The following is a 144,179-nucleotide window of genomic DNA, read 5'->3' as shown; positions in this document are numbered from 1 at the left end:
TTTGGATTTGGAGCACACGGAGCTGAGAGAAGGTAACCACAAAGTTGTCAGATAGAACACTCAGAAAAAGAGAATGCAAGACATCTCACACAAGAAAGAAACCTACAAACTAAAAGTCCAAAACACTCAAAGAAATGAAAAAAAATTCACAACCAGAAGGACGTACAACTAGAGTACACAACTACGTACCGGGAGGCTTTGGGCAGAAGAAGAAGAACAAAAAAGAAGATTGGGAACAGATGTTAGCTCAGGTGCCAATCTTTAAAAAAATAATTAATTTAAAAAATGGAAAGTAAAATGGGCATCTAAAATCAATAATTAAGTGACATTGCACTTCAAATGAAGTTAATTTTATAGAAGTCTGAGAAAGAATTAGAAGTAAATTGATCAGTGTGCTCAAAAACGTGAATGAAAGAATAATTTCTATATAAAAGGAGCAAATATTTAGCATGCAGCAAAAGTAGAATAGAGGCCAAAACTAGGAAAAAATAAAAACAATCAATATGATATTTTTTTTAACAGAATTTATTTTTTTGAGTAGTTTAAGTTCACAGCAAAAAAACTGTCATTATTGGGCTGGCCCCGTGGCCGAGTGGTTAAGTTCGAGCACTCCGCTACAGGCGGCCCAGTGTTTCGTTGGTTCGAATCCTGGGCGCGGACATGGCACTGCTCATCAAACCACGCTGAGGCGGCGTCCCACATGCCACAACTAGAAGGACCCACACGAAGAACATACAACTATGTACTGGGGGGCTTTGGGGAGAAAAGGGAAAAAAATAAAATCTTAAAAAAAAAAAAAACCATCATTATCATTCAAAGTCCATAGTTTACACTGGGGTTCACTCTTGGAGTTGTACATTCTCTGGGTTTCACAGATTTATAATGACATGTTTCCACTTAATAATATCATGCAGAGTAGTATCACTGCCTAAAAGTCTTCTGTGTTCCACCTATGCATCCCTTCCCCCCTCCCAATCCTTGGCAGCCACAGATCTTTTTATTTCTCCATAGTTTGCTTTTTCCAGAATATCATATATTTGAAATCATATGGTATATAGCCTTTTCAGATTGGCTTCATTCACTTACTAAGATGCATCTAAGGTTCCTCAATGTCTTTTCATGGCTTGATAGTTCGTATATTTTTAGCACTGAATAATATTCCATTGTCTGGATGTCCCACAGTTTGTTTATCCATTCATCGACTGAAGGACATCTTAGTTGCTTCCAAGTTTGGCAATTATCAATGAAGCTGCTATAAACATCCATCTGCAAGTTTTTGTGTGGACATGTTTTAAACTCTATGGGTAAATAACAAGGAGCATCATTTCTGGATACGATGGTAAAAGTATTTTTAAATTCTAAGCAGGAGAAATTGAAAGAAATCCACACCTAGACACATCACAATCAAATTGTAGAAAGCAAAACACAAAGAATCCTGTAAGCAGTAAGTAATCCATTACATACAAGGAAACTTCAATAAAATTAACAACTGATTTCTCTTCCAAAACCATGGAGAACAGAAGGCAGTGAGATGACATATTTAAAGTGTCAAAAGAAAAAACTGTCAACAATAAACTCTATATCCAGCAAAAATTATAATTCAAAAATGCATGAGAAATTAAGACTTCTCATATAAACAAAAACTGAGTATGTCACTAGCAATTTTACCCTACAAGAAATACTAAAGGGAGTCCACTGGGCTGAAATGAAAGGACACTAAATGGTAATTCAAAACCACATGAAAACCTAAAAAGCACGAGTAAATGTAACTACACAGAAAAATATTAAAAAATGTATAAATATATTTTTGTTTGTAATTCCCTTTTTTTCTATCTGATTTAAAGAAGATGGGATAATGTAATAATTAAATATCTAAGCTGATGGGCACACAATATATAGAGATGTAATTTGAAGCAATAACAGCATAAGGGGGGACAAAGGTAAACAGAAGCAAAAATTTTTATACATTATTAGTTTGATAAGGCTGCTGTAGCCAAACGCCATAGATTGGGTGATTTAAACAACAGAAATTTATTTTCTGATAGTTCTGGTGTCTAGAAGTCCAAGACCAAGGTGTCAGCAGGGTTAATTTCTTCCAAGGCCTTTCTCCTTTGCTTGTAAATCACCATCTCCTCCCTGTGTCTTTATATGGTCCTCCCTCTATGCATGTCTGTGTCTAAATTTCCTTTTCTTATAAGGAAATAATCATATTGGATTGGGGCCCACCCTAATGAATTTGCTTTAACTTAATTACTTCTTTAAAGACCGTGTTTCCAAATACAGTCACATTCCAAGGTACTGGGGCTTAGGACTTCAACATATGAATTTTGTGGTGACACAACTCAGCTCACAACATATACTATTGAATTTATGTTGGTATTAATCCAAACTAGATCACTATAAATTAAAATGCTAATGTAATTCCCAGGGTAACTATTAAGAAAATCATTCACAAGTATATAGAAAAAATATGATAAGGGAATTAAATGATATACTGGAAAAATAACTATTTAAAAGAATTCAGTAATGGAGGAATTAAGGAACAAAAAAGACAGGGCGTACAGAAAGCAAATAGCAAAATGGCAGATGAAAATATTACCTTATGAGTAATTACATTAAATGTAAATTGATTAAACATTCCAATTAAAAGTCAGAGATTGGTGGAATGACTAAAACAATGATCCAACCATACACTGTTGATACTTTAGATTCAAAGACACAAGAGGTTGAAAATAAAAGGATGGAAAAAAGATGTATCATGTAAACAGTAACCAAAAGAGAGCTGGAGTGATTATAATATATCAGACAAAACAGACTTTAGGACAAAATTGTTACCAGAGACAAAGAAAGACAGTTTATGTTGATAAAAAGGTCAATCCATCAAGAAGATATAACAATTATAACCTAACAATTGAGCCCAAAACACATGAAGCAAAAACTGGGAAAACTGAAAGAGAAAGCGACAATTCAGAAATAATGGTTAGTGACTTCAATAGCCCACTTTCAATAAGGGAATGGATAAACAATTAGCCAGAAGATCATAAGGAGACAGAAGACTTGGAAAACACTATGAACAAACTAGACCTAGCAGATATCTATAGACATTCCATCCACAACAGCAGAATATACATTCTCCTGAAGTGCACATGGAACATTCTTCAGTACAGGCCATATGTTAGACCATAAAACCAGTCTCAATAAATTCAAAGGATTGGGAACGCACAAATTGTGTTCTATGACCACAGGGAGCAAAGGGAATGACCAAGGGAATGAAGGTAGAAATAAATAACAGAAGGAAATTTGAGAAATTCACAAACGCGGAAATTAAATAACACACTCCAAAATAACCAATGGGTCAAAGAAGAAATCACAAAGGAAATTAAAGAATACTTTGTGACGAATAAAAACAAAATGCAACATACCAATACTTACGGGATGAAATGAAAGCAGTATTCAGTGGGAAATTTATAGTTGTAAACTCCTACATTAAAAAGAAGAAAGATCTCAAACCAATAACGCCTTAGGAAACCATGAAAAAAAAATGAGCAAACTAAACCCAAAGCAATCAGAAGGAAGGAAATAATAAAGTTTAAAGTTTGAATAAGCAAAATAGAGGATACAGAAACAATAGAAAAAAATCAATGAAACTAAATGTTGGTTCTTTGAAAAGACCAACAAGCAGATAAAACTTTAGGCAGACCGATCAAGAAAAAGACAAGAGAAGATTCAAACTGCTAACATCAGGAATGAAAGACGGGACATTACCGCTGACAAATTAGATAATTGAGATGAAATGAACAAATCCATCTGCATGAATAAAGGATTATATACTATGAGTAAGTGAGTTCATTCCAGGAATGCAAAAGTGGTTCAATATATGAAAATTAATCAAGGTAATGCATCATATTAATAGAATAAAGGGGAGAACACGCATGATCATTTCAATAAATGCCGAAAAGCTCTGACAAAATTTAATACTCTTACTTGATAAAAACATTCAAGAAATAATAAAAGAAGAGAAATTCCTCAACCTGATAAAGCAAATCTATTAAAAAACCCACAGTTAACTTCATACTTAATTATTAAAGATGAACATTTTACCCATAAGATTAGGAACAAGACAAGAATGCTCACTCTTGCCACTCCCATTCAACATTGTACTGGAGGTTACACAAGAAAAAGAGCTGAAAGACATCTAGATTGGAAAGAAAGAACGAAAACTGTCTCTACTTGCTGGTGAAATGAACTTATATGTAGAAAAACGTAAATAGTACATATACACTCACACACAAAAATTTAGAGTAATAAACACGTTTAGCAAGCTAGTAGCAAACAAGTTCAATATATAGAAATCAACTGTCTATCTGTATAATAGCAATGAAAAATTTGAAAATGAAATTAAGAAAGCAACTCCATATAAACATAAAAATGGCATTAAAAAGAGTAAAATACCTAGGAATCCTTTTTAATTGCAAACATACTTTGAAAATCACATCTTATAGAAAGAAATTAAATAAGACCTATAGAAATGGTAGGACATTCCATGTTTATGGATTGGAAGACATGATATTGTTCAGATGGTGATACCCCCAAATTTATCTACAGATTCAGTGCAACCCCTATCAAAATTCCAACTGTGTTACTTCAAGAAATGGCCAAGCTGACCCTAATTCAGATGGAACTGCAAGAGTCCCAAAATAGGCAAAACAATCTTGAAAAAAAAGAACAATATTGAAGGACTCATACTTCCTAAATTCAAACCTACTACAAAGCTACAATAATTAATACAGTGTGGTACTGGCTTAAGAACAGACATATAGTTCAATGGAGTAGAATTCAAAGTCCAGAAAAAACTCACATATCTATGGTCAGTTGATTTTCAACAAGACCATTTAACAGGGAAAGAATAGTTTTTTCAACAAATGGTGCCGAGACAACAGAATATCCACCTGCAAAAGAATGAATTTAGACTCATACTTCACACTACACACAAAAATTAACTCAAAAGAGATCATAGTTTTAAATTTAATAGCTAAAACAATAAAACTCTTAGAAGCAAACAACGGGGAAAGAGAAATTGGACTGCAAATCCAAAACTTTTATGCTTCCAAGAACACTATCAGGAATGCAAAAACCCCCACAAAATGAGAGAGAATATTTGCAAAGCATGTATCTGACAAGGGATTAATACGTAGAATATATTTTTAAAACTATAAAATTCAACAATAAAAAAGATAAATGACCCAATTTTAAAATGCACAAAGGACCTGAACAAATGCCTCACTAAAAAAGAAATACAAATGGCAAATAAGTGCATGAAAATATGCTCTCCATCACCATTCATTAGGGAAATACAAATTAAAACCATAGTGAGATAGCTAAGATGGCTATAATATTTTTTAAAGAACAAATCAAAACTATTTGTAAGAAAGTAAAGAAGTTGGAACCATCATGTATTGCTGCTAGGAATGTAAAATGGTATAGCCTCTTTAGAGAAGAGTTTGGTAGTTCCTCAAAAATTTAAATGTAGAGTTACCACGTAATCCAGCAATCCTGCTCCTAGGTATATACCAAAGAGAATTGAAAAAATATGTTAATATAAAATTTATAAACACATATTCATAGAAGCATTATTTATAATAGCCAAAATGTAGGAACAACTCAATTCTTCATCAACTGAATAAAAAAAGTGATATATTCATACGATGGAATATTATTCAGCCATATAAAAGGAATGTGAACCTGATATGTGCTACAACTTGGATGAACCTTGAAAATATTATGCTAAGTGAAAATAGGCAAATACAAAAGGGCACATATTGTATGATACCAGTGATATGAAATGTCCAGAACAGGCAAATCTGTAGAGACAGGAAGAAGATTCGTTGCCAGCAGCTGAGGGAAGGGAAGATGTAACATGACTGCTACCAGGAATGGAGTTTCTTTGGGGAATTGTGAAAATCTTCAGGAATTAGTGGTGGTGTTTGTACAACCTTGAGAACATACTAAAAAACCACTGAATTTTATACTTTTAAATGATGACTTTTATGGTATGTGAATTATATTTTAATTTAAAAAATAAAGGATCTAAAACATAAATATCATTACTCTCCTCAGGGAGATAAAGAGAAATATATTGCATATTCTATAGGAAAATTAAAAATTACTGTAAAAGAAACTGTCAGAAAACAAAATTTTAAAACTCTTTAGAAAATAAAATTTGACAGCAAATTAGAAAAAACAACAAAACAAAGGGAAGCTACAGGTGAAGATATTCACAAAAAGCAGAGCAAAAAGACAAATATGGAAAACAGAAGAGAAAAATGTAAAGACCAGAACAGATAACACCATCCAGAAAGAACAAATAGAGAGAACTGCTTAGTAACCTCACTGTCAGTGAAATGATTCCAGAAAATTTTCCGGAACCGAGAGACAGGGATTTCAAATGACAAGGTACACACTTGGACATATTATCATTATTTTTAGGAACATTGGGAGCAAAGAGTAGACCCTATGAGGTTCTGTGTTGGAGACGGATGATATAGTAGTTCTCGAAATATTAGGAATCTGATTTTTTTTTTACTTTTGATAAACATTGCTAAAAACTAGAGATGACTGAATGAGGTTTTTAGAACTCTGAAGAAAAATAATTTCTAACCTAGAATTCTAGGACTAATTTAGCTAAAAATTTTGTGATGGTAAAATAAAGACATTTTAAGACAAGTTTGGTCTCAAACGTGTATTTCCATTGCACATTTTCTCAGGAATTTACCAGAGAAAATTACCTACTAAAATGAGAAAGTAAACCAAGAAGAAGGAACAGGTGGATACTGGAAATAGGAGATGCAACTCAGGAGAAAGACCGAAAGGGAATCTTAGGGGAATGTTGAAGAGCGCAGGTGACAGCTGTGTATCAAGATAGATAGAGGCAACTAGGCCATATTAGAGATCAGAAAGCTCCAATAAATGTTTCTTTAAGAAGATTACATAGGTAGAATAACATTTTTCTGAATGCACTGCAAAGAGAGGTAGACAATTGGTATGAGAATAATTTCATACTTTAAAAATATATAGAAATATAAGCAAATGAAAAAATATGTTAATTATTAATTATAGAAAAACAAGTTGTACAGAAAAGTGTACACTCAAAATACACTAAATGGTGTAGCCGTGAAACACATTGATGTAGTCATAAAAATGCTCACAGTGTTTATCTCACCAAAATTATGAGGTAAGTAGAATGGTAATGGGAGGATGGGGAGACTGGAAGAGCATGTGGTGAGATCAGTGTGTGTTGTTACCACAGGGAGGGGCTCTGGTGGTAGACTACATTAGTGCTCAGGAAATAGTCACTCTTCTGACCTTCTGGCTCCATTGATGTGGACTTGGTCACATCATGTGCTTTGACCAATGGAACCTGTGCAGAAGCAACGTGAGCAGAGGCTATATATGTTCCTGTGTGTCTTACCCTGGCCTCTCGAATGGCTTTCCTCCTAAGAAGAGCATTCCCTGAGTAGCCACTAGTCCCAGAATGACCCACGGAGTAGAACTGAATCAAATCCCACTTCCCGGGGTAGCGCTCCCCAAGACAATGTGGATTCATAATTGAGAAATAAACATTTGCTTTCATAATGACTGAAATTTGGCGATTCTTTGTTATGCAGCATTGTTGTAGCAAAAGCTGATAAAAAGCAGTCACCCAAATCCACCCCCTTGATTTTTACATTTTTTCATCATGGGAACACAGTAGATAACGGTTAAATAATTTAAAAATCAAAAAGCAATACATAAGATATAATGCTAAATGGCGAAAAGATTATCTAAAAGATGTGAAAGTGTTTATTTCTGGAAAGAGAAAAATGGGGCAAGGAGGGTGAGTTGGAGTGACTGCTTTCTTTTTTAACAAATCTGGTAGAACTCTTGGATCCTTTATGCTATGTGAATGTGTAATGGACAAAAATAACTTCAAAAACAAGGAAACAAATAAAATAGGAAAATATACACATATAATAGTACTATTTACCACAACTAAAAGAGAAAGCAAGATATCATCTGAGAATTTTTCAGAATTGAATTGAAAAATGACCTGAGCCGTCAAATTTGAAATCCAAATGTCAAGCAGGTAGTTTTCAGTTTTTGAGCTGTTTCAGCTGTTTTCTAAATCCTTCCCTCTCCTTCAAGTGACCCCTATCGCTCTCCTTAAATTTGGTAGACCACCTAATTTTCTATCACCTCTTATTCTCTTAACATCTTTTAGCTTCTCAAAACCTTGGCTCAAACCCTTCTCCACCAAGTCATTTTGTCCTCTTCACTCTTCCTGTTTAGTCTCCTCTGTCCTTTGTAGTTTTCTGGAGGACTTTTCATGGTTGTACATGACAGACAACCTTAGAGAAAGAGCAATTACATAAATAGATTAGAGTTCTTTAAAGGAGGAGTTGCAAGCATATGATAGTTGTATGTAAATATTTCTCATAAATATTATCAATAACAACTAACCTTGGCTGTTGGTCAGGACAGAGCTATCTAGTTATGAAACAGAGCCATCAGAGGATTTTAAATACTGGAGGAGAAATATGGAGCTCAGGCCTTCGGCTGACCCGAAAGTTCTTTTCTCCATTTACATTAGTGACGTTCTCCTAATCCTTAATCCTCGGAGATGTACGCTCAGTAAAAGCACAGGCCCATGTCTTGATTAAATACAGCTGTATCACGACCCAAAGCGAGAGTTTAACAGCAATCTTCTTGTCATCACTCAAAGATATTTTAAAACTTTAACACAAAAGGTCACAAATTAATTATTTGTAATGTCCTCAATCCCTTTATTAAGTCTCTAAAGCTCCTGTAATTTTTTCGCCGTCACTTCCTAAGAAGCACTTAGAAGAATCTTGGAAGCACGTCATTAACTGGAAGAATCTCCAGCCTTGTTTGCCGAGAGCCAATTGACACAGGCTCCTCTAGGCAATCCTCTTCTTTTCCAGGCCTTTCCTTAACCTTTCCTCTGTGCCCTTTTCCCTGAGATCCTTTGAAACGGAATGTTCACTAGAGCAGTGAGGACGTGGAGCGCTAGCCCTTCCCTGACCTCTCAGGGAACTAAGCTATAGTAACGGCTCCTGTCTTCCCTTAGAACAGAATAATGCCGCTGCCTGTAATCCTAATTGTTTAATTTGTCTGTAACAAAATTTTCTGGGGTGTCAGCCTTTTGAGAACCAAGATGAAAAGCTTCCCAGAGACTTGCGAAGAAAAGAGAATAATTCTGTTTTAAAAGACATCTCTTCCAGGTTTGGGTTTCTGCCAGAGGTCCCTTCCTTTCATAACATAATTCAGTTCAAGATAGAAGAGCGTTTCTTAGAGCCTAATGCCCTCGTAATCCATTTAGGTTTGAATATTTCATAAATTTAGAGCTTAAGGTTTCAGCTTTGGGTATTCCTTATAAAAGCTGCTTTTTAAGAAAATTGGACCAGTTGACTCTCTGGACATTGCATGGATTGTATGAGGTATGATGGTGAGTTACCTATAAAAGCATAAGGATTCACAGATTTTATTTCCTATTTAATGCACATCAGTTTAAAGAGGAGGAGAGAATTGGGCTGTACAATATGGATTTCAAATTCTGCTGAATCTTGATATTTGAAAACAGTTGTAAGGTGTAAGCCAAACCAAAAATGCAGTTAAATTCACCCAATTCTGATTTATACCACATATTTAAGCCCACTTCCCATTGGGTTGCTTCCCAGAGTGTGCATTATCTATTGATTGCTTTAAAATATAGACCAAGTTCAGCAAAACAGTATATAAACAGAAGGGAATTATTCTGTTCTCCTGCATCAAACTGAAATGGCAACCCAACATATAATTTACTCTACGTCGTTGGCCTTGTTTTTGGGTGTAGGTCAAAAAACAAATGTATTTTAAATACATAAAAATAAATTATGAGGCATTGTTTTGAATTATAATCAAAAAAGTCATTGATCTGTGCCTGGGAGAAATTTAAAGTTATTCTGAATTTTGTCTTTATGCTTTTGATCTTACTTTCAAATCTCACTGGAAGAGGATTATAAAGCTAACATGGATATAAACATGTTGGTTTATGAAAGACTGGGCAAACACAGATTAACACAGTTTATTTAATTTCACCTCTGACAATATCACGATAGCAGAAAACCTATGTATTTTCTCCATTTCAAGTTTACTATCTGGAGCAGATATGAAAAGTGAGTAACTAAATGTTTGGTGTGAATATCATTATGGCCAATGTTCTCAAATGAATTTTTAGTTTTTAGGAGATGAACTGTGGTATATTGTATTCGGTTTGATTTAAATAACCAGCCCCAAAGTTCAGATAAGTATCTGAACTTTATCCGAACTATCCAAACTTCCTTTAGCCTGTGATTCAAGTCTGAAAATCTCATGAGAACAGATGCTCTCGTAGCTTTCCCTTCCTTCCTGCTTCATTGTGAGAACCAGTTTTCCACAGAAATTCTTACACGCATAAGAAGTCCGAATGCATGATGCCCTGGGGACTTTTTTCCCATTCAAATTAAGATTCTTTATTGCTTTTATCCAATTGAAATTTCAGTTCTTATCTTTCTTAGTATCTCCATGATGTTCTGATAGCTTTGACCGCTATTTTTTCATCTTGAAAGGCTTCCTCCTCAATTCTCCATGGCATTAGTTTCTCTTGATGCTCCATCCATCTTTCTGGTCCTACTTTCTCAGTTTCTGCTTTGACTTTCACCTAATCTGAATACCCCTTTGTCGTTTGTTTTTTCTCAGGCTCTTAATTAACACAATAGATATACATTGGGCACTTTCCATGTGCCTAATAGTGTTATACGTACTGGGGTTATAGCCATAAACAAAGCAGGAAAAAACCAAATCTTGCTCTCATGGAATGTAACTTCTAGTGGAGGTAAACAGATGAGCAAAACAAAAATATAATTAAAATATAAAATATATTAGGTGGTTGTAGGTATTATGGGGGAAATAAAACAGAGGGATGGGGAAAGTTCTGGGAAGGGGTGGAGTAGAAATAGAGCTGTCATGGTAGATTTCACTGAGAAGATGACATTTGAACAAAGAGCTGAAGGGTGTGAAGATGTGATCACGGCTATCTGGAAGAAGCCACCCCAGGTAAAGAGAACAGCATCTGAAAACGCTTGGAGACTGGCATATGTCTAGTGTGACTTTTGGTTTTCTTTTCTTCTCACAGTACACATTGTCTATTCCCATGGACTAAGTTATTAACAAATCTGCTCATCACTCCCAAATCTGTATCTCTATTTTGAGTGCCCTATCTCTAACTTCCTGTCAGACATCTCCACATGAATATCTTATGAGCATTTCAAACTCAATATATCCCCAAATCTAACATGTTTCTTCTCTCTGAAACATATATTTCCTCTTATTATGACACAAATACCTGCTTAGTGATCAAAGCCAGACACCTAGGAATCTTTTTAAGTTTCACCTTTTCCCTTTCTCTCCACATCTAATTTGCATTTCCATTTAACACTAATTATTGAGAAACTACTTTGTGCTGGCCTCTGTGCTACACACTGTGGTGGAAAGATTGATCAGAACATTAAGTACCTACCGAATGTTTTTTCTTTATATTTGTCACCATCTCCATTACTACAGCCCAAGCATGTCATCAGATGACACTAACAGTCTCCCAACTGGTGTCCTGTCTCCAGGTGCTCACCTTTCCTTCCTTGGGGTCTTTGCTTTCAGAGTTATCTTTCTAAAATATAAAATTACAGATAACCAAAGACAAGCGAGAAAAGAAATTCTTGTATTTTGACATTTGGGAAACAATTTCATGTTAACTTTTAAACAAAATGCTAATTTTTTCTGAAAAAATCAGCAAAATACAATAGATGATAGTATGGACAAGACAGGAGATCCTAACTAGTTGTGTGATCATGGACAAACAGCCTCATCTACCCCACCTCAATCTTCCCTTTGGCAAAGTGAATAGATCAGACTAGATTATAACTGTAGACATTTCCAATCCTTATTTTCAATAGTGTCAATTGAGGAGAATACTCCTACAATATTAGTCTCAGAGGAAAAGATAGATTTTTCTGCCTGGTAGCAGATAAAACTATACATTTCCTAATCCAGAGATATAATAAATCCTGTCAGTTTTTACCTTTAGACAAAGACGTGTGTGACCCGAAGTTCAGTGTAGCTTAGCCTGTAGAAAATGAATAACTTCTCCAAACAATTTTACCATAGTGGAGAATGTTCCAGAATGTCCCAAAATACAAAGATCACAATAAGGTTAAAGAAATAATAGGGGGGAAAAACCCAAAATTGAAAACAAGAGGATTTGAGTCATGGATTAAATACCTATGTCAGCTAAGAACTCATATCAAATGGTTCTACCTGAGAACTTCAAGATGAAATCAACAGATGAATGGGAAGCAGCCCTAAAAGAAAGTACTCTCTACCCCGATATCAAAATGCAATTACCCCAAACTCGCTAAGACAAAAAGAGAACTGCTGATAGGTTAGCAAAGCCCTGGGAAAACTTGACCACATTCCTCTCTCTAGTATTATTAAGGAATTTATTGAAAATCTAGGGTAGTCATAAAATTACTTAGAAAGCATTTATCTGATTTCTGTTGAAAATTAAGGGATTACAAATCCCCAGATTTGTCTATCTACCCATAACCTCTCCTCTAAACAAAGTTAATGTATAAACATAACTCATTCCACCTGCCACTCCCTTCCACCCCAACTTGCTCCTTTCCCCATTTCTTCCACATCAGTGAATGGCACCAGTGTGTACCAAATTTCTCAGGCAAATAAATAGGAGTTGTCCTTGCTCGCTCTCCTTCCCTCACTTCCCATGTGCAGGGCCAGAGAAAACCCACTTAGCTCTACCTGTACAATATATACTGAATGTAAATTCTTCTCACTCTCACTGCCATCATCACAGTCAAATGCACTTTCATCATTTCAATTCACTAACTCCACAGCTTCCTAACTTGCTTCTCTGCTTTTTCTTTTGTCTCCTTATAGTCTATCCTTCACAAAGCATTCATAGAGGTCTTTTACTTTAAAGGTAACTCCAATAATGACTTTTGTGCTTAAAGTCTCCTTATCAGAATAAAATCAAAATCTCTTACCATGATCTGTAAAGTCCTACATGATCTGGCTCCTTCCTGGTTCCCTGGCTTGTGTTCACTCACTGTTCTGTACTAGTTCTATTGTTAGAAATGGTTAAGAATGCTTTTAGCTGCAAGCAATAGAATATCTGACAAATAATGGCTTAAACCACAAGGATATTTATAATTTACTTGCCAAAAAGCCCAGAAATAGGTGAACTCAGAATTGGTCCAAAAGTCAATATGATCAAGGACCCAGGGTAATTTTAAGTTTCTATTCTACCACCCTTGACATGTTGGATTTTAATCCTTATGCGTATTGCTCTATGGTTGCAATATGGCTGCTGCCATGCCATTCTTCACATCTGCATTCTGGGCAGGAAGAAGAGGGGAAGGGAGAGATGCTAAATCTATCTTATTAAGAAAGTAAAAATTTCCCAAAGTTTCTCCTTAGGTCTCATTACACAGAAACAGACTTCTCTGTAAATCTCATTGCTTTGAAGTAGTTTGATGACCAACACTGGCAATAAGAGATGTTAGGAAAGCTATTATCTAACTTTCAACCCCCTATATTGGTAAGAGGTAGAGGAGAAAGGAATTGACTACTGGGTGAGCCAAATAATATTATGTGCTGCCCTGGCCTTCTTTCTGTTGCATAAACACACCAAGCTAATTCCTCCTTTAAGGCCTTTGCATGAGCTTTGCCACTGCCAGGAATGCTTTACCCCATAAATTTTCATGACTTCTTCCTTTTTGTCATCCAGGTCTCACTTCAAATGCCCTCCTTTCAAAGAGACTTCTTCTGATCACCCTGTCTGAAATTGTCCCCAAACTAGAGTTACTCTCTATCCCATTACACTGTTATATTTTTTAAGCACACAGAATGGGGAGGATGGCAGAATGGAAGAGCACTACATCCCCGCCCTCCAGAGATGGAAAAGTAGAGAAAGAAAATTACACAATAGATGAAAAAGAAAAATAGAACTAAAATGGAAAAATAAAACTTATCTTCCCTTTTATCAAATATCAACACTGTCCATGTCCATTAGCCTCCCCATCTCTCCACTCCATATTATCCAAATTCCCTCCAGAACTAGAAGGAACTGACCTTCCCGGGGTGTTGAGCAGATAACATAGAGGTTGCCTGTAAAGGTGGTGCCATGTGCTGACCCATTGCCAGGGAGTAACTGTTTCAAAAGCACAGCTTGCTTCTGACATTATATGCTCGAATTGAGTCTTTTGCCTTTTCAGCCTCCAAAGCCTAAATGTTTGGCATGAGTAATAGAAATCTGGCATTTTCAATACTCATATGTCTAAGAGCTGGAAAGCTGGAAGATGCTAGGAGTCCCATATTGGTGTCCACTTTGGAATATTTGGCCCAGGAAAATGTACATTCTCAAGCCGCAGGAAGTTGGTTTGCAAAACGAAGGCTGAATTGAGGCCAAAAAGCAAGCACAATTTGCCAGAGTGTAGATGAAATATGATCGCTTGCTGCACAACGTTTCTTTTTAAAAGTGATTTGCAGCTGCCATGACACATCTTTAAAGTTGTAATATGCAGAACTGTTATTTAGGAATTCCAACAGAGAGAAACCAAGCTCCGTTGTTTACGTTTAAACATGATGTAGGGAGATACTAAGGGATAAATGTAAACATTATAGATTGGACAGAGCAAGGCATGTGAAACACGGCTCAAATCACAGCACAGACTTAAATGGGCCAGAGCAAAAGCAGAAATTTTCATCTTCACAGAAAAGCTGTATTTACTATTATCCTACTTACCAGACTTTGTTATGGTGTGTTGAGAGAAAATATATTGCGTTAGAAAGTGTTTAAGTTAAAGTAATATGATGATGAAACTCCCCTGCTTCTAAAAGAAAGTTTTAATTCTTAACAGATAGTAGAAACCTTAATTACACTTTTTATTCCTTTTGCAGAAAAAAAGCATAAGTATAGAAATTCATTATGTGATATTTACTGGTTAAAACAAAGGCTTTAAACATTTGATTTAAAAAGTTAGAAACTGAGCCAGTCCAGTGGTGTAGTGGTTAAGTTCTTACGTTCTGCTTTGGTGGCCCAGGGTTTGCAGGTTCTGATCCCGGGCACAGATGTAGTACCACTCGTCAAGCCATGCTGTGGTGGCATCCCACGTAAAATAGAAGAAGATTGGCACAGATGTTAGCTCAGGGCCAATCTTCCTCACTTAAATAAATAAATAAATAAATATAAAAAAATGAAAAGTTAGAAACTGAGTGTAACCCAACCTGGACCATTAAAATGGATTAAAATTTTGCAAGCAGATAGGAAACAGAGGGTGTTTGCAGAAATGGAGAATTCAAAACAAATTGAAAAACAAGAAAGAAAGAACAAGATAAGTGAATAAGGAGTGAAATGCAGAAGACAAAGGGGAGAGGCTTTTACATTTATTTTTCAGTTTATTCAAGAATAACTTTGGGGGTGTCAGGATGCAATTTCTAATACTGAATTTTCTATTCTCTTAAGCAATTTAAGGTGCAAAGCATAGAATTAGTAGCAATTTAAGGCTCAATGCATGAGGCTTGAGTATCTAAGGAATTGGTTTATTCCAATACAAGATTTGGTTTTTGAGTTCCTGGTTGAATCCCTACTTTCATTTGGAGAGACGCTCATTAATCATAGAAACACCTTCAATGTTCTTCATTCTCTATCTAGCCACCACCACACAAATCTGTTCACTGATTTGTTACTGTTTCCATGAGATGCTGTTAATTGCAGAAATGCAAGCCATGTGATCTTGGGCAAGTCATTTATCACCTCTTGCCACAGTTTGCCCACCTGTACAATAGAGGTAATAATAGCAATGCCTCCCATAAGGGCGGCATACGAAGATTAAATGAGAGAATACGGGGATAGTGCTTAGAAAGGTATCTGAAATTTAGTAAGGCCTCAGTAAGTCATAGCTGCTGTTATGGTTACCTTATGCCGTGTAACTGATGGGGAACAAATATTAATAAACAAAGATATTTGTTTATTTCGTCGAATCTGCTTCCCCGTACCCATATAACAAAGCATAACAGTGTCCTACTATCTAATTCCAGTCTGTGATTGTGGCAGAGACATTCAGCCCTTACCAAATACTCCAGGCAATAGATCAAACATAGTCCCTGCCTTTGCCATCCTTCCTTGCAGTTAATTGGGACTATGTAGCTGTGATCTGGCCATTGCCTGGGAGAAAGTGATGGCCGTCTTTTCCAGGCCTACCCATAAAATCTCCCACGCTCTCTTCCTCAGCCACAGCACCCTTGGAGGCCATGCCCTCCAGATGGTGAAGTTTCCAGATGAAGGACAGCACCCCAACCCATATCAGATTTTTCATGAGTGAGCAATAAACCTTTGTGTGTTAAGCCGCTGAGAATTTATGGTTTGTTTTCTACTGTAATGTTGCCTAGCATAATCCTCATTACCGCAGTGATCAAGATGATGCATAGCTCCTTCATAAAGGGATTAAAAAAGAAAACAAAACGTTATTCCAATCCCTTAATAATGTCCAGGGAAGTCTGCTATCTCAATTAAAGAAGATTCAGAACCTCTTTCTCTTCTTAATTTCCCAGCCTGGCACAATGGCCGATACTGATCCATAGTACTTTTCTTTTTAAATCCAAATTGGCATTCCTTATTTCAAATCTAAGTTACTATGGCCTTAACTCTATGGACTGTTTTCCGGAGCTAAACATTTAAATCCAAAAACTGGAGAATTTCTGCTGATTCTTCTCTTTGGAGGATACAGAACACAAAACATCCATTTGAAATACTAGCTACAGTTCAGGTGGGAACGGTGATGCTACAGTGTGGCGCTTGCAGCCCTCAGGGGCTCTGTCTTCCTCCTCAGTTGCCTCACTGGTTAACACTTATTTCAGTATCTCTTCCTTTTATAATCATTAGGCAAGATGTAATCCTTTTATTTCATAGATTCGTTTGTCACCAGTGCATTTATGTTTAGTGAAAAGATGGATGCCCTGTGATAAAGCTGAATTGTCAACTTCATTTGGGAAGTTCTTTAAGGATGTCTTGCTCTTCATAGTTCTAAAAAATAGTGATAAAATGCAAATACAAAGTTATCTCAAAAAAGATGAAAGATATGCCTTGCCCTACCCAAAAGGCTGAGCGCATATTTAAAAACAAAACAAAACAGAGGACTGGGAACTTAGAAGTCAAGGACTAAAGCTATAATGATGACATGCAGGTTGATTTGTATGTCCTGAGGTTTTTAAGGGCAGACATTGACAGATCAGAGATTTGCCTCAGGGACTATAAAGGTCCTATAATCTAAAGTACAGGAACTCTTTTAGGGGAAGGAAAAATATAAAGGGAATTATCCTGAAAGCCTCATTGGATAAGGTGTTTTTAGCGTTCAAGACCAAATTTTCGAAAATGAGTCTCTGTTGCCAGGTCTATTTTTATGACATTATTCAATTAGAAGTTTTACGAGCCATATTTTCAAAGTTCTTTATATTTTAGTGAAAAGCCCAAGATACAGTCATCATTATTCTTGTAAAATTGTGGATTTTATAAGCAGAAATAAAAAGAAAGGACAAAATGTACATTAAAAGAGTAATGCATTTTGAATGGAAAAAAAAAACACTTCTCTATGCTATTCTCTTAAGTATTCATACTGCTTTAATCAAAGTAGGAAAATATGTCACTAGAGAATTTTTACAATCTTTTTTCTACCTGAATAACAATAACCTTTCTGAAATGTGTAAAAAGAATTGCTTGTTTGTTTGTTTATTTGTTTTTAGGTTAAATTTGCTTTGGTGAAATACCAACAAGAAATATATTAGCAAAATGAAGTGAAGGAATTGAGTGATTGTGCAGACAATTTTGTCTTTATAAAACTGTTTCCACCTAAAATATTACATAATTCTGTCTAAAACATTTTTAAAATACCTTTGCAAAATGAATTGTAGCGCTAAGTTCAGCTGTGACCTAGACAGGAGAAATCTGCGTGGTGAGCTACCACAAAACTTAGGATAAAGGAATTTTTGTTGCTGGTATAAATTATCTGGTTTTCCTGCTGACATAGCTTCTTTCCATTTTACCTCTGAGGATGCAAGTTATAGGAATTATAGCTCTTTGGGGATATTCTAAGCACTGTGACTTTCTCATGAAGCTTAGTTCACTCATAAGTTCTCTCTGCTTAGGAATTTCTTATTCTTGATAATCCCCCCAAAGAATAGTCTATACTAGAATATCCTTTGCAAAATCAGGAGTTCACTTCATATTTGATTTTCTTCTATATGTGAATCTGGTGAATAAAATTACCTTAAAGCTTGCTTGGGCACTGTGATGATTAGTTTTTTGTGTCAAATTGGCTGAGCCAATGGGTGCCCAGATATTTGGTCAAACATTATTATGAATGTTTCTGTGAGTGTGTTCTTGGATGAGACTAACGTTTCAATCAGTGGACTTTCATTAAAGCAGATTGCCTTCCATAATGTGGGTGGGCCTCATCTAATTAGTTGAAGACCTGACTAGAACGTGAAGACTGGCCTTCCCTGAGCAAGAGAGCATTCTACAGCAGACTGTCCTCAGACTGGAATGGCAGCATTGCCTCTCCTGAGTCTCCAGTCTTCCATGCCCTCCTGCAGATTCTGAACTTGCCAGTCTCCACAATTGTGTGAGCCAATTCTTTATAATAAATCTCTTCCTATATACATACATATCCTATTGGCTCTGTTTCTTTAGGGGCCCAAATAATACAGGTATTAAGTACAGACCTACAAAAGGTTATCCTGATCTATCTCTTGAGGGGAATATATTAACAGGACAATTCAGGTCAGTATGAATCATGCCCAGCAGCCTCCTCATGGCATTATTATGTTTTTATAAGAAAAGTCAATCAGTCTAAACCATCTATGAATAAAAAATGTCATGAGGTCTTTTCAAAGGTGCCTGGAATTATGTTCTCTTCTAACTAGGCAGATCATTTTCTTGTTTTGCTTCTAACCCAACCAAGGAGGAAAATAATAAAGAAGTTTCTATTCTAAACGTCTGATAAGCCATCAGACCATAAACTCCTAGGGGATCAGTCTAACTCTGTTTAGCTCTCTTGGAAACAAGCCCCACCTACAATCAGAGGAGAGCAGATCCTTAGTAGATGCCTTGAGGATGTTCAGTTGAGAGCAAAAGAGAAATCAACTACATGTTTATGTTCACAACACACATTTGTCCCTCCATACATTCCTTTAATTAAACAAACAAACAAACAAGCAAAAAACAAGAGGAGGTATGAGTTAAAGTTTGAAAGGCAGGCCCTTTAGCATTAGTTGAAAGAACAATGTAAAAATAGTCAGAGAATCATGGAATCCTGACAGGTGCATGTTATCTTGAAAAGCTTCAGAATGCCAACCCAGGGAATATTCCAAAGGTGGGACCCAAACCAAGATAAATCTTTAGGAAACTAAAAGAATGAACAAGGTGGCAGAAGATGCTAGAAACAGAAGAAAAATCTTAGAGTTAAGAGATGTATTTTTTCATTCACCAGACATTTATTAAACACAGACTGTGTGTGAAGTGCTATGTTAAGTGCTGAAGTACACCAATTTTGAGCTTGGATTGACAGGCCTGATGCCAGACAAACATAGATACTTCTTCTCTTCATTTGCTGCTAGCAAATTCTCCAGTCACCATCAGCACTCCATTTCAACCTTTAAAAGCACATACTTTATTCAAGAATTTATTCAGAACTTATTCTCATAAGAATGAGTGATATGTGTTTTTAAAGTATTCTTCCCATCTGAATTTTTGTTTTTAAAAGAACAGTAACTTAAACCAATAAAGAGATTGGAAAAGAATCATATGTTTAGAGGAAGGAAAAAGGAGATAGAGAAAGGGGAGTAAGGCAAAGAATAAGATGGAGTAGAGAAAGAAGATTATGGGAGAATATTCAGACCTTCTCATGCTCCTTAAACGCACTCAGGATATTCTTAGTTATTCTACCCAAACAGGCCAAAAGGCACCAAGATAGATATTCCAAATTGACTATGACAGGAGATGGCCATTGGATTGACCACCTCATGTACCACTCCTTAATAAACCATGAAGCAATTCTTATTGAGGGCACTATTAGACAAGTAGATGGAATCATCCATTGAATTGAAATCACACTATGAAAAATTTAGTGAATATGTTATATTTACAAAAGAAAATGGTACACAGCTCTAATTACAGTATAATTATAAAGTACTTACGACAGAGAAGGTTAGTAGTCTGATGCCCATTCTCCTCGTCCTCCTTACTGAAAGAATTCAAGTTTATTCTAGGACAGAAATATTCCTCAGCTGAGCCCCCATTTTGCAAGCTCCTCTGCAGCTAGGGGTGGCCAATGAGATATAATCAGAAGTCATGGGGTAGGATTTTTAGGAAATTTCTTTAAAAGAACTACTTTAGCTAGGAGGTGTATCCTTTTATTCTTGGCCCCTTCCTCCTCTTCCTGCCTCGAGTATGGTCTTGATGGCAGAATCTCCAGCAACCATCTTATATAACAAGGCAGCATTGAAGATGGATGACAATAAGGATATTGGAGCAGAAGGACAGAAGGAGCCTTGGAAAATAACTCACTTCATAAAGTTATCTCATCAACCCTGGAGTACCTACTCCCGGACTCCTTTTGCATGAAATGCTGTTACTTCATGAACAGTTATCCTAGTTATTTTAATAAAGTACTGTTACTTCATGCAAAAGTTACTATTACTAGAAGATAAATGCCTATAAGTTCCAATGCGTCCTTATTAGTTGACACCAGTAATGTGCTTACAAATGTTTAACAAGCAACTTTCAGAAAAGAAAGAAGGTAAATAAAAGTCACTGTGGACAATTTCAAATTACCAACATGAAGGCACTGAACCAAACATGGAGTTGGGAAGAAACGCACACTATCACAGCATTATTGCCACCATTCACATACAATGGGCATATATCACCTCAAGAGCTTAGATAACAGTGTTTAATAACCAGCTATCAAACTAAAAATTGTTATCAGCTGACTCTAGCACACCACCGTTTGAAACCATTATCCCAGAATTTCTAAGAGTCCAATCTGAACTATATTCTAAGTGGGTCTGGTTCTGTTTACATCATTCTTCAAACCGTTTCTGCATTGCACACCAGACTACACCTCACGGGGATCAACATTGTTCTGTATTGTTCCATTTTAGATAGGACACTTCCTCAGAATAGATATATGGATTGAAAACAGTTCTTGGGCCCCATTAAAGCAGTGGTTAAAGGATTATTATGTTATTATATTATCTTATGTTATATTATTATATTGCATATTAATAAGTTTTCATTTGTCTATTTCAGTAATTCATAACATGATGGTGATAATGAACCCCTTACAGAATCAAGAAATCTATGAACTTCTTCCTATAAAAATGTGCACGTGCACACACACAAATATACACAAACATGCATACACTGAATATTGCATGAACTTCCTGAAGTCCATTCATAGACCTATGTTTAAGAGATACGACTTCAGCTATTTTGGTTTCTATATACACAAACTGCTTCTAAATTTAGTGGTAATGACTATCCCTAATACACAGGGAGATGCTTGAATTTTTGCTATGTAAACTATAAACCATAATGAGATGTCACCTTCTACTTAATAGTATGGCCATAATAAAAAAACAAACACTAAAACTAAAAACCCCAGAAAATTACAGGTGTTGGCAAGGATGTGGAGAATTGGAACCCTTGTACACTATTTGTGGGATCATAAAATGGTGCAGCTGCTATGTAAAACAGTATGCAGGTTCCTCAAAAAAGTGAAAAACAGAATTGCCTTCTGATCCAGCAATCCCTCTTCTGGGTATTTATCAGAAAGAACTGAAAACAGGATCTCAAAGAGATATTTCTACTCCCTTGTTCCTTGCAGCATTATTCATTGTGGTCAAGATATGGACACAACCTAAGTGTCCGTCAACAGATGAATGGATAAAGAAAATGTGGTAAAATGTGGTGTATATGTACAATGGAATGTTATTCAGCCATAAAAATGAAGGAAATCTTGCGATTTGTGACAAGATGGATGAACCTGGAGGGCATTATGCTAAGTGAAATAAGCAAGTCACAGAAGGACAAATACTGCATAATTTCGTCTATGTAAGATATCCAAAGTAGGCAAACTTATGGAGTAGAAAGTGGAATCATGGTTGCCTGGGGAGTAGGGGCGACATGGAGAATTGCTGTACAAGATATAGAGTTTCAGTTATACAAGACGAAAAAGTTCTAGAGATCTGCTGTACAAAAACGTGCACATAGTTAACAATACTGTGCTATACACCTAAAAATTTATTAATAAAGGAGATTTCATGTTATATGTTTTACCACAATAAAAAAAGATTGAAATCCTATAAAATATGACCTTTGACCACAATGAAATTAAACTAGAGTTCAATAACATGAAGTTATTCTGAAAATCTCAAAATCTATGAAAATAAAACAATATACTTTTAAATAATCTATTGGTCAAAGAAGAAATTACAAGGGAAATTAGAAAATATCTTGAACTGAAAGAAAATAAAAACACAAGTGTATTAGTCAGGTTCCAGTCAGTAGCTAGAAATCACGGCAGTACAGTGAACAGACTAAATTTAATGTAAAGAAGTATTAACTAGTGAAAGATGATTAACTATGGAATATAGGAATAGCAAATACAGAAAGCATCTACTATCTCTATATCTGGGGAAGAATACATAAGGAAGAAGCTTAGAATTTGGAAGAAATTCCCTTTCCCCAACTAGTCTAAGTTTAAGACCTTATGGGAGAGAATACGACTGCTACAGGAAACTGCAACCCGCCTAGGGCAGACAAACTGGCCAGAGGTTGAAGCCAGAGCTGATCAGTAAGAGGAGCCCACTGAGTGAGAAACTTAATCGAGGGTGCGGGCAGGCTGGAGCTGTACAATAGGCATTATCTGCAGGGTGACTATAAAGTAAGCTGAATAGTTCTGGCTGGCCAGAGCTGGTCCAAAGAAGCAGCCCATATGATGGCCAAGAAATTCACTGTGGAGTGTCAGTGGGCCAGAACTGATTCACTGTCAGTAAACCAAGAGAAGTTCACTGGGATGATGGAGCGTCACAGCTTCTCTGCAGAAAGCTGCTCCCACTGGGTGCTGGCAGTCTGGAGCTGTTGTACCAGAAACAGCCCACTAGAGTGCTGGAGAAAATCCCTGACAATGGAGCACTGTCAGGCCTACCTCACATCACTGCTTTCTATGGGAGAAAAATAAAAATCACACCAGAAAAGAAGGTTCTTTCTTTGCTGTCTTGCAGTGTTCCTCCAGTAACCACCATGGACTTAAGCTGACATGATGTTAGCTGGCCAAGGGAATTTTTTATAGGATTTATCTTCAGTTTCCCAAAGCAGAACAAAGGCTGGATGTGAGATGAGAAGCAATAAATTAATAACCAGCTTAATAACATATCAAAATTTGTGGACTAAGCAAAAAACAAGGTTTAAAGAGTAATTTATAGCAAAGAAAAAAAAGAATTTATTAGAAAAGACAACAGGTCTCAAATCAGTGATATAATCCTCTACTTTAAAAAAGAGAAAACTGGGGGCTGTCCCCATGGCCAAGCGGTTAAGTTCACGTGCTCCACTGCAGTGGCCCAGGGTTTCGCCAGTTGGGATCCTGGGCGTGGACATGGCACTGCTCGTCAGGCCACATTGAGGAGGCATCCCACATGCTATAACTAGAAGGACCTGCAACTAAGATATATGACTATGTACTGGGGGGATTGGGGCAATAAAGCAGAAAGATAAATAAATAAATAAATAAATAAATAAATAAGAGAAAATTAAATCAAACTAAGTATAAAAGAGGAAACAATTAAAGTAAGCATGGAAATCAATAAAGCAGAAAACAGAAAAACAATCAGAAAATTGATGAAACCAAAAGATGGTTCTTTGAAACGATCAATAAAACTGATAAACAAGTAGTCAGAGTGAATAAAAAAAGAAAGAATATCAGGAATAAAAGAGAGAACATAACTATAGAGGCTACAGAAAATAAAAGGATAATAAGGAAATATCATAAATATAGTTCTATAACTATAATGAAGTTAAATTCATGGTTAAAAAACCTTCCCACACAGAAAAGTCTAGGTGAATTTTAAAAAAATATTTAAGTAAAAAATTGATACCAAGAATCCTGCACAGAGCCAACCCTGATGGCCTAGTAGTTAAAGTTCATTGCTCTCACAGCTTCAGAAACCCAGGTTTGTTTCCTGGTCACAGAACCACACCACTCGTCTGTCAGTAGCCATGCTGTGCCAGTGGCTCACACAGAAGAACTAGAAGGACTTCAAACTAGGATATACAACCATGCTCTGGGGCTTTGGGGAGGAGGGGAAAATAAGAGGAGGATCAGCAACAGATGTTAGCTCAGGGCGAATCTCTGCCTACAGAAAAAAAAGGAAGAAAAATACTTCTACACAAATTTTCATAAAATAGAAGACGGAACACTTACGAACTCATTTTAGGAAGTAAGCAGTACCTTGATATCCAAAAATGACAGAGACATTTACAAAAAAAAAGAAATTGCATATATTGTTAGCAGAAATTCAAAATATTACGTCTACTTTAAAAAACAATATGAAACTTTCTTAGAAAGTCATATGTCCCAATTTCACCCCCCAGCAATTCTACTCCTAGGTGTTACTTAAGAGAAATGAAAACATATCCACCAAAAAACTTGTACATGAATGTTCATAGAGCTTTTTTATTACTACAGACCCCAACAGAAAACAACCAAAATGTCCATCATGTGGAGAATGGATAAAACATTTTGTTATACCCACACAATATATTATCATTCAATACTGAAAAAGTTTGAACTACTGACACACGAATCTCAAAAGTGTTACGCGAAGTGAAAGAAACCCAACACTGAAGACTTCATAGTGACATACTGCATGATCTGTATGATTCCGTTTATATGAAATTGTTTAAATGACAAAATTGGGGTAAAAGAAGGAGATGAGTGTCTGCTGGGGGACTGGTGATTTGAGGTTGACTCAAAGGACATAAAGGAAAACTTTGGGATGATGGAAAAGTTTTACATCCTGATGATGGTGGTGGTTACGCAATTGAACTTGTCAAAACTCATCAAGTTATACTCCTTAGAGTTGGAACACTTTTTTGTATGTATATTATACTTCAAAAAAGCAAAAAAATAATAGAGTAAGCCTATGGCCTTACCATCTCCTATTTATTTTTAAACTCCCACAGGTAACCAAGTGAGAAGAGTCCTCTTGATTCCCTCTTCTTGAGCTACGAAGTTTTATGTGTGTGTTCTGAAGCTAAGGTTAAAACTTCAGGTCTTTCTGACACATTTAGATCATACAGTCTACCCTCAAACTCCTGTGGCCTTAGAGAAACAAGAGGAACTGTTAGCATACAGAGAAACAGTCAATAGTCAATATGATTTTAATGTCTAGGGTAATGTTAAGAGATAAATGTTACAATTCTATAGGTGGAAAATATATCATTGTAAATAATGCTAATATTTTTGGTTTTATTGTTGATAGACTTGTTGATCGCTGGTTTCCCTGAAAAAACATTTGATTTTCAAGTTATTTTCACTGTGTACACTTGAAAATTTATTTTGTTGATTAACTCTGAGAAATCTAATCTCCACATCTATCTACCAAAGCCTGGAATTTTTCATGCTAGAAAATCCTACACATTACAGATATTTTTGCCTGTCATGCTTATTAAGCATTATATATAGTCTGTTTTGTGCTTGTATAAAATTTCAAATCACATACCACACTGGTGTTTAGATTTTCTGTGATTTAAAAATAATTTGTAAGTAAATCACATTTTGAATTTAAAAAAATGATCAGTAAGACATTTAAGATAAGCTATACAGGATTCAGTTTCTTAAACATTGTGTTAAAACAAAATTCAAACATGGAATTCATCAAAAAATTTTAGAGTGAATTTAATCAGAATTTCTATTTCTTTCATTTTACTTTTCTTCTACAGGAAGGGGAGTAATCCTAAGACTGACTGAAAACGTACTGAATGAAAACACTTACCTATGAAATGAGGTAAGTATTTACGATTAAAATTGCTACTTAGATAATATGTTTTCCATATTCCCACACGTTACAATATTGTATATATTTTTTATGCTCAGAATCTGCATCTTCATGAAGAAAAATAATGAGTTATGAGGAGGAATAAAACAGATCTTTTTACTCCCTGGTCTGATGTTTTATTGACCTACCCATACCTTCCTCTTGAATATCTGACTGGATTGGGGTATAGAAAGTCCTATGTCAAGTTATCTGTGTATCAAAGCTGTACACAGATGTCCGCATTATAACCGCAGTTTTGTTCCCATACTCAGTGCCTTGTCCTCGCTTTCCTTCTTGCAAACTGACTTGTTCAAGTCCTGCTATTTGGGTAGGATTGTCCATACTCATCACAGTTATAGACCCCTGACTGAGAAATGCTTTGTCATTGTACCCAGCACTGTTGCACAAAGGCCAGACCGGTCTTGTCCTTTGGCCTGGCTTGTTGTGTAGGATGCCTGAGGTCCACTCAGGGAACAGAGCTCATTATTTGAATGGACCACATCAGACCACAGAGGAAAGGAGCCCAATGAACAACCAGAAGTGGCCTATCAGAGGAGGAGTAGAGATGTGGAGCTGTCCAAGAGAGAGAGGAGGAGAACTATTTTTTGGTGGAAACAAAGCCAAATGGACCGATGGGGTTCAGAAGCCCACAGGAAGGTGTAACTGAAGTATAAGCAAGTGCTACCTAAGGCTGAAGATGTGGAAGTGGGCCGAAGCTGCCTGAAACAGCAGTGACGTTTTCTTTTCTTCTCTTGGGGAGGCAAGAGCGTCAAGACTTAAACATTGTATAGGAACCATTTTGCCCTTTTAAACAAATCAACACTCACAAATCATATCCCTCCCTGCCCCGTGGTTCATCCGCCCTGTGTAATCCTTGGTTACAAAATGAACATCAGAACAAAAAAACGCAGGCCAGTTGTAAAGGCTTCTCTCACCAAGGCCGGGCTTCAGGGCTAAATGGGAGAGTTCTGCCAGCCATCAAACTTAACAGCCTTTAAACATGTGCAACATTTCTCTAAGCAAATTGGTTCCTTAATATGGTAAAATGTGCGGCACCCAAGGGGAAACGCTGATGATCTCATAGCCCAAAACTGATGGAGCCACAGCACTGTATTCCTGAAAAGCCCTCAGACTTTCCGCTTTGATAAAACCAGAAGCAAATACGAGGGTCAGTGGATTTTGACATCCATTGTTCATTCTCACTGAACTTTTCCTCCTATACAGCAGAGCACAGGGGTTTAATTCAGAGCTGACGGGATTTTTTCTTTTAATATAAACCATTCAAATTTTTTCTATATTAATCAGTGGTTTCTAAAGATCCACAGGGATAAATAAACCCTGCTAGCTGGCAGGGGTTTTTCGTGGCACAACTGCTGGTAGTTATAAACAGTAAACAAAACATAGTAACCATCTGAAGCACAAGAGATTGCTGTATCACAGGGGGCATAAATCATTAGCTTAATAATTTCAGCAGCAGCGTCTCCAAAGCAAAATTAAGCCAACAGTTCCCCCTGTGGCAATAATGAAGTACTGTAATGCTAAAGAAAAAAACAACCCAGAGAAGGCATGATTGTGCCTCGGAAATGATTGAAAATCCAAGTTCGATAAATGACTGTAGGACTTCTGTCTCTGTGCTGTTATTTTGAGAGGTGGGAATGGTTGCCTCCCTCCAAACCCCATGTCTCTTCTTGTAGATGGTTTGCCAAGCATAATGCACTTCCGTTCAAGACCCCCATGGCCAGCGTGTGCTGTAGGTAGTGCATGACAGCGATGACATATTACAATTGAGAAGATGACAAATTTCTCTCAGCTGTATAGGCAGACGTTATTCACAGATCAGCCAAAAGAATGCTAGGCTAGGAGAGGACAGAGAAATGATAAACCCTCCCTTTCAGGGGCTCTCAGGCTAGACAGCCAACAATCTGAAAAATACACCTTTCAATTTTGAGTAAAGTCGTCCTGTCTTCCCCACGAATTTCACCAACTGCTAAAGTTCACTTTTTTAAAAAACTAGCTAATAATTTCTTCATTTTGGACAAATGTACTTGGCTATGGGACACCATCAAACAAAACCTTAGGGAGACCTTCTTAATCCCTCTGTTGTGTCCAGTCAATATTATACAACCTTCATTTTTCACCCTGATTTCTTCATCCATTTTATGAAATCAGTATAGTCTGTCATCATCCCTAAAAAAGAAAGTTCTGATTGGAGAGAGTTTTTTTCTCCCCTCAATAATACCATTTCTTTAAAGTAGCCTTTTACCCACTAACAATATTCCTGTTTCCTGAGCACCTATTATGGACACAATTATCTCTTAAGAATGTATTTGGTTTTAAAATTATATGGTTCAGTCAAGTAGAAGCTGTATTATTTACACAAAGCTAACTACCAGCTTGACTACTGACTCAGTGGATTGAGGTTTAATTTGTTTGACAACATAGGGATACGGATTAAACTGGGGTAGATAAGGTCAGAGTCACTTTTATAGGCCGGACACATCCTAACCACTTTAGAAGTAAGTAATCAACAAATGCCATTTTTTGCCATTTTTATTGTGCTTTGTTTTCAGCTATGACACTTCAAACAAAGTTATCTTACAGAACCCAATTCCTACGCTTAATAGGTTTAATTATAGATATAATAACTTCTTTACTTCGGATACACACACTCTCCCTTATTAATCTGAAACGGAAAAATTGGATGGAGAGATGACTCTCTCTGTACCTACAGAAAAAACTTTTCTCCACAAGCTAAATAAATTATTATATCTTTTATCTCTCTCTACAAAAAGGACACATCTAGCATAATCACTATAGCTTGTATTGTAAGTGTGGCATGGAAGGAATCGTGTGTACAAAGTGGTGAATAGCACAACTCATTTCTAGTCAAAGAAAGGTCAAAGCTGATCCTAAGTAGAATTGTGAGGGAAGTGTTTGTCTCTATTGCTGTTCCTTTCTTCCTTCTCCTTGCCATCCCCCTCTCCTTAGCTCCTCTGAGTTCCACCTTACCTCTTCAGGGACTCTATTGGTTAATGTCACCATTCTTATTTAAATTTGGTAGCTCCCAAAAGTTCTTCATACTTGTGACCAGGACAAGGCCAATGATGATAGGATACACATAATTAGGATTTCACAAACCTCAACTCAGGTGGCCAGTGGTACAAATGCATAGAAATATACCCATCTGGTACAAAGTAGAAGAGTGGGCTAAGAATGAACCAACCCAGTCAATTACTAGCCAGAATGGATTGCTGATGCTCTACTCTAACAGGCCACAAAGATCTCCCAACCTGAATACTCATCAAAATTCACTAGTTGCACCCACAAAATGGGAGAACATATTTCAAATCATATAACAGTTAAGAGTCTAGTATCTAAATACATAAAGCAATCTTACAACTCAATAAAAATGCAACTTAATTCAAAAATGGGCAAAATATTTGAATAGACATTTCTCCAAAGAAGATATACAAACGACAAGTGAGCACTTGAAAAGATGCTTAATATTGTTAGTCATTCCAAAGGAAAATATAAATCAAAGCTCAATGAGATGCCACTTCACACCCACTAGGAAGGCTATAATCAACAGACACACAATGGCAAATGTTGAAGAGGATGTGGAGAAATTCCAACTTTCATACTGCTGGTGGGAAAGTAAATGTTGCAGCTGCTTTGGAAAACCTTTTGACAGTTCCTCAAAAAGCTAAACATTGAGTTAGGTATGTCCCAGCAATTCCACTCCTAGGTATAAGCCCAAGAGGATTGAAAACACATGTCTAAGAAAAACTTGTACTCAAATTTTCATAGGATTATTCTTAGCAGTCAAAAAGTGAAAACAACCCCAACATCCATCACCTGATGAATGGCTAAGCAAAATTTGGTACATCCATAGGACGAAACAAAATCCGTAAAAAGAAAGAAAGCTTTGATGCATGCTACAAGATGGATGAAATTTAAAACATACTAAGTGAAAGAAATCGTACAAAGGAGGCCACGTAATATATGTTCTATTTAAATCCTGGAGACAGAAAGATTAGTAGTTAACAGGAGCTAAGGGGAGGAGATAATGCAGTCGGATTGCTAATGGGTACACAGTTTCTTTTGGCGATGAAGAAATATTCTGGAATTAGATAATGGTGATGGTTGCACAACTTTGTGAATATGCCAAAAACTACTGAAATATACACTTTTAAAGGATGAATTTTATGGTATGTGAATTATATCTCAATTTTTTTAAGTATGAAAGAAAAAGTACTAGTTGCAATTCCCATGTTTCAACCTACCTAAACCAAAGCTAGTAATTCCCCCTTCCTCCAGCTCTGATTCAATGCAAAAAAGAGTTTAAATTAAGTGTTACCTTTCTCTTGTGCTCTAGAAAGGTCTCATATACCTGAAAAGTCAAACTGGTTATAGGTTCCTAGAAAGAGGTTCCAGAAAACAATCTGAATGGTACACACCAATGTACTCAACCACTTTTTTCCTAATTTAATGGTCACTTTTCTGAGAACATACCCCATCACTCTCCCTTCACTTAATCTCCTTGATTTTTCTTCAGAGAATTGATAAAAATGAGATAAATCATGTATCTATTCATTTTCTGCTTGTTGTTTATTGCCTATCTCTGCCTCTAGAATGTCAGCTCCATGAACCAGGAAGTTGGTTTTGTTCACTGCTGTATGTCTACCACTTGGAACAACGCCTGCCACGGAGCAAGAGAGTCACTGAAGGAATGTTTGTTAGTGAGAAAAACTGGAGTAAGTTTCTTTCCTCCACTGGAAAATGGGAAGGAATAAAAGCAGTGGAATTATCTAATACTTGAAGTCAAGGACATCAAGTGTTTCCCTAAGCCCTCCCCTTTCTGATCGCGACTTGCCATCTCCCTGAGGACCTTGAAACTGAGTTGTTTTGCATCCCTGGTCCTCAGCGCTCCAAACGTCAGTGTCTCTTTCTTCATCTTCTCTTTCTGTATCTGTTTCACTCCAAGATCCCTTCAAGTGTTTCTGAACCTAGTCTAAAAACCTAACCCTTATTCCTAATTGAATTGTTTGCTTGGTAGTTTGGCTTGGGATTTTAAGGTTCTGACCTGGGGATAAATTCTGATTAATAGTGTTCTCATGGCCAAACCAAAAGGCCTAAGGTCTTTCCCCTTTCTACTACTGTACATTTGAAATAATATTTTGGCCAAACAAAACATCTATGTGCATTTAAGGGGTATGTAAGTCATAGCCTCTGGCCTTGGGAAGAAGTCAAACTTGTCACAGAGATTCTCTCTCAAATAAGAATCGGTGGCCTCATTTTTCATGGCTCACTTGTTTTGCCGTAAGTTTGATCTTAGAATGTATTTTTAAATATCACATTGTACAGGCCTATGTTGAATTGTTCCAGATCATTCAATTTATTTATAGCTGCCTTTCTATATTTCTGCTGCCATTATGTATCAGGCAGAACTCATTTAATCATCTTCCAGACAGTAGAATTTAAAGGACTAAATGAAATTTATTTTCCAAAATAATGATTCAATCATTTCTAATATACAATGTCTGATTCTATCACTAGAATCTAATAAGTGAAGCCCCTGATACTGCTCTCAGGGCCATTAAGGCAAAGAGTGGTAACCACTCCCCACCTTTACACAAGCTCCTTATAGGCTGAATGTGCAGGGCTCTGTTATGACTTATTTCTATTGAAACTTCCATTTCAGTATGATTTCAACTGAATAAAAATATTTGAGGGAATGTGGGAAGACTGATATTTGCCTTAACCCCACATACCCCCAAGTGATGGCCCTGATGACAACACACATCTGGATGTTTTGAATCATTCCGATGATTGATTTGATTTTTCCACTCTTCACCTAGACTTTTGGCACTGCCCAGACAGAGCTATATCACTTTGGGCTTCAGTCTGTAACTTGCTTCCAGCTGCAAGTTCGCACTACACTCTGCTTCACCTTTCTTCTTGGCCACACTCACCCCTCCCTCCATATTTTTTTCCCCGTATGTCATCCCAGCCTAACAGAGCACCAAGCCTTGCTCTGTTGCCTGTCCAAGACACACTCCTTCCTTGAATCCTGATCAGTCACAAGTCACTCTGTGTTTAATTCCTCCTTTATAGCTTTGCAGGAGACAGCAATGGGTAAGACTGGTGTGGTTAGAAATACCCACCCCCTAATCCAGCAATCAACAAGCATTTATCAAGTGCTTCCTTTATGTTTAGCATGCAAGTAGGTCCTGAGCACCTACATTATGAATTTCCACTCTCTATTCTTACCTCCTCCCAGTGTGAGCTTTATGGAACAACTCAACTTCATTTAGCCAATGTTGACTTGAACGTCTATTTCTTGAAAGGCATATTGCTAAGATTGCCTCAGGGGTTACAACGATAAATATCATACATCCTCTGCCCTCAGATCAGTTTCACAATCCATAGAAATGGGATTCTAAATTATGAAAAACTTGAAACTGTGGGATTAAAGAAATGTTTGTGCCAAATTTGAATTGACGAAAAATCCAATTTATTTAATTCCTGCAGAATTGCAAAATTTGAAAACTGAGTTAATTACACTGTGTTTATGTCACTGGCATCACCTACAACATGAGAGAAAAGAAACACAATCCCTCCTTTGTCAGTATTATGAGAACCAGTCCTGATTACTTGCATCAGAATTTCTGAAAGAGACTTTTGGTTTTACAATCTAAGCAAGGACTGCTATTATCATTTCAAATCTTATTTTTGACATCCTTTCACGATGTTACCCAAGTTCATTAAAAGGTGCTGCTAAAGTTGGTGTTGAAAAACAAACCCCAAATCAATAACCTGGGAATAGAAGCAAGACGGGATAAAACACTACGAAAGAGAGCAAACCACCACCAACACTAATTTAGGAAAGAGCCCTCGGCAAAATTATAAAGAAAATGTAAAAAGCAACTTCAAAGCAAATATACACTAAAATAACTATAAATTTCTAAGTTCCAAAAATGCATTCCCCCTTTGGGAAAATTCGTTTTGAATTATTCGAGTTTTAAGTTATACAAAGTCTCCAGGAATAACATTTCTCTTCATATGAGAAGCAAGTGTCCAGTACTTAAATTTTATTTCCCACTGCTTTACCTTACAATCCCTACAGTTTCGTTAGAAAAGTCTCTTTATTATTCCACACATCCTCTGCCAAGGAAACCAGTATTATTCCTTTCACTATGTCTTTTATTATCCTCCTCTTCCTGTTTTAAATATCTTTGCTCTTCCTACCCACTAATCCAAATACACAGCCCAGCTTCAAAGGCCCATTCAAACTCCACCTCGTCTGCGAAGTTGTACCTGATTTAGTAGAGTCATAGGATTATATACTTGGAATGGATTTTAGAGATTATCTGGTTCAAATACTTTCCAACTGTGCAACACAGAGACACTCAGGAGCCTTTCAAAGGAGAGTGAGAAATGGGAAGGGAAGTATCAGTGGACAGCACAGTCCTGGGGCTCTCACCCTCTTTAATCCAGCCCTGCTTTCATCATTTTCATTATTTTGCCTTTCCAAGGAAGAAATTGTATGAATAATAAATTCCAGAGCTTTAGGGGAGGGAAATCCCACAGTTCAACATGATAAATGAAGAAACTAAGCCTATTGAAGTTGGATCTCTTATTCAGGTTTATAAACAGAGTAGCAGCAAAACTAGACTAAAATACCAGGATCTTTGGACTCCAAGCCCAGCTACACTGATCTCTCTATTTTCTTTATCACTAAATACTTGCAATTTCCTGTTGGTGATTCTGTAGTGTCTTGTATTACTTACACATTTGTGTCTTGTCTATCCAATACACTGAGTGAGGTTGGAGCCGCCTCGTGCCAAGAAGTCATTTGTAGACTTCTAGTCTTCTCCAGCAGAGCTCTAGGTTCAGAGAAGACACTTGCTCTGCCTTTCCATCCCAGAATAATCGACATTCGTGATTCATATATACAAGCAGACAAAACAGCATTAAAAAATCAACATTAAGGAATTGACTGAAATAGCATCAACTCTATCCTTCGTAGAAACTTTCTTCTATTTCCAAACCCTATTCATTAAAGTTGGTATCAATGGTAGTCAGTACCGCCTTTTTTTCATAAAAAATAATGAATATTTCCAGGTTCCTTTATATGTTTACCCTCACTGTGTTTACAAATCTAGGCTAAATCAGTTCAACTCTTTGTTCTAAATGTTATTCTATTTTTAACCCTAGAATCTCACCTTGGTGATTTTTCACAACCGCAACAAGAAACTGTAACAAGAAAAACTGACCTCTATCCTTATAAAATTTTTTTAAAAATTCATTAGATAATTAAAAACTTCCTCAATTCTTCATCCTTTATGAGCTCTTCCTCCAGCTGCCTCTTTCTGCTGACAAACTTCTTGAAAAGGGTACATTGTACATGCCACCTTGGTTTCCTCCATTCCCAACTCCATCTTCAGGTTCCATGCTATTTACCTCCGAAACGTAGAGGTAATTGCTCCATCTCTATGTCTCTTCTTCCTCTATGCACTATTTCATTCACTCCTCTGAATGTGTTGGACTCCCAAATCTACTTTTCTGGGAGTGTCTTCTCATCAGTGCCTTTAGAACAGGGCAAGAGGAGCCTTGTTCTGGACTCCAGGCTTTAGATGCCCACTCTGCTTCCACAGGGCAAGAAGTCTGCAGGCCCAACAGGATGTGATCACCTGGAGCCTACACCCTTCCATCTAAACCACACTCTGGGTACCTGGGAGCTCAGCATTCCTTATCTGAATCTTGCTGAGTCTGCTTCCAGGGCCTGAGTGTCTTCTTGAATTCAGGACTACATTCCTGATGTGTGCAATGCATCTCAAGTTCTTAGAGGTGACCAAGGAGTGGCTATATGTGAGAAGAGGGGATTGAAGTCAGTGGGCATGTGGTCTGGGCTTCAGCCTGCAGGCTGTGCCTTCCCAGAAGCCCACCTGGGGCCCGTGCTGTGCACGGATGGGACTAGGGTGGGAAGAAATGGGGGAGAGAAGCTCTTCCTAAGCTCTGCCGCCACATTTTAGCACAGAATTCTAACTCAAACCTGGTCTTTAAGGTGGATATGAAGGAATATTTGTCAAAATAGGAGGCTAGAACATATTTTTTAATAGTTTGTGGCTTGATTTATAACTTTTAAATATTTAACATAGTGTTTATGGCCCTCCATTTTTACTCTTATCTGAGGCCCTACAAATCTTAGGAAAACACACAGGTATATTCTTTCGAAGTCAAGATTAATTTCTGACTTCAAACTGGTCTTCCTTTTAAAGGTGCACATCCAACTTAAAATATCAAAAGCTAAGTTAATATCTTCCTTCCCATCTTATACTTGCTTGTCCGTGCTGGTGTCTTTTCTTAGTTAATAGCTTCATCATCCACCCAGTCACCAGCTAAAAGTCTTGGAGTCATCTTCAACTTTTCTCTTCCTCAACTCTCAGGATTTAATCAGAGATAAGATATATCCTACATCTGAAGTATCTGACTCCATTTTCTTTCAAACCCATCTTCCAGTTGATTTGTTACAACAGCCATTCAACTACCCTCTCTGTTTGTCCCTTCCTGCTTCATCCACTGACCACATTTCCTCCAGAATTATCATGTTTGCATTCATGCCCTACCCCATCCTTGTTAGAAAACAAATTTCTTTTCTTAGTTTCAAGGTCTTCACAATCTGACCCAGACTACCCTTCCGACCTTACTTCCCACAATCTTTCTTGTCTCTTACCCTTCACATTCATGCACACAGCCATACACTATGCTCTATAATCTAGTCAATCCAGACGACCTGCTAATGCCAGATGATTTGCTAATAAACTTATCATAAATTTTCACATACATGTACATTTATTAAGCTACTCCTCTGTCTCCATTGCCCTTTTCCTCTTTATACTTCTATAGGAATCCAACGAACTATTCTATTGCCATTTACTCTATGAAGGCTTCCAAAATTACTGCACCCAAATCACTTTGTCTTCCATGCTTGCTTCACATGCATTTATACTGCTATCACAATACTTACATTTTTTACAAGTTATGAATGGACGCCTTTCTATCCCTTAAATACAAATTCCTTTTATGCAGGAACTAATCTATTCCCATTTATGATTATTCTTCTTGACTTGTATATTGTCCCACACATAGTATGTGCTTTGTAAATGTCTGTTTAATTTCTGAGCCAAATTTAAATAGATTAATTTTAATAAAAATAAAACAACAAACCATACACCATTTCACTTCAAGAGGACTATTAGGATTTCTTTGTTCTATTCCAGCCCACTGTGCGACCTTCAAACATTTACTTTATCACAAGATTCTAAGATTTCTCTCTCCAAAATGAGTTTAACATCTCCTCTAAAAGCTGCAGTGGTATGTCTGCAAAGCTTGTCAAGAAAGGCTGATGAAAGGCAAGGCAGAGCTGCAGGCATTATTACAACGACAGGTGTAGTGTTCAGTCCAGAACCAGCCACCTGTGCGTCCTTGGTTTCCAGAGATGACTCGCACATGTCGGCTGCAGGTTTCCCGGGGTCACTTATCACCCTGAGCACAATGCTTCTTAGATGGAGACCATCTGGGACCGCAGAGTCTTCCATCCCACACCCCTCTAATTTTTCCATCACCTACTCTGACATAAGCCTGGTTTTGTTTCCTGTTTATAGTATGTCTCCTGGGCAGTTTATGGATCTGTTTCTGGCATTTTCCCTCAAGTCATCTTGGGAATCCCAGAATGAAGTTAGGAGGGAAAAATTCAAGTTACACTGTTTCATTTTCTGTCATGGGATTTCCATATCCGTTTGGATTTTAGAACTGGTGACACTAAAATACTATGTCTTTACTCAGTAAGTATGCAGATGAAAACCAATTAAGCCTATTAAATATCTGGCAGTAATGACAGTATTACAAACTATTTGACAGTTCAGAAGTGACTTTAATGCACACTATCTAATTTAATTCTCATTACAAGCCTGTGAGGTATGTGTCCTGTTTTACAGATCAGAAACAATGATTCACAGATCTTTTTTTACTTTCTTGGGATCACAGAGCTGGTAAGTTAAGCTAGGATGCAAATCTTCTGAACCCAAATACCATGATCTTTAGTACAGTATAACACATAAGAAATAGCCAAATAATTAAAAAATATCTTGGCTATCTTCCAAATACATGATGTAATGTTTTTATTATTTGTGGAACTATGGGTTATGTACAGCATAGTAAATTCTTATTCACATGTTACAAAGTGTGTTCATGAAAAAGTAGAGTTTAATCAGGAAAAAAGTCCAAATTACAGTATTTTAAGGCAGTTGAATTACTCATAAGCATGGTGTGTACGGTAAACTAAAAAGCAAGTGGATAATAGGTAAAGTAATTGCCTCCCACAATATAATGTTTGATTTTTCTCAGAGAAGTTATTATTTATACTATTTCAAATATTATTCATTGTGATGCATTAAAGAATCTGATCTTTAAATATCAATTTATTAACATTAACCAAATTTTTAAAGATTAACGTAGTAGTATCATCAATTTCTGATATTACCTTCTTGACTTTGGGTAATAATTTGGTCTTTTTGTGCCTTTTATTTTTTCACAAGTAATATCAGCAATAAAGTATGATTTTTTCCCCTGTGAGTGATAAAGAAAACTGAGAAGAGGTGAATATCCGAAGTCTGATTATGTGTCCTGTGCTACGATCATTTCCTAAATTATCTAAGAGAGTACTGATGTCAATAAAATGAAATTATTTCATCTTCCTTCTATTTCTAAGAATTTACTCTGTTTTAATTTTTGTTGTTGAAACTTGAAATCAATGATTAGCTTCTTTTCAGTATATTTTTTTTGCTAACATAAATATCTAAGGTTACAAATGGCCATCAATACATTGCTCTTGCAATATCTCATGAGTTTGGATACGTAGTATTTTCATTGACAGTATTAAATACTGTGTGATTGCCATTATGATTTATTCTTTCACCCATAAGTTATTTAGAATTGTATCTTCTGGTGTTTACTCATAGAAAGAGGAAGGGGAGTGGAGCCATATGTTCTCATTGATTTCTATTTTTATTTCATTGTGATCAGTGAATATCATCTACCTAGATATTAATTGGTATTTATGGAGACTTCCTTTGTGTTCCAATACATGCTTAGGTTTTTAAATTTAGTTTAATTTAATTTAATTTATTTATTTTGTGAGGAAGATTGGCCCTGAGCTAATATCTGTGTCAATCTTCCTCTATTTTATGTGGGACGCTGCCACAGCATGGCTTGACGAGCAGTGCTAAGTCTGCACAGAGGATCCAAACCTGCAAACCCCAGGCTGCCGAAGCAGAGCCTGCAAACTTAAACACTACACCACCAGGCAGGCCACAGGTAGTTTTTATTTTGATGTCCCATGCATGCCAGTAAAGACTGTGTATTGCCAAATTATACACCGTTCTACCATGTTCATTAAACATGTTAACTATGTTATTCAAATGTCGTCTAAACTTACTAATTTTTATTTGCTTGATCTGTCAGTTTCTGAGAAAGTTGAGTTAAAATCTCCTATTACTAGTTTATGTTAAATATTCTGTTTCTATTTTTTAGTTGCTGTTCTCAAAGTTTTAGTATTCATGGTTAAATAACATTCCAAAATTAATCAATATTAATTCTCCTGAATAATATAAAGAACATAAAATTCTTTTTATAAACTCTTCCCCCTCAAATCTTCCACGTTTTTGTCTAGTATTTAATTAATAACTTTTTTTCAGGTTTATTGAGAAATTCACATATCATACAATTCATCCATTTAAGGTGTACAATTCAATGGCTTTTAATACATCCACAGAGCTCTGCAACCATCACCACGATAAATTTTAGAACATTTTCATCATCCACCAAAAGATATCCCACATCCCTAAGACATAAATCCACCATCCCACAACCCTCAGCCCTAGGAAACCACACATCTAATTTCTGTCTCTATAGATTTTCCTACTCAGCACATTTCATATAAACAAAACCATATAACAAGTCGTCCTTCGTCTGACTTCCACTTATCAAAATGTTTTCAAGGTTTATTCATGTTGTAGCATGTATTAGAAACTTACTTCTCTTTTTTTGCTGAATAATGTTCCATAGTATGGATATACCACATTTTATTTACCATTCATCAATTGATGGACATTTAAGTCATTCCTACTTTTTTGGCTATATGAAGAATGCTGCTATGCACATTTGAGTACAAGTGTTTGTGTGGACATTTTTTTTCATTAGGTATACACCTAGGTAGAAGGGGAATTGCTGGGTCATGTTGTAACTCTATGCTTAGCTTTTTGAGAAACTGACAGACTATTCTCAAAAAGAGTCAAACTGTTTTACACTTCCTGCCAGAAGTTTATATTTCCACCACATCCTCTTCAACACTGATATTATTTGTGTTTTTGACTATACCTTTCCTGGTAGGTGTGAGGTAGCTTCTCATTTTGGTTTTGATTTCCATTTCCCAAATAACATAATTTTGAGCATCTTTTCACATGCTTATTAGTCATTTGTTTATCTTCTTTGGAGAAATCTCTATTCAGATCCTTTGCCCATTTTCAATTGGGTTGCTTTTCAATTATTGAGGCTTAATAGTTCTTTATATATTCTAGATAGAAGTCCTTTATTAGATATACGATTTGCAAATATTTTCTCCAATACTGTAGGCTATTTTTTCACTTTCTTGGTAGTCCTTTAAACCACAAAAGTTTTTAATTTTGGTAAAATCCAATTCATCTTTTTTTATTTTATTTCTTGCGCTTTTGCTATCATATCTAGGAATCCATTGACAAATATGAGGACAAGATTTACCCCTATTTATATTCTATAAATTTTATATTTTTAGCTCCTACATTTACATGTTTGATCCATTTTGAATTAATTTTTATATATGGTGTGAGGTAGGGATTTCTTTTGCATGTGTTGAACATGGGATGTTTTACCATTTACTTAGGTGTTCCTTAACTTCTTTTAATGTTTTGCTGTTCCCTGAGTATGGGTTTTATACTTCATCTTAACTATTTTATGCTTTTTGATTCTATTATAAATCAATTGTTTTTCTTAATTTCATTTTTGGATTGTTCATATAGAAATACAATTGATTTTTGTACACTGATCTTGTACCCTGCAGTCTTGCTGAACTTGTTTATTAGCTCTAATAGTATTTTCTGGATCATGGAGGGTAGGTTCCTATACGCAAGATAATGTCATCTGCAAATAGAGATAGTGTTACTTCTTCCTTTCCCATCTAGATGTCTTATATTTCTTACTCTTTCCTAATTTCCATGACTAGAACCTCAAATACAATGTTGAACAGAAGTGGTAAGAGTGGACATCTTTGTCTTGTTCCTGATCTCTGAGGAAAAGCTTTCAGAGTTGCACCACTAAGGATGCTGTTAGCTGTGAGTTTTTCATTGATACCGTTTATCGTGTTGAGGAAATTCTTTTCTGCTCCTAGTTTGTTGAATGTTTCTATCGTGAACGGGTGTTGAATTTTGTCAATTGCTTTTCTAACTGGTTATTAAAACCCTCTCAAAATAATGAGTATAAACATAAGTGTTTTACAGTCAAGCATATTTACATAAACTCACTCATTTACGAACTTGTAAACTCACCATGGCTTCTCATATTGCATTCTTTTTCTTTGGGTTTAATCTTGCTAATGTTCCTAGTGGAGAAGATCTTTCAACAAAGTTCAGTGAGTTGCAAGCTGGCTCATTCTTTGATAATTTTCTTAAGTCTTTTTTTTTCCCTTTCATTCTTAAACATTGGTTTAATCGGATAAAGAGCTCCAGGCGAACATTTTGTTTTCCTCAGAATTTTAAAGATATCAGTCCACTGTCCTCTTGTTCTTCATTGCTCATGAGAAGTAAGTTGTCGTCATTCTAACTGGTAACTTTATTTTGCTTTTTGTTGTTATTAAGATTTTCTCTTTGAAAAATAATCCAGTACATCCAGTTTTTGAAAAATAACTGATGCGCATCACTGTATAAGTTTAAGGCATATAGTATCATGGTTTGATTTACATGTACTGTGAAATGATTACCACAATACGTTCAGCTAACATGTATATTCTTATATAGATGCAATAAAAAGAAAAGAAAGAAGAAAAAAAATTTCTCCTTGTGATGAGAACTTGTAGGATTTACTCTTAACAACTTTCCTAGATATTGTACAGCAGTTTTAGTATAGTCATCATCTTGTACATTACATATTTAGTACTTATTTATCTTATAACTGGAACTTTGTATCTTTTGACCACCTTCCTCCATTTCCCCCTCCTTCCACCCTCTGCCTTTGGTAAAAAAATGTCTGAAGTTGGTATTCTGCACCAAATTCAAATATGCTGTGTTGCTATGTGGATTTGGTTGGTTTGTCCTACTTGGGAAATAGTATGTTTCTGCAATCTAAGGATGTAAGTCTTTCTTTAATTCTAAATAATTCTCCGTCCCCATTTCTTGAGTATTGTCACTCATCAAATTCTCTTTATGTCTGCTCTGTGGAAGTCTTTCCTAGTAAAAGTATCTTAAACTTTACCATGCTATTTCCCATATCTCTTGATTTCTTCATAATTTAAATTTATTTGTATCTATGCTGCATTCCAAGTGATTTCCACAGAACTATAGTTATCAATTACTTCTTCATTTGTATTCAATTTCACATACCCATGGAGGGTTTTGTTTTTCCAATGACTATATTTTTATTTCTAGCAGTTTTATTTTGTCCTTTTTCAAATATTCTTGTTGTCTTTATTATTTATGTCCTATAATTACATTACATTACTATTTCTTCTTCAACTATTTTAATAACTTTACATTTAAAGAACTATAAACATTAATATATTTCAAATTATTCTATCATCACTATTTCTGGATATGTTATATTCATGCTTGCCTTTGTTAACTCTCCCTCAAAATTAGCTTTTTATACAAAAAATTTATATATATATAAATATATTTTAGATATCATCTTCAGTGGAAAATTGCTTGCCTCTGTTAACTCACTGCAAAGATTGCATCTTTGAAAAACAAAAAACATCTCTCTGTATATATATGGAGAGAAAGAGAAAGAGATCATCCTTAGTGGGTTATTTTTTTCTTAGTGTGTCCCATGCATCTGGGGTTGTAGAATTGTCCTTACAGAGTGACTGAGGTTTTTTTGCTGTTGTTTCCTCAAGCCTCAGTCTAAAGGATTCTTCTGGACTCAGACCAGTATTTTATTAATTTCAAAGCTTGTCATTCCTGCTTCATGTAGTTACTATAAATATTGACCACACTATTGCTTTGGGTGCAGACTTGGGTTCTTGATTTTTCCTCGTGAAATGATTTATAATTCTGTGCAGGGCCTGGCAAGTCAGCGACATTTCTTTGCCTTTGCCTGAGTCTATCTTCAGGAATTTCTCTTCTAATGTCCTATCCTGAAGAGACTCGAGGTTATATCTGACAGTCCTTGGATTGCTAGGGCATCCCTTCAAGGTTCCTTTTGGATTTGAGTTATTTATTAGTTTCTGGCATTTAGACTTAGAGATTTCCTTTTCTATGTGATTGGCTATGTGTTTTCTTAATTAGTTTATACAGTATTGTATCTAGCGTATTTCTGTGTTTACAGTTGAAGAGTGATCATAGAAAAGGATTCATGTGCAAATAATTCTGATTGTGCTTGGTAGTGATTTAGATTAGAGCATTGAATAGGAGAAATGGCTTGGAAAAATATTTCACACTCTGATTTTATACTTTCAGATACATTTTCTAGAGTGCCTAGCCCCCTACGGTAGCAAAATATGCAGAGAAACGTACGTACACTTTAGTAATTCAATCTTGATTAAATCCATAGTCATGCCTCATTTCTGAACCAATAAGCAGTCATTTTCACTACCTATAGCAAGAAATCAGCAAGACGAGTCCAAATGAGAACAAAGAATCTTCACTTCCATATCATGCCTGAAACTTTTCCTCTTGCTTTTGTGCACACACCAAAGAGATGTACACCTCAAAGAGTGTGTTTATGGACCCTGGGCTCTCAAACTGAATCAACAATGATTTCTCTGCTTTCCACCCCACTGCAGCCAACCAGCATGGTTATCTTAAATTTTAAATCAGATCATGTCACTTGCAATGGTTTCCCATGCCATTCGATAGAAAACCCAGCCCTTCCTATGAGTCTACAAAAGCCTGCAAATGGAGTCCCTTGATACTCCTTTATCCTCATCTCTTACTAAAGTCACTTTAGCTCACTTCACTCCAGCCATACTAGCCTGCTTAGTGCTCCTGGATATGCTAAGCAAGATCTGCCCTTGGAGACTACACCCCTGCTACTCCCTCTGTTTTGAATGTATTGAATGGACCATTCACTCCCTCGCTTTCTTCAGCACTCTGTTTAGAAGTTACCTTCCATGGCAACCCAACATAAAATAGAAATAAACACACATTCCCTATTCCCCTTACCCTGTTTTCATTTTCTCCCCTTTCACAGCACTTGTTAACATTTGACACAGTATTCATGTACTTGGTTATTTGTTTATTGCATGCCCTCTTCCCAGAGAATACAGGTTCCAGGAGAACAGAATTGGTTTAGGGGTTTTTTTTTGTTTGCAGCTGTACCTCTAGTGCCTAGAAAATTGGCTAACACATAAAAATCTTTAATCTGAGAGACTAAAGGAATACTATAATTTACATTTTTGAAAAAAAAAAACAGATGCATGTGAACAAAATTTGTTTATTGAGACTATTTAAAGGATATACACAATCTACATTAAAACATATATATTTATATACAAGTCTATTTAAAATATAAATGTATGTTCAATATATTAAAATTACACTAATATAATTATTCATGTATTAATTATTAATATAATATAAAATGTTACTATATAATAATATAATATAACATATATGCATATAAAGATTTATCAGCTCATTATCTGATCCAAAAGTACAGGTTTACAAATTCAGCTATTGAAAGTTCCTAAATTAAATAGTAATGGAGGAAAAGTGCTCTTTCTTTCCAGTAGTTTCTCCAAAGAACCTTCCATCTTCATCCAATCCAGAGAGGAAGAACAAATAGCCCCAACAGTGTCTTGATATCTGAGGCACTGGTGCTTTCCTCTTAGAAAAGAAAAGATGGTGGTCCTGGCAATGATCTCAGTGTAATTCCCAGTAAGATAGTCTAGAGAAAGGGTATCTTACTGCCCTGAAAATGCTGACAAACCAGTCCATGCTGTTTGTGACTCAGAGTAAGAATTAAAGTGAAAATCAGGTGTGAAATATCCTGAAGTTTTTAATGTAAAGTGTTGACGGTTGAGGAAAATAGACACTATTGTGCCTTAATGCATCTTTCAGCTATAAGTTATGATTAAGTGATAGGGAAAAATGTTGTTGTACTTCCAAAGCATTAAAACTTAAATAATAATAAATAGCAGCAGATGGAGGGAGAAAAATGTGGAGATAGGGGTATTTATAAATCCCTGATTAGTTAAGAGCACATTACCTTTATTTAGCATTAATTGGGAAACAGTAATTTTAAATAAATGGTAGGTTTTTGAGTTAGAAAATTAAAATAAAACTGAGAGAAGAGGCACATTTTAATAATCAACTCACCCAACTTAGGTGGATTATTAGCAGCATATGATGGAAAGAACATGGAACTTAGAGATGTAGCTCCACCATTTGCTAATTTAGGGACTTTAGCTATGAATATATCACATCATATAACAGGTCAATACATTCAGCTGGAACCATGAAACAAATCAGGTGGACAACTGTGTCTTTCCTTTTTTCTTCAGTTAGTTTTATATAAATATATCAGCAATCTTTGCTACTCCTCCCTCAGTTTGATTAATTTGACTGCTGACATTAGCCAAAGAACAGCCAACCTATTATTTCATTTGTCTGTCATAAACAGAGTTTAAGCCAGAGCGAAATAATGCATAAGCAACCAGATTCCCTTCAGAGGCTGTTTTTAAGGGGAAAAAAAAAAAAGATTACAGGACTTCTTGCAGGTCTCTCTTTTACATATCCACTCCCTACCCTTTCTACTTCACTTCCTATAGATAAGTTGCACTACAGACAAGTCCAACAAATTATGTCTTTAGTCTCTAAGGGAATAACTACAGAAACCATCAGAATTAGGAATTCTTGGTTTTCAGCCCAAACTGGATTTCCCTAGGTCACTCCTGTGACACTTCTCCCTCTATTTCTACAGATTGATATTTTGTATGTCTAATTTTCATGGCTCTTTAAGTCACCTGGAAAAGATTAGTATATTTTCCAGAATAATTCAACTGGTACGTGACAGCTGAAATTAACACTTCTCCCTTACCTATGCAGTCTCATTCTACTCCTCCGAAAAACAAATCCCTGTTGATAGAGAAGAGTTTCATTTGATTTTGTGCACCCAGCTACCATTTGTGAGACCTTGTTATTTCTTTTTTCTGCCAGTTTGAATTGCTGTGGCACAGTTAATGTCTCCATCGACAAGAAGAGAGATGAATACCAACAATTAGTGCTTATCTAAAATACTTCTTGTGCAAATGCCCTCACAGATCTATTTCACTTAAGTTTGAATGTACCACTCAAGGCATTGAAGTATTCTGCTAGTGGGGAAAGCCGAGAAATAACAAAAAGTGCCAGTAATGTGTGATTTGACACCAAACACATTTAAGATGAGGTTAAGAGTTATATACTTATATGTGCATTACTGATAGAGTAAACTTTCTATATCAACAAAAGAGGACAGTTTTTCCACTGCAAATTAATAGATTATAAAATCAGTAGGCTTTTCATGAAAGCAATTAAGAAACATAGGGGCAGAAACAACTTCAATCTTTTAGGAATACTTTGCCTTTAAAACAACTTTCTGTAAAATCACCTAAAATGAAATATAAGTTAACTCTGATTCTATGAGTTCAGTGGAATCAAATTTAACTTGAAAACATCTTTCATTTCTGTAGCTACTTTATTATATTTATACAGGACTACAAAAAATTAATTGGGTGATTTAAGTGAGTCAACTGTCACATATATTATGGGCTCTGCATGTGTGTGTTATGAAGCAATGCTGACCATGAGTTCAGCCTTTTACCAATTTATTTAGCCAAGTTGCTAGAAGTTACTTAATGAGCATGAACACACAAACTGTCAATAAACTTACAGGGGGAAGAGTGGCCCATGACCTAAAAGGACCCCTCTGTTGGGCCAAGGAGATGATGAAGTATGTAAGTCACTGGTCCCTCTGTGTGATCCTTGTTTATGCTGCCAAGGCACGTGTGGCAAATTTGCAGAGTTGAGGGGGTGCGGTAGGTGAGTAGGAGAAGGTCAGTTTCTAAAACTTCACCTCACAGCCTGTATTAAATAAAAAGCTGACAGGAGTACATTTTCCCAAGTAAAATTTAAGAATGTATGAAGATTTGTAACATCTAGTCTTTGACCTCTCAGTGCATAAGCTTTTCCTTGATTACACTTGGCAATCTTTTTGATTCTTTCAGTTTATAGAATATCAGCAGCAGGAAAAAAAAAAGCTTAAAAATTACCTATTGAATACATGGAAGGGTTAAGAAGAGCAGTTCAAGAATCAAGTGGAGCTGACTTGCATCCTGGCTCCACCTTAACAAGCTGTGTGGCTTTTGGCAAACTATTTAAACTCCTGAAGCTCCAGTTTCTTTATCTGTTAAATGATGAAAATAAATAATGCCTGCTGGAGGAGAGGGTTGTAAGATTAAGTGAAATAAAACAAAAATTAATATACTGTGATTTGCTCAGAAGTATTACCTTCTTATACTTGTCAAGGTTCTCAGTTTTAAGCAATAGAAACTGACCTTGGCTAAATTAAACAGAAAAGGAATGTATTGGCAAGATATCAATAACTTAGAGAATCAACTGAAAGGGTGGAGAATAAGGCTCTGGCAGAAAACCAAGGAAAGCAGGTTATAAGTGTACGGTCTGCTTAGGGCATAGGAACTGATACTCCTGCTACTGAATTCTTGCTGCTACACCACTGGCCTCTCAACTCCTCCATGTGGGCTAGGCAAAACCTTGAACTGACCCCACTCCCTCAACATTCAGAGCTACCAGAAAGAAGATCTTACTAGCTAAGCTTAAGACATGTATCCATATTTTACAGTCCAGAGAGTAAATATGGACTGCTTGTATTTCTATAATGGTAGATAGGGCCTGTCTTCTCATCCTATGATTCAAAAGAAATAGAATATAATATGGGGCACACCACTAGGCTACAAAGCAAGACTCAATAAATTTCAAAGAATCAACATAAACCGGATTTATTCTCTGACCACAACTACAACTCCATTAAATCAGAACTCAGTAAATACAAGATAAATTTTAAAAACCCATTATATCTATAAATTTTTGAAAAGTGCATTTGGAAATAATTCAGTTAAAAAAGAAATCATAATGGAAATTATGAAGTAGAAGTGGATGAGAATAAAAATATCAAAACATGCGATGCAGCAAAACTGGCATTTTGAGGGAAATTTATAGCCTCAAAATGCTTATTTTAGAAACAAAGTCTGAAAATTAGTGAGCTAACTGTCCAGTTAAGAAGTTAAGAAAAGAATGACAGAATAAACATACTAATGGCAATCAATGAATAGAAAACAGATAAAGTAGGGAGTAACAATAAACCAAAACTGTTTACTTGAAGTAATTAATAAATTAGACAAACCTCTGATAAGATTGACCAATAAAGAGCAAGAAAGCTTTCAAATAAACAATTTTAGGAATAAAAAGATGGATACTCACTGAACAATAGAGATTTTAAAAATAAGTAAAGAAAATTAATAATGTGAATTAATATTGTGAAGGCAATAAATTTGAAAATTTAGATAAATGGAATAAATTCCTAAAAATTAATACCTTATCAAATGGACTCAAAAACAAGTTGAGAGCTTATAGATTCCCTTGCATATTTAAAAAAAACAATTGAATCAGGTGTTGAAAATCTTCCTACAAAGAAAATATCACGCTCAGAAAATAACACAAAATCACTAATCTTAAGAGAAAAAAATGACAAAAATTACATTAAAATAAAGAACATGTTCATCAAAAGACACTACAAAGTAGGAAACAAACAAATAAACAACCAAAACAGCCATAAACTGAGAGAAGAGTATTTGCAACACATACTCTTTTCTTGACAAAGAATTGGAGGCCAGAATCCATAAAGAACTCCTACAAATGACAATAAAACTGAATAACTAATAAGTCAGTAGAAAATTGATGTGAACATATATTACACAGATAAAGAATGGCCAGAACTATTAAAAGATGCTAAACCTCATTAACAACGAGGGAAATGAATATTAACACCAGAAGGAGAAATTTCATATCCAATAGATTGGAAAAATTTGGAAGTCTGATTATATTAAGTGCTGGAAAGAGTATTTGCACACGTTGCTTTTGGGACTGTGAATTGGGACAACCACTTTGGTAACCCGCTTAGCATTATATTCCAAAGTTAAGCATTGCATACTTTACAATCCAGAGATTCCAACTCCAGGTATATCTCCTAGAGAAACTCTTGCTCATGAACACCAGGTGACTATGCAAGACATGCAAAAATGTTTACAGCAGGACTCTTTAAAGCATCAGAAAACTCAAGTTACTAGGCGCCCAACAGGAAATAGTAACAAATTGTGATACAGTCATATATTTGAATATTACATAACAGTGGAAATGAAAGAATTGCAACTGCATGGAATAACATAGATAAATCAGAAGCATGTTATTGAATAAAAAAGCAAGACCATGAAGATTACATACAATATGCTGCCTTGCTTGTAAAAATATAAAACAGGCTAAACTAAAAAAATAAAAATTTACGCATAAATGCTTACGCTATAAAACTGTTTTTTAAAAAGGAAGGATAAACACAAAATTCACAGGGAATGCAGGAAAGCACAGAAGTTATGAAGCTAAATTCGAGATGGATTTAAAAGCCCCTTCATGATTTCTCTAAATTGAGCTGCATTTTCCAGTAAAAATGTATCCTAATCAAGGAATAGCCTTGTAAGATAGTCTTCCTATGCACCTCTGTGTCGTCTCTCTTCTCTTCTGGCTTCAGTTGCACCAAGGATCTGATGCTGAGACAAGGTGGATATACCCTTAAATGTTGGCAAACAAGAAACAAAGAGTTAAAAGAAATAGAGCTGGCAAATAAACCATTCAGCATTTGGCTGACTTTGGCGAATTGTCCTAGAACTAGCAAGAGCAGAAGGAGACCTGTGAGTCAGGGTGCTACCGCAATGTTCCAGGGAAGAGATGACGGCAGCCTGGAAGAGGATGGTGGGATGGACCTAGAGAAAACCGAACAGATTCAAGAGGTATTTTGTAGTTGCCTTCAGCTTTGTCATCTCAAGAGCAGTATTAACAGGAGTATTCTCATCATAGTAATCATCTAATCCAACTGACAGCCTCCAGGTGCTGACAGAGCTGAACAGCGACTGACATCAGCCCAGCCAGGATGGTTCTATGCTCAATCTCCACAAGGGTGCCTTGATCTCAAATTTTCTTATCCCTGTTTTCCCTGTTTTCTTCAGTTGCCCACCTCTCCACAGCCCCAATATTTAATCGGCCTTCCTCTTTTTTTTTTTTTTTTTTTTGAGGAAGAGTAGCCCTGAGCTAACATCTGCTGCCAATCCTCCTCTTTTTTCTGGGGAAGACTGGCCCTGAGCTAACATCGTGCCCATCTTCCTCTACTTTATATATGGGACGCCTGCCACAGCATGGCTTGCCAAGCGGTGCCACGTCCGCATCCGGGATCTGAACTGGTGAACCCCGGGCCGCCGAAGCAGAACATGCACACTTAACCTGGCTGGCCCCTGACCTTGCTCTTAATGACTCCACTCAGCTCTGAAACTCTTGGAAGTACTGCTTCACAGTCATCCAACTCCCTTAATCCCCTACCTTTTTCAGAACATTCCTCTTAACTCCTTGCCTTAATACAATCATTCTCAGTCTTGGTTGCATATGTAAACTATCTGGGAAAGCTTAAAATACTACTGCCTGTGTCCTAGCCCTAGAGATTATGATATAATTTATCTGGGGTGGAGCCCAGGCAAACAGAATTTGATTAAATCACCCTTTGAATTGCTAATGGACAACCATACATGAGAACTATTGTTTTAACTGAAACCTCATATGATGACTATTGATCATTTCATACCTTCATACCTCAGAGTTATATTCTCAACCGCCTTGCTTTCCATTGTCTCTTTGAAACCAAAACTGCCTGATCCTAAACATCCTTGCTCCCATGAAGCTCAGTATATAGATTTCTTTGATATGACATCAAAAGCATGATCCATAAAAGAAAACAAATATTTTGGTCTACATTAAAATTTAAAATTTCTGCTCTTCAAAAGACACTAAGTGCACAAAAAGACGAGCCATAGAGTAAATACTTCAAATCAAATATCTGATAAAGAATTATATCCAGAATATATAAAGATCTCTCAAAATTAAATGATAATAAAACAAACAACCCAATTTTTAAAATGGGCACAGAATTTTAACAAATATTTCACCAAAGAAGATATATACTTATTAAACAAAAGCATGAAATATACTCAACATCATGAGTCATTAGGAAAATGCAAATCAAAACCTCCAAGAGATACCACTACACAACTATTAAAATGGCTGGAATTATAAAGATACATCATACCAAGTGTGAGTGAGGATATGGAGAAACTCATGGAAACTGGAAAGTCACTTTGGAAACAGTTTGGCAGCTTCTTAAGAAGTTAAAACATATGCTTACATGTGACTTGGCCATTTCACTCCTAGGTACTTGCCCAAGAGAAAAGAAGGCATGTATCTATGCAGAAATTAGTACAAGAAGGTTTACAGCAGCTTTATTCATAATAACCAAAAACTAGAAAAAACTGTATGTTCATCTACAGGTAAATAAACAAATTATGTAATATCCATACAATCAAATATTATTCAGCAATTAAAAAAATGGCTATTAATACACGGAACAACATGGATGAATCTCTGAATAACTATGCTGAGTGAAAGAAACCAGAAAGATAAACGAATAGACACTGAATGACTTTATATGTGTGTGTGTGTGTATGTTTCTGTGTGTATATATGCATAGAAATATAGAAAATGCCAACTAATCCATAGCAGGAGACAGCACAGCAATGGTCACCTGGAGAGGGCGGGACAGAGATTACAAAGGGGCACAAGGTGACATCTGGGGATAACAAATATGCTGTATGCTCTATCTTGTTTGTGGTGATGGTTTCATGGGTGTACATACATGTCAAACCTTATAAAATTGTACCCTTTCAATGTCCTCACTTTATTGTATTTTTATTATACTTCACAGTGATGCTGTTTATAATTATAAGATATATAAATTATAATTATAAGCAATTATAAGAAAGAGAAAAGTAATTCCATTCCAGATATTAGCCAAAAAGATGACCTCAAACTCCAAGCTACTCAATATCCATAAAATACTCCATGGAGCTCAGACTCTAGCGGGGTGAGTTTGATAGCAAAGAAAGGAAGAAATATGTGCTATGTCATGGTGATAAGTGCTAAAGAGGAAAAGCAGGAACGTTTTTCCTGACACCACAAAATTTTCCTCTGAATTCACCTATTTGCATTCTTTTCACCCCTAGTGGAATTGTTTTTATTCAACTGCACTTTGGGAATGATGTGACAACACGCACTGAAGGATCCAGGAGATATAACCTCACAGAAGTCACACAGAGAAGAAAAATAGGAGGTGAGCTCACTTCTAGTTGATTTTACATTTTAAAAAATTTTATTTAACAAATACTTACATAGCACTTCATATGTGCCAGACACAGTATGCTTTATAAAAATTTACTCATCTAATTCTCAGAATGACTTTATGATAAAGGTACTTTCATTATCCCTAGTTTCAGATGGGTAAACTGAAGTGCAGAAAGATTGAGTAACTTGCCCAAATCCCCCCCCCAGTAGTAAATGCCGGAGGTAGACAGCTGGCTCCAGAGTCTATGCTCTAAACCATTGCTTCGTGGTGCCTTCCTTGAAACAAGAAAGCTTTGATAGGGATGACAGCATTCCATAGATTGCAGCAGTGATATGTAGAACAGGCATATTCCAGGAGAAGTGATAAGGAGGAATAATGAAGGTTAAGAAGAAAGAGCGTTGCCCAGAGAAGGAACAGTTTGAGCAAAGACAACAAATAGGAATTGCCAAAAAACATTCAATTTTTCAACCAACATTGAGGAAAAGTCTACAAAAAGGGATAGAATGATGGGCCAGAGGCAAATCTAGCCTGCAGACAGAGGCAGCTTCTCACATTTATGTTACCTGCCTGGTCCTTGAACACATCATCTTCTCAGTTCCTGACCAGGAAGATCACTAAATGCTGAGAATGGGGAGAAATAAGACCCCAAATAGCTCATCCATGTTCGTTCGTTTATTCTTTCATTCATTCACTCATTCTTCTATCCATCAGACTTGTTTTAAGGGTCTATTATGTGCAGGATCAGATCAAGCACAAGACCAGACCAGATCAGACCAAACTAGATAGTCTCTGCCTTCCTGAGGATTACATTTAGCTCTCTAGTAGGAGAAGAAAACTCTAAGCTATTAATTTAATAGAAAATTTAATTGCCAAAAAGGATAAATTCAATTGCTGAGGAGACATAAATACAATCGCAATTTAGAGGGTTAAGCACTAAGACTATTAGACATAGGGAATTAAGAGAGCACAGAAGAGAGGCTATGCCACTCTTTGTAAGAATGGGGAGATGGGGTGAATGGGGGAGGGGCAGGTGGGAGTCAGGGAGGAAATTTCAGAGAAGCAATCCATCTCAAACAAATTATTGAGATAAAGAAGGAAGAAGGAGATTGTAGCTTCCATTTTCCTCTCTCCATGTAGGCTGCAGGGAGAATTATAGAAAACAATGATTTTCTATGCCAAATTATTTTGTTTTCCTGACATATAGGTTTGTCCCAATTTTAAGATTCCATTCATCTCCATATGCACGTGGAAGGGCGTGCAGCTAAATGTGCACTAATGGCACCACCCTTGCACCATCTGTTTCTAATTAGGTAATTCAGGCTCTCCCTGGGTGAATGACTTAGCATGACTCTGCAGCCTAATTTGTTTTTTAAAGGATCCTGATTATTTTATGACACAAACAAGTTAATACTACAAAATGCTAACCCATACTCTATGGAATAAAAAATTATACTTCTTCTCCATGAACAGAAAGGTTAAATGACTTACGCAAAGTGCATGCACTGACAGCTGGATTTTAGACTTTCTATCTATCTTTAAGAGCACGCTCTTTGATAAGTCAAGTCTGAGTTTGCATTTTCTGAGTGCTCCTCCTGTGGAACAATTTCTTTCAGCAGCCTCCTTTGTTCATTTTTATGAGTTCAATCCAGGTTGCAAATAAATGGATCTGTCATCATTTCTCAGAATGTGTTGTTTTCAATGTGACCTGCTGATTTTCCCAAGTGCTTGCTGTTACTGCGGAGTCATGGTAGCACGGCCCATCAACTCCTTTCGTTTGCTTTTTGGCCACTGAATCCCTTGCCTTTCCTTTGACCTCCACCCAAGGATATAGCCTTGCATCATCCTTTTCTCCAGATGTCTCTACTTTTTTTTTTTTTGATTCGAGTCCAAAGTATTTTAACTTGAATTTCTTGACTTATCTCAAGCATAAGAACAGCTGCTGGCAAAAAGCCCAATTTTGCACACTGAGATCAAGGTAGCAGAGCTCTCTCACGTGCATAGCAACTTCACTGTCATGTTTCTGAAAACAGCCCCTCTCATTTTCTTTTCTCCCCACGGTGTTGTTAAGAGAGTCAAATGAGATCCAATATGTGAAGCTGTTTTGTACACTGTAAAAATATTAGTGGGGGATAACATTTTTATGGCTTTAGTCTTTGTTTGAATGAGTTTTCTTAATCTGGTAAACAATACATTGAACAAATGGCTTGTTAGATTGCAATGTAGATTGACTGACGGATGGTGACACCTGCTTTATGTACTTCAAGGCTTGTCTCAAGGTATTACCTCCTCCAGGAGCCTACTGGAACGTTGGTCTCAACTTAGCTGTATGTTAGAATCAGCAAGGGGGTTTTTAAAATCCTGATGCTCAGGCCACACATCTGAGAGCAATACATTAGAAATTCTGGAAGTAGGAGCCAGGTATACTACCATATAAGATACTTACCATCCTACCATAAAAAATACCATAGGAGCCAGGTATTTTTTAAAGCATCCCAATGATTCCAGTGGGTGGCCAAGCATGAGAATCATTGGTCTATGCTCCTCAACACCATGTGTAGAGCCCTGTCACAGCCCTTAGCACATTATATCAAATCTATCTGTCCACGTGTCCATCTCCCCTCCCAGACTATAGTCCCCTCCTTTATTCAGTTTCATCTCATGTCTAGAGCCTAGCACAAGGACTGGTACACACTAAGCATTCACTAAATGTTAAATGGAAGAGAACTGTAAATCCCTTCAGCTTCCTCTGGATGACTTTTCCTATTATACTGAAAAGGAAAAGGCTCAAAATTGGTTGGGAAAAAATGACTAGGTAAAATTGAATTTTTGCTTGTTTTGAATATTTAAACTATTGGCTGTGAATTTTCAAAGATAGTTGGAAACACTATTAAAATTTCATCTCTGAGAAAAGAACAACATCTTTTTGATATGCAGTATTAACTTTTAGAGTAAAAATTATTGAACTGAAAACCGGGTGGTAAATTTATTAACAAATTTTAACAACTTTAAGAGAAATTTATTAGAGTTTTCTGAAAATAGTTTGCTCTCAGTCTTCTAAAATACTGGTCCTAGTACTTTAATATGCTTAAGAATGAACTTGTAACTTTGTTAAAAATGGAGGATCCTCGGTATTTGTCCCAGAATTTCAGATTCAGGAGGTTCAAGGTGGAACAAAGCCATGTAGGAAGTTTTGGGTTTTTTCTATGCCAGAAGAATGTTTTATTCTCTACACAAATTTACACTATCTCAGGCTCTAGTCAATATGTTGGAGAAGCAGTGTCAGAGATTACTATTTTAAAAAATAAGATACTACCATCAAAATACCATACTAATGTCAGAATATCTCTATGGTAAGATGTTTTCAAGATCCACATTCTAAATCACATCATGGGCTTTATTTTATATGAAATAAATAGAAGACATCAACATTCAGATGCTCAAATAACATTGTTGGCCACACAAGATTAAATTAACACAGTCAAAACTGGTTAGATTTCTCTCTCTCTCTTTTAAAAGCTTTTCCCTTCGTGCCTATGCTCTTGTTATTATTCAAGTTGATTTGTTCCCAGTTGAAACTGGCTGCCAGTGTCTTCACTCCTACAAGAGCAATTATCAGATATACTAATATTCATAGTTGCGATAACAGAATCCACTCTACTTACTTTACGAAGAAAGGGTTTTATTACGAGATTTGGGTGGCTCACAGAATCATGGAAAGGCCAAGGAAACAGACTTTAGGATAAGTTCCAGGAATGACTCCCAGAATCACACTCCCAACTGGCCCACCCAGGAAGCTGATGCCTCTGCCAAAATAAGGAAGCTAGAGATTCAGGAAGCTACTATTAACAGCTCTGCCACAGTCCACACTGAGAAACGGAGACATCGCATCCACTAGTTTTCTCTGGATAATTCATTTCCAAACCAAAGTCTTCTCCAGGTGCATCTGATTTCTAGAAATCAAATTAAATATCTGTTCCCAACAGGAAAGGATTCTATCTTGGAAAGTGGTATTTACACTGTAGGAAACTGTATGAGTGTAGAAATGGTGTTCCAAAGTTTTTGGGTATCTGATGCCCCTCTACTAGGTAAATCATTATAATGATTAACTTTTTGCATCCTGAAATATTCTTAAATGCTGTTTTCTGAGTTTCTTGAAATAAAACGTAAAAATCCCTGGGTGTTCCTCTAAGTATCATGGCTGCTACAAAATCAATGATTGCAAATTTTTCAGTTTCTCTTGGACTATTCATTTCACCCTCAGGGATGTGTTTATTTTCCGGTTTCACATGCGTCACAAAACAGATTTCAATAAAAATGTTTGAGTCAGAGCCTCCATGTAGATACAGTTTAGCCTAATACTTCACCTTTGAAAGTAAATAGAATATTTTTCTCATTTTGTGAGTTGAGAGTGTATTAAAATGTTTAATTCTTGGGAGGAAGTAGGGGACAAAAAAACTTGTCTACAGGGTGGGCTGGAAATATGCCAATGTCCTTTAATTTACTAAAAAGGGCAAAAAGATGTCAAATGTGACATACTGACCAACACTACTGTATATTTACCAGCACACAAATATGATCCATAATAATAAAGAAAGAAAGAAAACAAAGAAAAGACCATTTGCCTTAGCTTAGACAAAGCTACCTGACATTTGGGATGGATGCCAATTAAAGTAATAGACAAAATTCAGCCAAATTTGACAATTATATAAAGCACCATGGGTTTCCTTTAAACAAAAAGGGTGGTGGCTTGAAATTAATACTGGGCTTAGCTCATTGCCTGTCTCTTGTGTGAATTATCTAGTACAAATACAATGCACATGAAGACCTTCTAGGGGTCTGTTTTCCCTTGCTATTGGAATCTCTATATGTGCACTTGATGGAAACTTTCCAAATCATTTCACGAAACTCAATCTGCTCAGACTTCATTTTTAATGAAAGGTTTTTCTTTCCTTGTTGCATCACCTGGGCAAGACTTTGAAGTAGCCAAGAATCTTTATTCTCTGTAATCTTAGTCTCCCTATCTCGAAGCATAACTATCCCCTCTCCTCTCACCTAGGGGACCAAGACCTTTATACATCTACCTTATCACTCATCCCAAATGTATTACTGATTTAATTCATGCTGAGAAAACAAGAATGACTGATAGCTTCAGGTTCAACATCCTATCAGGAGCTAACAGAGCCAAGTCTTACAAAACTAAAAAAAAGAAAAGACACTAATGGTATCACCCAATAAATAGGAGGATTTTAACATGGATTTAAGAGAAAGATGGATACACATCTAAATAATACATCTCTCCATTTACATGTGAAGCTGAATGTGTCTGTAAAGGAAGACATGCAATGCAATTGACTTTTCAAAAAGTCTTAAGCCACGTCTTTTTAAAAACAAATAATTCACAAAGGAATAAATTGGTATTCCCCTATTTCCACCCCCTATTGTCACTGACTCAATTCAAACCATTACTACATTGCTTATAGTAAGGCAAAAAGCCTCCTGCTGGGACTCCAAGTTTCCAGGCCCTCCATGTCACCTCCAGAGCCATCTTCCAAAAATAAATATTGTGTTTGGTCGCTTCTCAAATTTCTTCAAAGAGTCCCAGTTACCCAAAGGATAAAGCCCGGATTTCTTAAGATGACATAGCAAACTCTGATTAATATAACCACAGCCTATTCAGCTCCTATTCAGCCGTAGGTCCTAAAGGTTTTTCACTCTAAAGAGCCAGCCCTGCCCAGGTTTGGAATTGATCCTGCATGAGCCATTTATGCCTTTTGGGAGGATAAGACCCTTAGGGTCTGCAACTAGTCTTACTGCCCTAAGATTAGCAACTAGCATATCCTGGTTTAACCCTATGCATGCATGAGCCTACCAAGATTCAGCCTTCTCACTGACCTCCCAATATTTGTCTTCTCCCTATTCTGTGTTTAGGCTTTAATTTCCTAGTTTCCCCTCCACTTCTACCACTAGGATTCCAGCCTTGCCCTGAAGTTCAGCCTACTTGGATAGGTCTATAGAACCCTATAAACCCAGGGCAAAAGCCATATGACCGGACATTAACTGAGGGCTGGAGATATGACCCATGTAAGATAGTCACCTACATGAAACTTTGTCATCACAATCTTGAGACTTCTGCTACCATGTTCTGTCTAGTAGGTCAGATTCTTTAGCATGTCAGTGCCAACCCAGATACACCAAATGAGCCTTCTAAAGCCAACAGTATGGTTAGTTCCTGGAATCCTAGCCTTACCTGTTCCAGGATTCCTCCATCTTTACTAGTTTGCACCTAAGAGGTCCCAACCTACTTTTGGCACACTCCACATAAGTTATGGCTCTACAGTCTAGCCACTGATTCTTGAGTGAAACATGAGGCTCTATTACATTGACCCTGGCCCATGTTATTTGCTGTTCTTAGGCTTTCCTTACCTTTCTCCAGTCCTCCAACTCCTATCAATCTTTCAAATGCCACTCCTATGAAGTCTTCATTAAAACCCTAGAGCCTGCTCCCACTTGGCACATGCCTTGATTATAGAACTTCTCAGATTGCATCGTAATTTTTTTGTTCTAGCATATGTTTACCCCAAAAAGACTGAAACCTCCTTAAGGACTAGCTCAGCCCTTAACAGCTCCTTCCTCACTCACAGCTGAGACCATATGTGCCCTATAAAAATGTCCCTGGGGCTACTCCAACATTTCATGGAGTATGTCCAGGATCCACTCCCACTCTTTTGTCCAAAACCCTTGTTCTAGTCTAGTACACACTTGCCTCATATCTAAATGCCTTATTCCTGGATAAACTGGTGGGTTCTGCCCCTCTGCTTTGCCTCTTGGGGTTGAGCTCTTAAACTATCTTCCTAGCTTTTGATTTTGGTTCCATCCTTGGATCTATTTGAGCAACTTGCTCTTGTACACACTGGCAAGAAACACTCCAGCTTGTGTCCAGCCCAGCCTCTGGAGACTCTAACTTAGGTCCTGTTTGTCCAGGCAGAGAGTTTGGACAAAACAAATAAACATAGTTGAGGTTTGCGAAGCTTTCCCTAATGAAAGAGAACAAAAGCTTTCTCTTCATAAGGAGTAGTTATTGATTTATGTCTTGGATAGTGAGATGGTAAGATATCTGCTCTACAACCCATGATGTCAAGCCAAGCCAAGGACTCTAGAGGTTCCACAGATGAAGCACAAAGTGACATAAGGTAAAAATGAAGACCATTTCGGATATTAATTTATTCAGTGAAAAAGATGACCACAACATGAACAGTCATGGAAATACTTTAATCATCACTTCATCCCTCATACTTCCCACCCCTTCATACTGACCTAAGCTTCTCAAACGCGTCATGGTGTTTTCATGCTGTTGAGCCTACTATAAACTCTACCTCAAGCAGTCTTGCCTCTACCTCGTTTTCCCCCCGATCATATCATTTTCATCTTTCAGGTTGCAGGTAAATACCATCTCCTCTTGGAAGGCTTTTTTGACCTCCTTATTGCACACAGTACTCCTCTCATTAAAGACATTTCTCATTAATTTGTTTGCAACTCCCATGAGACTTTAAACTCAGTTGGGACAAGGATTGTGAGTCTAGATACCAGAGTACCTACTACAGGGTATAGTATTTAGTTCATGTTCAATAAATATTTGTTAATTAAATGAGTAAATGAATGAACAACAATCAGTACTATCTCTTTCATATGACGTGGCTGGTCACAGGAGGAATGACAGCATGTGTACAGATGGAGCTAAAACAGACTGGATGTGTTCATTCTGGAGGAGGAGCCATGGGAAGAAGAGGGAGAACAGACAAAGGCCATCGATCGAGTGAAGACGCTGAGCAGAGACTGTGATGAGTGGCAGATGTCATGGCCAGAAGAAATTGCTGTTATCAAAAGATATAGCTGAGATAACAGAAGATATTGGTAAACGGGCACAGAGTGACAAGGAACCTTGGATCAAGCAGTGTTCACTAATACAGTTAGGTAGTCAACTTTAGAGGTATCTTTGGGAAAGCAACAAGTCTGTAGTAACAAAAGTGGAAAGTCAGGACAACACTTCAATTACCCCTTGGGACGTCCACAGGTGCAATAGAGAAAGACTGGGAAATTGCACAGATCAGCAGCGTCTGTGTATAGTCATGAGAGAGGGAAAGGCAAATATGTAGTTAAAAGAATTGTGTCACCAGATACTGATTTCGTGTCAAGAGCAAGTTAGAAGTCTAGTTATTAGTGTTGTACAGAGGCAATAACATGGAAACTTATCTTCCTGCCTTTCCTCTTTCCTTGGTCAAGAAATACTGGACACAGAAGCCTGAGTTATACCTTTAAAATGTAAATCAGATTCAATTTTCCCACTTTCCTGCCTAAACACTTTTCATGGCTTCCCATCACACCTAAAACAAAGTCCAAAACATTATCCTGGTCTACAAGACCCTACGTGACCTGGCTTCTACCAGCTTCTCCGACTTTATCTTGTAATACACTTCCTCTTAACAATTTCAGCTGCAGTTATCCTTACATCCTTCCTTTCCTCAAACACAGCAAGTTTGTTCCTGCCTCAAGGCCTTGACACATGCTGTTTTCTCCATCTGGAATTCTTTTCCCTCAAATATTTGCGTGACTTGCTCCCCAACTTCCTTTAAGTCTTCAGGTAAATGTCGTCTCTTCAGAGAGAGCCTCGCTAAATTAAATATCATGCCACTACTTAACTCTTTATCCTTTACCATGCTTAACTGTTATAGTCCCTAGCACTTTTGAACATCGCATTATGTATTTATTTTCTATCTTTTCTCCCAGTAGAACATAAGCTAGTGAGGGCACAGACCTTCTTGATGAACATCCTAAAAGATGTTAAGGTAAAAGACAAAACCATTTCAGAAATTTAGAATAGGGGCTGGCTCCATGGCCAAGTGGTTAAGTTCGCGCACTCCACTGCAGAGGCCCAGGGTTCGGATCCTGGGCTTGGACATGGCACTGCTCGTCAGGCCACGTTGAGGCAGCATCCCACATCCCACAGCTAGAAGGATCTGCAACTAAGATATACAACCATGTACGGGGGGGGGGGGGGGGGGGCGGTTTGGGGAGATAAAGCAGGAAAAAAAAAAAAGAAGAAGATTGGCAACAGTTGTTAGCCCAGGTGCCAATCTTTAAGAAAAAAAAAAAGAAATTTAGAATAAATTGCAAGGTGCCAAAGGAAGATTCGAATGAAGTTTGAAAGAAAATATAAGGAGCGCTAAAGAAAAAAACAAGAGAATGAAAGTGAAATAAAGTAAAAAGTAAAAAGGACTTGGTGAAAAAGTGGTTGAAATGGAAGACAGCAATAGAGATTGAACATACATGGAACAAAAGCACAGAACACAATTAACATCAATGCAATAATACAAGAAAACTTTCCAGAAATAAGAGAAAACCTAAATCTACATATCCAAAGGACTAAGCATGAGAATATCAGGAAAATTGACACAGAATGATCGATCAACTTCAAGACAGATTCTAATAAAACTATGAAACTTTATTGAAGTAACATTGGTTTACAACATTATATAAATTTCAGGTGTAAATCATTATATTTCAATTTCTATGTAGACCACATCATGTTCACTACCCAAAGATTAATTACCATCTGTCACTGTACACCCTATACCCCTTTTGCCCCTCCATCCCCCCTTTTCCTGTGGTAACCACTAATCTAATCTCTATATCTATGTATTTGTTTTATTATTTTAATCTTTTACTTATAAGTGAAATTATGTGGTATTTGTCTTTCTCCATTCTGAGTTATTTTGCTTAGCATAATACCCTCAAAGTCCATATATGTTGTCACAAATGGCAAGATTTATATAATGTTATAAGCCAACGTTACCTCAATAAAAATAAACAAATAAAAAAATAAAAATGAAAAACAACCTTTAAAGAAAAAAATTCTTCAGGACCTCCGGCAAAAGGAACAAATTACTTACAAGGGCAATAAAATTTAGAAAGACATAAAGTTTCTTTAAAGCAGCATGCAAAGCACAGCAATAGTACAGCATTTTTAAGAAATTCCAGAAAAGAAAATGTGAACCAAGGATGTTTTTATGTACAGCAGAACTCTTCTAGTTTTACAGGGATAGAAAAACAGTTTTACATATGTAAGAGCTAAGGCAATAGTGTGTTCACAAACTCTTTCTGAGAAATCTACAAGCCAAAAGGCTTCATTTAACCAAAAGCTGATTGGAGAAACTTTGATGAAAGGACTGAAAGTATTTAATACGTATAACTGCTGATCCAGAATGAAACAAGGATGAGACTATGAGTGTAAGAATAGTCTGAGACTGTTATATGCACTAATAAAGTAGAAAGTAGAATATGAGCATTGATTTTTGCATGAGTCAAAGGTGGGAGTCAAAAAATATAATTTAAAATTTATAAACCAGACTGTATATAATTAAAAGGGTATTGAGGACACCATGAAAGGTATGGGTACAAAACTAACCATTAGGATAACAAAAATAAAAATCCTTCTCAAAAAACAAAAGGAATTTTTAAAAAGAGCGATAGAAAAGACATCCCTCATAGAGAAAGAAATACAGTATAATATATGCTGAAATTAAAACAAAATTATAATATATAACAGGAGTTGAGATATAGTTGACACTAGATAGTCCCAATACTACAGAAATTACTTCAGAGCATGGAAAATGAAAGAAAACTTCTAAATTACTTTTATGAAATAAATGTAACACTAACAGCTAAACCTAATAAACAGCACAAAAATGAAAACTATAGACCAATACACTTATTAATATCAATGCAAAAATAATAAATGAATTTTTACTAAAACTCTACATCACATTGAAAAGATAACCCACCATGATCAATTTATGGGATTTATAATAGGAGCGTAAGAATTGTTCAATATTAGGAAATCTAATAACTTAATCTATCACATTAATATATCTAAGGAGAAAATCATATAATTATCTACATAGATGTTGTAAAAAACCTTTAGTAGTATTCAATATCCATTCCTAATAAAATCTCAATAAACCAGGATTGGTTGACTACTTCCTTAACATGAAAGAATGTATATGCCTCTTTCTAAATCCAGCATATTGCTTAAAAGGGGGCAAAAGAAACTACAGGTATTACTATTAAGGAGAGGAATGAGGCAAGAAGACCCACTATCTCCACCACCACTTAACAATGGTACGAGAAGTATTAGCCAATGCAATTAGACAACAGAAAATAACTAGAGCCATCAAACTTGGGGAAAAGCTACTTGCAGATAACATGCTATAGCTATAAAGGGCAGAATCTGGATAATGAAACCGAGTAAAAGAATAAAAGAATTTCAGTCACATAGAAGAATATAAAGTAAATATGCAAACAGTAAAAGCCTTCTTGTACACAAATAAAAATGACCAGACAGAAGATATAATGGAAGAGAAGATTTCACTTACAACATTTTCATTAAAACGAATAAAATACTCAGGAATGAACTTAAAAGAAGTGTGCAAAATTGACATTAAAAAAATCCTATAAAACACTTCTGGAGGACCAAAAGTAGACATGAACAAATAGAAGGCTCTCCCTTGTTCTTAAATAGTACATCTCAACATCATCAATTGTATCAATTCTCCCAAAGTTAATTTATAAATTAAATGTAATCTTTTTTTTCTTAGATTGGCACCTGAGCTAACAACTGTTGCTAATCTTTTTTTTTCTGCTTTTTCTCCCCAAATACCCCAAGGACACAGTTGTATATTTTAGTTGTGGGTCCTTCTAGTTGTGGTATGTAAATGTAATCTTAATAAAATGCCAGTGAGCTTTTTCCTCCAGCCAAGAAATAGGTGATACTAAAATTCATATGAAAAAATAAACACCCAAGAATAGCTAGGAAAACATGGAAAAGAAAGAGAGCTGAGGGAGAAATAACCATAACGGACCTTAGAACGTTGCACAAAGCCTCTGTAACAGCGCTGTCCAATATAGTAACCACTAGCCATGTGTGGCTAAATGAATGCTTAAAATGCAGCTAGTACAACCAAAAGACTGGATTTTCTATTTTATTTAATTATAGTAAATTTAAATTTAAATAGCTACATGTGGCTAATGACTACTGTATTAAATAAGGATAGCTTTACAATTAAATAAGTATGGTCCCGATGTATGAATAAATAGACCAATTAAGTGGAAAGTCATGTCTAGAAATAGCATCTCTCTCCCTCTCTCATATGATATATATCTGTATATATGACAACTTGCTATGGGAAAGGCATTATTTCAAATCAACTGGGCAAAGAAGAACTTTTTAAAAATGGTGCTGGAACAACTAGATAGTCATTTAGTAAAAGGTAAAACTAGATTTATTCCTCACGCCATAATCAAGAGTAAATTCCAGTGTATCACAGATCTAAATGTAACAAATGAAACCATACAAGTACTGGAAGGAAACATGGGTGAATTCCTCTTTATCAACCTCAGTACAGAGGAAAACTTTCTAACTATGATTCAAAATCCAGATGCAATAAAAGAAAAGATTGATAGATTTGACTATCTAACAATAAAAAAACTACAGAATGGCAAATCAAAATCTCATGATAAGCAAATCAAAGACAGATGATAGGGAGAAAAATTGCAACAATATCACAGAAAAATACTAATTTCCCTCACAAACAAATAAAAAGCCCTGAAAAAATGAAGAAAAAAAGTTTTATAAATGCCATGGGAAATGAGCAAAGCTATAAACATATCATTAACCAAAAAGTGGCCCCTAGATGCATGAAAAGATGTTTCATTTTACTCATAGGAAGAGAAAAACATATTAAAACTCACCGAAATAACTTTCCTTATCCATCATGTTAGCAAAAACTTCAAACGTTAATAAAACACTGTTGGCAAGGAGGGCTCACACACTGCTGATGGAAACGCAAAATATCACGACTCTTATGGGGGAAATTTGGCGATATTTAACAAAAGTGTATATGTATTTGTGTTTTGAAGCGGCAATTCCACTTCCTGGAATTTACCTTGAACAGTATGAAAATACATGCAAGAGGTTATTCATTGCCTCATTATTTGTAATTGCAAAATATTGGAAACTACCTAAATGTTCAAACATAGGAGATTGGTTGAATATACTATGTTGCATGCATGCAATGCAGCAGCTTATCATGTAGCTTGAAAAAGAGAATGAGGAGGACCTTAACGAAACAACAGGGAATTGCTTTCAGAATATATAGTGAAAAGGACAAAGTGTAAGAGCATATACTATATCAATTGTACATTTCTTAAATTTGGTCATTTTAGTGTGGCTACCTGAGAAATATCTTTGTTCTCAGGAAATACACAGAGTATTAAAGAATAAAAGGGAATGATGGATGCAACCTGCTTACAAGTGGTTCAGAAAAAGCAGCCAGAAAGAGAGAGAAAGACAGGAGAGCGAATGAAAGACAATGTTAAAATGGGCGAATCTGGGTAAATGGTGTAAAGAGCTACAGGAGGAATCCGTGGCATCTCTTGAGCACTCCTAGAGCACCCTTTGCTTGTTTCCATCCTTTTTCATCACTGATTGTGAGTTGCTTAATGCTTACTTTGTACCCCCATTACTTCCAACAGGATCTGGTACGTGGGAAGCTCTCAATTATAGTGCAAATGAATTCATGGATGAATAATAAGGAATTAGAAGAGAGAAATTATGTGGTTTGGTTTCTCCAAGGAAAGTATCTCAGAGGAGGTGGATCTCTCGTTTTTTTTTTTTTAATTGCAGTAACATTGGATTATAACATTATATAGCTTTCGGATGTACATCATAATATATTTCGAATTCTGTGTAGATTACATCATGTTCACCACCCAAAAACTAATTATAGTGCATCCCCTCACATGTGAGCCTCATCACCCCTTTTGCCCTCCCCCCTCCCCCCTTCCCCTATGGTAAGCACCAATCCAATCTCCAATGCCATGTGTGTGTTTGTCGTTGTTTTTATCTTCTACTTATGAGTGAGATCATATGGTATTTGATTTTCTCCCTCTGACTTATTTTACTCAGCATACCACCAGGAGGTGGATCTTAAAATGTATCTTGAACATTGTTAAAATTGGGGAAAAAACAGGATGAATATGAGCAAGGAGAACAACTTAGACAAGGTGCAGAAGCAGGAGTAAGTGGATAGGGCTGCAGGCAGGGCCATTACGACAGGAGCAGAGGCTTTGGAATGGAATTAGTGGGAAATAAGTTTGAAGAGCTGATAAAGAGAATCAGACTGCAGAGAAACTACAAATGGAGGTAGGAAGTTTGGAGGGTACTAGAAAATCCCATTGGGCTCCTGGTACCAACAACACGATACCCATAATACACAGCTCCTCCTGTTGGCCATTCTACACTGGGGACAAAAAGAGGACAATGGTAAGGACTTGTTTCCCTCTCTGATGCTGGTCACTGATGAAGCAGGCTTCCCAATTGCTCACATCTTCCTTTTGAATTTGAAGACAGGAATCATGACAGACGGCAGCCCCAGGAAAATGTTGTGCAGTTGTTGTTTTTATCCGCCGCCCTAACCACATTGTTCCATGCTCTGAGAGTTTTGCTTGGATGAAACAATACGAAAAAGGAAAAGATAATCTTAATTGGTTTTAACTTTAAAGGGCAGAAAATACGCATTTCAGCTCCCATTAACTAGGCACGGCTTATACTCTATGAGGTGCCAAAGCTTAACTTGAAAGATGTTAAATGCTTCAAGCTGTGCAAGCAATGTGTTTCCTAAGTGGGCAGAAATGCTTATCATGAACACAGGCAAAACTTTAATCGAGGGATGTGCACAGTTTTCTTGGTCACATAGCAGTTACTAGGTCTACAATTTACTTATTGAGTGATTTTATTTTTTTCCTGAAAAGATTAATATTAATCCATGATAGGTGTATGTCTATAAGAGATTCAAGGTGTAAGAATATAACTATGAAATACGGACAGCAGAGCCAGCCCGGTGGTCTAGCGGTTAAGTTCAGGCACTCCACTTCGGTGGTCTGGGGTTCAGATCCTGGGCATGGACCTATACACCACTCATCAAGCCATGCTGTGACAGCATCCCACATACAAAATAGATGAAGGTTGGCACAGATGTTAGCTCAGGGCCAATCTTCCTCACCAAAAAAAAAAAAAAACATACACACAGCAATCAGATTGACCTCAGCATTACATGATAGAGAGTAGAATGGGTAATCATTTAGAACTAAGACAGCAAACTGATACCTTTCCTCTGGCAGGCCCAGGTAGGGGAGAAAGAAGATGAGTGAAATTCAGAAAAAGAAATGATTCTTCAGTCTTTTGTTTGATGCATATTTATTAGCATGAGAAGATGCTTATTTTTAAACATGTCTAGAAAAACATATCCTCAAAATATTAATAAGCACCTTTTTCAAAATTCCCCTATACTCAGTTGTCTACAAGACAATGCAATTGTAAATTACTTTAATTATACAATTGCTCATTCAACAAATATTTATTAAATACTTAGGAAGTGCCAAACACTGCTCTGTGCAATGGGGATATAAATAGGAAAAAAAAAAGGCAAAGATAACATTCCTGCCCTTGGGAGCTTACATTCTAATAGCAAGGGCGAGACACTGAAGGACATAAGTATAAAATCTGGTGTGCTGGGGGTGGTAAAGAGTGTGGAGAAATACGAAGTATGGGAGGATAGGAAGCGTTGAGGAGGGTGCAATTTTAATTAAGTTTTTTGGGAAAATCTCACTAAGAAGATAGTTGAGAAAAGACTTAAAGGATGTGACAGAGTGAGGCTTGTGGACAGCTGAGCAAAGAGTCCTGAAAGGGACACAGGGAGTAGCCAGGACCTGCTGGGGTGTCCTTAGAGAGCAAGGGCAAAAGAAAGCCCCAGGCAGCCTACAGGACATAAAATGGAGCATCTAGAAGGGAAAGAAGAACACAGAGAGACAGAAGTGCTTCAAAGATAAATTGGCCACTTGGTAGTTTTTCCTAGGGGCTGTGTGAAAGCACACCTGTAAGGCCACTGGATTTCCCACTGCCTTTGGATGCCAGCACCCCATCTTAACCTCATCTTAATGCCTCTGGAGGAGTAACTAGGGCCATAGGAGCTGTTAGTAAATCAGAGAAGGGGTAAAAGGGGAGAAACAAAGAATTGATAAAGGAGAGAGAAGGGAAAGAAAAGGTTCAAGAAGAAAACAAAGATGAGCATGGAAAATCTTTTAATAGTGTGACAAGCAATGGCCCCAGCCACTGTTCTGTGACACTCACAGTGCCAGCGCAAACATCTGATCAAGGGCATGCAAGGATACGGTTGAGCAAGAGAAGAGATTTCTGACTACATTGACTTGACCAGCCTTGTGTGTCTAGGGGACAGACTCTCTGGGTGTATTTCAAATATGATCCCTGACATTATTTTGTAATAACTGAATAAAGATAAAAGTGCTTTATACTATCGCTAAATTATCTCAGATTGTTTTAATTCCCTTTGATTGTACTGTTATTTTCAGCTGGAGAGGAAGAAATAATTGAACATAAAAATCAGAGCTGGATGAAATTCAAACCAAAACTTCACTGGAATTTGATTAACCTGATCAAGTTAGACAGCTAAACTAGATAATTCAAGCCTCCAAGTGGATTTTTTGGATCAAGTAATCATACAGAAATGAGCAATCCAGTTTGGCTGTCTGAATCGATCAAGCAAACCAGGTAATTGCAAAATTTCTCCCTTATTTGTGCTACATAGATACAGATCAATTGTAGCAAGGCAGCTCTGAAAAATTCTAATGGGATTATATTGGCTATGGAGTTTTCCACGTTTTAATTCTCAGCATCTTCTCCTAACGACTTGTTTGAACAGAAATGTGGTTTGTGATCCAGGGTTGAGGACAAATGATGCTGGATGGTTTATTATTAATTTGTGGGCTCTTTCAGCTTTTTATCACAGTTCATGTCCCCATGATGATCCTAACGTCAGGTTGCTGGGTCATAACTTTTTTTCCTCCCGTTCCTGACACACATCTGGAAACTCATCAGCCCTTTTTCCCATCCAACTGCTGAGGAGGCCTATTTACAAAGTCAGCGGCAAGCAGCAATTCTGAGTAACTGCCCTTCTCCCTAGTCTTGAATTTCTCACCCCCTCTCCCCCAGCACACACTGTGCACTCCTCCACCTGGCACTAGTTTAGGATTAACGCAAGAGCGAGCCAACAAAGCAATGCAAAGTAGCGTTGGGAACAATGGTGCCTCACACACCCAACTACATTACACTCTTCCCATCGACCACCAATTTTCTATCTCTTATGGGTCTTATACCCTAAGTCCCACTCATTTTCTCCTCCTCATTATACAAATAGTCACCTTATGGTAATAATAATAATAGCCAGCACATCAGCATTTAATAATGTCAGGCACTGTTTTAGCCTCTATATAGATATATACATATATATATATATGTACAATATAGTGTGTATGCATATATATACACACATATACAATATGTATTAACTGATTAATAATAATTAATAAATAATAATAGTATAACTGATATATAGTCATATATTAGTTAACGCACAATATATTAACTCAATAATGATATCATTAATACTATATGATATATAGTTACATAGTTATTAGTCATTATATAGATAGTTATATAGTATATTAGTTATTCTATAACTATATATTATAGTTATCTATATATACTATAATATAGATATATTAACTCATTGGGTTCAAGCACTATGAAATAGACATTATTATTGGCCACCTTTTATAGATGAGGGAACAGAAGTACCATTAAGTAACTTGCCCAAGGTCACACTGCTCATGAGTAGGAACTCAAGGTGAGGTGGTCTAGCTTCAGAGCCCATGCTCATAACTACTCTGCCCCAGTCGCCTCTCTGCAGAGCCTACCGCTGCTATGTGCATGGCTCCTGGTCTGGCAAACAACTGAGGGGTCTTCTCTGCTGGTTTTCCTTTAGTGACAGAATAGCACTCACCCACTCCACAGAGAGACCTTGGAGATTTCCTCTTTTCCCAGGGCCTGGGGGTCAAAAGTGTGCTCCATGGAGCTGTGACAGCTGAATCAGACCAGCGTTGATATTGCTGGAGCCCTGCCTTCCCCAACGTCCCCTCTCCCTCTGTTCTCAAAGGCTGTGGAAGCATAGGAGGAAATAAAGGTGCAGTTATAAATTGCTAAATTCCCATTCTAGTGGCCAAAAGGTCACTGGTTGATGTGTGAATATAGATGCAGAGGTCTAGCTAAAAAGAGCTTTACAGAGCTCACCATGGATTCATTCAACTGCACGTACTAATGGGCCAGGTACTAGACGAGCTCTTGGGCTTCTCAGTACTCCTGTATGTTTCATTCTATGACGTGAACAAAATTAGTTTTACTTTACTCACTCATTAATTCATTTGACTTTTATAAAGGACCTATTTGGTAGCATCTGATAATGTGCTAAATTGGAAGATACAAAGTTGAAATACAAGCTCCGGGCTGCAGTTCCTCATATCAACTGAGGCATCATTGTACGGTGCTCTCGCCATACTCGATATCCTTCTTTATGGTAACACACGTGTCTTTGCTCATACAGCCTCAAAAAACATAACTCCCTGAGTACCAAACCTTTGACTATTAAGAAGCCCTGTTAACACTAAACTACTGCCAATACTTGTATGGCTTATTATTTGGGGCTTTCATCTCTCCGATTTTTTGCAGAATTCTCCACTTAAAATATTTTTATTGTTGAAAAAGGAGAAAGAATAGAGTATATATGGATATAAATGTCTTAGTATTTGTCCCAAACTAGTTTCTAGCTGAATCGGTTTGAGAAGTTTACCTCTGAAGCCTCAATTTCCTCATTTGAAAAATGGGATAATGTCTAATGTGAACGTTATAGCGAAGATTAAATGAAATAACGTGCATAAGATACCTATATATAATAGACATTAAAATGGCAGTGGAGGAGGAGGAGAGGGGAGGTAGAATTTACTCCATGTGACTTTTTTAGGAGTAGAAATATTGTAATAATAGGAGAACCTCCATGACCGATGGAGTATGAGATGAAGACTTTTTTAAAGAAAGGAAGAGTTTTTTCGTCATTTTGTTTTTTGACCTTGGAGATCTTTTTAGTGAAACACAAGAACCCTTTCTATATTTTTAAGTCCTTTAATTAGACTCTTCCTTGGCTTTCTGTTTTCTCTTAGCCTAAATCTGATCCTCCACATTATTCGGGAAATTTCCTGTAGTCATTGTCCTCCCAAGTCCCGCACAGGAATATAGTGCTTTATGTTAGCCTGTGGCTTTTTTTTTTCCATTTTAAAATATTTCTGGGATAAGAGATGAGCCCACATATTTCTGTTTAATAAAGAAGCCTTTCAGAAAGCCATGGTGACAACTAGATTGAGAAAATGCTAGATTCTTGGTTTCAGAGGGTCAACTTTATATTATGTAAAGAGTATTTGAGGCCAAGAAACCACAAGGAAAAAGAGAAAAGAAACATAAATATATTTTATCCAACTTTTAGGAAAATATACATAAGATGCCTAAATATGACTTCAATAGCCAGTTCAGAACATGATAGGAATAATTAGAGAGCTGACTTTGAAAGAAAGACAATAGCACTCTGATCAAGTGTTCTGAGGGCTCGTGGAAAGCTTACTATAAGAAGATGAAATGTATTTCAGAAACTGTGAAAGATCCAGAAATTGAAAATGTTTCAAGTTAAAACTAACCAGAGAAAGAATAATACAGTGAAGTGGGGAAAGGGATATAAAACTTTTACATGCAAAAAGCCTTCAAAAAATACTTAGAAAATGAGAGCAAGGGGCTTGGAGGTGCCATATGTAAAAATAAGTAGAAACGAGGCAAGAGATTTTAGCTGTTGCAATCAGTGAAAGGATTATGTGCCAAACCACAGGAAAATATTTCAGCAGAAAATAATGGGCTCTTGAAATATATTTTCAGAATAAAGGAGCAAAGGTAAAAGCTGTTCCCCTGACAACATACTAATGAGAAATTAAAGACAGGGAAGAAAGGCTGTGAAGATTAACCCTTACTTCCTGGAGAAGGAATACCTAGAGAAGGGGAGCTGGCAGCCCATTTCCTAGGATAACTGGGAAGACGTTTTAAAGTGAGATGGTAGAAATTAAAACAGCAATGAGAAGGCTAGAAACTGACAGGGCAAAATATATACCAGGTCTTAATAATATATCATCATGATTACTAGATTGATAGCATACTGTTCCACTATATCAAAACCTTTTGTAGTAAAGGGATCATATAAAAGGATCAATAAAACAACTCTTTAAAACAATAAAGCAAACATATTCCATATGTTTTAGAGGAAATGAAGAAAAAATTCATTAAAATTTAAGCTTGTTTAGGTCTCTCTGGCCAGGTTAGATTAGTAAAAATTCAAGACAGAAGTAAACATTATTTTTCTAAAGGTTGGGAATTTAAAATCAGAGGAGGAGCCCAGGCAGAATGTACTGAAGATCTGGCAATTTTCTGGTTAATTTGTTTAATGTGGATAGCCTCCAAGTCTTTTTTTTTTTTAAACTTGTATGATTAATATTCTCTTTCTATAATACTAACTCATACTGTCAGTTTCCTCTTTGTGCGTTATGAATATAGCCTGAGAAGCATGGGTGTATAATTTAAGATTTTTCAGCAATATTTGTACCAAATAAATTATAAAATACATACATATATAAATACTATGTATTAAATTCTGTGGATATAATGAATAAAAGAAAATGTTTACAAATATAAGTTCTTTACATATATATTAATTTATTTAACCCTTGCAAGAGGCTGTAAGATAAATTCTAGTATCATCCGCATCTTGTAAGTGAGAACACAAAGGACTCAGGATTAGAGTGAATTGCCCAAGATCGCAGAGCCTGTAGCTTTGATTTGAATCGAGGCTGTCTGGTGCCCATGGTCTCTTGCCACTACGTTATGTAGCCATCAAATAAACGGGGGGATATATATTTGTGAAATCACTCTGTTCAAGTATGAAAAGCATGATATGAGAGCAGAGGAAGGGATACCTAACTGCATGGTGGGAAGGAGGATTAGGAAAGTCTTCCTTGAAAGATAAGTAGGAACTCGCCCAGGTGGTAAGTCGGAGATGCAAGTACATGGTGAGAGAGCACACGTTTGGGGAAGGGAGAGATGACAAATAGTTAAATGTCACTAGAACACAAAACAGAAGCATGTATATTCAGCAACCGATTTTTACAAATATGATACAGTATGATCCTCTCTCATGATGCTGGGCAGCAGCAGCCCCCACAGCTCTCAGGCACCCCTCAATCACGAGGGTAAACAACCGATACACTTACAACCATTTTGTGCCCATCTAACCATTCTGTTCTTCACTTTCAGCACAGTATTCAAGAAATTACATGAGATATTCAACACTTTACTATAAAATAGACTTTGTGTTAGATGATTTTGCCCAACTGTAGGCTAAGGTAAGTATTCTGAGCACATTTAAGGTAGGCTAGGCTAAGCTGTGATGTTCGGTAGGTTAGGTGTATTAAATGCATCTTTGACTTATAATATTTTCAACTTCTGATAGGTTTATCCAGATGTAATCCCATCGTAAATTGAGGAAGATCTATAATGAAGTAACTCCATGTTATTAAGATAGACTAGGCTGTTAATTTCTAAATCTTTCTGTTAGTCCCTCCCACCCTTAAAATCACTGGGGCCTTTTTTGCTTTACTTTTAAATATTGATTCATATTCTCAATTAAATAGGTTTCTTGAAATGCTTTAGAATTTCCTCCAAGAAAAGATTTAATGTTTAATATTCTAGTGCATAATTGGTGTCCCAAATAAACATAATTAGACAATTAATTTTGAGATTGACCACTCTTCACTTCCACTTCACTCTACTATCCTAATTCTCCACTCCCACTCTATTCCTATTTGAATTCCTTGCCATTTTCCTGGAATGAAACGAGATCTGAATTTTGAAACCATGATTGGGCCGCTTATTTCCTGCCACTATTTTCACCATTCCCACCGCCTCCCCCACCCCCAACCCCGCAACAGTCCTTTTGTTTGCAATGATTCATATAGGTCTCCCTAACTCATAACACCCAGTGTACACTTGTTAAGAACCAAAGCTCTTTGAAGATTCAGTTGCTATACTTACTCATACCCACTGATGAGATCTCAGGTCCTCATGCCAGACAAGCCAGAATCAGAGTTAGTCATGCTCTTTAGAGAGCACACAGTTTCTCCTACACAATTTCCCTCAACTGCCTCTAAACATTAGTTCCCAAAAGGCCCTTAAATTACACGCTTTGTGGCTGAACACATATTAATAACAGAAAAAAACCAACACTTTGCCTGATTCCTTTCACAGACTGGGAGCTCTGAGGTTCCAGTCACCCACTCTTCAGAGCTGCCAACAGGAATGCCATGTCTCCCTACCTTCCCGGTACACCCATGCCTAAAGCTGGCAGCCAGGATCATGAGGTTTCCGTGACATGGCCATGTCTCCAATGGGATCAGACTCAACCAGAAGATATATTTCAGGGACTCTAACTGCCTAGATACCAACTGATGGCAGGGGCCCTAAATTACCACAGCCCCAAAAGAGACTCAGATGCAGAGAGTTGTCTCTATTAAGGACCACTGGCTGATGGATATTGTCAATCTAGGATGTTGTCTTTTCCAAGAAAAATGAAGTAAGAAGGAAAATGGTCGCTCCAAGACACCCGGAATGCCTGAAAATGATAACTATCCCCATGACAGCTGTATTTTTATATGGAGCTGAGCACCTCAGTGCATACACCTTCATAAGTTTAAGTTAGAAATACAGCTTGGAAGGGGCAGGCCTGGTGGCACAGTGGTTAAATTCCCATGTTCCACTTCAGCAGCCCAGGATTTGCTGGTTCAGATTCTGGGCGCGGACCTAGCACTGCTCATCAAGCTATGCTGATGTGGCGTCCCACATAGAACTTAAGAACATACAAGTAGGATACACAACTGTGTACTGGGGCTTTGGGGAGGAAAAAAAAAGACGGAGGTTGGCAGCAAATGTTAGCTCACCAAAAAGAAGTGGGGACTGTATTGTTGCTGAGTTGCCGCCTAAAAACAACAAAGAAAGAAATATACCTTCGGGAGATTGTTTTTAGAGTTATCTTGTATTCATTTTAGACACCTGAAGTCCAAGTTTCCTCTTCCATCTTTTCGTTATTTGCATAAACTAGGGTTCTTAGCGATTTTTACATTGATATTAAAAAATAAATATGAGGTTGAGTTGCCCTCTCTTCATTATGTATTCACTTTTCCACAATATTCTTTAGTGAAATTAGACATTCATCGGAGGACACTAAAATGCCAATGACAAAAACAAAATCCAATTAATCCAATTTTGTCTTTCACTCAGAGGACTACTAATAAAAAGACTTTCTTTAAGAATTTCAGATAGAGGACAATTTCCACCTACTTTTAGAGTGAGAAAAGATTATCTTCTGGCATATGCTGAATAACATGAGTATTAACTGTAGGAATTTATGTCACTTCTGCACGTGCTTTCTTTGGGTAATAGACTCTTGCCCACTTTAGAAGAGTCACTTTACAAAGAAAGCCTCTAAAATTGCTTTAAGCTGTGTAGTAAGGAATACCATACCTCCGAGTTTATGATAAATTAGCATAGGCTAAGTTAAAGTCTTGTATATTCCTTCAGAGCATGATCCATGTTTGTTTTATTTATTTTTTAAAATGTGCCTGGTGCCATAACACCTAGGGACAGTGCCTTAAACAATACTAAATATTGATGAATGAATTAAAATAATTCATGTATTTGAAAGGATTTAAATTCAGTATATTATATAACTTCTACTTCACCATTTCACAATTGAGCTCCCTTGTAATTGGTCCAAATTCCCCAGAGCTTTTAATATTTTTGAATTATGTCTAACTATGGCATCACTAGCTGAGATAAATCTCATTACTTGGGATTACTACAAGGAACTAGGTTGGTAAATTCATTGGAATAGATTATATTTATTTATGGATCTGTTACATCACATAAAAATGTAAGTTTAAAGCAATTGAGAAAACACACAATTAAAGAAGAATAAACTGGAACAGACTCAGCAGAAAATGTTAAACTATTTTGGTGGATTTTGGTTTTGTTAAATTCTTAAATATGTTTGGCCTAACACATTTCCCTTTAATTCTCTTAATATACCCTGTGGATTTCCACAGAAATGTGAACCGTATGTTTCTGATTCATTTACACTTAACTCATCAACGTGTTCGGTAAAAATCATTTGAAGCGCAAAGCCTCATGAACAGTTTTTGCGGGCTCTTTTATTTGGGTTAGTAAACAACTGGAACCTGAACCCAGAAATCTTGGGGCTTCATTTAATACTCAAATTCCATAAAGAATGAGAGAATTCTTAAGTGCATCAGGCACACTTTGCCGCTAACGGTGCCTCGCTCCAAATCTTGCAGCTGGGAGGAATTATTTTGATAGTTCACTCTACGTCTTGTCACTTTTATTTTAGAGACTATAGGCCTTTGATGCTGCAAAACTTGTTTGAGTCAGGACTAGATGACACCCTATCAGCTCGATTTGTTTACCCAGGCCTAGGTAAATGCTGTAACTGCCCTGGGAGCCTGCTCATCACTGTTCACTAGTAAATGAAGAGGCTGAAGCAGTGCTATTCCATCATCTCTCATGACCCACCTACTACAACTTGTTTATTTATGTAGAGAGAAAGAGATAGAAATTTTCAACCTGACTCTCTCTAGGATGTGAACGAACAAGTATAAAATTATCTTATTTAATGACTATTTTCATGAAGCCAATTATTCCTCAGTTTTCTAGTCCAACCCTGGCATCTTTGATACAGCATGGGGACACAGCCATTTCTTTTCTCTACCAACTTGGGAAAACATACACTAAAGGTCTATGCCTGAGTATTTAATGAAAGATAGTTAGTCCCAGCATTCTGGCTAGCTCCTCTCTGCCATTAGTCTATCATCCCGTGGGGTTTTATTTTTCTCATTAAAACGGCTGACATCTTGTTTTTTGGAAATTAGCAACCACACCTCTGTTCTTCCTCCTTCTTCACAGGCATTCCTCCAACAGCTGTCAGATCCCAGTTTCCTGCAGTTTGTATTTATAAAGACCCTTAACACTCTGTAAAACATTAGAGATAATCTGCTTATACTGATGTCTACTTTTCCCTCCTCCCACCCGCGCTACCTCCTTCATTACCAAAGCCCATGCCTTTCCTGTTACTTCTAAGGTCTCCTTGGGAAACAAGATCTTAGGTCTAGGGGCATTCCTTTCCTTCTGCTACTCATTGCAAATTAGAAATAAAAATTCTCTGGCTATTAGATATATGAAACTTCTGTAGAAGAAACTTAAAAACAGAGGATTAGCATACTGAAGTAAGAAGAATCTGAAGGAAATTCCTAAGGGGAAAAACAACTCTCTTTCATCCACTCTCTCCGGAATAATAGAGAGATGAAATAGATATGTGCAGTATTTGTAGGGAAAAAAAGCGTGTTTTTCAATGCAGAGCATGAAATCTACCTTCTGAGTTTTATGAACAAAGGTCGTGATCTTTTATCAAGCTCGAGTGGTATAACTTATCAGGGAAAAAATACAGTGAAAGAAAACCATGCGGAAATGGGTCCTGAGCCACTTGTTTAATAAACATTCCTGGACCAAGGTGTTGTGGAAAATAAGGCACTGGGGATGGAAGTGTGTTACCCCTCATTTATAATCATTAAGGACTTTTTATTTCCCAGTTTACATAAATCATTCTGCCCTATTAAGATACAAGTCTGAGTGGCCTCATGCCAAAGTGGGGAGAGGAGGAAATTTCTAGGACTTCTATATATTATTTATTTTTAACCTTATCTTTTAAAATTTTCTTTTTGAAATATATTGTATAATGTAACAATATACTAGTTGTGTAGTACATCTATACATTTTACAGATAAATACACAGATCTTGGAAGAACAGCCTCAAAATGCCCCTTGTTTAATTTTGTTTTGTTTTACTAATAGGGATGCATAAGCAAAAATATGTTTGGAACCCACTGACCTAACAAAGCGAATCCTGGACGGGTAGTTCCGGATCTGAGACACAGTTTCTGACCTGTTACCACTTAGCTGCTTTCCCTGGATGACTCACTTAGGTCTCTGAATCTCCATTTTAACTTCCAAGGTTAAATTAGATACTCTCTGAGGTCCCTCTTGGCAGAATGAGAGTCGTATGTTGTACACGTGCTTGTTAAAACCAGCAACTTGAAATTCCCAGTGACTTGCAACTGAACAAGTTGAAAGGATGCAGAAGACTGTCATCAAAGAGCTGGGAGTCTAACAGGAGAAAATTAAAAGGCTTATTCTATTCCAATCTTTATAACGAGGTCACCAGGAAAGGCTTCACTCTACTTACCTAGATGGTTACACGTTGGACACATCACTGTCTCCTTCTCAGGATTTTCCTGGTGGTGAGTTTAGAGGCATAGTTTCTGCAAACAAGGGGGGGAAAGTTCTTAGGTTATAAATTGGGAGCAAATAGAAACTCAGCTGTTAAAGATGAAGAAAGAAAATAGCTAATGTAATGTAGAGCCCACTTTGATAAGAATTCTTCTAAACCTTCTTTAGTTACATCCTTACATTTCCACTATAGAGAACTTTCTGGATTTTTATGGTTTCCCATTTTCTTAAAATCATATGACTCATTTTCTTAAATTAAGATTCTTGGATGTATACCTTGTGAATTCAAAAAGTCAGTTCTTATCTTCACCCAATGGATCAAGTTCTACCTTCTAACTACGCTGCTCAGCTCTAAATAATATGGAGTATATTTCATCCATCTCCTTTCAGAATGGAAAGATCTTTATGTGACATATCTCCCTTAGTATATTTTTTGATTTGTTGGCAAACAAAAACAGTGTTTAATTCATTTTGGATTCCCCAAAGCACCAAGTATGACTGTTTGCACAGAGCAGGTGCTCAAAACATACATTGAATGAGTGAATGAATGTACAAGAGGAGAGCAGTACCATACCAAAATCTAGAAGAGCTTTCCCAAAACGTAATCTGTGGACCAGTTGCATCATTCACTCTTTGAGACCTTGTTTAAATGCATTTTATTGTGCCCCACTTCTCCTATATTAATAAGCTCACCAAGAGATGCTGGGCATGCAAAATTTAGGAACCACTGACCAAGAGAAATGTCAACGCCTCCCCTCTTTTAGTTTTTGGTGAATATTAGGGACATGAAGGACGGCTTCTGTTCTGACATTTCTTGAGATCTAAACTTTCCCTTTGCTCCCGAGTTTGTTTGGTTTAGAATTCCATCTGAATCTCCAAGGCTGCATATTTGTGGTAATTGGACAGTAGGGATCTTCTTGTACTGGTGGAGGGTTAGGGGCCAATTGAAAGTAGGACTAATAAAGGCTACAACGTTTTGAGTACTTACGACATGCCATGTTTTGGTTTAAGAACGTTTTATATAGATTTATTTAATCTTCACATTAACTCTATTTACTAGGCACTGTTTTTAGGTCCACTTTACAGATAAGAAAACTGAGGCACAAAAAATAACTAACTTGCCCACAATTAGCAAATGGCCATTATGAAGAGATTATTTGATAGCCTTTTCCTGAAGAACTGTTGCTTAGCTGCTCTCACACCCACTATGCCTCAGTTACAAACATCATTCTTGGAGTTAGTGGCTCTGGTTGATCTTAATATGAGCAGTCTCTCAGGGGACTTGGGTTCTTATCGTGGGGAAAGTCTAAGAGTTACAGGGAAGCTTGGGCAAAGGAACAGATACCTAAGCGGAACTGAAGATTCCATGTGGAGCATAAATAAAAATGTAATTTTAGGAAAACAAATTAACACATTCTTTGCCGTGGACACATTACAAAGTGGGAGCAAGGAATTTCTTATATGCTATGCTGCTGGCCCAGGTTATATGAGATTTATCAAAATGAAAGGAGTGTGGAACTATAGACTCCAGACCAAGTCATTCTCACTAGCCTTAAGTAATAGTGGGGGAGAATGCAGCTTCCGGGGGTGGGGGTTAGGGGGTGGGAGAAGTCACTCTCTTAGGTTCAGGGTAATTGTACAGCCAGAGTAGGTGCTGACAGGCACTTTACACTTCAGTCCTCTGAATAGGAAGGTCTGAGATCCATCACACTTTTCCTGGATTAAGTCAGGACAGCTCCAGTTGTGACACCCCATTGTCATTAACAAGAAGGATATAATGTCAAATAGGTCCTTCTGAGGCAGCTTCCTGATGCCCTGCTTGCTCTCAGTAAGACATAGGGAACTTTGATCCCTTAATCAGGGGGAATAGGTCAGTTTAGAAGTGGACTAAGACCCAGAATTACCTGTGTTATTGAGACAGACACACACTTCAAGCCATCAAACATTTTTTTGAACACCTGCTATATGCCAGGCACAATGCTAGTCTCCAGTGGGAGAATTTCTTGCAAGTCATATGGAAGAGTATCTAATAGGGCAAGAAGTAATGGGAATAGGATGGATTCCAGTCGCTGGATCTGATGAACAAACAGAGAAAAGCACATAAAGTAGGTCATTCTTCTGAGGGATGATCTTGAACACTGATTAAAGTCCCACAGTAAGAATTAAGAAAAAAAAAAAAAAAAGGAAAAAAGGGTCCTCTTTCCCTCAACAAAGTAGGATGATTTTTTAAAAAGCAAATCCTAAACATCAAGTTGACACAAGAGAAAGGTCTTTGAAAAAATACACACCAAAAAGTAGCTCTCAGCATGAATATTTCAGCATAACTCAGCATGCATTTAAAACGAAATGTGAATTATTCACCACCAAGAAAGTTCAAAGCTCTTCAACTGAATTTGTTTGACCTGTTTGGCAGCAAAATCAATATGATGGGAAGTCTGGTTGAGGCACCTGCCCAAGTCCAATTACATTACATTTTCATAGTATCAGCATTTAAAAGCCCCATCCCTGTTGCATCAACAACAGCGCGTGGGAACATCTCCCAAATACATGGCAACCAACGTGTTACCCAAACACGTTTGCCCTGAGAGCCAGACTCTGTAGTTTTCCAGAAAACACAAACTCAGCAAATGAAGAAGGGATTTGCATGTTACAACTCAGAGCTCTACCGCTTGAAATGCGTCACCTGGACTCGAGGAGGATCCATCTCATTAATAGTCAGCATACTTTGCAAAAGCGCAGACACCATTTTTCAGCTCAAATGGCAGAGAAGGGACTAAAATGCAAGCTTTCTCACTTTTAAATCACTATATTTTCCATTCTACAGGATGTTTCTCAGTTCAATTTTCCATATCAATGAAGCCTGGGATAGAGTTAATGAACAACCACCAACATTTTTCCCACTCCTTTAATATATGAGGTGTGGCCAATAGGTCAGATAACTTAGATTTGAGTCTACAACTCTGCCATTAACTCTATATACCTAAACAAGTCACTTAACTTATCTCAAGTCCATTTTTCTAGCCTTTAACTATATTGACTAAATTAAAGGGGTTTTGAAAAGATTATATGAAGAGTCTTGCATATTATAAGCACCAGGCAAGTATGTTAGTATTAATAATAATAACCATCTCCTTGAGGTTCAGAATTACATACACACTTGGTAAAGTACCTTGTGTATGGTAGTAATAATAATTGAATATTATTAAACATTTGCTATGTATCAGGCACTGTTCTAAATACGTTAGCTGTATAAACTAATTTCATCTTTACCACAAGACTATGAAGGAGTTACTATTATTATTCCCATTCTACATACGAAATATCTGTGGCTCAGAGAGGTAGATGGAGGAACTGAGATTCCAGCCCCACAAGCTCCACTTCATGACCACTACTGCATAAAGCATACGATATAATTAATTCATAACACTGGACCAGTGGTCAGCGGGCGTTCACTGTGCTTCCGGTTTAGGGTCCTCCTAGCCAGAGCCTAGAATCAAACACATGCCCACAAAACACTTACTGAACTCACTCTGAGCAACATGTTCTTCCACAAGTCTCTGAATCTCGCTTCACCCACCTACCTCTGTGATACGTGTGAGGCTCAATGAGAAAAACACCTTTTATACAGGTCTAAGAAGCTATTAGCAACATTTGTTAAGAAACAAATAATAGCCTGGAATTCATAGCTGGACTGATTTGTTCTACTCTTATTTTACCCTTTCTTTGGTCTAGTCCAGTACATGGTGAATTGGGTTTAGATTTCAGAGTAGAACTTGCTGATTATGTTCCCATATATAGAAGAGTCAGGAGACCTTGGAAGATTTATGCAAGGCCATGGATCTTGCTATGGGGTCCATCCAATAATTCCACCGTGGAACATGAAAGACCCAAGGGATGACTCCACTGCCAGATCACTTCCTGTGCTATTTCCTGAGGCCTCCACATTTTTGGCCACTCACCCCAGCAGGCCTTTCCCTCTACAGCTGGTCTGGCTGACAACTTTTAAGATGTGAAATAATGCAAGCCTGAGACATTATTATTACCACTTGTAGTGGCTTGCGTATCGTCCCCCCAAAATTCATGTCTATCCAGAACTTCAGAATGTTACTTTATTTGGAAATAGGGTCTTTGCAGATGTAATTGTTTAGGGATTTTGAGACAAAATCATCCTGGATTTAGGGTGGGCACTAAATCCAACGACCGGGATCATTATAAAAGAAAGGAGAGAGAGATTTAGGCACAGAGACACCCAGACACTGAGGAAACAGAGATACAGGAAAGAAGGCCATGTGAAGACAGAGGCAGAGATTGAAGCGATGCAGTACAAACCAAGAAACGCCAAGGATTGCCAGGAGCCACTGGAAGCTGGAAGAGTCAAGGAAGAATTCTTCCCTCGAGACTTAGGGGGGAGGATGGCCCTACTGACACTTTGATTTTACATTTCTGGCCTTGAGAATGGTGAGAGAATAAATTTTCGTCTTTTCAAGCAACACAGTTTGTGGTAATTTATTACAGCGACCCTAGAGAACTAAGACACTATTTCTAATGCTCCTTCTACAAAGAATTAGAAAAGGTATTTCAATGACTTTAGAATTCACTGAAGACTCAGAGATTCTAAATATAAAGCTAAATTAAAAATTCTGTAAATCACACCCTATGTGGGGAAAAAAATTCTGTTAATCACACTTTACATGGAGAAAACACAAACCATTACTGGCAACGTTTATTTTCACTTTTGATGGTCCAATAATGAGAACAAAATCTACTTATAGTCAAGAGACTTTCCCCTTGTGTAGCATACTTCCACATAATTATAAAACAGCACGCTCTTAAAAGACACACTCTATAAAAATAAACTTAAAGGAAATATTTTAGAAAAAAATGAATTCCAAAATATAATAAAATACTGTCATATTTCTGCCATCAAACAACCATTTCAAGAAATATTTTCATTACTCTTGGTTACCACTGATCTATCTATCCCAGTTTTAAATCTATTATACAGTAAAGGTCATTTAAAATATTCATTCATCCACATTTTTCCATAACCTAAATGACCAGGGACCATCAAAGATGATTTTTTAAAAACATATTTTGACTGGGTCCATTTAGGCACTTCTGACTATTTTGTCCTGGATTATTGCCCAAATGAAACATAGGAGAGACCCCAAATTTTAACTTATTAGGAAAAAAAAGCCTGTAAAAATTTTATGCTTTGCAATCAAAGGTAGTGCTCCCAGCATGGTACCTGCTACCCATATGCAGCTGTGACTGAAAAAATCAAGGCGTGATTAAACAGTCTTTTTCATATTATCCTCCCTTAAAGGCTTTTTAATTGGAACACTGCCATTATTAACAGAGCCTGTTCACCAGAAGTCTTTGCTCCAAGTGACGAAAGGAGCCACCCACCTTCTGACTTCTTCATGCTAGGTCGATGCCTGCTACTGACATCTCTCAATGGTGTACTGTTCTGTCACATGTCAGTTTTAATAAAGAAAATAACATGATAATAACTCTGTTTATGAGCTTTTGACATCCTGTGGCTTCACAACAAATTTACTTTTCACAGCACAAATAAGAAGCATTGGGGCGAGAACTCTTCTCTGTACACATACCTGTCTCTTTCCATCCCCACATTCTCCCTCCTTTCCAGGCTCCACACATCCCTCTGTAGTAGGATTATTTTCTGGTGCCCTGGCCTGAAAACTTTAGAACCACTTTAGTTCTTCCTTCTGAATGTTCTCTGCATCTCATTTATCATCAAACCCTTTCATCTCCTAACTGAAGCTGTTTCCATTCATGTCATTGCTCCGGCTCTCAGACCTGCCATCTCCCGTCGTCTGAGCCTTCTCGATGACATCTTTGGGCATAGACTCCTCCCCTCTGGAATCTCTTCTACAGTCTCCATCCAGGGAAATGTGCCTAAAACATTACTTTCTTCATGGCATTACCCTGCTTAATATTTTGGTATGGTTCCCAATTGTCCACTAGATAAAAGCGCTAATCCCAAAATGAGTTTTCAAACCCTTCTACAATGTAGCTCAATTTATCTATCCATCTTTCTTTTTCTTGTAAACTCCAGTACAGCTACTGTTCCAGACAGATCAGTGTTCACACCGCTTCCTTTCTAGCTGGATCTCCTTCTTCTTCGGGCCTCATGGTAGTGGTGCTCTTTCAGCCTGTCCCCAGTTCTTCTTTGATGTTGGGCATAGACCATCCTCCGTCTTCTCCACCAATAAGACTCTACCAATTCTTAAAGATCCTGCTCAGTCCTACTTCCTCAGGGAGTCTTCTCACACTACTATATTCCACACAATAGAATCCCACCTCCGAAATAATTAACTTTCTCTGTCCTTTATTATATGTAACTTCCTGTCCTTCCATCTCCCTCATTCCCTCATTTTCACTAAATGAGCTCAGAGATCCTGTTGGAAACCTGCAGGCTTTATCCTCTCATTATTTTTCCAGTCTACCTGCTGTCTCTTGACTTAATTCTTTCCCTACTTAGCCTATACAGTACTACATTTTCATCAGTCGAATCAGTAGTCCCATCTCACCTTGAAATGCTCCCTTGCTATCTCCAATACGAGATCCATAAATTGTTTACTTCTTCTGCTTCTTTCCAGTAGCTACTGGTACAAATTTGATGGCAATATAAATTAGTTCCTTTAAATTTTCTATTTGCACTTGTGACTATTTAGCAATTCTTCCCCCTTGGAACTCAGCTTCCTTTTCATATAAGCCTTTATAAATTTTCTTAAGTCCTTAACCTTTTTCCTATTCCTTTCATTCTTAGCAAATGGCCATTATAACATATAGTCTCACTCAGCTTCACTAGTCTCACATTCAGATTGGCCTATAGTATTTCTCTCTAGTCTTAGAAGAAGAGCACCCCCCTCTCCAAGGCTCTCACTCCCCTCACCTTCCGTCTTCTTTGAGTCCTTGTTCAAACTATTGTTCTAGTTTTACCTCTCCCCTGGCTTCTCTTGTCAATTTAGAAATTTATTTATGCTCCAATCATCCCTGGATTTAAAAATACCCTTTTTTTTTTCAGCCTTCCTTCCGTGTTTTACAAGTAAACCTTTTAAAGGAATCAATTACTCTTGCTTTGTACACATTCTTACTCTAGATTCTCAGCCTGAGCCACTGCAATCTGCATCCTGCCTCCTACCCCAGTGCTCCACTGAAACTCTTCTCCACCACCTTGCTACCTGCCAAATCCAATGGCCTCACTTCATCCTCATGTGGCCCCCACAATTGTTTACCTACATCTTGAAACAACTGTCTCCTTTGCTTTCATGACATTCCTCCATATTTTCTGCTACCTTATGATTTCTCCTGAGAGTTTTTCACTGATTTCTCTTCCTTGACCTAGCCTTTAAATGTGAGTCTTTAAAAAAAATTATTCCTAGGTTCTCTTCCTCCTACTATTAATTTTCTCTCAAAATGATTTCTTCAATTCCTATGGTTTTATCTGATTCTTATGTGCTGATGACTTCCAAAATTGACTTCCATCCCTGATCTAAGCTTTAGACCCATACTGCCAGCTGTCATCAAGCTTCTATTGATACCTCAAATAATCTGCAAAAAGAGGAACTCATTGTCTTCACTCCACACCTGCTCCTTGCTCCATATTCTTTGTCTTTGTTAATAGCTTCACCAGAACTCTTGGAAATAGTCATTTTAGACTATTTCCTATACCTCTCCTCCAAGAGCAGTGGGAGACCAAGACCTAGCTCATTTCATCTTTCCAGTCTGCCCCCACCTGCATCCTGAAAACCACTGCCTAAATTCAGGTAATTCTCATCTCTCCCTAGTCTATTGAAAAAGACTTCTAAAGAGTCCCTCCTTAGCCTCTTTCAGTCTACCCAATATATTGTCCCTAAAGTTATGTCTATGTTGCCAAAACTAGCTTGTTATATACATGACCATGTCACTCCTCTATTTTACAAAAATAAAATAAAACAACTGTGATCTATGTTTCTATACGCTAGCCTGTCTTTTGCATCTTCCCAAGTTAAAATATGGCTTACACATAAAGGCTGGTTGAGAAGACCAGTGTATAACTTTTGCCCATGTGGTTTTTATTTGAGAGATGGTTCTAATTTTCTTCTCTTGTTCAAAGTGCCAGGTGCTGTCTGTGAAACCATTTCCTCCTCTTTCCAGATGCAGCTCCCTCTGCTCCAAAATGGTTCTCTCCGTGTCAGTGTCTACACATCAGCCTCATTTGCCTGCTGTTACCGTTTCCTCATACCTCACAGCCATGTTTAAAAGATGGAATCTGGGCTTCAGTGAACTCTCTTAAGAAGTCTCATTTATTTCTATAGAATAGTCTTCTCACTTGGCATAAAAATAAATATTGTCACTTTTAAAAAAGCCTGCCAAAATGTCCAGTGTCCTGGCTTTCCATCTAGAATAAGATAATGAGTAGAAGTTTAAAAGAATTCACCTAATTGGAGATGACCTTGGATTCTCAAGATTATTTTAGGAGATTTACAATTGTTACTTTGCATTTTACCTGTGCAAACAAAGCCATCAAGCCAATTAAGGCTGCTTCCAGTTTACTCTGCCAGTACATGAAGGTACTTATTCACTGCCAGTGCCAGCCTGGGCATTATGCAAGTCTTAACTCATGGATCTCACCTCCCACTGCGGCTGGCTGGAGAATTCAAGCATATTTTTCAAGCCTTGTTTAGGATTTGTCAAGAGACTCTTCTCCCACTCTACTTTCCAATGTAAAGCATTACTTAGTAGAGGACAGAAAGCCTGATTTTGTGTTGATTTTTCAGCCTTTCACACAACATAAATATAAAGAGTTTTATCTGAGTTTACTTTTACTGTCTCAAGATGGATCTTAAAAAATGCTTTAAGAATCTCCCCCTTGTTTGTCATGTGGTAGGGTGTGTGTGAGAGCAGGAAAGAAGCAGCCAAGGATTAAGTTTGTTTATCTTAAAATTTTTAGCTCGTAGTCAATCACTTCATCTTAATGTGGTACATCATGCTACAGTAATTGTTTTAACCTATTTCCTGCTGGCCATACCAAACCTTCTGTGAAAGCAATTTAATTTTGTCTTTTTGAAATTGCTCTCCAGAAAACAAGGAAAACAAAGATTTGAAGCAATTATATGAATAATTACACCAAAATCTAACTATTTAAGGAGAGTTTGAGCTTGCATATTTCTCGATTGCCTCACATTTTTGAGCATATTTGTCATGCAAGACACTGGGCTCTATATTTTGCAAGATATAAAAACACTTAGATTAAATGGGTCAATCATTCCATTAACTAATTAATTAATTAACATCCTGCTTCACTTTTCCTCTAATTACATAGCTGTTAATATTTGTTTACAGGAGGCAAACATGATATACTGATAATCATTCTCATAAGCTATTATTCCATATTATAGAAGTTTTGTGACATAAAAATCACACAATTAAAATGTCCTTTTAAAAAAAAATAAACCCTTCCCCCACCCCAAAGAAAAGCTATAAATTTAAGCCAATATAAACTTGTCAGAGTTTTCCCTCACAATTTCACACCAGGGCGTGGTGCTGCACAGCTGGGGAGCTGAGCTAATAAGTGTTGAAAAATGAAAAATGCTGCTTTATGGCATCACATAAACTGGCAAAAAGAATACTTTTACCTCCACCCCATTTTTGACAAACAAATGCCGAAATGTAGATGCTGTAAGAATGAGACTTTACGGTATTGGACCCGTGGGGCAAACAGAATTGTCTTGTGGGATTTTGTTTTTATTGAATACTATATGTAATAAGAAGTGGCATAACATTTATAAAATCTAATCACTTCGTGTTCCATTTTGAACCTCAAAGGGGTCATTTCTAGGAAAGCTGTTGGAAATACTGCATAATGATCTATTTATCCGGTAGTGAAACAGGATTATCCCTTCTACAAGGCGACTGAGCTTTCCCTAACAATATAAATACTGTAATATGAATGCACACATTGAGGATTTTGAGGAACATCGTGTTCAACAAATATTTACGGAATAGCTATAATAGAGTTCAAAGAGTGATGCCAAGGCCTCTCGTGTAATTTACATTAAATAATATAATCAGGATCCAGCTGTTTTTCTTGGGCTGGTTTGTTTCCTAACTGATGGCCATTCACTCACTCACTCACTCTCTCACTCAATTAATCACTGGCTATTCATTCAACACTCAATCAGCAAACATCTACTGCAAGTTTACCGTGACCAAGACACACAGGCCTACTAAATCATGAGAACTATACCATCATAGCAACACATCCCACATTTATTATGAGATGAAATCTCTTTATTCAGGGCCTAGACATCAACTTGATGGAGCCAGAACAAGGTAAGCAAGAAAAGAGAGTCCACTGTGAGGGTACATTTCTTCTCCTTGGAGAAACACATTGAACCTCAGTGAAGAGGGGGGACAGAGCAGCTCAAGGTCCTATCCTGAGGCTTCTAGGTGTTGTTAGACTTCAGTGGGAGGGAGTTTTTTATTATAATACTTAAAGAACTATGACTGTCTATTCTACATATGTCTTTCCTGATTCTTCATAGCCGGAAATATATTCTCTCTCCTCTGAATTTGTTGACATTTTATCTATGACCTTAAAGGAGCTCTTGGTATTTACTTTTTATTATAGACACGTATACCTCTTGTCTCCCTACTAAATGTAAACTCCTTAAAGGTAGGACTAAAGTCAGATGTATCTTTCATTCACCAACAGTATTTAACACAGTGCATTATGGCTATCGTATATGGTGTGGTTGAATGAATGTCTTCAAGGGACTCAACCAATGCATAATCAAATACTCACAGCATCAGAGAATACTTATTGTCGCACTAAATAAAGATGAAAAATATAAGTACTAATTGAGAAAACTAAAAAGAATGCCTAACATTTGGAAGAAGTACCATTTCGGTAGTCTAAATCATGTGCCCATCAATAAATAATAGGATGAAATGAGGGAATTCTGATGTCAGTTTTTAAAATGTGGAATTACATGAAGAAGCCACTGAAAAGTGACCTTATCCAAATTTCCAAAAGTATTTGAGTATATTTGATAGGACACAATTGAGGACTACAATTTACATGAACTAAGTCATATTATCATTTTTATGTTCCATAATTTAATAAAATGCATCACTGGAGTATTTTCCTCACAAACAAATGCAAATTCTGCAAATGGCAGATGATTTTCAGGAATGAATCTATTCCCCTGTCACTATTATTACTCTCAGTGTTACTATACTGAGCATTTCCCCCGTCACTATTACTACTCTCAGTGTTACTCTACTGAGTATTATTACTACTCAGTATTACTAAGTTACTACTCAGTTTACCATTACATACACGAAAATGGTAAAAACAAAAAAGATTTTGGTTAATTGAAGTAGCTTCTAACTATTAAGCAGATAGCTTTAAAATGTATCATTTTCTCATCACCCTGCTGCTGTACTCTGAGCTATAGAAAAGAAATATAAGTTCTTTAAGAGTACAGACTTGTCAATTATCTTTGTTTTAGTGCTCAAGATATAGCTGGCAATCTACCAGTGCTAACAACATCTTAACTAACTTGATCAGGTTTAATGAAAAGTACTACCAAACCTCAGGTAATAGTCGCTACATTTTTGGTATCCAGTTGAACTTCTGGATGACTAACAACACAAAGGCAGTTTCCCACATTTCCACATCATCTCTAGGAAGCTTACGTCTATTCTTGATTTCACTCTAGAAGAGAAGATCATTACATCTTTTTAAGACTCAGACTGTTCATATTTGGGAGGTGGTGAATACTGGACAGTTTTACATGAACACGAGCCATCTGGATATGTGAGTAATCACTAATCTTGTACCACTTACAGTGAGGATTTTTTATCCCTTTGAATTCAAATGATGGCCATCACAATACAACTTCACTGGGGTAGGCACAAAATACCTTAAAGTCTTAAGTGAGCTTAAGTGAATCAAGTGCAAACAGCAAGGCCCGAGAGAAACACGCCTTGGGATGGAATAAAGTACTTCTTCAAACAACATGGGAGGCAGGCAAAGAAACTTCAGCCGGACAGCTTGGAATGTAGTCACGTGGAATGTGGTGACATCTTTTGAGGAAAGGATTTAGTCCACGACAGGTCGAAAAAGACAATAATTATAAACAGTGACAACCTCTGAGAACAGTAGCTAGAGCTACAAATTAAAGTTCCCTCTTCAAAGGCCTTCGTTTTAAGCTTCAGATCCCAAAATAATTGTCATGATTAGCATAATCTTTGAACGTAAGGAACAGCCTTTTTTTCCTAACTCGGGATATAGAGCACTATTTAAGAAAAAAAATATATTTGGTTCGTTGCAGTATTTGTGCGGTCTTTTTTGAGCTTATGTGAACTTTTTAAATGAAATCCCTAAAGAAGATTCTTGGGTTGATCCTATTGGAAATGCCTTAGAGATCTGTGGAACATAGCTAAGAAATAGTTGCTGTTGAGTACAAAGAGTATGGCTGAACCCTTAATATCACACTCTATATTTTTCTTCTCTTTTTTTTCCTAACTCAGAAGTGAACAAGTCCCCTTAATGATGTTATGAGGGAAACTTAGTGCTTTACTCAATGCACAACTTGTAGGGGAAAAAAAGCATGGACCTTGTGTTTATGGCCAGGGCCATAGGTCAAAATGAAAATCAAAATGTCCTGTGTGAATTGAAATAATCAAGAGATTTCACTGGCAGTGTATATTGATGTTTTCTGGAAGTTTGTTTTAAGACAAAGAATATATTTATTGATAGTTCAGTCTTTTCACTGCTCTGATGAATGGCTTAAAGACAATGATGAGATTTGTCTATGGGGGCGTATATCAAAGGAAACATGGAATTTGCCTTCTCTATTTCCATTCTAGTATGTCTTCCCTGAATAAGCAACAAATTGGTGGTAGCTATTACTCCAAGTGGCTTCCAGATGTTAACCATGTGACTGAACAGAACTATTCTCTGATGAGAGTGGCAAGAGGGGAATTGTTAGTATATGCGATGATTTTAGTAACCACGAAACACACCTTTTTGTCTATCACCTCCACCTGCACGATGTAAAAAACCTACATAAATAGGATACTTTTTTGTGGGGAAGAGGAAGATTTAAATCTATATGGCATATGTGACTCTACCTTTTTTTAAAGAAGAAATAACTAACTTAATAAAAGCTGATTATTATCCTTTAATGCTTTACAGTTTTTTAGATCTGAAATATTATGTCTATGCTCTATAGAAAGGGATATACATTCTTACAGTCTATGTAAAGATATGACAAACCCTTCTGATGTTTTACATAGTCTAGGTAAAAATTTCCTGTTAAATTTTTTCAGCTAAAGTTGAACATTGATGCACTTACATTTTTTGTTATGAAAAACAAATAATTCACACTTTTGCAAGTGAAGGTATGTACTTTTTCTGGCTTTCTTGAAATTATATTATTATTAGAAGCAACTGCCAGCAGACTTCATGGGTGGCATTTCTCACCAAGAAGCAAGACATGAATCAATATTTTTATTAGAGTCAACCGACTTGTCTTCATAAACAAAATATTACTAATGTTTTTCCATTTAGACTTCAATGTTAGAAGAAAGAATATACAAATTTTCAGAAGAGAGAAATAAACTACTCAGATAAACAGTTTTTCAAAGGCTATTATTGGTGCAAATTGAAGCAAGAAGTTGAGATTGTCAGCTTTTAACTGACAAATGTTGATGTTATAGTGAGTTTTTTAAAAATGTAAATTATTGAGTAGCTTGCTTATTTATCTCTTGTGCTTTTCCTATTGACACAGCTGCAGTTGATATTTTTGAATGTCCTTTGCCTATTATGCATTCTATAATCACTATGTAAATATAAACTAATGGGGAATATGAGAAAAAAAGTAAGCAAAAATTCTCTCTCTCTCCACACACACGCACACACCTGCAGCCTGCCTTCAAGTGAGAGAATAATTGCAAAGGACTTAGCACAGGAGCAACATTAAATGGAAGCTCTTTATTTTTGCTGATTTTTTTTAGGCTCACAGTATGGAAGTGAAGAGCAGGAAAGACAGCAAGACAAATGGTCAAATGTGCAAACACCATGTTAGTGGTGGCCGTGCTTGCTGTAGGAGCAGGCAGAAAGGGCACTTGGGCTCAATGAAGACCACCCACAGGAAGAGAAGGTAGACTTGCATTTTGAAGAATAAGCCGGCAAGTAACCAAGGGGAAGGGGAGAGCTACTCCTGGCTGAGAGATCAGAATGGGCAAGGGCAAAGGGGTGGGAGGCAGCCCAGCACATCTGGAGAACTCCAGGTGTTCAATATGATGAAAAAGCAGACCAGGAGACTGGCTGTCTCTACAAATAAATGGGGAAATAAGTAGAGGTGTGTTTTGAAGAGTTTTTTGACAACCGGTTTTGTAAAATCAAACCTTACGTTAGATGTAAAAGCATCTTTTAAAAAAAACCGACAACTCTGTGAAGAATCCTTTTATAGTCTAGGCAATGGGAATATAAAGAAGGAAAAAAATCCAGTTTGCCTTCAAGAAGGTCACAGAAATACACACTCAATGAAATATAAATGATACCATATTTAATTTACCTTGTAAATTTAGTCTTTGAGCTGTATATCATACTTTCTTAAAATAAGGCATTCCTATAAGAGTGACCTCATTTGCTTGTTGCTTCCATGTTTGGATTTGCAAGAGTCATCCTGAAAAGTACTGTTTCCAAATAGGATAGCTTTACCTCAAGAGTGTATAAGACAGTCCTTCGGAATGTGGAAAGAAAATATTAAGACTTGTTTATATCTTATTTTTATCCCATGCTTTTAAATTTCCACTTTTATGTTTTATATGCACACAATGTATTACTAAGTAGTATCATCACTAATTTATAAATAAATAAATATACATATATAAGAGATACGCTAAAAACTTTTTACTGATGGGGCATACAGTGGAAAAATTTTGGAGACAATCACTATAAAAGTTAATTATTTTTCGAGGCCAGCCCAGTGGCATAGGGGTTAGGTTTGCACACTCAGCTTCAGTGGCCCAGAGTTCACTGGTTTGGATTCAGGGCAAGGACCTACACACTGCTCATCAAGCCATACTGTGGCGATGTCCCACATTTAAAGTAGAGTAAGATGGGCACGGGTGTTAGCTCAGGGCTAATCTTCTTCTTCTTCAAAAAAAAGTTCATTATTTTTCTCCTATCAACTAAGCTGGACAATGTGGTAGTTAACACCAGGTGAACAGTGCTGCTTTGGTTCAAAAGCACACGGCCTCTCGTAAGCCTTGCTTTTTGGGATTTGGACTGAACCTGTGGCCATTAATCTCAAATGTTGTTGTTCTCAAAAACATAAAAGCATGGAGCAGTGTAGTCACATCTGAGACGCACACAATTCTAGGGAGCCCTTTGGTGGGTTCACTAAACCTCTAAAGCACATTCAAAATGATATGTTTATGTGTGTTGGTGTCCCTTTCACTTAAGATGGTCTGTAACTTTACACTGAATCTTAAAGGAGACCATGAACATCCCCTATCACCACCATCAGTTTAATAGTCTTGCCATGGGACAACATCCTTTCTCATGGGCTGGCTGATCTTTGTGCTCCAATCACACACACCATGTTTTAAGCAACCAGCCTCCCTGGATTATGGCTCTTTCTTTTCCTTGTCTTTATGATCTGGTTCTTCTTTTCATTCAGGGTCATGTCCTAGCTTTCTTTGATTCCCTTTACAAGATTTCTTAACAATGGGCTTCGTGTTTTTCAAAAACTTTGGCATCTCATGAGAAGCTGGGAACCAGTCCTCATATTGCAATCCTGGCCCCGGCCTTGTCTGGGTTTCTCCAAGTCTTGGCCTGTCCACATCTCTAGCTCTTTCTGGCGACTGCCAACATGCCCAAATGACAAATAGATGACTGAAGGAGTGTAGAGTTTCACTCTTTTTCTTCAAAATATAACTCAATTAAAAGCATAATTTAATTCTAACAGGAAATATTTATGATACTGTTCTAGGTCTTTCAGGAGGGCGCAAACATAAAGAAAATAGTTCTTGCCCTTAAGGAAACTACAAGTTAGTAGATCACAGGGCTGGCAGGACAAGTATTCAAATTTAGGTTTCATACCTCAAATCCACTGCAACTTCCATCATAGAACACTTACAATTTTGTCTATAATTAGTTTAGAATTGTGTGTGAGTTTTCAGATTTTCAACACTGTTTAATAAAGATATTTATTTTCACTTCTATTCTTTTACTCTGTTAACCTCTGTGAAGGCAAATTAAACAAATACATGCAAAGGAAAATATACAATGAATGCCAAATTAATTCGGAATAATCACTGGTTTAAACTCCTATTTTGCCACTTGCATCCATTGATCTATTGTGATAGAAAGTACATAACATAAGACTTCTCATCTTAACCATTTTTAAGTGTAATGTACAGTAGTATTAAGCACGGCCAGGCTGTTGTGAATCAGATCTCCAGAACTTTTTCATCTTCTAAATACGAAACTCCATCTGAAACTCTATAGCCATTAATCAACAACTCTTCTTTTCTGCCTTCACTCACCCCCTGGTAACCACCATTCTACCTTCTGTCTCTATGAATATGACTACTCTAGACACTTCATATAATATGACTACTCTAGACACTTCATATAAGTGGAATCATATAGTATTTGTGTTTTTACGACTAGCTTATTTCACTTAGCATAATGTCCTCAAGGTTCCTTCATGTTGCACCATGTGGTAGGATTTCTTCCCTTTTTAAGGCTGAATAATATTCCATTGTATGTATACACCACACTTTGTCTATCCATTTATCTCTTGATGGATATTTGGGTTGCTTCCATCTCTTGGCTATTGTGAAGAGTACTACTATAAACATGAGTCTACAAATATCTCTTTGAGTTCTTGCTTTCAATTATTTTGGATATATACACTTGCAGCCATTTTCAATCTATACAAAGAAAATTTGCTCTTAAAGAATGATGTTTTGTCAGCATTTTGTAAGAAAGTAAATTCTCTGAAAGAATAATAATCAAAAGGAATGGTATTTGCCTTTAGAAAATGAATTAAAGAGAATTTTACAAAGCTTCTTTATTTTCTTAATAAAATACAGATATGACAATAGAAAATCCATTATCATATCTTTACATAAAATACTTCCCATTGGTCAATGATATAGATAGATACATACATACTTACATACACACATATATATCTTGAAAATAGTCCACTTCTGAATAAATTGCACTTACTTTTCAAATTGCAAAATTGACTTCATATTATCTGATTATCTTTTTAAAAGATCTTTTTTTTTTCAACTCTTTTTCCCCCTGGTCTTTAGAAACCACCAAGAAAAGAGTAGGAAGAGAGAGTAAGGGTGCTAAAGACCCCCTCGCCAAGCATCTCTAGTAGGAGTAGTGGGGTGAGGTAGGGGGACTCCCCACATCTGTATCTAGAAGAATTGAACTGAAAAAGTTTAAGGTCCCTAGATTGAGGCAATGGCGATATTAAAGTTTATAATTTCATATAACAATTCCTTTCTACAGAGTTTAATTCCACTATTTTATAGGAATTCAGGACTTTTAAGCTTTTTCAAGTTTTTCTTTCATCAATGGCTAAGGGGAATGTATAAAGGAACTCACTTTGGTAATTTATAAAATTTTTAAAAGTTGCCTAACACTGAGACATTTTGTTCAATGTGCATGTATCCTTTATGCATAGGTGTTTCTCTGTCCCTTTGAGCAACGCAACAGATAAAAACCAACCAATAGAGACCATACAATGTGATGATCAAGAATGAGGAAAACAACAATGCCTAACTGTGTATTGTCTGAACTAATAATGTGATTTCATTTAACTGTAATCATTTGAAAATACCAAATATACTACTCTAAGTAGCTAATCTTTCAATCATTATTTTAAAGCCAACAAGCGTGCCCTAAAGAACTTCTAAACACATAATGGGACAGTGAGCTAAACTCTGACCTTGCCATTTCTACCTTTAGATCCCAATAGATGTTGAAACTCTGCAAAAAAGGAGTTGTTTTTTACCTTTGCTTTTATTTTGTTGACTTGTTTTCTTAGTTTAGACATTGAAGTTACCAAAAGCGGGTGCACCAACAATGGGCATATAGACTGGCTGAAAACAAATGAGTGACAACAAAAAATTAAGAGATACACAAAGAGTAAAAGAATGTATGAATAAAACATCTCCCAGGGATAATTTTTCCCCCTGGTTCAAGAGGGCAAAAGATGTACCATAAGAGAAGCAAACAACCATCCTGAAACTTAATTACATTTCAAAGTAATGCAGTTACATGAAAGGAACAAAACACTGTTGTTCAATAGTTGGCCTACCAGATGGCATTGCTAAATTTAGTAATCTAAACCCTTCTGTTCGTCCTACAAATAAAGATGAAAGGAATAGCAACAATAGCTAAGGATTTAAAACACTGGAAATAAAAGAGCACTTTGATTAGGTTTGGAAGAATCTGACTTATTCTAATCATCCCGAATGTGGGAAGGCTCAATTTCTAGGGGAAGCTCAGAATCCCAACCTTCAGGTATTGCTCATCTAGCAGCTGACCCACTGGTGCTCATTCAAGCGGAGGAGCAAACTAGGAACTCCTAATGAATAGAGACTCTGAAGGGCTACAGTCCCAATCTCAGAAGTAGTTTTTTTAATAAAATAGTTGGGACATGTCCTATCTTATTTTTTGAGCTAATGTGTAAACGTGGGTAGTAGTCAAGGACTTGGACTCTGGAGTCAGATAGGCCCAAAATGTGAGTCCAGGTCTACAAACAACCAGCAGCATGACCTTGAGCCAAATTCCTTACCTCTCTGAGCCTCATCAGCCAAAACAGAAAGTAATAGCACAAAGTTTTATGGGAACTTACTTATGACAGTGCTTGGCACCTAGTAAGGCCCAATCAATTTCCGGTGTTTATTATTATAATTAGCAATCATATTAACCGTAACTGTTAAATAATTATGTTTTGGGGTTTTCGCTGTCTCAAAAGCATGGGGTAGTGACAGCAAGGTTTTTTGACAGTAAATAGACTTCTCAGAGTAGAACTGAAACCCTTACCTGGCATATCTCCACGTGGCTTCTCCTAGCATAGTACTGCACTCTTCTCACCTGCCTCTTGAAAGTTATCAACAATGCAGAAAAGGTAGTTCTAGAGACAGAAGTATTTTTTGAGAATTGACTATCAGAGCTCAGCCCACCCCATCCTGTCCTCCTTAATGACCTCACTGTCACTCTGGGAACTCTCAGCTGAACTTCTTTAGCCTTTACTGAAAAGACTCAGAGTTCCTTTTTGATCTGGTTAACTAATAGCATGTAGGACCATCCCCATCCACGGCATTGGTATAACACTGTGGTAGAATAGAGCTTAGCTTGGCAACTGACCCATGATGATAAGCACTTTAGTCACTTGGGAGTAGCGTGATTACACGCTGAACAAATAAAAGATAAGTTCTAATTACTTAAATATGATGCAGACTACAATGAATGGAAGGCTGCTGTTTAATGACACTTAAAGTTGTACTGGGTTGTTTGTTAAATTTTACGTGAGGAAAGAGCCACCTGCTGGGGCTACAGCCCTGAGTATTAAAAGATGTTCATGGTTAGGTCTTTATATAGAAGTAATTGTATTTTTTTTTTTGGTATTTTAAAAATTATGATGCAATATACATAAAATTTATCATTTTAACCATTTTTAAGCGCATTAAATACATTTACAATGTTGTGCAACCATCAACACTATTTCCAGAATTTTCTCATCTGTACCCATTAAATCATCTCCCCATTCTCCTCTCCCCTCAGCCCTTGGTAACCACTGCTCCACTTTCTGTCTTTATGAATTTTCCTATTCTAGATACATCATATAAATGGAATCACACAAAATTTGGCCTTTTATGTCTGGCTTATTTCACTTAGCTTACTGTTTTCACGGTTCACCTATGTTGCAGCATGTATCAAAATTTCCTTCATTTTTAAGGCTGAATAATATTATACTGTATGGATAGACCACATTTTGTTTTCCATTCATTCATCGACGGACATTCGGGTTGCTTCCATCTTTGGGCTATTGTGAGTAATGCTGCTATGAACACTGGTGTACAAGTACCTGTTAAGAGTCCCTTCTTTCATTTCTTTTGCCTGTATACCTAGATGCAGAATTGCTAGATCATGCGGTAATTCTATTTAACTTTTTGAGGAACCACCAAACTGCTTCCCCAGCTGCTTCACCGTTTTACATGCCCATCAGCAATGCACAAGGGTCCCAATTTCTCCACATCATCACCATCATTTATTTTTCCTTTTTCCAATAATAGCCATCTTCATGGGTGTGAAATGATACCTCTTTAAATTAGATTTGCTTTGTAAACTAGTTTTAAAAACTACACAAAGAGTTATTATTCTATGGCTATCTTATCCTGTATGTAAAAAGCTACAAACATCCTGTTCAAATCCCAAAGTAGAAGGGAAAATACAGCTATACCTCTTAAATCTTAAATATAATAACACCAATATTTCTCCAAGTAAAAAGGTCATCCTGAGTTTTAGGAAGGCAGTCAAAAATCCTACAGCAAATAAATATATCTATCGGCCTTACTGAAGCTGTCACTTGCATACCATTCTTAGCAAAACCAAGCTCCCAGCACAGCTAGAAACGCCTGAAGACTTGGCCCGGAGGCGGGACAGCGCCTGCCCCTCCGCGCATGCGCGTCCCAGGCTCGCCCCCGGCAGGCCAGCGGGGCGGCGGAGGGCGGGACCCGCGGAAGTCGCCTCGGAGTGGCAGCGATGGCGGCCGCCTGGGGCTCAGTTCGCCTGCAGCGCTGCATGGTGTCGCCGGCTGGGAGGCACAGCGCCTCTCTGATCTTCCTGCACGGCTCAGGTGGATTCTAGTTTTACGTCATGGTTTTCTGCAGCCTGGGAAACGTCCTGCCCTCGGGTCCCCCAGTGTTGCCCCAGTGGGGCAGGCGCCGGGCCCCAGCAGCGACCTGTGGGCTCGGAGAGGGTGACTCTCCCCTCGCTGGATACACGGGCCTGGTAACCTGTACCCAGCCGTCGCCCCTTGTCTTACTTTTTCTATCTTGCGGTCCCTGGCCCATTGGCCTCGCTTCCAGCCCTTGTGTCCCGCCGCTCGGCCAGACCCTCCATCCACATCATTCTCTCCATTGCAACCCTTGCCGGTCACCACCCCCACCCCCCACCCCCCACCCCCCACCCCCCACATCCCCAGGTTTAAACAGAGCAGGTTAGTAAGGTAAGTCTTCTGCTAGAGACAAATTATTTAGTACTTTTCAGGGTCAGTTACGAATGGTTGAGTTTTCAGCCGCATTGTATTATTTGCCATTGTTTTCTTTCCCAAGTCTCCCATACTAACGTAGATGATTGAGATTCACAGTTAACTTAAATAATATTTATTGTCTCCTTTCTATGAGGCACTGTGCCAGAGCTGCAGTGCTTTTCCCTCTTTCTGCTCGCCCTTCCTTTATTCTCCTCTTTCCTCCTCTTGCCATTAAGTCCCCAAGAATACAGCACAAAGTCAACTCTGAGTCCCAGGGGCTGATTTTTCCTTCCACTTCCTGCCTTTGTAATGCGTGCTTAATTCTGTATGGTGTTTCTTACACTCATCTGTAATGACTTCTGTCTGTCCTCCCCACTGGATGGTGAGCTCCTCGAGGGTAAGGATCCTTGTTTTAATTTTTGCATCCCTCGTGCTTGGCCCAGGGTAAGTTCTTGGGAAATGTTTTTTAAAGAAATGAGATGCAGCCAGTGTCTGCAGGGGGCCTACCTAAAGTTAAACACAGAAACAATTCATTTGAGTCAGCAGTGGGCGGGAGATCCCATGATGGCGCGTGATTTACTGCCAAGTAAATTGTAAGGAGAAAACTGTGGTTAGGCGTTATTAAGGCGTTTGGAAGATGAAGAGCTTGTCAGATTTGCCAGAGAAAGTGGTCTTTGAGCTGAGACGTGTAAAGAGGATGGTGATTGGATAGTGGAGGGGATTGGAAAGATACAAGGTAGAGAAACGAGCAGTGGTGGGAAGTATTCTCCTTTTTAGAACGAGTCCCCCCATGGATCGTTGAACAGCTTGCCCAAGGTCACTTTGCTATTGTGAGTGGTGGTGGAATTGAGATTTGAAGTCAGATCTCTCTGACTCCAAAATCAGTGCTCTGGAGGGGTAAGGTGAAAAAACTTTGAACTAGGGTGTGACATTTTGGAAACAGGGAAGAAAGAGGCCAAGAATAGTTAAAGGGAAAGACTTGACTGATGAAATGTGTTTAGAAGGGGAGGTGTCTAAGATGGCAGCAATGTTTTGCAACTAGGAGACTATTGTTAATACTTTTCTGAGCTCCCATGATGTTCATTTATAAGAACCAGAAATTCTCCAGTACTTTTTTTTTTTTTGATGAGGAAGATTGGCCCTGAGCTGACATCTGTTGCCTCTTTTTGCTCAAGGAAGATTGTCCCTGATCTAACATGTATGCCAGTCTTCCTCTCTTTTGTATGTGGGATGCCGCCACAGAATGGCCTGATGAGTGGTGTGTAGGTCGGTGCCTGGGATCCGAACCAGGGAACCCTGGGTCACTGAAGCAGAGCAGGCGAAGTAACAATTACGCCACCAAGCCGACCCCTACTCTTTTTAATAAATAAGTTAGTTATTTCATAGTATCCTAAGGAAATCCTCCTAGACTTTTCTTCATTTTTCCCTGGACCCCTTTGCTTAATTATCCTTATTCTTTTCAATTTCAAGTTACTGACATTTTTATAATTTGTAACTATATGTCTCTGAAATGCAGAATTGTGCATTATATATATTTTTTCCCTTTGTACTTTGAACAAAGAATTTATCCAAAGAATTCTGCCAATTATGCAAGTGTAATACAATTCCTATATATTTAGAGCTCCTCTGTAGTAAGTAAAATTCTTATTGGGAGTTTGACTTTACATTAGATTTTAATACATGTGGTTGTGTTAGAGGAAATGTGTGGCTTCTGGTTAGTCCAAATAGGGGCAAACAGTTTTAACAGTTTCATCGTGCTCGTGGAATAAGGTGGTGGCTTGCTAAAAAGTGGGCTTTGTGAATGGATGGATGGATGATATTCTGTAGCATTCACTTTTGCTTTTCAAGGTTGAAAAAGTGTTTTTAGAGGCAGATTTTTTTTTTTTTTTAAATCTTAAAACCTTAAGGTTCTCTTTTAGGATATGGCAGCCATAGAAGAATATATGGGAATGTAAGTTAGTATATAGCCAATATAATTTGAACCTTTCCTACTACTGAAATAAAGTACCTTCTTTCAGGAGGATAAAAACAAATGAGAGTTTAATTAGCTTTGTTCAATTTCTCAGATTAGAACCATTTACTCTGTTACGTCCTCCTTTAGTCCACTATGGTTCTCCTTTCAATAGTATTCATCATATTTGTAATCACGTACGTTAATGTCTGTATTCCACACCAAACTATAAGGTTCATGCAGGCCCAAACCATGGATGTCTTGCTTTCTCCCCATATAGTAAATCTCAGGAAATTGACTGAGTTAGTTCTGACTAAAGTCTCCAGGAACCTCTGTGTTGCCAAATGTAATGGACATTTTTCAATTATCCACTTATTTGAACCATCAACGGCATTCACTTTTCTTCTTGAAACACTTTCCTGGTTCTTTCTACTTCCGTTCGCTCCTTCTTGTTTCTTTTGCAGACTCATCTTCCTCTACCTGGCCATTAATGTTGGGGTTCCTCAAAATTTGGTCCTGGGTCCTCTTCTCACTTGACATTTTTTGCCCCAGGCTAAACTCCATAGAAGCCCATGGATTCAATTTTTACCTGTGTACAAGTGACACAAATGTGTGTCTCCATTTTAGGTCTCCTTTGAGTTCTAAATTTGTTTGTCCAACTGCCCAATAATCATTCATTCATTAATCCATTCATTCAAGAAATATCTATTACATGGCCACTGTGCGAGGCACTGCTCTAGGTTCTGGGCATTCAGCAATGAACAAAACAAACAAAAACCCTGCTCACGTGGAGCTTACATTCTAGCAGAAGAAATATTATATAACAGACGATAGTAAGTTCTGTGGGAAAAAAGAAAGCAGGATACAGAGGATGGGAGGTATGGGGATACAGTTTTAAATAAGGTGGTCAGAGTAGGCCTCACTGTGACGATGGCACTTCAGCCGGATTGAAGAGAGTGACTTGGTGAGTGAGTCATGTGGACATTGGATTAGACTGTTAGAGACAAGGGAAAAGCCAGGACAAAGGCCCTGAGGTAGGATCGCTGACATTCAAGGACAGCACTAGGGCTGTTGTGCCTGGAGTGAGAGGAGCAGAAGGTATCCAGAAGGTACAGGAATCAAGGTGGAGTGGGGCAGGGGCCCGCACACTTTTTCTGTGAGGGGTCAGATAGTAAACATTTTAGCTTTTGTGGGCCATCTATGGTCTCTTTCACTTGTTTTTCTTTTTCCCTTCCCTTTTTTTCTTTTTTCTTTTTTTTTTTTTCCTGTATGACTCTTTAAAAATGTGAAAACCATTCTTAGCTTGTGGCCCTTAAGGACCTGAGTTTTGTCCTCTAGTCTGCTCCAATGTGCTCAACCCCTGGTGTAGGACCTTGTGTACATTACAAAGAGATACCTCACGCTCATGGTGTACAGACTTGGCGTTTTGTGTGCTTCCTGTCTCAGTGCATGGTGCTATTGTTCACCCAGTTGTCCTGGCCAAAAACCTCACCTCAGGGGCTGGCCCCATGGCCCAGGGGTTAAGTTCACACGCTCTGCTTCAGCAGCCCAGGGTTTCGCAGGTTCAGATCCTGGGCACAGATGTGGCACCGCTCATCAGGCCATGCTGAGGTGGTGTCCCACACAGCACAACCAGAAGGACCTACAACTAGAATATACAACTATGGTAGTGAGGGGCTTTGGGGAGAAGGAGAAAAAAAAACAAAAGAAGATTGGCAACAAATGTTAGGTGCCAATCTTTAAAAAAAAACAAAGCAGAAACAAAAACCTCATCTCATCCTTGAAACCTTTCACCATTGACCCCTCATAACTAATCTATTGCCAATTTCTCTTAATTTCATCTCCTAAATATCTCTAGTATCTGTTCTGTGCATTCCACTGGTATCGCCCTAGTTTAAGCATCACTCACATGGACGGTAGTAGCTTCCTAACTCCTCTCCCCACGTCTGCTTCTGCCCTTCAGTTCTGTCTTCACACAGAGTGACCTTTAGAAGCATGCCCTCTTTCGACCAAAAAGTCCTGTACCCCATGCTCTTAGGGTGTGTCAGGTCCCTACAGTTTCTCTAGCCTCATTGTGCACTCACTGCTCTTCTTCTCCTTCTCAGATGCTGAACTTCTTCTTCCTGTAAAGGCTCTTAGCATTTGTCATGTCCTATCTGAGAAGAGCTTTCCTTCTGCACTTCACTTTTCACCAGCCTGTAGATTTTAGTTCAGACCATTCACCAACTATCTGTTGAATGCCCGATACGTGTCAGTCCTGTTCTAGGCATTAAATGAACAAATAACTCAGTGGATAAAACACAAATGACCCTTGCTTTGCAGAGCCTATATTCTAGTGATGTTATCCCTGAACCCCTTAACTGGGTCAGCTCTGCTTATAATAAACCCTGGCGGCATCAGCTGTCTTCTTTCCATGGTTACATTTGTCTTTCACGTTTACATGTATGATTATTTGACTAAAGTCTGTTTCTCACAATAAACTGTAAACTCTGTGAGAGTAGTGGCTCTTTCTGCCCTCATCTTCCCATCTCTTCCTCTCTAGAGTGAGCACAGTGCCTGGCACATTAATAGATATTCAATAGATATGTTTTGAATTGGTGTTTTCATGAATTAATTGATTCAGAAATTTGTTGTTACCTTTAAAATTTCCTCTTCAGGACTCCATAAGATGGACGTATATTTCCTTCCATTTTTTTAATGGAAATATGCATACGTTAATTCTTGCATGAATTTTGATTATTTGTCAGCCTTGGGATGTATAATCATTATTTTCAGTCATAGAAACATGTTATCAAAATTAAATTTTAATTTCTTCAAGTTAAAAATAAAAGTATGCTGAATACCCCTTTTGAACGATTTTATTATTTTAACCAAGAAAATTGTTTTACGTTGTTCCAACTATAAAAGTTTATAAGCACTTGAGGAATTTACTATTTTTTAAGAGTAAGATAAGAAATGACAGTGTTTAAAATCAGATATAGAAAGAATTTTTTTCTTAGAAAAATTGAATTACTTTATTTATTTGTTCCTGTTATACCCTTTAAATGGGGAAACTTAGAATTCAAGCTTAAACAAGGTCTGTAAAGTGATCAGTGGTGGTTAAGAGCAAAATAATCAAAATTATTCCTAGCTTTTGATTCCTGACCAATTAATTCACACTGATAACTTGGTTTCTGGACAGTTATTTTTATGGATGGAGATCTTTTTAATTCCTTTTTCCAGCCTCTGTGTGACATGAAAGTTATATACTGCCTTTAAGTACACTGTATTGTCAAAATGTGTTATCTTAATCTGGATTTTGTCATTCATCAGGTGATTCTGGACAAGGATTGAGAACGTGGATCAAGCAGGTTTTAAATCAAGATTTAACATTCCAACACATAAAAATTATTTATCCAACAGCTCCTCCCAGGTATGCAGTAATTTATCTCACTCTTCAGTATAACTCTGTGCATAAAATATATATAAATAGATGTATCAGCTAGATGTTCTTTAAGCTTAGTTCTGTGTTTAAAATATTTTAAATTGGGGTACTTTTGTTCCAGAACATTTTATTTTATTTTTTTTGCAATTACACTGTTGGGCCAAGTTTTGCTAAGTGAGTAATTCCCTCATTGGAAAGCATTTCCTGAAGCTCTTTTTTTGTTTTTCTTTTGAGGAAGATTAGCTCTGAGCCAACATCTGCTGCCAGTCCTCTGCTTTGTTTGTTTGTTTTTTGCTGAGGAAGACTGGCCCTAAGCTAACATCCGTGCCCATCTTCCTCTACTTTGTATGCAGGACTCCTACCACAGCATGGCTTGCCAAGCGGTGCCATGTCCGCACCCAGGATCTGAACTGGTGAACCCCGGGCTGCCAAAGCGCAACATGCGCACTTAACCACTGCGCCACCAGGCCAACCCCCCTGAAGCTCTTAAATTAAACTTTGTCCCGAGCACAAGCTACTGAACTCTGCTTCCTCTGGCCCTGCAGATTGCTGTCTTTCAAACTTTCTTTTTCCCTTCATCCACTCCAAAAAGAAACAAATCCCTCCAAAGAGCATAATCTTTCTAATAATTTAATTAAGCCAGAGTTCGTAATCTCTGGAAAAGGGTCTCGTGGCATTCATTCTACATTTAAAAGGATTTACGAGTACTGTTAAGCTTTTGGAATCAATAAACCAGAATAGAAATATGGACTTGACTACTTAATAAATATTTAGGTTATACAACCTGTAAACAACATTGTCTCACGGAATGCACAATCAGGAGATGGGTATAGTTTTGAAGTCAAACTGCTTTTTATAATGATTAAGTTCACATCTGCATAGCCTTTTTATTCTGAATGCTTGCTTTAAACTGGGGTTTGCAAATACTTTATTGTGTAAGTGAAATAATGTGCTGAGCTGTGCAACCCAATCTGATTTCCCATTATCTGTTCTTGATTTGTTCTTATGAAGCACACGGTGTACTTATGCAAATGCTTTGCTTTATTTTTGTGTTAACTTAGGATTACAGAGAAGTAGAACCAGAACTTCAAGGGCCTTTTTCTATGCACTATTAAGATTTTAGTTACCTCAGTTGATAGAATTGAAAAAGGTAGAACAATAAAATGATAATTTTATTGTAAGATTTAAGATTCAAAAAAAATTATTATTTTAATATAATTTTAGAGGAATTTAGTAGTTTGGTAGTGTAGATAAAAGACCTAAGGACCAGTGGGTTGTTTTTGCACTGTAAGTTGAATGTCTTTGCAAATATCAAGAGAACTTGTTATTCATTATTGATTATTAGGGTGAGTGAGGTTGGAAAGGAGAAAGACAGTGGTATTCCTATGGGGATGGGAAAGATAAGTTCATTTTAGCCTAAATATAAATGTAATTATCTGATAAAATTGAATGGAAGGTCATTGGAAACATGATTCTAGAAATTAATATTTTTCAGCTTACGAATTTCATGTCATCACCAACTGTGATGTGAATTCTAGATCAGCGTATTTCAGACTTTAAGCCAGAGATATTTCTGAGAATCCAAAACTCTCCATGTGCCCTAAGCATTATTTGTGGGTGCTGTTGTGATTTAGTAAAATATAAAATCATTGAAATATTTCACTGAATCCATAGTAACTTTTTGGTATTATATGTTTTCATGGTCAGTGGCTACTTGGACAGATCATCCAAGATTTTAGGCCATGCTCACCAAAGAAATGTAATTCCAGCTGCATGTGCAAATTTAAATTTTCTTGGTACCATGTTATAAAAAGGAAAAAGAAACCAGTAAAATTAATTTTAATAATATATTTTATTTACCCCATTATATCCAAAATATCAATGTGTAATTAATATGAAATTATCAAAGTGATGTTTTACATGTTTTGTTCATTCTAAATCTTTGAAATGTGTATATTTTATGTGGACAGCACACAACAGTTTGGATGCTAATTAATTAATTTTCAATTAAATAAAATTAAAAGCTCAGTTCCTCTGTTGTACTAGCCACGTTTTTAAATGCTCTATAGCTGTATGTGGCTGGGGGCTACCATCTTGGACAGCATAATTCTAGACCTTAAAAAGGAATTCCCATTGACAGTATGTCAGGGGCCATTGTTCCAGATCAAATCATCATTTTTACTTAAATTTCTCATGAGTTATCATCCTTGAACTTGTGTAAGATTTTTTTTTTCTTAAATGACGAGATGACTTATTCTTTCCCAAGCAGGGATGACTCTCCCTCAGGGAACATTTGGCTGTGTTGGGCGAAATTTCTGGTTGTCATAACCGGCAGGAGGGGCAGCCTAAAAGGCTTCTGGCATCTAGTGGGTGGAGGCCAGGGATGCTGCTAAACATTCACAGAGCACGGGACAGCCCCACAACAAAAAATTATCCCGTCCAGGATCTCATGGTGCCTAGGCTGACAAACACTGCTTTAAATTACACCTCTGTCCCACACATGCTAGACGATTAGTATCTTGATTCTCCTTTAGGTTAAAAAAAATGTCCCTGTGTGGTCAGCTCTGCTAATATTTTAGAGAAACAAATATCAGAGGTAATTAAAGGATGAAGGGCATCATTGTTTTTGAATCAATACAAAAAGAAGCTGAGACTGCACCTAAGAACAGGTCTTTATGTACTAGGCTCCCTTTATTTTTAGACTTAATTACTCTAGGTCAGAAACGTTAAAAACAAAATTCTACTTTCCTTCAAAAGCCTTTCTAGTCTCAAATTTACTCTTGTGAGCATGGAGTTGTAAAGTTTTGCTTCCATGTTTTCACTCATTCTGAGTCCTAAAATGAAGTAAAGAGCTCAAAATTCAGTATAATTTGCAAGTTTCTATCCTGGAACTCAAGAGCTTTTCAAAACTTTTCAGAAAGAGTATATATATATGTTTTTACTATAAATAGGATCAACATTGTGGAGTATTACATTTCAGACCCCTATCCTTGATTAGAAGCATCAAATAAAACACTGAAATAAAACATGCAATTAAGGATAATAATGCCAGTTAGTTTGCTACTGATATGCAAATCAAGTAAGTTTGTAAAGTATTCTTATTTCTTTCAAATATAAATACCGGAACCCTCAACTGACCTAGCAAAATTATTTCGTGTTTAAATATTTAGCAATTCGTAGATTATGCAGCTCTACCATATTTCACTGATCCTTTTCCATATTGGAAATCAAATATCATTGATCAAGGACAGCCAATGGCTGCGAAACTTGACTTACGATTTTCTAAGTGTTGGAAGGGATCTTCCAAGTGATATAACAAGCAAGACCTGTTTAATATTTTATCATACTAGAAAATGTATTTCAACATTACTGTGAAATCATTTTTCTTTTTTATGAATAGTGCAGAAATCATCAAATTTTAATTTCTGATGTCTCAGACTCTCTGAGAAATTAGAAACGACATTTAATATATCATTTAAAATTACAAGATCTAGGGGCCGACCTCGTGGCCCAGCGGTTAAGTTCTTGTGCTCCACTTGGGCAGCCCCCGGGTTCCGCCGGTTCGGATCCTGGGTGCAGACATGGCACCGCTCACCAGGTCACGTTGAGGCGGCGTCCCACTTGCCACAACTAGAAGGACCCACAACTAAAATATACATCTATGTACTGGGGGGTTTGGGGAGAAAAAGCAAAAAAAAAAGAAAAAGAAGAAGACAGGCAACAGTTGTTAGCTCAGGTGCCAATCTTTAAAAAGAAAATTACAAGATCTAAAATATTTTCATTTTCAAATATGAACCATATCTCTTGACTGAGGACTTTGCAATCTTAGTTCATCTTACATCTCATTGCAATTTTGGTATATGCTATTTTCTTTCTGTTTTAATGTATTTCGCAATTATTGCGACTTAAATATATCGGCATTAAATGCCCTGTGTTGAGGTAGTTAAAACACTAGATTGATGATGTTTACAAACTAAACAATAATATTCTATTCACTTGTCATATTGAAATTGATGATGATACTTTCTTCATTTCATGGTGAATTAAATGTAATATATTTTAAGAATTTTCATATTTTTAGACCTAATCTTTTGTGCCACAAATTATTGTTTCTTAGGTTTTTTTTATTAATTTATGTTTGGTAGTCACATATTACGACTCCTGTTCACAATCTGGCCTTTTTCAGTTAAACCTTTTCCAGATCCTTCAATCGGTGCAGCCCAAATGCTTCAGATTTTAGGACTGTAAGTGGTGATTTTATATAAATAGAGTTAATAAAAATTTGTCATAGGAGCTGGGCCTGTGGCATAGTGATTAAGTTCATGTGCTGTGTTTCAGTGGCCCAGGGTTCACTGGGTTGGATCCCGGGCATGGACCTGCACACAGCTTGGCAAGCCATGCTGTGGCAGGCGTCCTACATATAAATAGAGGAAGATGGGCACAGATGTTAGCTCAGAGCCAATCTTCCTCAGCAAAAGAGGAAGATTGGCGGTGGATGTTAGCTCAAGGCTAATCTTCCTAAAAAAAAAAAAATTCGTCCTAGCGGAACTTTTTGGAAAGCTTTTGCGCTTTCCTAACTAAAAGTGAAAAGTTGAGTAAACCACAAGTATTTTAAAAAATAGATGAACATTGTTAAGACTGTCTTCCTATCTGGAATGTCTTACTTGTTTATGTAGTTTTGCAAATGTGGGTTCATACTAAACATACGATTATAAATTCTGCCTTTTTTCACTTAACACTGTGATGATTTTTCCCTATAAAGATTTCTCATTGAATGGTCTTAGAAAACTATTTTAATACCTATAGAATATTCCTTAAAAATTTTCCTCTTGGAGACTATTTTAGTTTTTATCCTCAGTTTATAACTATGCACATCTATTTATTCTATTTCTGATTTTCCTTCAGGAAAAATTCCTGGAAAGTACTCAGAGGCCGTAAAGTCAATTTCGTTTTGTTAGGGGATTAACTGTTCCGAATTGTTTTCCAAAAGTGAAGCATTTGCATTGTTAACAGTAGTGTATCAGGATACTAATTTCACTGAACACTTACTAACATTAATTTATCATAAAAAGAGATTCTGATTTTATCATTGAGATTCTCTAAGAGTTATCAGTTATCAAATAAGCAATGTTTTCAACATCACTAACTAATTCATCTTAGCCTATTAGTCTAATGTGTTTAGGTGAAAACATATATAGATATAGATATGTGATTTTTTTCCTGTACACTCAAAAATTTTAAAATATTTTTTCTTGGTCGCAAAATTAATTGTTGCCTTTACAATGATACCTACTTTATAATTTGACAGCCTCTAAAAGATGTAAGACTGAAAAGAAAAATATAGAAAAGTATCAAAACAGGTACAGACTACTAATTTGTTGATCAATTTTAAGCTTAGTTAATGGACATATGCTTTGAAAATATATGTGCAGTCACGTTTATGTTATATATATATATTTTAGTGCTATTTATATTTAAGTGTGTCATGTATTAATAAAAGTAATGCATTTGTAATACATAGAGTGACAAATATAGTAATATATGAACAATAAATTCGCTTGTTATGCCTTCTAATTATTTTGAATCAACAGTCTGATTTGTACTATACATTGTGGAATCTTTGAGAAACCAGTACTTCAGATAAAGAAGAAAAGTGAAGACTTTCAGAAATATATATATAATCTCATTCTTGATTAAAATAAAATTGTGAAGGCCATTAATGAAGAACTTGTCAGTTCTGGGTCTTAATTTTCACGTGTCTAGAGGAACAGATTGGACTAGATCTCTAAAGTCCTTTGCAGTCATTAACTTTTTTAGATTTGGGGACCCTTCAGATTTTACCCATATATATAGAACAAGAATGAGTAATGTAGTATCCATCTTCTTTTCTGCCACAGTTGTTAGACCAATAGGTCAGGGAAATACCTGAGATATAATATTGTTCAGTAGGATATTGAAGACATATGGAATTATTGTGGTACAACAGTTAAGAATGGGTCTCTGGATTAGGTGGACCTTTGCTTGAATCCTGATCTCTCTGCTTAATGCTGTAAAGCCTTGAGCAAGGTATTTCACCTGTCTATTGGTGTCCCCATTTCGTCAACTGCAAAGTGGTGATAATAATTGTATCTACCTCAAAGAGTTGTTATGAGAATATATAATATTGTTGGACATGTAATGTACATAAATTCTTCAGCATGATGTCTGACATAAACACTCAATAAATGTTAGTTATTAATAGTAGCCTATGATATCCTTGTGGGCAGGATGTGGAAATATTATCCAAATAATTAATTACTGATAAGCCTTGAGGAAATTTTCCAGACTTGTGTTTCTGGGTTGTATTCTTAAGCAATTGTTTGGGTTAGCAGTTTTACTTTCGCATAGATGAGGGGACACTCTTCAAATTTTCAGATAATGTAAAGCTGAGAAATACAATGAATATGTTGAATAACAAACGAGAAATCTAAAATGATCTGATATCTAGAGTAGGGATCAGCAAACTACAGTCTGTGAGTTAAATATGGCCAACCATCTATTTTTATAAGTAAAGTTTTATTGGAAAACAGCCACACTCTTTCATTTACGTATTATCTATGGTTGCTTTTGTGCTACAAAGCAGAGTTCAGTAGTTGCCATAGAGATTCTGTGGTCCACAGAACCTAAAATGTTTACTATCTGGCCTTAACAGAAAGAGTTTACTCACCCCTGGTCTGGAGCAGTAGCTTTCAAAAGTTTTAAACTCCAATTCACAATGGGATATATATTTACTCACTGATCCTATACACACATTTCAACAAGTAAAATATTACAGATGCCTGAGTGTGGGGTTGCCAGGTTTATTTAAGAAATGAAAAGGCAATATTTAGGACATACTTATACTAAAAAGTTATTTACCTGAAATTAAAATTTAACTGGTGTCCTCTCTTTTAGCTACAATTCCACTTGGTTGTTATCCCCAGAGAGTTTGATTTAATTGGTTTGGGATGTGGCCAGGGCAGAAAGATTTTTAAAAGCTACATTGCTGGTTCTTGTATTCAGCCAAAGGTGAGGTCCACCACTGGTCTAGTACTCATAAAAGCCTGAACCAGGTCGCTGTGGTGGAAATGTAATTAAAGTGATCAATTCAGGAGAGATTCACAGAGCAGAGACCGGGAGAAATTGAAAATTAAGGGAAATGAGAAGTTGGTGATGGTAAGGTAGGAAATCTAGGAGAAAACTGTACATACCGTGATTGAACATGCAGGGTGTTTTGTTTGAGATATTTTAAATTTAGCATACTGGCAGGATGTTCAGAAAGTAGCATCCAGTTAGAAGACCTTTTATTTTTTTAATTTTACAGTTAATTTAAAAATTAGGGTTTTAAACAGAAAGGCAATTATTTTTAAAATATATTGTTCACAATAAGAATCCCTTGGGAAATTTATTAAACTGTGGATTTTTAGGTTACAACCTCTTAGATTCTGCTTGAGTATGTATGCGATGGAGCTCATAACTTGCATTTTTAAGAGCACCACTTCTGATATAGGTGGGTTCAAAGTGTCTACCAGTCCTTCATATTCAAATATACTGACATATTTTTTAAAAAATACAGAATCTTCCTTCCCAGCTCTGAATTCTGAACAGATTTTTGGATGTAATCTGGCTCCCTGTGTAGTTTTGCTGCATCAAAATTTTCGAGCTATTACTTTGGAAAATAGAGGTTAATTTGAAATGAATTTTTAAAAGCATTTTTGCAGGGCATAACTTTGAAAATATTTATCTATGTGTTTGAGATTATTTGAAATATTAACTTTTAAATATGTTTTTATACTTCGCATGTCTCTTCTTCTGATTTATGCTTTGATTAAACATGAGCAATTAACACTGGAATTGTAGAAGCCAGTGCAATTCTTAAACTCTCTCCTATGTTGTGTGACCTTTCCCCCTTTGGGGCCAGGAAGGCGAATTCTTTTACAGTTGTTACCACCAGAAATGTTTATTTCTACTGAAACTTTAAATCAGGAGAGATGATTATCACCCAATTTAAAACAGGTAATGGTAAGTTTTAGAGTTTATTTTAGATTTGTACTAGCTGCATGGTGGTATACTTAAGATAATATCATTCTTCCTCCCTTTTTGTGGGGAGGCACCTTCTATTTAATATTTTTAAAGATTCTCAGAGTTCTTCTGTTTATGTATTACTTATTTCTTCCTGACTCTTCTGTATCAGTGACTAAACATTGAGCAAATTATTTGAGCCGTCTTTATTATCATTAAAGCCTTTTTAGAAATTTTAACGCTTTGCAGCACAATTCCTTGTGATCTGTCATTCAAAAAGCCTTTTTGGTCTCTCCCTAGGTTTTACCATCCTCCCTCAAGAATTAATCACTTCTGGCTTTGTGCTTAAATATAATTTACATATCCAGTAGATGCCTTCTTGGCTGGCAATGCCAAAACCGTAATATATTGACTAGGATAGCAAAGCAGTCTGAGTACAGAATCCTTGATTACTTGTTTATTTATTTTTCTGCAGTCCTTTACAGTTGAATTCCACACACCTAATTTGATAGGCCTTTGTTTTGGTGACTGAGCTTGGTGGATCTTTCCTAAGCATTTTTTTTCTCATTTTTTTTTTATTGTGGTCATAATAGCTTATAACACAGTCAGATTTCAGTTGTACATTATTGTTTGTCATACAGCGTATGAGTATGCCCCTTCACCCCTTGTGCCCACCCTCCACCCCTTTCCCCTGGTAACCACTAGTTTATTCTCTTTGTCCATAAGTTAGTTTATAGTCCACATATAAGTGAAATCGTATGGTGTTTGTGTTTCTCTGTCTGGCTTATTTCGCTTAACATGATGCCCTCAAGCTTCATCCATGTGATTGCAAATGGGAGAATTTTGTCTTTTTTATGGCCAAGTAGTATTCCATTGTATATATTCCACATCGTCTTTATCCAGTCATCCGTCAGTGGGCACTTGGGGGCTTCCACGTCTTGGCGAGTGTGAATAATGCTGCAATGAACATAGGGGTGCATAAGTCTCTTTGTATTGTTGATTTCATGTTCTTTGGGTAAATACACAGTAGTGGGATAGCTGGGTCATATGGTAGTTCTATTTTTAATTTTTTGAGAAATCTCCGTACTGTTTTCCACAGTGGCATTCCCACCAGCAGTGGATGAGGGTTCTCTTTTCTCCACAACTTCTCCAACATTTGTTGTTTTTTGTCTTGGTGATTATAGCCATTCTAACAGGTGTAAGATGTATCTAAATGTTGTTTTGATTTGTGTTTCCCTGATGATTAGTGATGTTGAGCATCTTTTCATGTGCCTATTGGCCATCTGTATGTCTTCTTTGGAAAAATGTCTGTTCATATCTTCTGTCCACTTTTTGATTGAGTTGTTTGGTTGTTTTTGTACTTCATTTGTGTGAGCTCTTTATATATTATGGAGATTAACCCCTTATCAGATACATGATTTGCAAATATTTTCTCCCAGTTGGTGGGTTGTTTTTTCATTTTGATCTTGGTTTCCTTTGCCTTCCAGAAGCTCTTTAGTCTGATGAAGTCCCACTTGTTTATTTTTTCTTTTGTTTCCCTTGTCTGAGTGGACATGGTATTAAAAAAGATCCTTTTAAGTCTGATATCAAAGAGTGTACTGCCTATATTCTCTTCTAGAAGTTTTATGGTTTCAAGTCTTACTTTCAAGTCTTTGGTCCATTTTGAGTCTGTTTTTGTGCATGGGGAAAGATAATGGTCTACTTTCATTCTTTTGCGTGTGGCTGTCCATTGTTCCCAGTATCATTTATTAAAGAGGCTTTCCTTACCCCAGTGTATGTTCTTGGCTTCTTTGTCGAAGATAAGCTGTCCATAGATGTGTGGTTTTATTGCTGGGCTTTCAATTCTGTTCCATTGATCTGTGTGCCTGTTCTTGTACCAGTACCATGCTGTTTTGATTACTATAGCTTTGTAATATATTTTGAAGTTAGGGATTGCAATGCCACCAGCTTTGTTCTTGTTTTTCAGTCTTGCTTTGGCTATTCAGGGTCTTTTGTTGCCCCAGATGAATGTTAAGATTCTTTGTTCTATTTCTGTGAAGAATGTCATTGGGATTCTTATTGGGATTGCATTAAATTTGTAGATTGCTTTAGGTAGAATGGACATTTTAATTATGTTTGTTCTTCCAATCCCTGTGCATGGAATATCTTTCCATTTCTTTATGTCATTATCGATTTCTTTCAGCAATGTCTTATAGTTTTCTTTGTATAGGTCTTTCACCTCCTTGGTTAAATTTATTCCTAGATGTTTTATTCTTTTTGTTGTGATTGTAAATGGAATTATATTCTTGAGTTCTTGTTCTGTTAGTTCATTATCTTAGTATAGAAATGCTACTGATTTTTGTAAGTTGACTTTATACCCTGCAACTTTGCTGTAGTTGTTGATTATTTCTAATAGTTTTCCGATGGATTCTTTAAGATTTTCTATATATAAAATCATGTCGTCTGCAAATGGCGAGAGTTTCACTTCTTCACTCCCTATTCAGATTCCTTTTTCTTGCCTAATTGCTTTGGCCAAAACCTCTAGTACTGTGTTGAATAAGAGTGGTGAGAGTGGGCACCCTTGTCTTGCTCCTGTTCTCAGAGGGATGGCTTTCAGTTTTTCCCCATCGAGTATGATGTTGGCTGTGGGTTTGTCATATATGGCCTTTATCATGTTCAGGTACTTTCCTTCTATACCCCTTTTATTGAGAATTTTTCTCATGAATCGTTGTTGGATCTTGTTAAATGCTTTCTCTGCTTCTATGGAGATTATCATGTGGTTTTTGTTTCTCATTTTGTTAATGTGGTGAATCACATTGATGGGTTTGTGGATACTGAACCATCCTTATGTCCCTGGTATGAATCCCACTTGATCATGGTCTGTGAACTTTTTAATGTATTGCTGTATTCGGGTTGCCAATATTTTGTTGAGGATTTTTGCATCTTGTTCATCAGCAATATTGAACTGTAATTTTCCTTCTTTGTGTTGTCCTTATCTGGCTTTGGTATCGGGGTGATGTTGGCCTCATAGAATGTGTTAGGAATATTTCCATCTTCCTCAATTTTTTGGAATAGTTTGAGAAGAATGGGTAATGAATCTTCTTTGAATGTTTGGTGGAATTCTTCTGAGAAGCCATCTGGTCCTGGACTTTTGTTTTTGGGGAGGTTTTTGATAACTGTTTCAATCTCTTTACTTGTTATTTGTTTATTCAGATTGTCTGTTTCTTCTTCATTCAGTCTTGGGAGGTTGTAAGAATCTAAGAATTTATCCATTTCTTCTAGATTGTCCATTTTGTTGGAATATAGTTTTTCATAATACTCTCTTACAATCTTTTGTATTTCAGTGGTATCCATTGTAATTTCTCCTCTTTCATTTCTAATTTTATTTATTTGAGCCTTCTCTCTTTTTTTCTTAGTGAGTCTTGCTAAAGGTTTGCCAATTTTGTTTATCTTCTCAAAGAACCAGCTCCCTGTTTCATTAATCCTTTTTACAGTCTTTCTTGTTTCAATTTCATTTATTTCTGCTCTAATTTTTATTATTTCCCTCCTTCTACTGAGTCTGGGCTTTGTTTGTTGTTCTTTTTCTAATTCTGTTAGGTGTAGTTTGAGACTGTTTGTTTGAGCTTTTTCTTGTTTGTTAACATGGGCCTGTATTGCTATAAATTTTCCTAAACATTTTAACTTTTAATATTCAACTTACTTTTCATAGGAACAAAACTCTTTTATACTCCTGTATTTTTTTAAAATAATATTTAAATTGCTTAGTTGCAATGGAAAAGGAAACTGGCATAAACAAATTTGGAAACAAACTTAGCTGACTCTTGGTAAGCGTAAAAAGCAAAATGCTCAATATGTAGGAGCAAAAGTGTGAAAGTCTGCTAGAGTGAGGGCTCCTCTATCAAGAGCATCATCAGGCATGGAAATAGGCAGCTTTGGTTAATCCTGAGGCAGTTAAGTGGAGTTCAGTTAAAAGGGATCATATTTAGTGTATTTTATTGTAATTAGCTGATTTTTTTCTACCTTGTGCTACACTGATTTCTAGAGCAGTTTATATCATATTCATTTCTATGTCCCTGAGTACTCAGCACAGAACCTGACACATAGAAGACTTTTACTGAATATTGAACAAATATCTTACAGAATTTGTTATAATTTCAAATACTGTGCAAAGAATAAATAACAGTGTTTATATATAATACTGGTAATTTTAACTCTGTAATGCTTTCTGCTTATGCAAGTTTTTAAAAAATGTATTTTGTTGTAGTAAATGATATAAGAAATGTAGTTCCTAAGGAGTTGGAGTTGTTTTTTTCTAAGACTTGACCAGTAATAGGATTAATCCAGAATGAGCAGGAGATCAATGAGTTGCAGAATGTAAAACATCATGGACCACTTTTAACTGATGAATCCCAAACTGGGCAGGCCTGTAGCGTCATGAAGCCTATAGCTTTCAACTTGGTTTTCAGACTTCGGAAGGCTGTTTGATAGTATTTTACTAGAATAATCTGGCCTTCATAGTATACTCTGTTGTTTCAAGATCTCTGACTGATGTTCCAAACAGTTTACTGCCTTTAGGCAAGGAGTTTGGGCATAGATTTACTGACCAAGCTTTTGTAGCGTAGTATGTCTTCATTTGGGTAGCACAAAGATGGCTGCCACTTTACGTCTGTTGTGACAGTGTTTCTTGTGCTGCCATTTGAGAGAATCCTGTGCCATCTACCTTATTTGCCATCTTTTAAATAGTATCAGGAGGCACGTGGTAGATAGATGCCTTCCTTAACTCTGAGTTTAATGTGGTTGATACTTGATGAAAGTTAATTTTAACAACCTTTTAAAAAGTAACAGCAAAGTTCCATGCTTTGACATTTTGCTGCACACTTTCTGACATTGTCCAAATTTCTAGTATTTATTCTCTCTCCTGTTTTTTTCTTTTGTTGCCTGTAGACCCTTAAGTTTTTCTCCTCTATAGTATTTCATTGACTTTCTATGTTATTCCTACCAGAGTATACTAAAATATCATCTGGCTTTTTAGATCTTTCCTGGTGCCATCTAATTGGTACACAGGATTAAATGGCCTGCTAATTAAACACAGTTTTGTCCTAGAATGTATTTAGTCTCCCATGATTGAAATGATGCTCACTGTTATGCAACTTTGCCCAAGCTAGATATTTGTGAAAATGAAATGTTTAAGCAGGTCTAGCTTTATTGGCTTTGATACAGAATGCCAAACATATTTCCACAGAGATTATGGCAATATACACCCTTACCAGCAATGTTTGACAGTTCCGTTTGTTTCTCATCCACATGAACAGTTTCTGTCATCATACTTTTTAATTTTAGCCAATCTAGTGTATATGTAGTGGTATCTCATTGGGCTTTTAATTTGTATTTCTCTAAATGATGTTGAGTACTGTTTCGTATGTTTATTGGGCATTTGGAAATCCTCAAAAGAAATGCCTTTTCAAATCATTTGCCCTTGTTTTTATTTGGTTGTCTGTCTTTTTCGTATTGAGTTGTTAGAGCTCTATATTTTTTTGGATTTATTTTGTTGTTGTTATTCTTAGATAGATAAATTCAAAGGCTTGTCCCTGTCTGTGGTTTGCATTTTCACTCTCTTAATGACTTTTAATAATCAGAAGTCCTGGTATGTTTCTTTAAAGTAAAATTTACAGTGAAATACAAAAATCTTAAGCATACAGTTTTGCAATTTATTTAAGCAATATGTATGCACCTGTTTAACTAACTTGAATTAAAATAGAGAACATTCCTCACCTCACGAAGTTTTCTTGTGCCTTCTTCCAGTCAATTCCTACTACACATAGGCTGCCATTGTTCTGATTTCTGCCACTATAGCATAGTTTTGCCTATTCTTGAATTTCAATTAAATGGGTTAATTTAATCTTTTGTGTCTGGCTTCTTTCACTCAACATACTGTTTTAAAGATTCATCTATATATGTTTATTGATAGTTCATTTTAAACATTCTGAGTAGGCATTATGTGCGACTATACCACAGTTTATTTATCCATTCTACTGTTGATGGGCATTTGGATTATTTCCAGTTTTCAGATATAATAAATAATACTGCTATAAATATTCTTTTACCAGTCTTTGTGTGAACATACTTTAATGGATTCTTATCTAGACTCTATTCTATTCCATTAGTTTATTTGTCTAACCTTAGGCCAGTGCACAACTTTTCTGATTACTAGCTTTGTAGGAAATTTTGAAATCAAGTGATGTAAATTCTTTTTAAAAATTATGCCATTATAGATTCTTTGCATTTACATGTAAATTTTATAATCTGCTTATCAACTTTACAAAACACCTGTTTGGATTTTGATTTGAATTGCATGGAATTTACAGTTCAATTCAGAGAAAGTGGATGTCTTCCAATCCATGCACGTGGTATGTCTCACCATTTAGATCTTTATTCATTTCTTTCAGCCGCAATTTGGAGTTTTCAGTATAAAGATCTTTTGACAAATTTATTCGAAAATATTTTATGCTTTCTCATGTTATCGTAAATGGAATTTTTAAAATTTTAATTTTCCAATTGTCTGCTGTGAGTACATAGAAATACATTTTACTTTTGTATCTTGTTCTTGCATCCTGCTGTCTTCCTAAATTCACTCATTTTTAGTAGTTATATAGTAGATTCCTTATGACTTTTGTGTAAACAGTCATATCATCTATGAATAAAGGCAGTGTTACTTTTTTCTTTCCAATCTTTATTCCTTTTATTTCATTGTCTTGCCTTGTTGCACATGTTTGAATTTCCATACAGTGTTGAATAGAATCAAGGACTTCTTTCCTGTGTAATCTTAGAGGGGAAGTGTTCAGTATTTCACCATCAAGTATGAAGTTGGTTACAGGTTTTTTCTATGTACCTTTTATTATATTGAGGAAATTTCCTTCTTTGCCTAATTAGCTGAGAGTTTTCTCTGTGAATTGGATAAATGCCTTTTCTGTATCCTTTGAGATAATCATGTTTTTTATCTTTCATTTTGTTAGCAAAATGTTAACCAACCTTTCATTCCTGGGATAAACCTCACTTGGTCATAATGTATTATTCTTTTTATATAGAGCTGAATTTGATTTGCTAGCGTTCAGTTAAGGAACTTTACGGCTATGTTCATGAAGGGTATTGATCTGTAGTTTTCTTTTCTTTAATGTGTTTGCAAAATTTTGTTGTCACTGTTATACCGATCTCTTAAAACGTGTTCGGAAATGTTCCCTTCTCTGTTTTCTGGATTTGTTATTTCTTCCTTCAGTGTTCGATAGAGTTCACTAGTGGAATTATCTGGACCTGATGTTTTCTTGTGTGAAGGTTTTGATAATGAATTCAACTTCTTTCATATAATGAGGATATTCAGATTTTCTGATTTTTCGTTTGTCAGTTTTGATCATTTGTGTTTCTCGTGGAAGTTGTGTCTTTCTCTAATTGGTTAAATTTATTGGCATAAAGTTCGTGATATTTTCTTTTATTGCCTTTAGGATTTGCGTTGATATCCTTATTTCATTTCATTATCATATTAATCGTTTGTATCTTTTTTCTTTTCTTCTTGGTTCATCTTTCCAAGGGTTAATTTTATTCATCTTCTCATAGAACCAACATTGGCTTTGTTATTTTGCTCTCTTATTTGTTTCCTTTTTTATTTATATTTGCTCTTATATTTATTATTTCCTTCCTCCTATACATTAAAGCTATAAATTTCTCACTAATCACTACTCTAGCTAATTCCCACTAAGTTTCTCTTTTGTATTTTTTGTATTATTTATATTGAAATATTTTCTAATCTCTCCTATAGTCCCATTATTATTTCTGTGTAATAAACCACTCCAAACGACAGTTTTATTATGGTCGTAAGTCTTTGGGTTAGGAATTCAGAAAGGGCTCAGTGGTTATGTCTTGATTCTGTTCTTTGATAACTGGGGCCTCTGCTGGGAAAACTTGAAGGCAGGCAATGACTTGTGACTCTATTGCTAGGGACTGAAATCATCTGAAAGTTCACTCATATCTGGCAGTTAATGCTAGATATTAGCTGGGATCTTCCTTTAGTCTTATTACTGTAACACCTACGTGAGTTCTCACCATGTGGTGTCTTGGGCTTCCTGACAGCATGGAGACTGAGTTCCAAGAGTAAGTGTCCTAAAGAGAATCAGAAGGAAGCTGTATTGCCTTTTAAGACCTAGTCTTAGCAGTTACATAATACTGTTTCCTCTCTAGTCGGAAGACTGCTCAGATTCAAGGAGAGAGAACATAGACCCCACTTCTCAATGGAAGTATCAGAGTCACGTTGTAAGACAAGTATGTGGGATGGAAAATATTGTTCTGGACAAATATGGAAAATCTAGTTCTGTGAGCTTCCTTAACCCATGGAATATTTAGAAATATGTTGTTAATTTCCAAATATTTGGGAATGTTTTAGATATGTTATTCTGTTGATTTCTAATTTCATTCCATTACTGTCAGAGAAAATATTCTGTGCAATTTCAGTCTTTTGATGCTCATTGGCACTTATATTATGGTCTTGCATATGATCTCTCTTGGTGACTGTTCTATCTGCATTTTTGTGTATAGAGTGCTATAAATATCAGTAGTTCAAAGTATTACTCAAATTTTATATTTGCTTAGTCATTCTTTTTCTAAATTTTCCTATTAGGTCCAGAAGAATGGTTATTAAAATTTCCAACTATAATTGTAGATTAGTCCATTTCTCTTTTTAGTTCTGCGTGTGTTTTTAAGCGATGTTATTAGCTGTGCACCTGTGGAGGATTATTGTCTTTCTCATTAATAGCTACTTTTGTCTTATAAAATGTTTACTTTTATCTCTAGTAATACCTTGAAGTGTACTTTGTTTAATAAGAATATTAGTATATATCAGCTTTCCTATGTTTACTGTTTATATAACATATCTTTTTCTATCCTTTTTCTTTCTTTTGATTAGTGTTGCCTAGTATGTCATTTTCCATCTTTTTACTTTTAACTTATCTATATCATTATATTTAAAGTGGTTTTCTTGTGGACAACATGTATTTGGGCTTTGTTTTTTCTTTAACCACTCTGATAGTCTCTGTCTTTTAAGTGATTTGTTTAGACCATTTGCATTTAATGTAACTATTGATATGTTTGAACTTCAGTCTACTGCTTTTTGTTCCTCTTTTTCCCTTTTCCATCTTCTTTTTGGATTATTTGAATTTTTTTAATACTTCATTTTCATTTATCTATTCTTTTTTTTCATATTGCTATTAAGGATTACAAGATATATATCAAAACTTCCAGCTATTTATTTACCACTTTACATGAAAATGTAGAAACCTTACAACCGTATTAGTTCCTTTATCCTGCTCCCTTTATGTTATACTCATCATATGTGTTTCATCTTACATTGAAAACTATCAAACAAGGTTATAAGTTTTGCTTTCAACAGTCATACATATTTTAAAGAAGTTAAGAGGGGAACAGTAGTTTATTATATTTACCCAGTTGTTGTCTATTACAGCATATTAGTATGTTTTGATTAAATTGTGAATTGCCATTTTGGCTATAAGGTATTCCTTTTCCTCAACCATATTTAATAGATGTTTTTAATCAGCTAAGTTAGGGGCATATTAAATAAAAGTCAGGAATTAGCTTACTGTGTTGATTTAAATGGAAAATATTGCTTCATTTTTTTCATTATGTTAATTTGGACTCTATTTAATTGAAGTGCTCAATAAAGATTTTTATTTCTATGACATACTTTAGTTGTATTTATAATTAGAGGTTTTCTTGGTTTGGGTTTACTATTAGAATTTCCACTTTAAAAATAATAATTTTTAACAAGCTATTAATAATTTATATGTTGATATAGTTTCTCTTGGTGTTTTCAAAATTCTAAATTTAATAAGATTTGCATAGTGCTTCTACTTTTTGATTCATTATTTTTCTACTTGAAGTGCATGTTTATATTTTTCATTAAACACGTATTCCAAAGCAGTGGTAGGCACTTTTAATTTAGGTGAGGTAAACAACGGATTCAGTTTACTCTATCACTTAGGATTCCTATCTGAAGAACAATATTAAGAGATCTCTCTCCTCATACCAGTAGGTCTGTACCATACATATACTTCACTGATAGGGAACCCTACTAAAATCAGCTATTTTGGAGAAATAGGTTTAAAGTTTTACTCCTTTGGTAAATATTTTAAATAGCACATGTAAATACCTATAAGTATGTCAAAACTTGTTTTCTTAGAAACATGTTCTTTTTTTTAAAAAGCAACAAAAGAAAAATTTGACCATAAGAATCACAATATGGATTTTGTAAGAATTAAAGTCAAAAGATATTCAGAGCAAAATAAAACAATTTTAGATATTCTCATATTTCTAGCTGACGCAAATTATTTCCAAGTGACACAAATGATTATTGACATTCATCATTCAATAATACTTGTTCTTGGCACTGGGGGTATTATTGTGCAAGAGATAAAGTCCCTTCTCTCCAGGAGCTCACATAGAAGTGGAAAATAAAAGAAAAATTAAATATATTCATTTCAAGCAGTGATAAATTCTGTTCAGACAGTTAAATAGGATTGTGGAATAGAGAGACTATGTGTGCGCATTGTAGGGTGGAGTGGAGGTATACTTTAAATTGTAGGGTCAAAGAAGGCTCCCCTGAGGAAGTGACGTTTGAGCTAAGACCCAAATGATCAAGGGGGAGCCCACCATGTGGAAATATGGCAAAGAGCGTTCCAGGTGGAGGTAATATCAAATGCAAAGCACTCCGTCCAATAATGTTCTCTTGGTTGAAGAAAAACAAGAGGGAAATGAGGCTGGAGCTAGTGAATGCTGGGGAAAGTGCTATGAAATGAGAACGAAGAGGAAGACTGGAGCCAGATGATGTTATCTTCAAGGTTATGAGTGACCTTTGGGTTTTATGACATCTAGAGAACACAGATCAAAACAGAACTTGGTATCAAGCTGAATGTCAACTCTTTTTTTTTTCTTTTTTAATCTTGGACATTTTATTCCTTCTTAATATTTTGCCAGTGTGTAATGGTTTGATTGATTGATTGAGGAGCCACACAGATAATCTTTGCCAAGCATATTTATTTATTGTGGTAATGCCTGAGCTGTTTTATACCAGCTAATAAAGTGATTATTTGAGGAAGAAGGTGAATGAGTATAACACATGTGCCAGTTTGTTTAGCCGTTTTGTAAAACAGTCTTACTTTTATGCTTTATTTAAAGGTTACTTTAACGTCTTAAGAGAGTTATGCCTTCTTATGTTTTCTTAACAAAAAAGTAAGTCATTCTTTGTCTCATTAAATTTTCCCAGTTATCTCCTTTGAACAGAATCTTAGTTTTCTCAGAGAATTGAGAGAACAAAGAGCTATTATATTAGTAAAACTTACATTGGGTTCCACCTCCATGGGGCATCTATCTCCGATTAAATAAGGCACTGTCAAAGGCAAAAAGTCATTTTTTTCTATTAATGGCTGAATTCCCAGAATGATTCATATTTTAGCCTATGATATCATCTTTATTTAAGTGTTTAGACAGACAAACAAACACTTAGAGAAATAGCAGAATAAAATGAAAAGGGAAGTAGAAATAATTCAGAAGAGTTAGAGTCTAATTCAAGCTTTAAAGTGAAGGCTGTATATTCACTTTTCATTCAGAAGATCACTGTGACTTTTTAGTGACAAATTGAATACAGTTTGGGATTTCATTTTGTTCAACAGTGACGGTAATACTAGGTGGAAAGCACCTGCTGTCATTTTTAGAGTACTTTGAGAATATTAATCTTGAGAAAGGAATTCTGGGAGGTGGAAGGCTTGAATGCCTTCTGTCTTCTCTCCTCTTCTGCTTCCAATTTATCTGCCTCTCCTGAGCCAAGCAGCTTCTGAAGTCAGAAGGCCTACAGGAATGCGGGAGAGCTGGTGCAGGATTTTATCCTCTTGATACCCTTTGAGAACCTGGAGAACGATGCAGCAGAAGCCCTAGATGAGAATCAGAATGAGGCAGATCCTAGGAAGAGCTCTGTCTGCAAAAATCTTCCCTCCTCTCAGGTTTATGTCATAAAATGTTAATTCCCAGACAATAATGCAATATTAGTTAAAATTCTACAAGGATTTTTAAGGAGAATTATTTGAAGTTATTTTATTATTTGGTTAATTTCTTAGATAAATAAAGATGAATGGATGCCTGAGAATAGGCAGGACAAGTCTGAAAAAGAGACTGGTGGTGATGATGGTGAGGAGAGGGGAATACATTGCTCAAGTGCAGGACATGCTCTAACACTCCTGTAATACAATCAATACGATCCTAACACGGGACAGAGAAATAGATCAGTAGAACAAAATAGAACCTTTCTCAGAGTTCTTCACCTAAATCACAGAACACAGAAATGATTTGAGTGAGTGTTTTTTTATTTTCCCAAGGATGGTGTAGAACTGATAGCATTCTAAATGCATTCGAGAGAAGTCCATTCATCATATGTAGTGTATGTTAGGGTTAGGGCTGTCTCTCTTACACAACCTAGGCTGAGAGACTAGATAATTCCGAACTATAAAGTTAAGTTTATGGCAAAGATGGAATTTCACCTTCGTGAGAGAAGGTTTTTTTCTTTTGGTAGTAGTACAGATACAATTGACTATCCGTATGGGAGAAAATGACTTTGAACACTTAGTTCACTTCATATGTGAAATAAATTCCAGAAATTTTCAAGATTTAAATGTAGAAATGAAATAAAAAATCTTTAAGAAATCTTGGATTCCATAGGTAAGAATGTATGAATTGGGAAGAGCTTCTTAAATCAGGAGACCCAGAAATTGTTTTTTTTTTTTTAAAGAAAAAGATTATATCAAATGTAAAATCTTTTATCTGACTTTAAAAAAAGATACCTTAGGTACACAATGCCAATATATAAAAACAGGTTTAAAAAATAAAGTACAAATGATAGATATTTGTGTCAATAATAGACAAAGTTCTATTCTAAAACTAATAGAAAAAATCAAAACCACAATTAAAAACAATAGCAAATGATATGAATAGGTAATTCCATTTCTGTGGAGTTCTAGAATAGACAACACTAGGCTATAGTGATAAAATCACTCAGTGGTTGCCTGGGAGTGAATAGGAATTGCTTGCAGAGGCGGGTGATGGAATTTTCCAAGGTAAAGGGAACATTTTATGCCATTGTAGAGATGGTGGTTACATTGTCAAAAATCTTTGAACTATATACTAAAATGTAGACTTTTATATATAAATGATACCTCAATAAAGTTGATTTTAAAACTATAGTTGATACCCTTAAGTGGTAATATTTTAAAGAATGCTACATCTATTGCTATTAGGGCTGTGGGCAAAAGGGTATTCTCTTACTTGTAGAAAGGTGAATTTTATAGCCTTTCTGGAAGCAACTTTGAAACATCTATTAAGATAAAAATTATACCTTTCAGTTCTGTTTCTTGGACTCTATTCCATGGGAATAAAAGGCCCACTATGTAAAAACCTGTATGCAAATATGTTTAAATGCAGCATTGTTCTTAGTGGTTAAAACCTGGGTACCAAACAAATGCCCATCAGTAGGGGAATGGCTGATTAAACTGTGGAATGTCCTTGTTGTAAGATACTATATAGCTGTTTAAAAGGATGAGTTAGAACTATATCAGGTGGAAGGATTTCCATGAGGTATTGTCAGAGGAAAAGAGCATGATGCATGTAGTAAAAGCAAATAGTGCTTTAAAAATTCTCCTGTAAAGATGCATGTTTCGATGTAAGTGCAAGAAAAACGTTCAAGGATGTATTACAGATCATAAACGTGATTTACCTAGTGTGAAGGGCAAGATGTGGGGGCCAGTGGGAGAGGAGAGGCGCAGTGGTGCAAAAAAATAAATAAGATTTTTATGAAAAAATCAAAACCACACACATATGTATATAATTTCCCATATTTTCAAAATATCATGTATCTTCATAAACTTGGAGAAAATGTTAGCTTTTTGTGTACTGTATTATAGGGATATTCAACATACACATTCAAATTTTAGAAATGTGTTGCAAAGTAATGTTTATGACACGGTTCTATTTTAGTAAATAAAAGAACCTCTGTAGGGGCCCGCCTGGTGGCACAGTGCCACATTCTGCTTCAGTGGCCTGGGGTTTGTCAGTTCGGATCCTGGGTTGGGGACCTACGCACCGCTTGTCAAACCATGCTGTGACAGGCATCCCACATATAAAGTAGAGGAAGATGGGCACAGATGTTAGCTCAGGGCCAGTCTTCTTCAGCAAAAAGAGGAAGATTGGGAGCAGATGTTAGCTCAGGGCTAATCTTCCTCAACAAAAAAAAAAAAGAAAGAAAAGAACCTCTGTAGATGAGTTCTTGGTTCCAGATTTCTTTCATTTTCTCTGAGAAACTGTTCGAATATAATCCTCTGGACTTCCAGGCTCCTAAAGTGGATGTCCATTTATTTTAGAGTGGTATGATCAATATAGAAAAATTATAGTGTAGTTCCCTGTTCCCTTCAGTACCAGCCAGTGGTCCCAAAGATTGGATGCTTCCTGAGGGCAGATCCGCGCAGACTGTGGGGTCCTTTCCATACAGTGGATGAGAGAATGAGAATTGATTATTTCTTGCTCTTTGAGTTTGCTGAGGCTCCACTTGGTTCTTCACTGGGGAAGATACAGGAAGCAGTGTCAGGTCTCAGCTGGTGTCTTTCTGCCCTCCATGTTTTTGTTCTAGCTGTACCATACATGCTTTTATTTCACTGACTTTGGAGGGTGAGAGTGTACTCTGAGATGGGGCAGCGTAGTGACTGTAGGAGGACTTCTGCATCTGTGGTCATCATTGGTTTAGATTTCTTTCAAGTTATGATAGGTACTTTTGGCACTGGTATTTTCTATGGCATTCTTGGATATAACATAAATCCTGTTTTCACCAGCAGTTAAGGAGAAGGTAAGGCTTGCCAAGTGAAAAGTTTCTTTTATGGAACTCTTGTATCCCTCATCTTTGGGGAACGTTTGTTTTCCAGGTTTATCTTATATATCCCCATGTACCTCTTTGTGTTTGCTTACAGGAATATCTAAGATTGGTTTTTGTCCCCTAAATTTACCTTTACTAACATCGGACTGGAACACGGGACCCCTTAACCCCACTGTAGTCCGTTAAAATAGAATATTTGGAATACTTTGAGACACACACACACAGTCTTTAACAGAGTATTCCAGAGTACAAATATACAATGAATAGGTTAAGATTCACTCATACTGTAAGCATCCCACCTCATACGTAAATGTAAAGCATCTTCTAAGATCAGTCTTGTTCAACAAGACATCTGGTTTAGAGCATCTTATCACATAAAACATAAATCCAACAAAGCACCCAATTTGAGACCCAAATGAAGCAAACAGCGTGGAATATATGTATGATAAGTGCTTCCAAGGTTATTTGTATCCCATTAAATTCTCTCTTTTCAAGCTTTCTAAGATTTTTTAAAAACTGGTTCCAACTGTTGATTTAAAAAACAAAGCAAAACTGGGGCCGGCCTAGTAGCTTAGCGGTTGGGCTCACGTGCTCCCTTTGGTGGCCCAGGGTCCACTGGTTCAGATCCGAGGCAAGGACCTACACACCACTTATCAAGCCATGCTGTGGCAGGCATCTCACATATAAAGTAGTGGAAGATGGGCACAGATGTTAGCTCAGGGCCAGTCTTCCTCAGTGAAAAGAGGAGGATTGGCAGCGGATGTTGACTGAGCGCTAATCTTCCTCAAAAAGAAAAAAAAGCAAAACCGAACACTCCCATTCTAAGGATGATCTATCTGGATGTGATCAAGAAAGCTGTTAGATTATTAACTCACCTTTCATACTTAAGTGCTGCCAATTTTCAAGGCCTTTTGATGAATCACTTTTTCCACTCTTGAGCTTAAATGAACAAACATTGTTCAGTTAGCTGTGAATACTAAAATATTGATTCTTACGTAAGAGGAAAAAAAAGATTAAAGTAAATCAAAACAGAAATAAAAAAATAGTAGACCTGATTAATGTCATTTACATTGAGAAGAAAAAATATATACACACATAATTTTATTTATAGATATAGATATCTATCTATCTATCTATCTATCTATCTATATATATATATATACAAAAAAATTTCCACATTTTTTTGGAGATTTTCTAGAGAATCTGTGAATCCTAAAAGATAGATAGGATAAGTAAAGGTGATCAGCTGGCATTAGTAATATTAATGGAATCAGTATAAGTATAGTCAAGTTAATGCAATATGTATGGGGAAGAAATTGAAATTATTCAAAAGACTAATGTTTTAGAAATTAAAACACCCATTTTAATATCATCCCCCTTTCCTTTCTTTGTTGTCTCTTTTTCTTCTTTATTTGGTTTCAAACAGGCCGTATACTCCTTTAGAAGGAAGCATCTCCAACGTGTGGTTTGACAGATATAAAATATCTAATGACTGCCCAGAACACCTTGAGTCGATCAATGGGATGTGTCAGGTGCTTACAGATTTGATTGATGATGAAGTAAAAAGTGGCATCAAGAAGAACAGGATATTAGTAGGTAAGTAAAATTTGATTTCAATTTTGTTCACTTTTGTCTAATTCCATACATTGAACTTTACTTGGAGTACTACTTAGAAATACTTGTATATCATTCGACGTGTTCCTAGTTTCAAATAAACTTACATATTAAAGGTTTCAAAGATATTAGAATTATAAACAACAGCTCATGAAACTTCATTTTCTTTTTAATAATAACATGGTTTGAGAATGCCACGTTTAATGTTCAGTTAAGAGATTATTCATTTCAGTTTTTAAGACATTTTATTTTAAGTAGCTTAAGTTTTATAGATATGTTTAAACTACTATTGCCGTGAGTAAGATAGAGTGCACAGTTAAAATATAACATCAAATTCATGAAGAGTAAACTCGTCAGAGTTAATATCACAGGAATAGGGTCTTTACAAACTTTTGTTAAACGTGTCTTTAGCATTCTCTGTGACCCAAGGAATATGATGTGCCTTCATAGAAGCTCTTTATTCTCCATAGTACCCTTTGCTTTTTCTGTAATCATCAAATACATAAACTATTAAAATCTCCGTTTCTATAATGCATACAAAAATTAGATTGGCTGTGTAGAATGTGGATGGTGCAAGACATATTTTAGTGAAGGAGTTTTATTTTCAAATATAACTAATTTATGATGAGTTGCAGTTAATGATGAAATCATAAAGCAAATTAAATATCTCTGTCATGTTCTAAATAACATTAAAATGCACATTGAAGTCCTGTATATACAGGATTTGGGTAAATTAATAAACTTCCTTTGTGTCTGTTGAAGCACTGGACTATTCATTGAATTCAGAGGCAACATGGTATAATGAATAGAATCCACTCTTTTCCACCTGCCTTCAACTTCCATTTTTGTTAGTTAAAAGCGGTGTGCTCTCCAGCCCAGTCATGGCACCTTTCTGGGCCTCTGATTCCTCATCTACGTTTAACTCTGTATTTCTACATTTCTATGAGTCTGTGTTTAACATCGAGTTTAACTCTAACAGAGGTAAATGTGAAACATCACAGGAGTACTTGGGAGAGCACGGGGAAGGGCGCCCAACTCAGTCTAGGGAATTAGAAAACAGGTACAAGATAGAGTTCAAAAGGTGCGAATGTACTACAGAGTCCGTCATTGTCATTTTGAAAATATTTTCTAAGTTCCTACTGTGTGCCAGGAAATATGTTAGCTGCTCAAAGAGACACACGGATAAATAAAACAGGATCTGTCTCACAATTGCTGACAACCTGGAAGAGCCCGTGAGGTACGTATGATGAGAACTGTAGTGCCAACAAGCCTGTGAAGAGTGCCCTAAAGCGATGTAACTGATAGCTCTTCAAAGAGAATGATCATGTATATTTATTATGATTTTCCGGGACCCATCACAGTTTCTGGCACAGAGCAGATGCTTAGGAAATTTATAATGAATAGCATGACCTGATCAGCGGATTGATGATTTAAGTTATTAGTACCACAGGAATTGAGACAAAGAAGAGATGGTATATATTTGAGGCTATTAGAGAAGAGTTTAATAGGAAGGTAGCAGTGGCATTTGAGATTTTGAGATGTACAAATAAAATTTTAATTAGTGTAGTTTGAAGGTCAAGGCATAGAGAATGATATGAACAGTATATAGAAGTAGAAAAAGTAACGCTTGCTGTTTCTTTGTGGACATGAGATGGCTGTAGCAGAAAGTTTGTTGTCTGAATGGAAAGTGTCTTGTTGGCTGATAGCTGGGCTAAGAGACTGAAGAGCATAATGACAGAGTGACGAAAATGAGCTCAAATCTAAAGTCTAACCACTGCCTACCTAGCGGGTTCACCACTGAATTACCTGTGCTGAATTTCTGCTACTTCATCTGTAGAGTTGTACTGATAAGACAGGACCTATTTTCCTAGGAGACGATGTTTGTAAAATCCTTGGCTCATTCTAGGCTCTCAACAAATTCTGGTTCCTCTTTAATCCTTTATTCTATAGATAATTGGTGAGGGATGACAAAAGAAGGTCTTTGAGTCATATAGTTAATAAAACTGTGCTTTAGGAAAATTAATCTGGCAGAAGGGGTGAGTGAAGAGATGCAGTTGGGTGTGGGAAAACCAGTTACTGAATTTATCGTTATAAGGTAGTGAGATCCTGAAGAAATGTGATGACGGTGGATAAAAAAAAGATTAGGATGAGAAATTGCTTTACAATAGAATTACAAAATCTTCATACATAAAAAAAGTAGAAACTGTTCTAATGAGACTCTTTATGTACAGGTGTTAGAGAGTTTATCACATTGAATTGTAACTGCCATCTGCTCCTCCCCCTCCATCCCTACTTCTTGCCCTTCTCCAGATCCACCGTTACTTCCTCTTATTCATCTTTGAAAAGAAACGAGATTGGTGTGAGGTCAGACAGCTAATACAAATTTTGAATCCAGGTTTACTTCCTTTCAAAGCCCATAATTCTTCTATTTAACTGAACATTTTTAAGACTCTTAATGCATATTGTCAAATTCCTTTCATGAAAAAATTGTACCAGTTGATACCTCTACCACCTATATTAGAATGTCCATCTTTTACGCTCTCACTGAATAATATTGTCTTGAAAAATCTTTGCTAAAAATGAGTAAACAAAAAGTGGTAATTAATTTGCACTTAATTTATTTTCCTTTTAATTCTGTTTGTTATATCTTGACACAAAAAACGTTTTTTAGTTGTCTGTTATCTTTTCTTTTATGGTTTTTCTTCAAATAATGTCCTAGTTTGAGTCTTTCTCTAGAACTTGGATAAATTTTCAAATAGATTTTCTACTGATTTTTCTATAATTTGATTTTTTTTTTTATATTTAATTCTTTGATTCATCTGGAATTTATTTTGGTTTCTTTATACCATATCATGGAAGGCTTTAATTATTTTCTAAAGTGCCAAGAGAACCTTGTTAAAGGATAGTCTTATTTATAATGCAATCAGTAATATGGTCAATATTTTATCAAAGCTCCATTGAATTTATAACAACAGAATTTCTTTTGAGAAGGTTTATAGACTATTATATTATAAAATTCTTGAAATTTATTAAAGTCATATTAAAATATTGTATATAATATTTACATATAGGAAAATAAAAATTGAGAAAGAAAAAAATTATTTTTTTAGAATTTGTGAGATGAGCTAATTAACTTCTATAAATGTAGATTTCTGTAAATTAACTTCTGTAAAGCTAATTAACTTGTATAAATCTTAAGAAAGGAAAGAGACCACAAAAGTACAGATCCAAGGTCCTTATTATATGTATTGTTAGTTATTTAAGTAGTCAAGTGAACATAAATCTTCAATAATAGTTCTGTAAAGTTAAACGTGTGCCCCAAAATACACATGATTCTTGACCTCTTATACTATGACAAAAGGTTAGTTGTATTACCTCCTTTTTTGTATACTGGGTTCTTTACATAGGTTAGCTCTTGATGCATAGAGGAAATAGCATTCTAGTCCTACAGGGATTTTTTTGTTGTTATTTTTTTGTCTTATTGATCTACCTGAACCTGTCATTTATGTGAAAATGTGGCATGAAAAGCAGTATCATCGCTGTGTTAGAGTATTTGTACGTGCATCCTCTGAGTTATGAGGATCATAATTACAGATGCGCTGATGCAGCTGGCAGTGTTATCGCGTAGTTGAGAGCTTGGGCTCTGGACTCGCGCTGCAGGTTTCCAATCCTAGATTCACCACTTTGTAGGCATGGAGTCTCCTTAACCTCTGTGCTCGGATGATCACAGTGCCTGTCTTACAGAGTTGTGATATCGAATTAGTCAAGTCATGTGAAATACTTAGAAATGCGTCTGGCATGCACTGTTGAAAAAGCCGTCTTACTGTTGTTAAATACTCTTTATACCACCCACCCCGCCATCATTCCAGAGAGCAGAAAGGCCATACCGGACCAATGCCGCCCCTCGGGGACCCGTAGGTAGCTCAGTGTTTCTTCCCTGCCAGCTGTTTTTGTTTTTGTTAGTGGTGCACATACTTTGTTTCCCTCTTTCTTTGTCATTCTTCATAGATTATTAAACAGAAGCTACTGCTTAGTACTTTTCTACTGGTTTTTATGCTGTTGTACAGTGTCTGTGATAGTCCATTTAAGTTAAGGAAAATGTAAGTGCTATTCATAATGTTTTAATAAAGAAGAGATTCAGTGGGAACTCAAAGAAAAAGGCATTTGAGATTCAGAAAAATTTTTATTAAACACACACCATAGTGAAGTTAGGTTATTTTAAAAAAATTGTAAGAGGAAAAACTAGAAAATTGCAAGATTGAAAAAGGAAAAATGGAGACAGTAGGTATAAAAATTGTTATCCTTATTGATTTTAATACGTGATAACATTTCTGATTTAATATCACACAGTATGTGCTCATGGAACCCTTGTCTCTGAGATTATAATTAGCACCAGTGTAGCTTTCTCTATGTTTGACTGTGCTCTATATTTGAGTAGGTAGTAGGTTTTCTGTGGTTTTATTTTGATTTGTGATATTTTATTATATTAAACTTAGTTTTAAAAACTATTCTTTTTATAATGTATGATATCCAGCCTTTTCTGGCTAGTCTGCTTAGCCTCGTCAGCTCAAAAATGGGACTTCTCATGCTAAATTCAACCTCAAAATTGTTAATAAAAATTTTAACTCCTGGAGCGCCCTACAAAACTGTCAAAAATTTTGCAGCCTAATGAGGGAGCTACAGACAGAAAGTGTTCTAGTACAATGCAGCTATTATTGTAAAAGTATGCACAAGGCACAGTACATGCAGTGAAGAAAGAAGTCAACCTTTTGGGGAATTAGGAACTGCTTCTTGGAAGAGAGGACTCCAACTGGGTTTTGCAGAACAAGTGAGAATATGACTGGTGAACAAGTAGGGAAATACATTCGTGAAAGAAAGCAAGAGGCAGATGAGAATCTGTCAGGATACCCTGGTTTAGTACGCACTCCAACCCCTAGGATTATTGAACCATGTTCAGAATGACGCGAGCAAATGTGCCTTTTGGAAGGATGATGCTGACTATTCCATGGAGGGCTGGCCAGTCTGAAGGCCAGGAGAAGGGCAAGATGACAAAGGCAGTAGATCCAGGAGGACGACCGAGGACTGACACACTGTTTCAAGATCTGGGGAACGCAAGGATGAGTAAGATTGTGGTTGACTGCAGATGCGTCAGCTATGAAAACAAATTGTTTTCTAGTTTTCATCACTGGAAATACATTGCTTTCTTATTGGAACAAATAAATAAACTTTGAGTAGATAGGAAGAACTGGGCAAAAGATTCACTACGTGTCTCAGTGTTAGATATCTAGGAGGTAGGTGTTCAGCGAAAGTGTGTTCTTGGAGACATTTGTGAATCCTCACTCTGTATTAAGAAAATCAGACATAAGAAAGTTTACTTATTTAATTTTATATATTTTACCACATGTAACTCTACAGAGAGTATGATAAAAGTTAGGGGAAACACAGTCAATAATTGTGACTTTTAAATTAATTCTGAATGTTGGCAGTATAGTTATTAATATAACCTGGGTTCAAACCCTGTGTTCTGATAAAATTAATAATATCAGATTATTCTGTCTTCTTCTGGTTTTATTGACATGTAGAGAATGTCCAGTGTGCAGAACATAAGCATATTTCATAGTACATTCTGCCTCTCTGTTAATGTCTATCTTGAAAGTCTTCATTTCCTTCTAGTGTGTTTCTGTATAATGTGAGAAATCAAAATGGAGAAAGGTGTATCATTTTTCCTGTGTGCACTGTTGTGCTTAAAAAGTATATATGGTAGTAATACTACTAAAATAGTTGGTATTTACATTACTCTCGACAGTTTTTAAAATGCCATTATACATCATAATGTTTTATGTTTAGCTGGTGTTTAAATTATACAGGTTGTTTTCATATACAGTATCTCTCTTGAGACTTGTAATAGGTAAAATAGGATATTTTTACATTTCAGATATGGAGAAACTAAAATTCAAGGAGATTACTGGCTAATGTAAAATAGAGTTGAGACTAGAACCCAGATCCATTGAGTTGGTCAAGAACTTTGTACCAGGGCGAGATTCCTTTTTTGGCCACTAGGTGGTGATAATTTGTTGTTAAGAGAAAATTGGTATATTTTAGGTTTAACTTTGATTTAGGATGTATAGAACCTGACAAATGATATGACCAGATTGTAAGAATTTTGATGATAAGAGCATACTATCAGAGTTTTTAAGCAAGGAGAAACAAGTGCTTCTGGAATTGTACCTGAGTAATTTATGTGGATGCTCTAAATACCCATGATGTGGGAAAGGATTTAGGGAATTATGGTCTATTAATGCAATTGAATATTATGTAACCACTAAATACTTTGTATACATATGGAAGGTACTTAGTAAGTATGTGTTGAATGAATAAAAAAATAATTATGGAGTTTCGTAATTCTGTAGAAAGAATTTCAAATCAGTTTTACATGAAAGAGAAAGTAAGGTATAAATTGTACGTATAGAGTATTTAACTGTTAAAATGAATTTTAAAAACCGTCAAAATTGTACGTGAGTAGTGAGATTTTGGATGACTCATTTTCTTTATTTCTGTCTGGTGGAAACACTTTGCACAGTGAGTATATATCAATACATTAATTTTATAATAAGATTTAAAATAAAAATAAAAGGATAGTTGGAATTACCAGGTGAAGCCCAGCACCAAAATTTCCAGGCTCCCTTTTCCTGACCTTATTCAAGTGTCTTTTGAAGCTCTTTCATGGAGCTAAAACTTGAGAATGATAGCATTCTGCTACTTTGTTTTAACGTATATATGTCTTAATTAAACGTTATGTTTCTTCAACAAAAATTACTAAAATTTAACAGGCCTGGGACTGCTATTCTAGCAGCTTTTCACAGAAGATGATAAATATTTTGTTTATCCTATGAATTTTGTAGGAGAGAAAATATGCAAATGAATATACCATAGATAATCAAATCTTTTGAGACTTTATCACAGTTCAATCTGAAGAATAATTCTAATATATAAATTAAATGGAAGAATTGTTGAAATTTGGCGGGAGGGTGCATTTTATTACATTTTAAAAATTCTAGTGCATTGGTGGTAAACTTGAATCATAAGTGTTTTTTCCTCTGTATTTTGTTTTCGGGTAGATTACCTTAGTTTTCCCAGTGTAGTTTTTATACATTGTTTCTGTTTTATTTTATTTAAAGAGTTCATAAAAGCTGGGTTTATTATTTTTTAACATGTTTTATTCAGCTTATTAATCTTAAATGTATGTTGAAATGTTAACTCTTGACATTTTAATACTTTGCCTGCAACTATAAATATACATTATAACCATTACCTACAATGAGTTTACTATTTGGTATTTACTTACTGAGCAGTATATTTTATATGGCATTTTAGACATTTAGATGGAAATTGAATTCAAATAACTAGTCCTTTGTTTTACATTTTCTTCTATTAGAAAAAAATACACAAAGTCTCTTTCATAGTAGTGTCTGATGCTAAAGGTGGTTGTATTGTCAAAGATGGCTGGTGAGAAATTGCAGGTCTCCTCACAAGGTGATAAATGGGTAAGGGACTGAGATTAAATCTTTAAATAATAAGATTTCAAAGAGTACATTTTTCTTTGTCAGTTATGAAAATTGAACATGAAATTAAATGTCTACAGGATGCATCTATGTTTGTTCATAATGACATTTTTTATGTGGGAAAATATTTTCTTTCTTAGGTTTTTGTTGTTGTTTCTGTTCTGGTCCCATCATGGGGGCTCTGAAACCATATAAAGTGATTTGGCTACTCTAGCCAATAAAAATGAAGTGATGGAGGGGGAAATTTTATGTGTAAAATTTTCTCAATAAGTATGCTTTTAAAATCATTTTTAAAATATGTTTTTGCTTACTAATCTATTTTTGTTCACATTTTATCTTGTGATGTGATTTTTAAAAAGTCTTTATAACATTAAAAGATCACTTTTAATGATCTTAGCCTCAACATTATCTTTTTCTGAAATATTAATTTTCTTTTCGCCCCATTTATGAATTTTGAAGCTTTTTTTCAGTCATTGGTACAGTTTAGATTATCTAGAACTTCGTTGTCCAGTATGATAGTCCCTAGCTACATGTGACTATTTAAATTTAAACTAGTTAAAATTAAATAAAATTAAACATTTGGTTTTTCAGTCACACTAGTTACGTTTAATATGTCCCATAGGTACATTTGGCAAAAATATAATTTAAGCCCTTCAATTTTTCCATAAAATAAAAACTTTGTTCCTGCAGCCTAGATTTCTTTTAAATCATATTTTCACTTTCTGTTCTTACCATTTATACGCAATTTTGAATTGTCTGCCTTGCAGCTACTGATATTTTTCTAAGGATGTGATTCTCATACATTTGATTTATGGGTATAGGAGCTTTTAAGATTTCGACATATGCTCTGAGATTGTGTTAGTGGCTCTGGGGCTGAGTCTAGGAATCTTTATTTTTAAGGAGCCAGAGTTAGGAATCCTTGACCTGGGAAACACTAACCATTCCCTCCTACATTTTCTAAACTTTTGTATCATGTCAGATCACCAAAAAGCTACATGATGACATAAATTTGTCTCCTTGCAGAAACAACCTCATAGAACTACAACTGACATCCGTTCACTTATTCAATAAATATTTATTAAGCACCTACCATGTGCCAGGCACTGTTCTGAGCGTAGGCAGGGTACCTCATGAATACAACAGATAAAAACCCCTGCTGTCTTGAACCTGATAGTCTAGTGAATGTGAAGCCTCCGTGACCCAGAAAAGAGTCAGTAGCAGAAGTGGCTGTATGTAAAATGTCTGATTTTGAGTTTTATGTGTAATAAGGATCTACTTGATAAATTCCACCCAGGAACTCAATGCTAGGAAAAGTTTCTAGTCCCATTTGGTATGATTCCTTCTGTGAAAGGATACTGCCTTGCTACGGAGAAGCAATCCAATGTCCAGTTGCACCCTAATTACTGCTGCCCCCATATTATAGACTGTGCCTCTCTTTCTCTTTCTCCCAACCCCATCTCTCCCTCCCTCGCATTTTCCCCTCATTTTAGAGATGTAGTTTTATTGTTAACGATGTATTTTATTATAAGCAAGCTTGAATTCATTTTGTAAGTAAGTGGGGAAAAGAGGGGAGATAGGAAGTGGTGAAGGAAGTAAGCATTTGCTAAGGTGGACTCTATGAACTTTAAGGAAAGCTAAGATCGTATTCTGAGAGAGATGGAGTCTTACTCCTAAACTGAAAGTAGACTTCTGTATTTACAATAACTCTGTAAACTTTGAACGTCCTTCCTGGTTTGACTTTTACGAGTGATTATTAAGCATTTTTATAATAGACTTAAAAATTTGGTGGAAACCTTAGAGATCATCTGGTCCAGCTATCTAGTTTTACTGGAAATGGAATCATGGATTTTAAATAGTTTACCCAAAGATATTCAGCTAGCATGTGACTGGCAGGATTAGAACTCAGTTTCCCTTATTTTCAGCCTGGTCCTCTTTCCACTAGACTTTAAATTAGAAAACGTTTTGTGTGTCTTTAAATAGGACAAATCTAAGAGACGTTTGTAAATGTTTTATTACTTTCATCCTATAATATATGGTTTCTAAAAATTCAATTAAACAAACTTCTATCAAGTTGTCACTGTGTGCCAGGGACTGTGCTCACCCGTGGGCATGTGAAATGGTGAAGCCAGCTCATCAGCCTGTGTGTACCAAGTGGGTGGAGCCATTGCTTGGCTCATCATAAGCTCTCAGTCAAAATGTGATGATTGAAGAAAGAACTGTTCCTTACCCTTAAGGATTTCAAAATCTAGAGGACTAATTTATAGTCAATAAATTAAAACTTGATAAGAATTGTATTTCAAAATGTGTTTGCTTCATAACTCACATAATGTATTACATAGAGAAACTTGAGGAGCCAAGTCAAGTCTCTAATTAGAATTGTGGCAAAAGCTTAGAGTTCAACAAACTTAGAGTCCCAATAAGCTTAGAGTTCTGTCTGCATACTTACAATGAATGTTTACCAGAAATACAAATCTCCTCTATAGGAAGATCTTATATCCAAATGGGGCATGTCAAAAATTTATTAATGCACAAATTCACAGATCGTGTAACCCAGTAGCTTTTAACCGTTTTGGGGAATCTGATGCACGTGTGCAAATTTTGCATACACTTTTAAGATGTTTATGCTCTCCCTCTGCCGCCAAGCTCATTCATGAACCTCTAATTAGATGTATCTGCATCTGGGGATGGGGTGGAGGTTATTTTGAAACAGCCCTTTGAGTGGTTCTCATTTATGGTGAGCTCCTGCTACTGAGGAGACCCTGTTATTTCTTTCTGGTATGTTGAAAACCACAGATGTAATATTTATCATACACTGTAATTATTTACATATTATGCCCTTTGTAAAACTCAAAAACTTCCCAAGGCTAGTCCTCTTGACTCATACATTTGTATGTACGTTAAACTCCGTTGCAAGCAATCTGGGTTCCAAAAGTCCTAGCTCTATAGCTAAAATTAGGGATGCAGCCTTAAGCAGGTCACCTAATCTCCTTGGGCCTCAGTTCCCTTCATCTATGAAAGGAGATTGTGATAAATTCAAATTTATGTTCTCTAAGGGTTCAGCTGTACCCTTTGTTAAGTGTAATAAAGCAGGAGGCTGGAAATTAGGAGATCTGAATTCTACGGCAAAGTAGATTTTTGTATTTTTACAAGTGTGTGGTATGTGATTTACTTTCTATATTTACTTCTTTTGAAATATAAATGAGAAGTCTTTTACTCCTCACTCAAGCTGGAGAATATCAGACCACGTCTCATTATGTACCTGTCTCCATATTCTGAAATCTGTTTCCGCCATGAACAGAAGGGTCCATGTATTTTAGTATATGTGCTGTCAAAGGGAGCACGGGGTCCATGTATTTTAATGTGCTTATCTCCAGTGACTAGCACAGTGTTTAACTCATAAAGATAAAAGTTTTTCAAATGAGCAAATTATTTTTTTAAACTGTTTTTAAAAAGTTCATATGGGTACTTCTGTTTTAATTATATCATCATAAGTCAGTTTCCAACATAATACTGTAATCCAAATTTGTTTTAACTAGGTCACCAAATTTTTGATCATCCTTCCTAATTTAGGGATCGCTAAGCATCTATTATATGGCAGACACTAGAATATAACTCCTCATGGAGCTCATAGCTTGGCAAGTAAGAAAACAGATCCATATTATTAATTCTAGTTGCTATGTGAGGACTCCTGAAAGTATAAAGAACATATAAGTAGATGTTAGAAGTTTAAATAAATAACACGTACTATGACTCATATTATAGATTATGATAAATATTTTAACTCAATGAACATGACTTCTTTGTTCAATTCCAGCTCAGTTTATAACAATCTCTTTATCGCTGATGACATAGATGGAGCAGTGTTGTCTACTCAAAGCAGATCTTTATCCATGAGATCTAAAGTAGACTGCATTTCTTTTTAGCGCTATATCTTTTTAAGGGTCTCCAAATATTTTTAAAATATTTATGGAAGACCGGCATAGATATATCTTGTTCTAAATTTTTGTTGTGTATTTTCTCCTTTTTCTGACAAGTGAATTTTTGCTTCTTTTAGGAGGATTTTCTATGGGAGGGTGCATGGCAATGCATTTAGCATATAGAAATCATCAAGATGTGGCAGGAGTATTTGCTCTTTCTAGTTTTCTGAATAAAACATCTGCTGTTTACCAGGTAAGTTCCAGATTTTCAAAACAAAAAAGAATGAAATATTCGCACATTAAAACTAAACCAAAATTGGTAATTAGGCAATAATACTTGCACAGAGAATTCTGGAAATTCATGCCCAAATTAGTCACATTGATTAATTCCAGCTGGTCATTAATGTTCAGGAAATACCCTGTGCAAAGAATATTGTTAAAAAAACGTGTCAAAGGGAAAAGGATAAAAAACAATAAGGGTATGATATGTATGCATCCTTTATCCATATTAAAAATATAGATGATTTTAGCTAGGTTTACTTATTACATCATGAACATAATCAAAAGAAAGAGTCAATTACATTGCTGATCCGTGCTTCACAGCAGTATCCTAATTTGTCAATATGATGCATTATAGTGTTGCTGCTTTATCACCAGAGGTAGAAACAGCAGATACAGAAATGAGAACTAGAATGTAATTTTTCCCTCGATTGAACCTTAGGTCTGTGTTCATCCCTCTTTCCACTCTATGTGAAGAGGTTTGCCGTCCCAAGTCACACAGTCTCTTCAGGAAATGCTTTGACCATTTTTGAGACTGTCCTCTATGGAGTAAATGCATGTCATGTACACCCACAGCTCAAGTGGTGCCAGCGACCAGCTAAGGCCCCAGGCCTGGCCTGCCTACCACTGTGTACCTCAGACAGCACTACCACTGTCTCTTTTTTCCCTGTAAATATTGAAGCTTTGGTGAAATTGGAATTTTATCCGCCCTCCCTGATTTCCAAGAATGATGTTCTTCAGTGAGTTTCTTAAACTTTTCCATTTTTATGTCCTCTTCCCTAGGCTCTTCAGAAAAGCGATGGTGTACTCCCTGAATTATTTCAGTGCCATGGTACTGCAGATGAGTTAGTTCTGCATTGTTGGGGTGAAGAGACAAACACAATGTTAAAATCTCTAGGAGTGAGCACGCAGTTTCACAGCTTCCCCGGTCTTTGCCATGAGCTAAGCAAAGCTGAGCTAGAGAAATTGAAATCATGGGTTCTTACAAAACTGCCAGGAGAAATGGAAAGACAAAATGAATGAATCAAGATTGATCTGTTAATATACATGCAGTGTCTTTGTGAGAAGCGATTTTTGCTGCCAAGTTATAATTTGATAAATGATCATTAAAATACTAAGAAATATCAAGTTTCCTGACTTATTTATTAGTTATTAAAATAGCACCATAGAGAGTAGTATAATCTTATTAATGGTAAATGTTATACAATCATCTGTGTGTTAATTTTCCAGATACATTTTTATAAAGCTTTGGAGAACTTTTAAGTAATTAAATATTTAAATGTGAAAAAGTAGTTTAAGCTAGTTTAAATAAGGGCAATGAGAAAACATGAAAAGACTTAACATGGTATTATTTCATCTTGCCTACCCCTTTCTCTAAATTGCCTTTCCAAAGATATTCATGTTTATGTAGTTTTTCACAGAATAAGACTCCAAGTTTATGAAGTGGTTTCACATTATCTCACTTGATCATCACAAGAGCCTGATGAGATAGACGTACTAGTTGTTACTGGTATTTGATAATAGGGATAGAAGGATTAAAAACTTTCCAAAACTCCTGAACCAAGATTAGAATCCAGGCCTTCAGATTCTCAGTGGAGCTCTCTTTCTGTTGGACCCAATTGCTGGAGTTGTTGTACTCCAGATCCTTGCCAACACTCTGTATGGCCAGTCTTAAATTTTATCCATTCTACTGGGTGTAGGGGGGAATCACATGGTGGTTTATTTTGCATTTTCCTAAAGACTAATGATATTAAGCAATTTTTATATGCTTATTTGTGATCTATATAAATTCTTTAATGCTATATCTATTCAAATATTTTGCCCGTTTTTATTAGGCTCTTTATTTTGTTGCATTGTAAGAGTTTTTTATATATGCTAGGTACAAAGCCTATGTTAGATAGATTTTTTGCTAAATTTTTAACTTGGTCTGTGGCTTGCCTTTATGTTTTCTTTATAGTGGGATTCAAAGAGCAGAAATTTTTAATTTTTAATTTGATGAAGTCCAATTTATTTATTTATTTTTTTCATTTATACTTTGTACTTTTGATGTCATGTTTAGGAAATCTTAATCTTAAGAAAGCCAAGGTCCCTAAAGTTTTCTCCTGTATTTTCTTCTAGAAGTTTTATAGCTTTAGATCTTATATTTAGTCTGTGATCAATTTCAGGTAAAGTTTTGTATATGGTAACAGTCAGTGTCAAGGTTCATTTTTGCCTATGGCTATCCAATTATTGTAGCACCATTTGCTGAAAAGACTGTCCTTTCCCCACTGAATTGCCTTTTCGTCATTGTTGAAAGTTGGTTGTTCATACATCTGTAGGTTTATTTCTGGACTCTGTTATGTTCCATGGATCTGTCTCTTTTTGCTAATACCACGTTGACTATATTACTGTAGCATTATAAGTAGTCTTGAAATCAGATCATCTACGTTCTGTAATATTCTTTTTTAAAGTCGTTTTGCCTATTCTAAATCCTTTGTATGTCCTTATTCATTTTGCAATCAACTTCAATTTAGAGAGAATTGATGTCTAAATAATATTGAGGTTTCTGATCTATGAACATACTTTATCTCTCTGAAATTTTTCTGGTTTCACTAATCAGGACTTTCACATTCCCTGTCAGATTTAT

The 144,179-nt window shown here is 36.4% G+C and overlaps 1 protein-coding gene across 2 annotated transcripts; it reads left to right on the top strand.

Annotated features, from left to right (window-relative positions):
• Window positions 1–99,229: 99,229 nt before the first annotated feature.
• LYPLAL1 (lysophospholipase like 1) lies at window positions 99,230–142,681 on the top strand. 2 transcript variants are annotated; one of them, XM_008509991.2, is made up of 5 exons: window positions 99,230–99,423; window positions 105,083–105,182; window positions 129,608–129,777; window positions 141,412–141,527; window positions 142,337–142,681. In XM_008509991.2, the coding sequence occupies exons 1-5, from the start codon at window positions 99,330–99,332 to the stop codon at window positions 142,574–142,576; spliced, it is 720 nt and encodes a 239-aa protein (XP_008508213.1). In that variant the 5' UTR covers window positions 99,230–99,329; the 3' UTR covers window positions 142,577–142,681. The 2 variants fall into 2 exon arrangements, with proteins under 2 accessions (XP_008508213.1, XP_070458638.1); XM_070602537.1 differs by lacking the exon at window positions 99,230–99,423 and adding an exon at window positions 100,132–100,216.
• Window positions 142,682–144,179: the final 1,498 nt, after the last annotated feature.

Source organism: Equus przewalskii, chromosome 31, assembly GCF_037783145.1.
Source record: "Equus przewalskii isolate Varuska chromosome 31, EquPr2, whole genome shotgun sequence".
NCBI classification, from domain to species: Eukaryota; Metazoa; Chordata; class Mammalia; order Perissodactyla; family Equidae; genus Equus; species Equus przewalskii.
This window is presented reverse-complemented; position numbering and strand designations above follow the sequence as displayed.

Excerpts from the sequence above, each read along its gene's own strand:
- LYPLAL1 (XM_008509991.2), top strand. The coding sequence starts at position 99,330 with ATGGCGGCCGCCTGGGGCTCAGTTCGCCTGCAGCGCTGCATGGTGTCG. Across the intron at positions 99,424-105,082 it reads GATCTTCCTGCACGGCTCAG|GTGATTCTGGACAAGGATTG; the intron begins GTGGATTCTAGT and ends GTCATTCATCAG. Across the intron at positions 129,778-141,411 it reads GAAGAACAGGATATTAGTAG|GAGGATTTTCTATGGGAGGG; the intron begins GTAAGTAAAATT and ends TGCTTCTTTTAG.